Below are 125,307 nucleotides of genomic sequence, written 5' to 3'. Positions count from 1 at the left end.
TTTTGGTTTTTCGAGACAGGGTTTCTCTGTGTAGCCCTGGCTGGCCTTGAACTCAGAAATCCGCCTACCTCTGCCTCCCAAGTGCTGGGATTAAAGGTGTGCGCCACCACTGCCCGGCAAGTCCTGCTTTTAAAACCCAAGGTGTCCCATCCCCACTCCTTCTCTCTCCAGTTCCCGTTCCTCAGAGCTAACCATCCCCAACTGTCCGCTATCCTGAGCTAACCATCCCCAACTGTCCGCTATCCTGAGCTAACCATCCCAACTGTCCGCTGCCCCGACTCTTTCTTCTGGCGTTTATCTCTATTTCACAAGTAGCAGACTTTGGTTGCTTATGTGAGTTCTTTTGGTTTTAGATATTACTCATTTTTGTTGTTGTTTGGTTGGTTTTTCAAGACAGGGTTTCCCTGTGTAGCCTAGGCCTTCCTGGAACTCACTCTGTAGATCAGGCTGGCCTCAAACTCAGAAATCCACCTGCCTCTGCCTCCTGAGTGCTTGGCACTAACGGCGAGGGCCAGTACCGCCCGGCCTGTTACTCATTTCTCCACTTTGATTTATTTCTCCTCTGTTTGGACAGGGTCTCTTATGAGGCCCAGGCTGGTTTTGACCTTGTCTCTGTGCCTCTACTTCCCAATTGTTGCTACTGTAGGCGTGTCCCACCACACTCTAATGTCATTCACTTCACATTTATATTATTCTTGGAGTCAGGGTCTCCTCTAACTTAGGCTGGCCTTGAACTTTGCCTTGTAGCAGAGGCTGGCCTCAAGCTCCTCATCCTCCTGCCTCCACCTCCTGAGTGTTGGGATTACAAACATTCGCTAGGCATTGCCCATTGACTGTGTTGGGAACCATGAGAATAGAGCTTTTCCATTGTTGCCACATTTCCTGATGTTGTGGTGGTGAAAGCTCTCCTGAGTCACAAGTGACCAGTGATTCCAATCTCTTCCTGGACATTTGGGTTCTCCTGGGGAACCATGACTTGGTTTTTTTTTTTTCCCCTTTGCTTAATCATCTCCGCAGCTCTCAGCATTTCATTCAAGTAAAAAGCAATCTCAAGACTATTTCCTACTGGCCTCAGTGGCTCACATCTATAACCCCGGCCCTCTAACTCAGGAGGCTAAGGCAGGACAGTTGCGAGCCAGCCTGGGCTGCAGAGTGAGTCTTTCATTGTTCCCAGAAACCAAAACACCACCCCAGCAACTAAAAGAGAGAAGAAGGGGTGTGGACTGTATGTGTAATTTTGAAAGAACCACAGGATTCTACAGGGTACAACCATCACAGTTCATTTACCAAGTGACTGACGTGAAAACAGCATGGAGGGTGCAGGGGAGAGAAAGCTGTCATAGAAAGGGACTCAGCATCCTGTTCTGGCTTCTGCAGGCACCAGATCCACATGTCACACACATACATACATATGTTCAGGCAAATGTACATAACAAACAATCTTGGAACAAAGCTGGAGAGGGAACATCTGAACATGTTCATGGATAGGCATGCAGAGCCAGGGGTGCAGACACTCCCCGGCAACCCTAGCCCTTGGAAGTAGAGGGAGAAAGATAGACAATTCCAGGGAAGTTGTGGCTATGTAAGCCTGTCTCAAAAAATATAAACAAAGAAAACTTTACCTGTAAGAGACGCTCACAAGGATGCGTACGAAATGATCCACCAGGATCTATTTACTTGGTACTACAGATTGAGTCTAGAGACTTGCACATAGACAAATGTTTCACAACTGAGCTATTCCTCATGTCTTCAGCAACAACACCCCACCCTTTAAAGACAGGTTCTCATGTAGCTTTGGCTTGTCTCAACCTCACTTCATGGCAGAGTCTGCCTTTGAAGTTCCAGCCCTCCTGCTTCAGCTTCTCAAGTGCTGGACTACAGGTGCTTGTCCCCCCAGCCAGCTGTCCCCAGCCAGCTGTCCCCAGCCAGCTGTCCCCAGCTCCCCATCCTCCTCTTTTTGTATCTTTATTTATTTTTGAGACACTATCTAAATTGTCCAGGCTGACTTTGAATTTGCAATCTTGCTTCTCCCATCTTTCTGTTTTACTTTTAAAACAGTCCAATCCCAACTCCCTCAAAAAATGTGTGTGTGTGTGTGTGTGTGTGTGGAGGTGGGGTGGGTGGGTTGGAGATACATGTGCAATTGGCAAAATATTTATAGTTATCCAGACACATTAGGTACATGGGAATTCATTATGTGAGGCCTTTCACTGTGTGTTTCAGATTACATTAAAGATGAAAAAGATTCAAAAGCAGGAGGCAAAAAAAAAAAAAGCTGGCTCAGCCCTCATTTGACTTGAGCAGGTTGAAGACATGCTGGGGACATAGCAGTGGTGGCTAAACATGTACTTAGTGTGTTTGAGGCCTTAGATTCAGTTCATAGCATGTATATGTGTGCACACAGATTGAGACCATGAAATATTTTGACTAGTTATAGCTTTTGTCAATCTGACACAAACCTAGGCGTACCTGAGAAGAGGAAATTCCAGTCGAGAAGTTGCCTCTATCATTGTGGTCTGTGGGGACAGTTTTGATTGCTGTTTTCTGTGGGGGGCCCCAGCCCACTATAGGTGGTGCAGTCTCTGGGCAGGAGGGCCTAGGTTCTATAAGAAAGCAGGCCGGTGGAAGCAACCCAGTAAGCAGCATTCCTCCATGGTCTCTGCTCCAGATCCTGTCTTAGCATTCCCCTATGATATATCCTGTAAACCAAATAATCCCTTCCCTCCTTATATTAGTCAGGGTTCTCTAAGGGAACATCCATTCTATGGATAGAATGAAAAAAACATACATAGGGGATATGTTTTATGTAACACACACACACACACACACACACACACTATACAACAGAAAGTCCAAGAAAGAACTACTACTGGTAGTTGTTCAGTCCAGGAGCCTAGGTGTCTCAGCTGGTCTTCGGTATATGTCTGAATCCTGAAGAAGTAGGCTCTAAAGTCAGTGAAGGAGTGGACTTGCCAGACAAAGTGAGCGCAAGAAGGTAGAGAGAGCTTCCTTCTTCCGCGTCCTTTATATAGGCTGTCAGCAGATGGTGTGGCCTAGATGGATCTTCCCTCCTCAAAAGCTCTGGATTGAACGTGTGTCTTTCTCCCTCAAAGACCCTGATTAAGAAGTGGGTCTTTCCCACTTCAAATGATTTAAGGGGAAAAAAACAACCTCTCACAAATAAATCCAGATACTTGGGTTTTAGTTAATTGCTTATGTAGTCAAATTGACAACCAAGAATAGCCACCACAAGCCCCAAGTTGCTTTTGGTCAATGTTTTATGCTGCCGCCTGTGGCCACGGATGAACAGGGTCCACCTGAAAGGGGGGCTGGAAATGAAAAAGGATGGGGAGGTGAGAGAAGCATGAAGCCAAGACAAAGTTTTCTGATCAAGGCTCAAAGTTTAATGTTCAGCTCTTGTAATACATAGGGAAAGCCCCACCGAACCCATCCTTTGTTTCAGCTGCAAAGCAGGCTCAGTGGGCAGTCTCTTCTTCACAGTTCTCCTGGAAGTTGCAGGTGTAAACAAAGCAGCAGGATTCACCTAGGTGTTAAGGTCCTGTGCGGCAGACAAGGTCTGTTTAGACTGCTCAAGGCTGGGGAGGGCACAGGTTTATCCCAGTAATAGAAATCAAAGAACAATACCCATTCTCGGAGGAAGACACAGGGTTCTGAGGCTGGCTGATCTTCTGGTACTGCCTCTGGGAATCGGAGCTAAGGGCTGGGAGGGCGCAGGGAAGCAGGCTAGGTAGAACAAGGCTAAAGCACAGAAGCTCAGGGACATTCTGGCTTACTCCTGAGGCCTCTCTGTATGCAGGGGTCACAAGTGTCTCCCTGATATTCTTTACCTGGAATACCCAAAGATTCTCTCCTGGTCACAATTATGGAAGACCTTGATGCCAACTGCTGGGGGCTGGTGGTCCTTTCTCCCCTCTTCCTATGTTTTTGACAGGTGTTTTAGTTAGGGCGATTATTGCTGTGGTGAAATACCATGACCAAAAGCAACTTAGGGAGAAAAGGGTTTATTTGTTTTAAATACCCTGAATCAGTCCGCTGAAGAAAGCCAAGGCAGAAACTCAAACTGGGCAGGAACCTGGAAGCAGGAGCTGATGCACAGGCCATGGAGGAAAGCTACTTATGGCTTGCTCAGCCTGCTTACAGAACCTAGCCAGTTTAGTCCATAATGGCTCTACCTGCCCAGGAGTGGCCCCACCTACAATGGACTGGGCCTTCCCCCATTCAATCATTAATTTAAAGGCTTAATTTGTAGGCTTGCTACAGCCTGACCTTATGGAGGCATTTTTTCAATGAGGTTCCCTTCTCATAGAGGACATAGCTTGTGTCAAGTTGCCATAAAACTAGTCAGCAGGGCTGAGATCTGATCCATACAAATTGTTTACTCAGCTTACATAAGAGAGGGTCGGTCTTAGGTAGTCCAGGCTGGCTTTGAACCCAGTATGTCCAGAAACCAGAGGCAACCAACCACTGAGTGAAACACCTGAAACTGTGAGCCCAGATCAACCTTTTCTCTCTTTCACTGATTGTTGTTAGGTATTTTTATCACAGTGATGACAAGTCATCTATCACATTACCCTGAACAAAAATGGACCCTTTAGGAGTCATTTCCCATTCTCCTCCCCTAAGCCCTGGCAACCACTAATCTACCTTTATCTCTATGGAATTGCTAATTCTGGAGATTGCACTAAAACATGGGAAGGGATGGGATAGGGTGGGATTGGAGTTGAGTGTGCTAGTGCCATCTTTAATCTTGGTACTCAGGAGGCAGAAGCAGGTGGATCTCTGACTCCAAGGCCAGATTGGATTACACAGTAAGTTCTAAGCCAGGTAGGGCTATATAAGGCTCCAAAATAAGGAGGGGAAAAAACAATCCTGGAAGGGCTGGGCATGCAGCTCAGTGGCAGAACACTTTAGTGTCTAAAGGTTCAGCACACACAAAACCGGGGAGGGCACTGAAGCACTGACACTGGGTTCTTTGTCTGTGAGGCCAGCTCTGCGGTAGGGCAGTACTTTGTTGCTTTTATTGTGCAGTAGTCTATCACATGAGTATGTCAGTTATTCAGTTGATAGACAGCTGTGTGGCCTCCTGCTGTGACTAAATGCTGCTGCTGTGACTGTGTCTACGTTCTGCACGTGTCATTTTTCTTTCCTAAATCTCCCCTGATAGGTAATTACCTCTTTCTCTGCCATTCTGCAAAAGCATTGAGCCTTCTGAGGACTGCAGCCTTTTTCAGAACGGCTGTTCATCCCCCTCTGACCAAAGGAGACAGAGGCCCAGGAAGGGGAAATGTCTTCTTCAGAGGCAGGCATGAGGGCCCAGGAAAGGAGCAGACCATGAACTCCTCGCTGCCCCTCCCACGCTCATCCAGCATTCCACGCAGCAGCAGTCATGTGCCCACTCTTACCCCAGCAGCAAGTCCTGTCCCTTAGTCCCCCCTACGACTATCAGATCAAGTTTGCTTCTGAGACAGCTCACAAGTCACCCTGCCCTTTGGCCCTCAGATTCACAGAAGTTCTATGACCTCAAAGTAGACCTCTCTTTGGGATGCAGAGATGGTTCAGTACTTAGGAGCACTGGTTGCTATTATGGAGGACCTGGGTTTGGTTCCTGGCACCCTCATGGTGGCTCACAACTAATGATAACTCCAGTTCCAGGAACTCACCACTCTCTCTAGTCTCTGCAGGTGCTGCACACATGTGGTGCACAGACCTAGATACAAGCCAGACACTCTTACCGATAAAGAAAAATAAACAGCTTTCTCTCATATGAAGTCTTTTTTTTTTTTTTTTTGGTTTTTTTTCGAGACAGGGTTTCTCTGTATAGCCCTGGCTGTCCTGGAACTCACTCTGTAGACCAGGCTGGCCTCGAACTCAGAAATCCGCCTGCCTCTGCCTCCCAAGTGCTGGGATTAAAGGCGTGCGCCACCACCGCCCGGCTTCATATGAAGTCTTTTTGTGTGTATTCTGGGGATAATGTACACTAACTGTATACCACTGAGGTACACCCACAGACCTCCCCTAGGGTTGAGGGTAAAGGTTCATATCTCTGCCCCCTTGAGCACTCCAGCCCTGCTCTAACACAGACACTTGGCAGAAAGCTCTCAGAACCCACAGAGGCAACACTTTCACAGGCAAAGAGAAAACAGGGCTGTTTAATTAAGAGTCAAGAGTCCTTCTTCTTGGCTACAGTGCTTAACATGCAATCACACCCACCTCTTGTACAGAAATGGCACCCTGTCCCTTCCCTGTCAGAGGACTCCTGGGCACCTTGATCTATACATCCACCACAAACTGCCCTCTCGCCCCAACAGTGGTAAGTTCTCTCCTGCCCAGAGGAACTGGGATGAGGTCATTCATTCAAGCGAGTAGCCATTTACACAGTACAGCACCAATGACTGGCCAATAGAGTTGATATTTTCTTAAGTTACAATCAAGAACTTGTATATGTAACCTGTCTCTGATGAGCCCAAAGGCACTTGAGAGTCTGGCTGTGCCTCAGGGTCACCTGTTTTCACTGGACTAAATATGAAGAGATATGAAAAGTTTGCTGAGTCTGCCCCAGCCCTGGGGATCCACTCTACAAAGAGTTTATTTCAGCAATGTTGGGCCACACCGGCTCTCTGCGTCATTCTGTAGGCTCAAGTGAACAGTGCAGGGAGCTCTATACTGCTCAGCCATAGTTTCTAAATCGTGGTAGAGAAAATGTATATTACGTGTGTAAAGAAAGTTAAAAAATACAAACAAGAAATTAAAGGTAAAATGCAGGGTGTCTGGATCCTAAGAAAACAGGAGTTTACTGTGGCTGGAGTCAGGCTGACCCAACGTAGTAACTGCTATAACTGACAACGCTCTTCCCAAGCACAGAGTTTTTGTTAACGGTTGAGCTAGTCTCAGTAGCATGGGGTCTCCCCTTTCTCTGACATCCTCACTAGAGTCACCTGAAGGAACAATCACAAACTTTAAGACAGCAGTCACCCACAACTCCTTTTCCTCTAGTTTCCAATATAAAGGGGAACCCAGCTCAGACAAGAACGAGCCTCGCTGTGCACCCGCCAGCCCCTACACCCTCCTTTTTATTTTCAGAGGCTCCAGCTCCACGGAAGTTACAAGGTTAAGTGCTACTGCAAGTTCCGGACACAGCTGACCCCGCATGTGGTTAGAATATGGACGTCTGCAGTTCCTTTTTGAACATGCCTTCAAAGTGGAGATCCCTGGCCATGAGTTCGTCTTCCACATCATCGAGCGCCCACTGGTGATCTGTTAGTTCCAAAGCTTCCCACTCTGTCTGCATAGGAAGAGAACACAGGGCTGAGAGAGACACCTGCCTCTGAGCTGATAGCTGGGGTCAACACGGAGTGACCGCTTCTCTGAGCAGCAGCTAAGCAAGGCTGTTCTGTGTCTGAGCTCACAGGGTCATGCGAGGCAGAGAGATGTCCACATGCCTCCCAGATACATGGACACTCGTAAACAATCTTTAAAAGCTCACTAAGGCCAGGCATAGTGGAACATGCCTACAATCCCAGCACTTGAAAAGCAGAGGCAGGAGACTGTCTCAAAAAGCCAAAAACCATGGAGAGAGGGCTCAGGAGTTAAGACATACACACAGACATATACAAAATATCCACATATATAAATTAAAAAAACAACCCTCAAACTAAGCCAAAACAAGACTGTCCAATACAAGGTCACAAAGACATGTTTTAACCTCTTAAGAGCAGGAATTATAGGCATGCACCACCACACCTGGACCATCAGATGATGATGACTATTATTATTATTATAAGACAGGGTCTTACTATGTAGATCTGGCTGGTCTGAAACCTGCTTTGTACACCAGGCTGGCCTTGAGTGCACAGACATTTGGCTGTTTCTGTCTCCCAAGTGCTGGGACTGATGGTGTGCATTGCCAGACCTGGCTGACTTCTAAGAGATCTTTCTATATCCCTGTGAACCAGAATGAGGAACTCCCTTTTTATTTTTACCTTTTAATTATGAAAAAAATCCAGTGAGATTTTGCTGTATAAACGTTATACAGAGGGGGGCTGGGGGGGTGGCTCTGCAGTTAAGAGCACTTCTGCTCTTGTAGAGGACCTGGGTTCAGTTCCTAGCACCTACATGGCAGCTCATAACCACCTATAACTCAAGTCTCAGAGTATGCAATGCTTCTTCTGACTCCTACAAGCATGCATGTGGTCCACATATATACATAATTTCAGGCACAAAAACATGCGGATAAAATTAAAAAAATATTTTCAAAACTAGAGCAAGAGTATACTGTAATGAACGTAATGGGATATGGTTTCTCTCTCTCAACTGTCATGAGGTGCACAGCACACACAGCGTGGATACACTGGACAAAGTGATCATTTATGTCCTGGACAGGGTGGGGCAGGACAACATATTTCATCACACTGCTCATTGTGGACTGCACTTGAACGTGAGCAACTGTGAGCTGTGGTTACGGGAGGACTGGTGTTAAGTCTGAGATGCCCCGCAGTTCTGCACGCTCTCTGGCATGCACGTACCTTGAAAGCTTTGTTGGTGTCCGCAGGCATGGCCATCGCCGCTCCTGTCATCTGCTCCTGCATCATCCGTGACTGGTCAGCGGCTGCGGCAGAGGACAGGCCCAGTAAGTACCGAGGCTCCACAACCACCCAGCACCCTTATGGGAGAGCACGTGTGACTTATAGCTGCTTGGTGGTGGGTTTGAGAATTGGACACCTGACTGGCTTGGTCAGCCCTGTATGTGATTCTGGGAAAGTCCAGGAAAATGGGGGTGATTATAGGTGGAACACAGACAAGACTAAAGTGCTCCAAACTTTATTTTAAATGTCAATATGACACTAGACACTGATTACTGAGCAAGGCTATGCGCCCAGGTCTTTCACTGCTTTACCCTTTATCTGCTCGTAGCCCCATAAGGTAATTATTAAGACCCTACTGTATAGAAAAGCAATCTGTAGTGAAGAGTATCCGAGGTCCTTATCAGTGAACAAGAGCCAAGTCTAGCACTGGTGAGGTGTCTGCTCAATACAGGAACTGATCAAGCCAGGGCCTTTCTTAGGCTTCAGGTTCATAGGCCTAATGGAGAGCTGGGTCCTTACACAAAAGTGTCAGACACTGAGCAACCAGGTGCTTGCTGCTCAGTAATTGCTGGGAGAAATGCCCATGTTCAGTCTGAGCTTTTCACTGTTAAGACCATTCTCAGAGACTCATGGCCCAAAGCACTATGTGGGGCCATGCTAACCAACAACAGGAAGTAGGTGCCCACCCCACCTTAACAGGAAGGGGCTACTCACTAGCCCACCCTGCTTCTTATTCTTACCATTATCTTGGCCCAGGATTAGAGAGTAAATGCTCCGGAGCCCAAACACATTGAGGAAGTACCAGGATGCAGAACTCACCCTAGCAAAGCAATGGAAGAGTGGGGTGGGTTATTAGGGAGATGAACAGTGTTCACATCTGCACCACCCACAGCTGCTCACTGTATGTGAGAATCAAGACACACTCTAGGTAGCCGAGGCACAACCACAGAGGACACGATCGCAGTAACACAGGAAGGCTGTCTTCTGACACATGGCACAGTGGGTGGACACTGGAAGAGGCTGTCCACTCTGAACCCCATTCTCTAGGAGTGTTGGTGTGTTTGTTCCCCACTGAGCGGAGAGGACCAGGAGTGACTTTGGGAAGCATTTGCAATGCTGAGGATGACATCTACAGGAACAGATTTGAAACTTGATCGTCGAGCCTTTATCTCACCGCCCAACGTGGGAAGCCATAAATATACTTACATGTAATAGAAAGCAAAGGGCGGATGAAGAACGCTATCTACACAGAAAGAGCCACACTTGACTGGGCCTGCTCTGGCTACTGCAGTAGTCTGTAAGGAGGCACACTGGTCCAGCGCACTGCCAATGACCTGTCCACCAGTTATTCTGGTGCGCGTGCTGCCGAAGCAAGCACTCCAGCGCCACTGGGATGTTGCCTGTTTCCCGCTGTCCACCCACGTATGTGGGATACACACCTGTCCAAATGCTGAGAAAACATAAGCCTTTCTCCAACCCTGCCACCTATGCTTAGCTCAGTGATCCTGGCAGGGACAATGATTACGGAGTCACATAGCTCATGTGTAGCTTTCCCTCTCACAGAGTGGGGTGAGGCATTTTCTTGGCCCCGGGCTCACCCAACCAGAGATGGCTCTGCTCAAACCAGAGGAGTCTAAATTGCCACCAGGACCCCTCTTCTTGTCTGAGTTTGTTTCAGGCCAGTCCTTGAGAAGCCATAGAACAGTCTGGAAGGACCACAGGAGTCAACGTTATGTACTATGGGTATCAGGCCAGTGTTTCCAGCAAGGGTTTTTAGATTCCGGCTTTGTACTCTGCTATAAGTCATTGGAGTGGAAACAGGTACGAGTACTGGTTATGGAAAAGCTGTGTGTGGACCGCCAGTTACTTTTGCAGACCTCACAGAGTTGCTGGGAGGATAAAGTAATACATGGAAAATACCTAGCATGGTGACCAGAACTAATGAAAATGATAGTACAAACATTTCTACAATTTGGATCTGGAATGTTCTTTTAAAAAGCCTATGTGTTAGCCTAACATGGTGGCATATGCCTTTAATTCCATCACTCGGAAGGCAGAGCAGAGGCAAGTAGACTGCTGTGATTTCCAGGCCAGCCTGGTCCACATGAGTTCCAAGACAGCCAGGACTATGTCGAGAGACTGTCTCACAAAAAGGAAAGCAAGCAAACAAACAAGCAAGCTCATGTATTAAGGCTTGGGCCCCAGTCTGTGGTACTGAAGGAAGGTGGGGGAGCCTTTAGGAGATGGAAGTCTAGTGGGCAGTTTGAGGTCACAGGGTGGGGGATGGGATATTGTTGGAGGAGACTGTAGAAGTCTGGACACTTCATCTTTCTCTTTTGTGTTCTGATCCTAAGGTGAGCACTCACCTTCATTCTATGCCACTGTGACATTCTGCTGCATCACAGATCCACAGCAATGAGGCTACAGGGTCATGACCTGAGCCTCCAAAATACATCTCTCTTCTTTACAAGGTGATGCCCTCAGTGTCTCAGTAACAGAGAGCTGACAAACAGACTCCGTTCTCATAAGCTTCAGGCCACTGCGAAGAAGCTCTGCTTAGCCAGACTAATTAACCTTTCCACCTTCCCGGGCAGGGGGACGATGCTCAATACCTTCACTCCCGCACTCCTGAGATGATCTAGGAAGAGAGGCTGACAAACCTTTTGGCAAGACTCCTGTAAAACTGTCTAAGTCTAGCAGTGGCATTTCAAACAGAGCTTTCATTTAAGAAAGGAGGAAAGAGGCAAATTTTCTCAAACTGAAACAACCCCACTCTAGTGAAACAAAAACTAGAACTCTGTGGGGCCAGTGGTCTCTTTAGACAACACACTTACCAGGACGCGTCTAGTGTGAGCAGCTCTATTCCTTGCTGAAGCATAGGCTTGAAGCGAAGCGTCAGTGGAAACGGGACCTTAGCTGTAGGCAAGGAGAAAACACCATGTTTTTGCTTCAAGAAAGTTCCTAGCAGGTACCCAAGCCAGCTGAAGTGTGAACACATACATTCTTTCCCAGAGGAGGTGGGAGCTCTGTACCACTGGCTTCTGAAAAATGATTTTCACAAGGAAATTGATGGCAGCCTCTGGAGAACAGAACAGCCAAAATGTCATTCTGCTCTGATTTTCCTGAGGGATTTCAGTTTCTAGACTATGGAGGAAGCAGGTACTCAGGATGAACCATGACCTGACATTTGGGAGAAGCATGCACTAAAGCCTCAGCTACTCTTGTGTTGCCTTCAGCTACAAAGCATCTACACTGGCAATGCCGAATCAGACTGGAACTCAAGATTTTTGTTCAAAAAATGTTATTTTCACAAGAAAACATACTACCTGTGAGGTGACATTAAGTTCTTAGTAGCACTGGGAAAACGACCTGGGTAAAGGAAGTAGGAGATCGCCGAGATCTGAAACTTACTTGTGACAAAGCCTGAAAACGTCATGTTGATCCATCCACCGATAAGAATCATTGGGAGGACATTTGTGACATTCCCTTTCATCATGTCTGTGAGCATGGTGGGATCTGAGACAAACACAGAAGAAAGCACCAGGTTTTCCTTTGTTGGCAGAGACTCTTCACAAATTTAAGTCAGACAGTTGTTTTTAAGCTAGAGTCTTACTGTGTAGCTCAGCTGGTCTTGACTAACAGAGGTCTGCCTGTCACTCTTTCTGACTGCGGGATGAAAGGCATGTGCCAGCATAGCCGGCCAGCAGTCAGGTTTACTGTACAAGTTCAAATGATCTCAGAATGTAAGATGCAGACAATTCCTCTCCACCCTCTCCTGAAATCCTTTGAGTTCTCTGTTGCATATCTTTCTACCTCTCAATCTGTTTTTGGAAATTAATAATTTTATGAGGAAAGGCTGACAATGTAGCTCAGGGCAGAGCATTGCTTACCATGCAGGAGGCTGCAGAGCAGTTCTCAAGATCAAAAAAGAAAAAATAATTTTTGATGACATTTCACATTGTCATGATACCAATCTCTCAATATACATATATGTATTTTTTAAAGATTAAAAAACTGCATGTGGTTGTTTTGCCTACATATATATCTGTGCATTTGTGACCTCTTGCAAAGGCCAGAAGAGGCATCAGAGTCCCTGGAACTGGAGTTATAGACAGTTGTGAGCTGTCATTTGGGAGCAGGGAACTGAACCTGGGTCCTCTGCAAAAACAGCAAGTGCTTTTAAGAATTTTCATTCTCAACCATTTCTACCAGGGAGTGCTGCTGCTACGTACCTTGTAATAGGTAACAGAGCAATCAATCTCTTGTTTATGTGTTTCTAAAGGGTCGTTCTTTTGGGGGAGGTGGGGTGGAGGTAGAGTTTCAGGACATAACAACATCTTAATAATCATGGCTTTGGACAACTTTAGCCTTTGCTTCAACAGACTCAACAGACATCTCCCTTGATTTGCACCCCTGGACTAGTGTAGTGAGGTGATTATCTATTTCATATGTACTCTGACACTTTGTGGCTCCTAAGTGTAAACACTAGAATCTTCTGTACGGATCAGAAGGATTGATTATCTCACTAGAAGGAAGAGACTGGAAAGACAATGCACTGCTTTGGTCCACTTTACATAATCACTTTCCACAAAACAGGGATGGCAGGAGTCAGACGTCAGCTAGGGCACGAACTGTGTGTTGGTGTGGGCTAGCAAGGGGCAACTGCCCCTCATTCAGCACAAGACGTAAGGTACTATCTTCCAGCAATGATCTAGACATTGGTAGGAACCGGTCCTAACAAGTAACAAGTTCCTACAGCACTGAACAAAGAGTTCAGTAAACTAGGATTTGTGGATTTATTGGATAAAGAGGACCCCACTTTCAAGGACCCCCGTATCAGGGGCTGGGGACGCACCTAAGTGGGAGAAGATTCACCTAGCATGTATGAGAACTTGGCTTCCACCCTGGACACTGCAAGAGGCCTCAAAAAAGCAAGAGTCTTCCACAGCCCAGAGATAATTAGATAGTTTCTAAGTCTTCTACATGACTATCTCCTGGAACTTAACGCTTAACCACCTATGTTGAATAAACATACCTGTCATAGGGGAAGGTGGTACAACCTTCCTTTTTGTTTTTTTGAAAAATCCATCCTCTGGGTTGTTGAAGTAATATTTTCGTGTTAAGAAAGACTAGTAGAAAAAAAGAAAACCTTTTAAAAATATGAGCACTGTGACATAGTAAATTGCCAAATTATCCCCCAGGGAACTGACTAAAGGCCCTTGGAATACACTTCTAACCTCTGAGCTCTCAGGCTCCTTGGCAGCCAATTTGACACTTTAGCTGAGTCACATTCAAAAACAATTTCCTAAGAAGGGTGAGGGCAAGTGACAGCAATCACCACCAGGCTGCAGCTTAATAACCGGATGGCCACCTCCAGTTTTCTCTGGCGTCCTCTTGTAAAAAACATTTAGGTTTTTACTGCCCTTACAGGTGAATGGTGGAGCTTTAAATAAAAGATCAGTGAGTACCTGCTTGGGAATGTATTTTCCATTTTCCCTGAGGACTCTGCTTCGAATTAGGACCTGACTGAAAAACACAAGACAAAGAGATGTTAAAATGTGAAACACTGAAGAAAACGAGGGTAAAGTAGAAGGCCCACTTAGACATCAGAGAGGAGCTGTTTGGCAATAGCTTGGTGTGGAAACTTTCCAAAAACCCTAAAAGTCAATGAAACATATTCAACTTGGCACTCAGGTTCTCAGAAGGGTAGTCTTCCAGAGTGACTGGGCTCTGAACAAATAAAAGGTTTCTGAGGAAGGCAATTGGGGACATTGCACTTGGCCTTTCTGGATTCGACGTGAGACACAAAGGAACTCTCCTTGTAAGGAAAGAGGAGCTGGCTAGTATTCTGAGATTTGGAGGCAGGGGTGGGAGGAAGGTGAGGGCAAAAGAGGAATTTCTTCATTCACTCAGAGAAATGAGGACAGGCCTCAAGACAGCTGTTACCTGACAGATAATGGAGAGAAATTCCACCCAGGGCCCAGACCAACTTCCTTCTAACTCTTCAACAGTTACTGAATACATTATTGGTGATTTTTAGAGCAAACAATATGCAACAGAGTTAAAAAAATACCATACTTTTTCCTAGGTTTTCAAGAGTTGTTTAATGGAGGGAGAGGGGAAGAGAAACCTTGGGTCAATGGAAAATCTTGAGAAGTGAGAAAACTGTAGACAGAAATGATCCAAGAAAGCCACTCAGCTTTCTCACTCCTGCTCAGCACAAGCCACATCCTCCAAGTAGCCAGTGGGGTCGGCTGGCCACCATCCACATGCCCGCTGCCAGCTCTTCTGCCAGTTCTACCCCACCCACCTCAGCTCCTTCCTTGAGCTCATCTTCCACATAAACTCTTCCCAAGAACTCCACCTGCTTTCCCTCCTCTCAGCTTCGTGATAGTTCACAGCTGTCTGTCTCACACAGGTCTACAGAAGAGATGTGTGATTTGTTCTGTTCTCTGGGAGCTGGCTACAGATACTCCATGAATGGACTCTGTACCAAGACTATTGTGTGAAAAGCTAAGTTCAGACAGAGAGTAAGAATTTGGAGGCTTGGGGCTGGAGAGATGGCTCATAGTTAAGCACTCTGACTGCTCTTCCAGAGTCCTGAGTTGAAATCCTAGCCCCCACATGGCAGCTCACAACTCTCTCTAACGCTAGTTCCAGGGAATCCAATGTTCTTTTATGGCCTCCTCAGGCACTGCATGTACACAGTACACAGACATACAAGCAAGCAAAAACACCCATACACACAAACTAGTAAGAAAAATGTTAAAAATCTGGAGACTTTCGTAATCATTTGTCCTTATTCAGATCCTGTCTCTGCTAATTTTATACAGTCTCACTATGGAGCCCTTGAACTCACAGAAGTCTGCCTGCTTCTGCCTTCCGAATACTGGGAGCAAAGGTGTGTCCCACCATGCCTGGCCTTCTGTGACTATAAACTGTGATCGTGGGCAAGTCATGTTACTTCCCTAAACTGCCACTCACAATCTGTCCAAGCAGAGTCGGGCTTTTACTGCACACATACTTCTTAAACTTCTAACTGCCAGACATCATGTTAGTGCCATAAACAATGATGGGAAAGTGAATTTCCATGATGTTTAAAGAAAGAAATTCAACAAATAAACACAGTCTGACAGCACACCACTATAATCCCGCCCTGTGGAGGTGGCAGCATCCTTCACTATACAGCAAGTTTGAGGACAGCTTGAGTTACATGACATATTACCTAGAAAAGAAAATCCTAACTATAGGAACAAATGTGAAACTGAAGCGTCACATCCTAGAGAACTAGGTGGCATCATGGGAGTGTATGACAGAGGATGCTGTGAAAGAGGAATCTACTCAGAACGGAAGTTAAGTAGGAATCTTTTATTGCTTTATTTTATGCATATGCATGTTTTGCCTGAATGTATATCTGTATATCACCTGTGTGCCTGGTGCCCTTGGAAGCCAGAAGAGGGTGTTGAATCCTCTTGACTGGATGTACATAACGTTGTAGTACGTGTTGTGCCACCACATGGGTGATGGGCATTGTTCCTCTGTAAGAACAACACATGTTCTTAACCACTGAGCCATCCTGTCAGTCCCATAAGTAGGAATCGTAAGGATGAGAGGGGATTATCTAGTCAAAGCACGAAGGGATGTCACAGGTACGGGCGCTATAACAAAAATCAACATTCTGGCTGAAGACAGACCATACATGAGAAGAAATAGCAAGGAGAGGTGGGCAAGATGCAGAGTAAGGGCTAGAGAGATAGTTCTGTGGTTAGAGAGCTTTGGGCTCTTGTAGAGGGCTTGGGTTTGGCTGCCAGCACCCACATGTTACCTTACAACCATCTGTAACTCCTGTTCTAGTTCCAACCTCCTCTTCGGAACTCTGAGGGCACTAGGCACACAGGTGGTATATATTACATACATGCAGGCAAAACACTCATTAAATACACATTAAAAATGAACAAACAAACAAACAAGCAGACAAAACCAGACTATTCAAGGCAACGTGGGACCCACTATATAAAGCCATGATCTTATAAGGAGTAAAATACTGAAGGGATTTAAGCCGAGCCTGTCTACATCTCAGTCTATTTACTTTTAACATTTATTTAATGTGTGTGCGTGTGCGTGCATGCCATCTTACATGTGTGGAGGTCAGAGGACAACTAGCAAGAGTCAGGCCTCTCTTGCTACTCAGGATGAAGCTCAGGTCATTGGTCAGACTTGGTAACCACAGCCTTTAACCACTGAGCCATCTTGCAGGCATTCACATCTCATTTGAAGTGTTCACTGCTGGACCTGGCACATCCTAGGTGCAGGGTTGGTGGCGTCTATTAGTCTTCTTTTTGCCTGTTTTATCACTTGGACTGAAACTCTATTAGAGCAGAAGCTTGCCACTGTCATGTTTTGTACCTCCATGGAGTATGGGCCACTTGTAGGCTTCTTCACTGTGTGGTAAGTCAGGGCTTTCCCAGACACTCAGATGACAAAACATTTACTTAGGACTGGCTTAGAGTTTGAGGTTTAATCTATTATCATCATAACCATGGTGGCGTCCAGGCAGACATGGTGCTGGACAAGCAAACAGTTCTACATCTTGATCCACAGGCAGCAGGAGACTGTGTGCCACACTGGGTGTAGCTTGAGATTAGCAGACCTTAAAGCCCAACTACCCAGTGACAATCTTCTTCCTCCAAGAAGGCCACACCTACTCTAACAAGGCTACTCCTCCTAATAGTGCCACTTTCTATGGGCCAAGCATTCACATACGAGTCTACGGGGGCCTTACCTATTCAAACTACCACGCTGCTCTTGAATTTATGATCTTTATGCCTCAGCCTTCTGAATACTGGGATTAAAGGTGCATACCATTATATGTAGCAAAACTTTAGTTTTTAAGAAACCATATATACATTTATTTTGGATAGGGTGTTACACACATGATAGGGCACATTTGGAGGTCAGAGGACAGCCTGCAGAAGTTGGTTTTCTCATTCTACCACATAGGTTCTAGGTATTGAACTCAGTGTTGGGCTTGGTACCAGCTGAGCTTCTCAGTGCCCATGACTTTAGTTTTTAGTCAGTGTATTTCACCCGATCTTCAAGAATCTGTTTTTGTTTTCTTTTCTCTCTAATAAGTCAATATAATATATTCTCTGAGTTTGAGAGATATATATATCAAAAGAAATGCTTTACAATAAAGAACATCTTTTTAAAACTATTTTATTTTTGTGTATGTCTGTGAATGCATGTTTTGTGTGCCCTTGAAATTGGGCGTCAGATCCTCTGGAGTTGAGATTATTGGTAGTTGTGAGCTGTCTAACACAGGTGCTGGGAACTGAACTCAGGTCTTCTGAAAGAGCAAGACATACTTAGTAGCTCCAAGAACAGTTTTTGGTGGGGTAAAGTTGCACCATGTCAGAGCGCACATGCTCCAAACACCTTACTTAGAGATGGAACAATTATGACTAGAGACGTTCCCTATAGCAGTGATTCTCCACAGGGATAGTGCCATCCTCTAGAGGCCTTATGGAAATCTGGGCAACTTTTTGTTTCTTTTGAGACAGTGTTTCACTTAGCCCAGGTTGGCTATTAAGTCTCAATTCTCCTGTCTCATCCTCTTGTGTGCTGGGATTATAGGTGTGTACCACTATCCCTGACTATTTCAAGGGAGAGGGTTGGTGTGAGACAACGTCTTACTCTATAGCCCAGGCTGACCTCAAACTCATGGTGATTCTGCCTAAGCTTCCCACCCTCTAGGATTCTACGTGTAAGACACCCTGTTTGACATATTTGGAACATTTTTGATTGTCATAATGACAGTGTGGAGGAGAAATGGCATATAACTGTTACTTGTCATAGATTCAGAGATGTTATAATACTCTTGATGCTAGGTACAGTTATGTAACATGGAATTGTCCTATGTCCTACACTACTTCTGTATACCTCACTAAACTGTTCTAGTTATCTAAGGGACAAACCTCACTTCAGTGTGGAAGGGGTACAGGCTTTATATCACTAAGTTTATAAACAGGCAGCACCCAGGGTGGGAGAAAAAAAATCAAAGTTGGTTCTGTGTAGACTTAGTATATCATTCACAGACAGTACTGCCTCATCTGCTTTAGACCACAATTGACCTGTCCTAGGTGTGATTTTATAGCTAGAGGTATGAGTATGACATCTTGTAAGATAGCTGTGCACAAATATGAAATGCAGATCATCTTACTAAAAATCTCCTTTATTTCTGATTATTACAGCTCGAACACTGTGTTGCCTTGTAAAAGCTAAACACAAACAAACCTTCTTATATATATATACTGCACTAAGTGTGAATTCATCTGTGGAACACAAAGAGCCAAGGGTCTGATGTCATGTAGAACCATTACTCTAAAACTGTAAGGTGAGTGAACCAAGGCAGAAAACTGCACCATATAGTTATGATCAATCTGGGTTAGTATAAATAAATATACAATGTTTCACTACCCTGATTACTTTGGGAAGGCTGTTTAATTTCTCTGATTTTCCTTTTAGTTATAAAAGTGGGTTTCAGATAACATGCTTCATTGTGAGGATAACATGAGAATGATTTTATAGGAATCAGAAACTGAATGAGGGTGGAGCGATGGCTGAGTAGCTAACCCACTGGCTGTTCTTGCAGAGAACCCTGTTTCAGTCCTTACTCCCACATGGCAGCTCACAACTAGTTATCTGTAACTCCAGCTCCAGTGGATCTCACCCTCTTCTGGCCTCCACAGTCACCACACATAGTACAAGCACATACATACATGCAGGCAAACACTCAATCACAAAGAACAAAATAAAAACACATGTTTTTGAGACAGGGTCTCTCTACTATGTAGCTCTGGCTGTCCTGGAACTCTTACATATCTACCTGCTTCTGCTTCCTGAGTGCTGGGATGAAAGCCATGAACCACCATGCTAGCAAAAAATAGATATTTTAAAAAATTAAATAAAATTTAAATAGCTGAGTTTTCTCCACTCCCCGTCTTTTTATAGTTTTCAAGTCTGTACTTCCTAACTTCCTAAGATTTGCTCAGGGAGCTTTCTCTAGTCAGCTCTGAAATTAATGCCACACAAAAATAATCATAGTGGCCACTGTTGGGGACTAGAAAGAACCTAGGCTTGGGAACCACAAGACTTAGCTTAAAGTCCTGAATTGTCATCACCTATAGTATTATGGAACTCTGTTAAAGCCTCAGTTTCTATAAAACAAGGACAGTATCTACCACATCGAGCTGCTTTGGGTTTTAAATGAATTAATAAATATAAGTCCTTACCATTGTACCTGCTTAGAATGTTTCTTAAAGCTGGCCTATTATTATGATTATTATCAGCAGCAGAATAATAAGGAAAGACAAAAAAAAAATAAGGAAAGGTAATCGAAAATGACAAAGTTGGGTGGGAGGGATGGCTCAGTGGTTAAGAGCACTGACTGCTCTCCCAGAGGTCCTGAGTTCAATTCCCAGCAACCACATGGTGGCTCACAACCATCTGTAATGGGATCTGATGCCCTCTTCCAGTGTGTCTGAAGACAGCTAGCTACAGTGTACTCATATACATAAAATAAATAAATCATTAAAGAAAAAAGAAAATGACAAAGTTGTATATTCTGGGGACAGGTTCTCATGTATACCAGCCTGACCTCTGGACTACAGGTAGCTTGCTTGAGCTTCTCCAGATTACAGGCTTGTACTGCCACATCTGGCTTATGCCAGGGTAAGGAATTGAACCCAGGGCTTCAAAGCTAGTTGTGCAAGCACTGTATGTATCCAACTGAGTTACATCACAATCTCACTGAAGTGTTTTAGGACTGGAGAGTTGGCTCAGCTGTTAAGAGCACTGACTGCTCTTCCAGAGGTCCTGAGTTCAATTCCCAGCAACCACATGGTTGCTCACAACCATCTGTAATGGGATCTAATGTCCTCTTCAGATGTGTCTGAAGACAGCAACAATGTACTCACATACATAAAAGAAATACATATTTTTAAAAAAAGTGTTTTTAATTTAAGGCAATCTTTAAATCACCAGCAAATGGAAATCCAGTATTATTTGCCACAAAAAGAAAGTAACTTTTAAGCCAGGCAGTGGTGGCGCACACCTTTAATCCCAGCACTTGGGAGGCAGAGGCAGGTGGATTTCTGAGTTCGAGGCCAGCCTGGTCTACAAAGTGAGTTCCAGGACAGCCAGGGCTACACAGAGAAACCCTGTCTCGAAAAAACCAAAAAAAAAAAAAAAAAAAAAGAAGAAAAAAGAAAGTAACTTTTTTAAACATGATAAAATGAGGTTTTTTGTTTTATTTTATTTTTTGTTCTTCGTTAAAGTAAGGGATTCCTATGTGATCTGGACATGTCAAGGAAACAGCAGCACTTTTTTCAGATAGTCTCTGAAAATGACTTGACTAAGTGTCTGAAAATTGTTACTGATTAAATGTGAAGTGGCATTTGTTTGTATTGGCTTAAGTTATGTCAAGGTTCTGTCTCCATAGAAAATCACTGTAAGAAGGCAAGTGAGGAGAGGAGGCCTCCAGTTTAGGCAGGTGAAATGATCCATTACAACTCCTCACAAGACTCTGTGGCAGTCTCGGGGCTTTGGAAGCACTTTATACCTTAGCATCTCCGCAGACCATTACAGTTGTTTGGTAGAATGTAGATTATGAAATCCACTTGACTGGAGGCTAGCAGGACTAAAGGTAATAATGCATCTGGCTCTCAGTGGGTACTCCTAATAAAGGAATGGAGCAGGATAGTTCATAGACAACGGTTGGACACTAGCCTAACAATATTAAGAACGTTTTCTTAAACACTTAGTACATGCCAGGCCCTGGGCTAAAAGCTTTTAGATACCATCTAATCTAACTTAACATCCACGTGCCTGTTCTCTCTGCTAGGTACGTACTGATATTATTCCCATTTTACAGACAAAAGTGAAACACAGCTAACCGCCAAGGTCAACCTACCATACCAGTAGGGGCGCGATGAAAACTCAGTTAAAGTGATATAATCCCTGTACTTTCTTGACCAAGGTCACCCGGGAGTGAGGTCGGGAGGATAGGGTGAGGGTACTGACCTGTCAGACACTTGTTCCTGGGTGAGCTTCTTATCGCTCTGCAGTAGGATTGACACGTAGTGGCGGATCATGCCCACGAAGAAAGTGATGATAACGATGGGCAAGACCACCCAGAGGCGGATGTTGGAGTCAAGTAGCAGCTCAGGCCCCGCCATCTTCGCTGAGAGTTGGCTGCGGATTGGGAGGAGTTAGGTTCCTCCCGGATTTCGGCTCGGGGCCTTCACCCGCCCCTCAGTCTGGCTGGTGTGGAATCTGGGGCAGCCTAGCTTTCTCCGCGCACTGTTTCCAGCTGGGCCGCCAGGCCGTCAACTTCCGGCGCCGAAGAGTGACGTCACGCCACGTCGTGGCTTCGATGACGTCAGAGCGTCCTCTGTCAAGCGGGAAAATCGAAGGGGAAGCAACTGGAGGCCCCCAGGTTAGTAGCTTTTTAGGCTTTCCTGGGAGCAAGGTGGTATCTCTCCGAAGTCAGACGGTCCTGACTTGTTCGAGTGTTTCCTCTGAACAGCGGCTGTCAGTGATTACATATTGTAGGTAACACATAGTAAGAAACCTAGCATAATAAGAAAGTCTAACCTGTTCTTAGTTTTTGAGGCTTTTTCTTGGTAAGACTTATTTAATGTGTATATATGATTTGACCTCCTGTGTTTTTTTAAACAATTATTTATTTATTATATGTAAGTACACCGTAGCTGTCTTCAGACACACTAGAAGAGGGCATCAGATCTCATTACAGATGCTTGTGAGCCACCATGTGGTTGCTGGGAATTGAACTCAGGACCTTCGGAAGAGCAGTCAGTGCTCTTAACCGCTGAGCCATCTCTCCAGCCCGACCTCCTGTTTATGTGCACCACATGCACATAGGAACCCGAAGGGGCGCAGGATCCTCTAGAACTGGAGTTACAGGCAGTTTTGAGCCACTTGTTTGAGTGAGAACTGAACCAGAGTCCTCTCCAAGAGCAGAAAGCGCTCTTAATCCCGGAGCTGTCTCTCTAGTCCTGGAACGTTAGCTCTTAATAGAAACCATTGCCATAATGTGGAGAGATGCTTCTGAGGTTAAGAGCACTGGCAGCTATCCCAATTGTCCTGAGTTCAATTCCCCTTAACCACATGGTGACCCATAACCATCTATAATGAGATCTGGTGCCCTCTTCTGATGTGCAGACAGAACATTGTATACATAGTAAAAAAGAAATACAGAAAGAGAGAGAGAGAGAGAGAGAGAGAGAGAGAGAGAGAGAGAGAGAGAGAGACAGACTAGATGATGGTGTCAATGCCTTTAGTTCCAACACTTGAGAGGCAGAGGCAGGTGGCTCTCTGAGTTCAAGGTCAGTCAGGTCTTCAGAGTGAGAAACACTGTCTCAAACAAGCAAACAAAAAACCAGTAATAATAATAATAGCCCATAGTTCTAGCTTTCAGGAGGTAGAGGCAGGAGGACTAGGTGATAGTCGCCATTGGCTATGTTTGAGTTTCAGACCAGATGGCTACATAAGACCCTAGAAGTTGAAAATAAGACAAAAAGCACAGATTCTGGCCTACATGAGGCCCTGTCTAAGAACCAAGAATAAAACAAAGAGTGTAGATTCTGGAACTAGACTTCTTAGAGTTAGAACCTCAGCCCTTCCCCTGATTAGGAGATTAATAATGGTATCTTTCTCAAGTTAGCATTTGAGAGATATATGAATTATAATTTAAGCACTTAAGACAGTTGTTTGTTTGTTTGAGATAAGGTCTCACTGTATATCTGTAGCTGGCCTGGAATGTAACTGGTAACTATGTAGACCAGCCAGTCCAATTTGCATGGTGAGACCCTGTCTTAAAAATAAATAGGTACAAGAAAAATAGCTCAGTGGTTAAGAACACTTGCTGCTCTGCAGAGGACCTAGGTTTGTTTCCAAGCACCTATATAGTGGCTCACAACCATCTGTAACTTCACATCTGGGGGTGTCTAATACTCTCTTCTGGCCTATGTGGGCATTGGGTGTACACATGGTCCACAATCATATGCACAGGCAAATACGAATACACATAAAATTTAGATATTTTAAAAATAAAAATGCCTATCTCTGGCAGGAGAACTCTTGCCTAGCATACACAAGGCTATGATGTTGAAAAGGAAAACGTGTTCAGGGAAATTATCCCTGCTTTTCTTCACCACTTCACCTACCTGTGGACTAACTGTGCTTCTCCTAAGCTCTCACTGGATCCCTGGGCTTTTCTTGGATTGAAGTCACACACATGTAGTTCAATACACCAAGTCCTTGTAATGCTGTCTACTCCCTGAGAGCCAGAGTGATGTCTGTCTGGTTTGTAATGTTTGATGTTTGCCTTGTTTTATAACTGTAGTCTTTAGTACCATCCCTGACACGGTACTGAAGTAACCAGTTAGAGAGCTGGTGGATGAGGTTAGGTGATGGTCTTGAGTCTCAGATGGAGAGCTGTGGGCTTTTTCCTTTCCCAACAGAGGAGTAGCCTGGTGAAAGGAGCAGCTTGGCCAGCTGTAGGAGTAGAAGTGTGCTCAGCACTTGGGTTTAGACAGTGCTAATGTGAAGACTCAAACCCTCTGCTTGTCCACAGAGCAGTTTCGGAGTGACTTCTAGTCTCCGATTATGCTAGTTCTTTTGGTGTTTGAGGTAAGCAGTGTATCACCGAGCTAAATTTCCAACTCCTGGATGTTCTCTTAGGTAATATAAGTACAGAAGACATTGGTCAAAATGGTTTCCAAAAGAAGTCGGTTAGATTCTGGGGACAAAGACACCCTGACAGAAGATGCCTCCAGTAAGTATCTAACCTTTCATTGTTATATGTGAATCACAGATTCATGAGACAGGAAAAGATCCAAAACTCCGGCTTTTCAAGTGCTGCCATCTGTTAAGGATTAGTGGAAAAACACAGAGATACTAGGACATTAAGGATTGAGTGTCTACCTCAGATGCCACTTAGGGCTTCTGGACAACTTCTGAATGTCACTGTCCACATTCACAAAAATAATTATTATACAGCTGTGTGGATGAGGCCGTGGTTAAGAGTACTTGCTGCTCTTGCAGGGGACCCAGATTTTATTTCCAGCTCCCACATGGCACCCCACAATCATCTTTAACTTCAGTTTCAGGGAATTCAGTGCCCTCTTCTGACCTCAGAGGACGCTGTACATTCATGTGGTACAGTTAGGTTCAGACAGGCAAACAGTTATACATAAAATAGAAATAAATCTTTATAAAAATTACTATACATTATCAATATTATCTAGATCCTAGAACACAAAAATAAGAAATCCTTTTGGCCGGGTGGTGGTGGTGCACGCCTTTAATCCCAGCACTTGGGAGGCAGAGTCAGGTGGATTTCTGAGTTCGAGGCCAGCCTGGTCTACAGAGTGAGTTCCAGGACAGCCAGGACTACACAGAGAAACCCTGTCTCGAAAAAACAAACAAACAAACAAACAAACAAAAACAAAAAAAGAAAGAAAGAAAAAAAGAAAGAAATCCTTTTGAAAAGTTAAGTGATCTGGGCATGGTGAGACACGCCTTTAATCCTAGCACTTGGGAAGCAGAAGGAGGAGGATTGCTGTGGGTTTGAGGCCAGCCTGGTCTATATAGTGAGCTCTAGGATAGTCAGAACTACACAGAGAGACCCTGTCTCAAAAACAAAAAACAGAAAAGAAAAAAGTAACTTGTCTCCTTTTAGTCCTAAAAAGTTACATGTAATTGCTATGGTAGCAATATATAAAGAAGAGTTATATCAAAGCAAGCAGGCCACAAGCAATGAAATAGTGAGAATTCAGTTAACAAAGATCCTAAGAGTTCTGGAAAGGGGGCTGCGGGATGGCTCAGCTGGGGAAGGGTGAGGACGTGAGTGTCATCCCAGAACCGCTGCAAAAATGGCGAGTTTGAGTTCCAGTGGCGAGGAGGTGGAGTCAGCTGGATTTCTATGACTTGCTGGTCAGTCAGCCTAGTGTACTCAGTGAGCCCCAGCTAAAGACTTTGTTTCGGAAATCAAGGTGAGGATGCTGTGGTTGCTCACCTGGTAAAGGCCCTTGCTGGGCAGGCCTGGCAACCTGAGTTCAGGTATGAAAGAACGTTCGCCACAGTTGCCCTCTGACCTCATCCTCACACCATGGCATATGTGTCTACGTGATTTGGAAGTACATGGATATCTAAGTAAAGAATACAATTTAAAAAAAAATCAAGTTGGATTCCTCCAGAGGAACACTTGTTTTTGACTTCCGCCCTACCGAGCACTTACGCATACCTACGCAGTTCTAAATTGCATTTTGCATTTGTTTGGGAGCCTTCTTGGTAGGTTTTGTTTTTCAAAAAGCGTCTTGTTTAGTCGGTGGCCTCAAACTTACTTCCTGAGTACTGGGATTACAGGCCGCCATGCCGTTGTTGTCTTCTGTCTTCTTCAGTACTAGGGCTTGAACCTAAGGCCTCAGACATGCTCGGTGAGTGCTCTGCCACCGAGCTACTACCCTAGCCCCCTTTAAGTTGTCTACTCAGACCTTGAACTGAATCTTGTAGCCCAAACACCTTGCAATTTCTCTCCTTTTGTGTTATCCTTCAGAGTAGCTGGGATTACAGGCCTACACCGGCTTGATTTAGAAGAAATTCTAGTCTCTTAGTAAAGTTAGTAAGGAATGCCAAAAATTGGTAGAAAATTTTGAAACTGAAAACAGTAATTTAGAAAATGGGTAAACAAGTCAGGCACAGTGCACACACTTTTAATCAGAACATGAAAGAAACAAAGGAAGGCCTATCTGTGTTCCAGGCCAGTGTGGTCTGTGTAGTGAGCTCCTGGTTAGCAGGGTTGCATAGTGAAACTTTGTCTCAAAACAAAAGCAAAACTAGCAGACAATGGGTAAATAGAAGCTCATCCTTTGGAAAACCATCATCAAAAGAGAAACAACTTCCATGTATGATGAGGGGCTGGGGATCTGGCTCGGTTGGTGAAGTGCTTGCCCGGCATCCCTAGGCTCAACCCACAGTACAAGGGAAGGGGAGAGAAAAGTTTATGAGGAGGGACTTGGGCCTTGTGCTCTTAATGAGTAATGAGCAAACTGAGTTTCTCATTCTGATTTTGATTAAGTAGAAAAAGAGTCAGAATTATATCATGAAAGGAGAAAAGTAGGTTTCTTCTTCAGATTCATGTCCCTGTTCTGTTTGTTTTGTTGTTGTTCATTATGCCTTGATGAAACCAGCCTGAGCTTTTCACTGAAAGATGTGGCGCGGAGAAGCCTGTTCTGTTCCTGAGCTTAGTCCTGCAGGCCGTGGTGCAGAGCCTGCTCTGTGGTGCAGTCTGGTTCTGTGGATAGATCATCTGTTCTCAGATTTGGTATAAATCAGGATTGTTACCAGAAGAATTTGTCAAAACTTGAGAATCTAGGGAGTGTTCTCAGATTTTGCCTGTAGCTTTGGAGTGCAGTCCGGATTGTGCACTGTAATAAGCTTCTCGACGGCTGCAGTGAACGCTTGAGAGGTGGGCACTACTTTAGACTTTAGGTGGAAATGTTTCCATGGTTATTTTTGCTCAAGTGGCACGATTTATATTCTCTACTGAAGCCTTACTTCCTGAATGTTATTTGATTTGGTGGCTGTTTTGTTTGGGGGAAGGCACTGTTGCTGACTACTACTGAAGACAGTTCATTTTACTACAGAGTCAGCGTGATTCTTTAGGAACACATCGGATTGCCTCTCAGAACATTTAGTTTGCGTTTTAACCTTTGCATTCTTCTAATTATTTTTGTGGTGATATTCTTAAAGTTTATGTGTTTGTTTGTTTGTTTGTTTGTTTCAGAAATCATGAAACAACCCCTTTCCAAGATGGCAAAGAAGTCTCATGAAGTTGAAGACAATGGCAGTGTCTTTGTGAGGCTTCTTAAGGCATCAGGTCTTACTCTTAGAACCGGAGAGAACCAAAATCAGCTAGGTAAAATTCAAAATATGCTTTTGAGTTCAGTGCAAGTGCTCAGGACCAGATCATGGATCCAGAATAGAGAGATCGCTCTGAAGAGAACGTGCTTATGATCATAATCTTACTGTTTTAAGGCTTGATAAGGAACGTCTCCTATTACCTACCTCTAATCTTTTTTATAGAAAAAGTAATACACTATCAGTAGTCCTCTGTGACACACACACACATATATGGTGTGTGTGTGTGTGTGTGTGTTTAGACACCCAGAAAGCAAGTAGGTCTGTATCAGAAGAAAATGTGGCAAGCCATGTAAGGCTAGAGACATGTTTCTAGGGCACAGATACTTTTTTGTTTAACTGAGTAAGATAAGTTATCTTTCTATCGGCAAGTAACATGGGTGATTTGTATAACACTTGGTGTCTTAACATCTACCAGTTTGAGTGTTTTACACTAGATTTAGAAGCTTTGGCTGAAAATATTCTTAGTAGGGATGTAAAGATGGCTCAGTGGTTAAGATTATATACTGTTCCTTCAGAGGAACAGAGTTTGATTCCCAGAGGCCACACCACGTGTCTGTAACTAGTTCCTGGACAGAGCCTCTGCACAGACTTTCACATGAAAATAGTATATATAAATAATGAATAGATAGATAGATAGATAGATAGATAGACTTTTAAGAAAAGAAGAAGAAAGAAACTCTTCTTAGTGCCACTATCAGACTGAAGCCCGTCTTTAAGGAAGGAGGCTGTAGCAGAGACCGCACACCATGTTGAGAAGCTGTTCTTCCCTCCTCATAGGTGTGGATCAGATAATCTTCCAAAGGAAGCTCTTTCAGGCCTTGAGGAAGCATCCTTCTTATCCCAAAGTACGTACTCTCTCTATGGTGCTCCTGCTTCCCCGGCACAGAGCTGAGGGGCTGGTAACAAACGTTCAGCCTCAGAGCTTACCTTCTTCCGTCTTGGTTGTACAATCTCCTTATTTAGGTAATAGAAGAGTTTGTTAATGGCCTGGAGTCCTACACTGAGGACAGTGACAGTCTCAGGAACTGCCTGCTGTCCTGTGAGCGCCTGCAGGATGAGGAAGCCAGGTGTGGAGAAGAAGCTACCTTCCAGAAGTTCAGTCTGCCAGTGACTGGACTGGATACAGGAAATGCAGTTTTCTTTGTTTTTACAACTTTGCTTATAATTTATAACTCTTATTTACTCAGAGTTTAAGTGTAACTCTAAAAGTAATTAATTTAACTTGAGGCTAGATGGCAAAAAACTGGAATGTTTTATGAAACATGTCTTACCTGTACTGATAAGAATTCACATCTCTGTGTCTTCCTTACCAAGAGCTGTCTTCTCATGTTCAGAGTTGTTTCTAATAAGGCTGTGCTTTTGTCTGTCTGTCTATTTAGAAGTATTGTCTCAATTTTGCAGCCCTGCCTATACTAGAACTCCCCGTGCAGACCAGGCTATCCTTAAACTCATAGAGGGCTGCCTGCTTTTTCCTCCTCTGAGTGCAGGGACTAAAGGCCTCTGCTCTCTAGCCTGGCTTTGGGATGATCTTGAAGGATTGTATACTTAATCAGTTTTGTGTAGAAAAGATCATCAAACATTAGAACAACACGAACAAAATAGGAGCCACGTGCCTCTGTGTTTTACAGCATGGGCACGGTTTACTCCAAGAGTCTGATCAAGCTACTTCTGGGGATTGACGTCTTACAGGTGAGACTGCAGCACCCCCTGGGGGTGTGACGGGTGTGAATTGGGCAACTACAGGGTAGAGTGAGTTTTAGCTGGCAACAGTTCGGTACAGCACTTGAAGAGGTCATTCTCTAAGTCATGTCTGTGTCTTTGACTGGTTGTTAGGCTGGTTGATCTGGCACTCCTATTCATTTCTTCAGCATATGATTCTGGTTTACTTAAAAACATATTGTAAATTGTTTTTACATCATGCTCGTGCCTAGAGAGGCCAGAGGCATCCCCTGGAGCTGGAGTCAGAGTTTTCAACTACCAGATATGAGTTCTGGAAACCAGACTTAGGTTCTCTGTAAGAACAGTACACATTCCGAATAGCTGAGCCATCCTGCCAGTCCTGGTTCCTCTTCCTTACAGCTCTGTGCTGTGTGCTCTGAGAAGTGTGTACTTACTGTTGAATTTTCATCTGCACCATCACTTAGTGACTTGAGTTTGTTCTGTACTTCCTTCTCTTCTATCTCACTTTTTTAAAACATTGGCAGAAGTGGGGGTGTGTGTGCTGGTGGTGAGGGTGCCTGCAGAGCAGAGGTGTTGGAGCACTGGATCTGAAGCTAAAGGCAGTTGTGAACTGGAGGATGTGGCTTCTGAGACTCAGACTTGAGTTCTCTAGAAGATCGTGACTTAACCACTAAGCCTTGTCTCCAGCCAGTACATTGACATGTCCTAATGTGTCAACATGAAGAGAGCTGTAGCGTGAAAGGTGTCTTTCCCACAGATCTTCCCCTTTCCTCTTCCTTAGCTTCTTTACTTAATTTTAATCTCTTATTTTTCTTTGGAAATCTCGCCTATAATTTAGTTAACTCATATCAGAGAGCTTCTTCTTTTTTTTTTTTTGGTTTTTTTTCGAGACAGGGTTTCTCTGTGTAGCCCTGGCTGTCCTGGAACTCACTCTGTAGACCAGGCTAGCCTCGAACTCTCGAACTCAGAAATCCACCTGCCTCTGCCTCCCAAGTGCTGGGATTAAAGGCGTGTGCCACCACCGCCCGGCTAGAGAGCTTCATTTTTATCTGAAGAGTAGACCTCCTTTAAAAACATAATCTTTTAAAATCTGCGTTTCAGACTAAGAGTTACCATATTTAACAGTATTTTTAGTATCTGATTGATTTTCCTTACTGTTTGGGAGTGCAAATTATTGATGTATTTATATTCAAACATTTATATTAAAATACAGACTATCTGTGTGAACATTCTTAGAGCATATCTGTTATCTTAAGATGTTTCCTCAATAGCTCTGGTGGAAGAAACTTATGACCAATTGTACATCTTCATTTAATGATTATTATAGATACTAAAGTAAGCCATCTACTGATCAAATAATTTTCAGGTTTAACTAGTTTCATAAAGTACACTGAGAAGAGGCATATCCACAGGTCACAGCTCCATGATCACCTCTCTACTCACTCTGCTTTCTGTTTTCCCAGAGGTAATTGACAGTGGAATTTGCCTACTTGTACTTTGTCCAGTCCTCTCAGGTCTAATGCTTCATGGTTAGGTGCAGTGCTGTCTTAATTAGAGGCAGCTGTTGTTATAAACCTCTCAGGAAGCCTTCTTCTGTGAAATCATCTCTGTTAAACCCAGTGTACTGAGCTCTTCAGCATTGTAGTACCTTTAGGGAGTACCACACAGCCACTGGCCTGATGCTGCAGCAGCAGCCTGCTTGCCATTTTGACCTGGTAACTAATGTATTTCTGTTGTGTATTTCCATACCATCTCCTGACTGTGCATGTTTTCTCTTTTAGCCTGCCATTATCAAAATGTTATTTGAAAAAGTCCCTCAGTTTCTTTTTGAAAAGTAAGTGGAATTATTCTGAAACTTTGAGTTTCAATGCTTTTGGACTCTCTGGAAAGTCTCTTCTGAAATGTCCTATGGTCATGTTTAACAGGTTCTCGAGTGAGGGATAACATTTCTTCTGTTACTTCATAAATGCTAAATCATTGTTAAAATAAATATCACAGGTGCTTGTATGTAGGATGGTTCTTCTAGAAGAGTACATAACACTCTGGCATTAGTGGCCGTTTTCTAGGAGGGAGCCAGTTGTCAGTCTTTGTCTTTTATTTTGAAGTGTTTTTCTGCTTATATTTTGAAATTACTGTGTCAGTAGCTAGAGAGATGGCTCAGTGGTGAAGAGCACAGGCTGCTCCTGCAGAATACTGGAGTTGAATTCTCAGACACCAGTGCAGATAAAACACCCATACACATAAAATAATAAATACTCTTAAAAAACCAACAACTGTGTCAGGAAGGGAAAAGACCAGCCTGATTAAAAATGACATATAAAATCTCAAGTATAGAAATATCAAATATTTAAGTGTTCAATTTCATTAGGAAAGGCAGAAACTTTAAAAAAAAAAAAAAAAGGTCTGGATGTCGTAGCACTTGCCATTAATCTCAGCACAAGGGAGGCCGAAGCAGGTGGATCTCTGAGTTCCAGGCCAGCCTGGTCTACAGAGTGAGTTCCATGACACTCAGGGCTACACAGAGAAACCCCATCTTGAAAAACAAAACAAATAAATAAATTGATTTAATTTAATTAAGTAAAAAATTCAATGCAAATAAATCTTTTATAAAAACAAAAAATGGGAAAAAACAGGCTGGGGGTGGGGCTGGAGAGATGGCTCAGTGGTTAAGAGCACCATCTACTCTTCCAGAGGTCCTGAGTTCAATTCCCAGGAACCACAGAGTGACTCACAACCATCCGTAATGGGATCTGACGCCCTCTTCTGGCACACAGGTGTACTCATAGATAGAGCACTCAAATCAATCAATCAATCAATCAATCAATCAATCAATCTTTTTTTTAATGCAATGTAAGCTGGGTGTGTAGCCCAGTTGATAGAATCCTTACCTAACCCGAAGACCTGAGTTTGATTCCCATGACAGTGTAAATTTCAACATTCCAGTGAAATAGGCAGAAGGAACAGAAACTCAAAGTCACCCTCAGTTACACAGAAAGTTTGAGTTCAGCACAAGACAGAGAAGACCCTGCCTCCCAAAAAAAGAAAAAAAGAAGGAAAAATAAAAGGATAAACTATTGAGTATGTTTTCTCTACACCCAAAGAGCCTTTGTTAAATACAATGAACAGTTACTGGATTTGTTGTAAATGAGCATAAATCAGTCATTGTGAGAAGCAGTTAAGTTGTATGTCTCAAAACCTTAGATGTACGTCTGGTTGCTAGACACGGTGGCTCGTGCTTATCACCCCAGCACTTAGGAAGAGGAGGAGGCAGAACGAGGAAGGATTCAGAATCATCCTCAGATACATAGTGAGTTTCAGGCCAGTCTGGAGTGTGCTCTGAGATCCTATTGCAAAGTAATAGAAAAACTAGACAGTTTTCAGTCCCAGCATTTGAGAGACAGAGGTGGGTGAATCTCTGTGTGTTCAAAGCTCGCCAGGGCTATGTAATGAATCTGTGTTTCAAAAACAAAACAAAAGCCACATTCCAAAGTTGATGAACTTTCGATTTATTTTTCTTTTTTGTTTGAGACAGGGTCCTATGTAGCCCACACTGGCCTAGGTTACCATATGTTCAAGACTTACCTTGCACTTAAAACCCTGCTTCTATCTCCCAAGTGCAGAGACTCTGGGTATATCATCATGTCTGGTAGATTTATTAACTACATTTACTTCTTTCGGTTTTTCAAGACAGGGCTTCTCCTTGTAGCCTTAGCTGTTCTGGAACTCACTTTGTAGACCAGGCTGGTCTTGAACTCAGAGAGTTCTGCCTCTGCCTCTAAAGTGCTGGGATTAAAGGCTCGAGCCACCACCTCCAACCAAATGATTTTTGCTTTATTTTATGTGAATGGTTCTTTGCCCTCATATATGCCTGTGCACTCTATAAGTTCCTGGTGCCCAGGGAGGCGAGAAGAGTGTATTCCATCCCCTGAAACTGGAGATGTGATTGGTTGTAAGCTTCCGTGTGGTTTCTGGGAATCAATCCCAGGCCCTCTGGAAGATCAACAAGTGCTCTTAACCACAGAGCCATACCCTCCAGCCCATCATATTGTTTGTAAGAGGTAAGTATGCTTTTCCCTTCTCCCCAGCTTTAGCCACTATTCTGATTTTTTTTTTTTCTGTGACAAAGCACTATTACCAAGGCAACTTATTGGAGAGTTTGTGACTAGGCAGTTTCAGAGATAGCGATGAGTCCATAACCATCATGACTCGGAGCATGGCAGCTGGTAGGTAGGCAGGGCGTTAGAGCAGTAGCTGAGAGCTCGCATCCTTCTCAGAAAGTTGGAGGCAGACAGGAGAACTAACAGTATTTTCTTCCAGTCATCTTTTCCACAATATATACATACGTATGTCTGGGTTATTTATCCATTTATTTTATGTGTTTGGTTATTTGCCTGCATGTATGTCTGTGAACCCCATGCATGCCTGGCACCTGTGGAAGTCAGAAGAGGGTGCCAGATCCTCTGGGACTTTAGTTATAGGTGGTTGTGAATCGCCACATGGATTGCTAGGAATTGAATCTGGATCATTTGGAAGAGCAGCCGGTGCTCTTAACTGCCAAGCTGTCTTTCCAGCCCCTCTGTTTTTAATAATCACATTTATGTTTAGCATTGTGCCCCATAACTAGTAAGTTAGTAGTTTTAACTGACTGGCTGGAGTATTCTATACCATATTAAAGTTTTCTGTATAGTCAGGAGTTGGTGATACAGCTTACAGTAGAGTACCTGTTCATCATGTGAGTCCCCTAGAACCAAAAAGAAAAAAAAATGACGTGGGGAGAGGACCAGAAGGAGGAGGGGAGAGACAAACAACTAAATCCCTTCTTATTCTGACATTTCAGCGAGAACAAAGATGGAATCAACATGCCCAGACTCATCATCAATCAGCTAAAATGGCTGGATCGAATTGTGGATAGCAAGGTCGGTCTGGGGCTTTATTCATTAAAAAAGTGTTTTACAGCTGAGCAGAGTTGTGCATGCCTATAATCCCAGCACTTGGGAGACAGAGGCAGGCTGATCTCTGAGAGTTTGAGGCCAGCCTGGTATATAGAGTGAGTTCTAGGACAGCCAGGACTACATAGAGAGACCCTGTCTCTAAAGCAAACAGAAGTTTCTAGTCAGGGATGGTGGTACATGCCAGTCATCTGAGCATTTAGAGGGCAGAGGCAGGAAGACAGAGGTCAACATTAGTCAGCCTGAGCTGCACTGACCAAACTCTTTATTTGAGAATCCTGAATATTTGTCTCTTTAAAAAAAATTACTTCCCACAAAGCTTAGGTACATGAAGTGGTGTGTGCCTATAATTCCAGCACTTGGGGTTGAGGCACGAAAATGTAAAGGCTGAAGCCAGAAGAGGGTCATATAGAGAGACCCTCTCCTGGTTTAGAAAAGAACTGGTGAGTTAGCTTGGTGGTTAAAATGTTTGCTGTGTAAGCCTGAAGACCTGATTCAATCCCTAGAACCCACATCAAAGTCAAAGCAAAGAGCCAGCTCCACAAAACTGTCGTCTGGCAGTCACATGCCCCATTTACTCAAAATATATGCATTAATAAATAATTTTAAAAAGACATATCTTCCTTAAGTATAAAAATTAAGTGTAGTTTATTATTTGTTAAATATTTGGGAAGGGGCTAAAGCAGTGGTTTTTAACCTGTGGGCGTGAACCTTTTGGGAGTTGAATGACCCTTTCACAGGGTTTACCTAAGACCATTGGAAATATCAGATATTTATATTACAAATCATAACAGTAGCAAAATTACAGTTATGAAGTAGCAATGAAAATAATTTATAGTTAAGGGTTGAGGAAGGTTGAAAACCACTGGACTAGAGAAATGACTCAAAAGTTACAAGCACGTATTGCTTTTGTAGAAGACCCTGGTTCAGTTCCTAGCACCTACATGGTGGTTCACAACTATCTGTAACCTGAGTCCAGGGGATCCAGCAAACATAAACATGATGTATACACACATGCATGCACGTAGACAGAACATACCCCACAAAGTGTAAAAAAAAAAATCTTTTTTAAAACATTGGTAAGAGCTGGGCATGGTGGCACAGGCTTTTAATGTCAGCACTTGAGAGGAAGAGGCAGCTGGGTCTCAGAGTTCCAGACCTCTGAGACCTCTGAGGACTCCCTGGTCTACAGAGCAAGTTCCTAGACAGCTAGGCCTTAATGTAGAAACCCTGTCTTCAACAACAACAACAAAACAAAAACAAAAAGGTAAGGGTGTTAACTTGTGTTTCACAATCTCTAGATTACTTATTTCTGAAAGGTGGACACCTCCCAGGCCATCTTATTTCACTATAAAGGATTTAATTTGTAGTTTTTGCTAGTATGTGGTTTATGTAAGTGCATTGGTAAAGCTGAACACTTTAAAAAGTAGAAGTTCAAGTTTTTCTTTGTGTTGGTTATTGGACAAGAATATGTTGTACCTCACTGAGTTTTAATAATACAGGGAGTGAGCATTTCTCCTTATGATGACAAGAAAGCTGTTCTCATAATCCATTAGCCAAGACCCTGTTTTAGTGGTGAGCAGTCCGCTTGAGGCACTGCCTGCGGTCTTACTTTTTCCCAGAAGCCTTGTTTGTTTGTTTGTTTGGTTGGTTGGTTTGGTTTTGGTTTTACAGGGTCTTACTATATAGCTCTGGCAGGCCTGGAACTTGCTGTATAGCTGAGACTGCCTCGACCTTTGCTTCTCCTGCCTCTGCCTCTCAAGCGCTCAGATTGTCAGTGACCTCTACCGTGCTTGTCTTCATTGCAGAGGTTCTTAGAACCATTCTTTTAGGCTTTGATAGACACTTCATTCAAAATACATTTTTTTTTTTTTTTTTTTTTTAGAAAAACTGGTGTTTTTAGAGTCTCATCTGGGCTGGAAGTTGGACTAAACTTTAATATATTGAATGTACTATGTTATGTGAATTTAGGGGAGAAGTATTTGCCTCTTTTAGTGGTATACATTCTGGGTAGGTGCAGGTGTGTGTGTGAGTGTGTTTGTGCGTGTGCTCGCACTCACATGAGGGCGTGTGTGCTGGTATCTGGAAATCAGAGAACAACCTTGGATGTTACTCCTCAGGCAACATTCACTAGTCACTTTTTTTTTTTTTTTTTGGAACAGTCTGTCAGTGGCTTGGGACTTGCCAAGTACCTAATATAGGCTGCCTGTCCAGCACTCCCCAGGATTCTCTCTGTCTTTGCTTCTTCAGACCAGGGATCACAAGTGCATGCCGGTGTGCCTGGCTTCTTTTATCTAGGTTCTGGAGATTGAACTCAGGTCTGCATGCTTATAAGGAAAGCACGTTATTATTGAGTGTACTGTCTCCCCAGCTCCCTTTTGCCTCTTACTTTACATTCTGAGCCTGAGTCAGTCATGGTCATGATGTATACATGATAATTTCAGGTCTGTATTTTCATGAATAAGGGCTGCTTATTTTGAGTAATGTGCTACAATTCTAACAATGTTCTCCCTGCAGGACCTCACAGCCCAGATGATGCAGTTGATCAGTGTTGCTCCAGTGAACTTACAACACGATTTCATCACGAGCCTTCCTGAGATCCTAGGGGATTCTCAGCATGCTAATGTGGGAAAAGAGCTCAGGTGGGTAAACACTGAGGGACTGTCACATAACGCCTCTACCAGGGGAGCTTGTTCATTGTAGTGTACAAAGTGCTAAGTTTAGAGCTAATGTGGTAACTCTGGCTAAGGGTGCTTGCTTTTCATCTCTGATGATGTAAGTTTTATACTGGAACCCATATAGTAGAACTGATTTGCCAAGTTGTTCTCTGACATCCATATATGCACTGTGGCACACATTGGTGTGTGTATATATATATATACATGCACCCACACACACACATGCACACCCCCACAGATGCACACACACACACATATGCATCCCCCACACATGCATACCCCTATTAAGGCATGCGTGCGCGCGCACACACACACACACACACACACACACACACACAGGACATAAAGGCTGGAACATAAGTGTTTAAGTTCCTCTTCAGTTCTGTGGGAAGTTCATAGCCAGTCTGGGCTACACCAGGCTCAGATCACACCCAGAAGGTGGTTGTGTATATGGCTCAGTTGGTAAGAGTGTTTGTCTGACATGTACCAAGTGTGTTCATTCCCTAATATTACATAAGCCAGGTGTGATGGCAGAAGGTGGAAGCGGGAGGATCAGAAGTTCACAGTCATTCTTGACTACATTGTGAGTTTGAGGCCAGCCTGGGATACACTAAGTTCTGCCTCAAGATGTAAACATTCTTTGGGCAGTAGTTGATAATGCCATTAATCTCAGCACTCAGGAATTTAGGTAGGAGGATCAGGAGTTCAAGGTCAACTTCAGGCAGACCTCTGTGAGTTTGAGGCCAGCCTGGTCTATAGAGTGAGTTCCAGGACAGCCAGGGCTACACAGAGGTGCACATGCACTAACATACAGACTTTTTCTGTCACTATTCCCCAAACAATCTAGCAGGACAACTATTTGCGTAGCTTTTACATTGCCTCAGTATTGTAAGTGCCCTAGCAGTAACTGGCAGTATGTGGGAGGATGGATAGGTTAGGTGCTGAGAGCTGTGCCATTTCCTAGAGGGGACCTGAGCATCCACTGCAGGTCTGCGGGTCACTGCGTGGCCTTTCCTCCCCACGCTAGGGAGTCATTTCTCAGGCTGCTCCTTGCCCTGTTCTGTTCAAACGACTACTCAGCTTCTCCTTTGTTAACAGCGAGCTGCTGGTGCAGAATACTTCATTGACTGTTCCGATTTTGGATGTCTTTTCCAGTCTCCGGCTTGACCCAGACTTCCTGTGTGAGGTAGGGAAGAGCTTGCTTTCCAGAAATAGGAGGAAATCATATACAATAAAAGAAAATACCACTTTGAAACTGTGCTCACAATTATTAAAGTATTATGCTGCACATATACATGCATGCGCACACACACACAAACACGTGGCATCATCACGGAGATCGATAACTAGGGCCTTATAAATAATACTAAGCCAGCCAGCCTGCCTGCCTTCCTTCCTTCCTTCTTCCCTCTCTCCCTCCCTCCCTCTCTCCCTTCCCTTTCTTTCCCTCCCTCCCTCCCTCCCTCCCTCGATCCCTCCCTCCCTCCCTCCCTCCCTCCCTCCCTCCCTCCCTCCCTCCCTCTCTCTCTCCCTTTCTTTCTTTCTTTCTTTCTTTCTTTCTTTCTTTCTTTCTTTCTTTCTTTCTTTCTTTCTTTCTTTCTTTCTTCCAATTCACATGGTCTGACCATGTGGCTCTGACTGGCCTCAAACTCAAGATCTTCCTGCCTTAGCCTCCCCAATACTGGGATAACACATGTGCACCCCCAGGCCTGGCTTAAGCAATGCAATTTAGTTGGGTTTCGTTTTGTTTTTCACTATGCTGGGGTGATCAAATCCAGAGTCCCACAAACACTAGGCAGATGTTTCACCACTGAATCATACTCTCATCTCTCAAGTTGTAAGCTTGTGTATTGTGTGCATGTGTGTATGTGTGCACGTGGAACCCAGAAGACAACCTGTACTAAACATAGCTGTACATAACATAGCTGTTCTTTAGGTCTGTCCACTTTAATTTTTTTTTTAATTTTTTTTGAGACAGAGTATCTCAGTGCATGGAGCTTACTAGCAAGGCCAGCCTGGGATGCTAAACCCTCAAGGAAAACAACATGTTTTTACTTCCTTTGTAGCTTTTAAAATATCAGCATTCTGGAATTTAGCTGGTTTTCATTTGGCAGTAACTTCATTTGGCTTTGGCTTCCTCCTAAGTAACATCTCTTCCTCGGGAAGAGAGCTAGCTTCTTATCATTCTTCCTGTCTGAGTAACATCCAAAGATGCTCCTCAGGGACAAGTTCACAGTCTACAGTAAGTCCCCTGGGGTCTGTGCTGAGGGAAGCAGGATCGAGCTCTCCTATTGTCGGTTGTGATCTCAGGCTCTGAATGAAATGTAAGACTGAAGATGTTTGACATTTATCACTTGTCTATGTTAGAAAAGTCTTTGACATTTAAAATTGTAAAAGTTTGTAATTTGTGGAAAAATAATTTTTTCCCTAAACTACCATTAGGAAAATCAAATGAGCAAAATTAGTTTTCTAATTTTGCTGGTAAGTCTACATTGGGTGTGAGTAGTGAAGCCTCGTGCTTTTGGTATTTAGATCCGCCAGTTGGTGATGGGCAAGCTGTCGTCTGTCCGTCTAGAGGATTTACCTGTGATAGTAAAATTCATTCTTCATTCTGTAACAGACACCACTTCACTTGAGGTATGCTATTATTTCCTACCACGCCTGCTTACATTAAGATGCCTGGGTAAGTGATTTAAATAAGTACTTCAAGTTGTTGTTTTCTGGCCCTAGATTAATTGGTGATGCTGACTTCTCCAGATAGCTGAGGCAGAGAACACAGCTCAGTTGGTTGATTACTCAGCTTGAGCTGCTGCAGGCTGACACTGTCTGTGTCTCTGTAGTTGTGCCTCAAGCTCAGCTAGGGCTAGGGTGTGGTATTCAGAATAACCTGAACTATTCTTATCCAGGCCAGGTGCTGTCCTCAGTAGTTTGGGGTTAAGGTTCCAGTGAGCGTGGACTGTGCCTGTCCACAGGTGAGCAGAGGGCATGACTGATAGTGGTTTGCCATAGGTGATTGCTGAGCTTCGGGAGAGGTTGAACATCCAGCATTTTATTCTGCCGTCACGAGTTCAGGCTTCCCAAAGCAAGTTGAAAAGTAAAGGACTAGCAAGGTATGGAGCCATTTGCAGTTGCCATTCCTTTCCTTGGATAATTATAGTCTACTTTCATCCTGAAAGCAGGATAGTTATAAGATCATGATAAATCACAAGTTCTGGTAGCAAGACTACAGGGGTTTTCAACTTTGTGTGTGTGTGTCCCTGTGCACACATAGGCGCGTACACACACACTTTCTTAGACATTCAAATCCACACAGTCTATGGTGCAAGTTTTTCAGTATTTTGCATAAGTTGGGACATGCTCCAGAACTTTTGATTAATACGCAGAAACTCGGATCTTACAAGATCTTTTCTGGTAAGTAGAAAAAATAATGTTTCCTGCTTTGCTGTTTATAGCTCCTCAGGAAATCAAGAAAACAGTGATAAAGACTGTATTGTTCTCGTCTTTGATGTAATAAAGTCAGCCATTAGATATGAGAAAACCATTTCAGAAGCCTGGATTAAGGTAAGCTTCTTGCAATTTTGATCGTCAAGGTGGTTTGTGAGTGTCAGTCAGTGACAGATGTGTGAGGAGGTGAGATGAAATAAGTCTTAAAATTGTCATTCAAGTATAAATGATTGTGATGGGAGGTGAGCAGGACATGTGGAATGAAGCAGGTGTCACATGCTCCACTGATACGTTATCACACCCTGTCCCTTGTTTTCCTAGGCAATTGAACGCATTAAGTCAGCAGCTGAACATAAGGTAAGGCTCTTGTGCATTACCCGTTGTGCTCTCCTGCCTTCTTCCTGTGCTTCTGCAGCTATCCTGTAGCTGCTCTGATAATGTTGGGTGTGTGGAGAAGATAACCCAAGAGGGGTGACTTGCCTTGGGACTGGTCTTACTTACTAGTCCTGGAATGACTTTAGCCTACAGTGTTCAGTAGGGACTAGGAGGTTGTTTCACCCACGTGAAGTTATAGTCTAAGAAGCAGTACCCCACTGTGGTCATAAGTTCAGGTCCTGAGTCTAAGGTTGGCCTTCCTCCCACCAGGTGGAGTTGTCTTTTTGATTTTACTTTGCCCAAGTAGTCCTGACCCGAGTAGGTTAGTCTTTCCACTATAAGGCAAGCGACAGTACTGGATCTACCCCTACTCTCTATGTCTTTCTCTGTCTCTCTTTGACTCTGGTGTGTGTGTGTGTGTGTGTCTGTCTGTCTGTCTGTCTGTCTGTGTGGGGGTGTATGTTAGGATACTCTGCAATCCAGGGCAATCCAGGATGGCTTAGAACTCACTGTGTTTGTTAAACTGAAGATGATTCTCCTGCCTCAGCTTCCATGTGTTGGAGTCACCATGTCTGATTTCTGTAAAGAAACTGGATGTCTGCTTCTGTGTTCTGGTTGTTTCTTCTGAAGGTTTTGCTTTGGTTGAAATCTTTTGTCTTGTAGGATTTTTGTTAGTTGAGTGTCCACCTATTAGATGACAGTCTTAAAAGTTTCTATGATGTAGACTAAACAGTGGAAATAATGAAATTTTTTGAGGCAAGGTCTCATCTGCCTTCAAACTCACTGTGGAGCTGTGAAATTGACCTGGAACCCTCGATCCTCCTACTCTACTCCCAAGTGCTACAGTGACAGGCATTTATTACAGTGATTACTTGAGTATAGTCTTGGGGCCAGTAATAATCCAATTCTTTGTTTGTTTACTTGTTTTGTTTTTTATACAAAAAGTAAATTCACACTCTTTGATGCCTTTATACCTAATTTTTATAGACTTGCAAGCAAGAACATGGTATAAACATAAGTTATATAAACTTTGAACTTTTTTTTGTTTGTTTTTGTTTTTTTACAAGACAATTTTCTCTGTGTAACAGCCCTCGTTGTCCTGGAATTTCTTTATAGACCAGACTTGCCTCAGACTCTCAGAGAGCAATCTGCCTCTGCCTCCACAGTGCTGGGATTTAAGGCATGGTGTAGTGGGTCTCCTTGGAGGTGGTATTATAGGTGTTGTGAGCCATCCCTCATGGCGCTGTGAACTGAGAGCCCTGGTCCCCTAGAGCAGCAGCAAGTGCTTTTAACCACTGAGCTGTCTCTATATCCCCTTTGTAAATGTTTTGTCTTTTTGTGAGATCTGCATGTGTGTAAAGCACGGGTGTACTCCTATAAGAAAAGTTGTGTGCATGGGTATATAGTTTTCACAGTCTGTCTTTAGGAAGTAGAATCCTACTGTGGTTAGTATAGTGCAGTTTGCTCATTTTTTTTTCACCATCACCACCATGTATCAGAAATGACTGACTCTGTTTAAAAGCGGGTTAGCTGAGCCATGTGTGGTGGCACGTTCCTTAATCCCAGTACTTGGGAGGTAGAGACAGGCAGATCTCTGAGTTCAAGACCAGCCTGGTTTACAGAGTGAGTTCCAGTGTAGCAAGGGGTACACAGAGAAACCTTGTGTCAACAAACCAACAAAAATGGGTTGGCCTATTCTGGTTTTTGCAGCGCTGTTATATTTCAAAAACAATTATCATAAATTATTTAACCTTATATTGATGAACTTTTATAGTCTTTGTAACTTTTCATAAAGCACTTTTCCTAATTATGAAAGTATATAATTTAGTTATCAAATGATTTCATCTATTTTTTTTTAAACAAATCTAAAAATGTTTAACATTCTATTTTAATATCACCTTTCTCAGTATTCTGACTGGTTTTTTTTTTTTCAGGAACTACCAAAGAATAATAGTTTTTGTACTTTATTTCTCTGAAAAATGTTTCTGGGTTTTGTAACGGTGTGAGCCGGTGGGTGTGGGGCAGCGAGTGTCGTTGTCGTTGTTTAGTAGAGTAGTCGAGCGCTGCTGTGCTGCTCTCTGACAGGCTTTGGACGTGGCAATCCTGCTCATCATCTACAGCAGCAGCACGCAGACAAAGAAGAGCGCTGAGAAGCTGCTGAGGAACAAGGTTCAGTCAGACTGCATTCAAGAGCAGCTGCTTGACAGCACGTTCTGCACACATGACTTGGTAAGTGTGAGAGGAACAGGAAGTGGTAGAGGCAGGCGGAGGCATGCTGAGAGGATAATAGATTGGCATTTTCTGTACCGTGTGGACCGCTCACAACACCTTCGTCTACTATTGATCTTTGACAGGGAGCTCAGCTTGTTTAGAGCAATAGAGTAATGGCTGTGTTGGGCTGAGGTGATGACAGTGACGAGCCAGCCTAAGATAGCTTGCATCCTTTCAGGAAGATGTTAGCAAAGTTAGTTTATCTTGAAATCTCTAACTCTGCCGGGCGGTGGTGACGCATGCCTTTAACCCCGGCACTTGGGAGGCAGAGGCAGGCTGACTTCTGAGTTCAAGGCCAGCCTGGTCTACAGAGTGAGTTCCAGGACAGCCAGGGCTATACAGAGAAACCCTGTCTCAAAAAAAAAAAAAAAACAAAACAAAAAAAACAACAACAACAAAAATCTCTAACTCGAGTTCTTTTGCCTTTTGGATTTTTTAAAAGAGATTGATTTTTGCATATGTGTTTATGTCATGTGCCTGTGTGTATATGCCACGTGTGTGTATGTGCTCTTGAAGGCTGGAAGAGGACATTGGCTCCTCTAGAACTGGAGTTACAGGTAACTGTGAGTCACCTGATATGGGTGGTGGGAGCCCGACTTGAGTTGTTAGAAAAACAACAAATACACTTAACTGCTGAGTTATCTCTCTAACCTCAATATAACTTTTTAAATGTCTTTTATTTTATTTATTATTTATTTATTTATTTATTTATTTATTTATTTATTTATTTTAAGAGTTTTACTATGTTGTCTTGGCTGGCCTAAAGCTTGGTGTGTAGACTAGGCTGGTCTTGAACTTATAGAGATCCACTTGCTGTGTTTTTTGTTTATTTCTTTATTTATTGTTGTTTTTGTTTTGTTTTGAAAATGACAGTAAAAAAAGATGGACTTACTAACATTATTTATGTTGGATCCCTCAATGTCTGTCTGTAATACATTATTGATGGAACCTTCTCTTATAACAGTTATTTAAATAACTTAGTTTGGAAGTCTGAGGAGGTAGCTCAGTTGATAACATGCTTGCTACACAATCATGAAGACATAAATTCTATTCCCAGCACCCATAAAAATGCTGAGCATGGAGACACACATTCGTAATCATGGTACTGGGGAGGTAGAAATAGGCAGGTTCCTGGGCCTCACTGGTCAGCCGTGTGGAGCCCTGTCTCAAAAGAAGAAAAAGAAAAGAATATGAGTATGGCTCCTGAAAACAACTCCTGAGTGTTACCTCTGCCCTCCACATACACTGTCACAAATGGTCATCAGTACACACACACACACACACACACACACACACACACACTCAGTTTGGGTAGCATTGGATGTTGTAGACTGAACTTAAATCATAACTGGAACAGGGCAGCCTACCTGGGGGGGGGGGGCGGGGGGCATTTAACTGAGTGAAGACTGGGATCTATTCAGTTCAGTTTGTAGTTCCAAATTGAACAGGTAAGACTATGTAGGAAGCTTATCATTTACGTTTTTTGAACTCCAAGGTTAGTCCTTAATCTGTTTATGGAATCTGATCCTTAGAGAAAGAGTCAGATGCCCTCAAACTCTGTAGTTAACAGACGGACGTGAGCTCTGGTCCTTGAGTCTGATCCTTGTGAAGGATTATCTGGGATATAATTAAGACTCCTTTTATAAAGTAGCAGTACGCTGGGCCCTCACTAGCATCGGGACGTGGAAGCTCAAGGACCAGAGCTCATGTCCATCTGTTAACTACAGAGTTTGAGGCCATCAAAGTGCTCACCAGAAAAACAAAACAAAAGCAAAAGCTATTTTGTTGTTTTCAGTTAAGTGAGAACAAGGGTTGGAGCTGTAACTTGGTGGTCAAGTGTCTGTCAGACATGGAGCAGGCTCTGGGCTCGGTGCTTAGTGTTAGAGCTGGAGAGTGGGTCTGAGAGCAGGGTGCTGTGTGTCAGCGTGATGACTCGAGGCCCGACAGGGTTTTTTGGTGGTAGTGGTGGATATTAGCACATTTGGTCTGTGACACTGTTTTCCTAGTCTTCTTCTTTCTTTTCCAGGTTCTGAAGGATATTTGCCCATCTATTCTTGTGCTGGCTCAGACTTTGTTTCACTCTCAAGACCAGAGGATAATTTTATTTGGCAGTCTTCTATACAAATATGCTTTTAAGTTTTTTGATACTTACTGCCAGCAGGTATGTTGAAACATTTATTGGGATAAGGAAGAAACAGGATATGGAAAGGTATACTTTCAAATAAATTGGATGTATTCCAAGGTATATTCTGGGTGGTTAAATGACACTGAAGGGGAAACAACTTTGGAAAACTCAGTTCTAAGGTAGCCGTAGAGATGCGTATTTCTAATCGCTTCTCTGGAAACAGGATAGGGATAAACAAAAGCTTGAAGCCAGACTGACCTGCAGTGCAGGATCTTGCTTCATAAACAAAGAAAATACTCATTTCTAGTCTCTGTCCTGAAGTGATAAGATTCCGTAGAGGATCCACCTGTGAGAGCTGATAATTGGCTTAAAATCATTAAGGTCTTGCTCATATGTAGCACTTCAAACAACTGGACTTAGATTTTATTTTATCTTTTTTTTTTTATTATGTGCATGAGTGCGGGGTTTTGTACCTGAATGAGGTGCCCGAGGAGGCCGTATATTTTATGAATCATCTAGTCTGACCTGTTCTCAATTCACAAAACCTGTAATGCCTTCAGCTCCTTAAGTATAGTGTTTTCGAGAAATCTCAGTGCACACTAAGTCCAATCACAACTTGAGTAAAGTTTAACTCATGGATAAATATTCAGATGATCACACCAAGGAACACAATCAGGAAGTTTTGATAGTATCCACTGATACATTACTGAAAGAAGGTCGAGACCGAGTGGTCATCCCTATCACCCTAGTACCTGAGAGACAGGATAGTCACAAGTTCGAAGCCAGCATGGGATAATGACGTCCAGGGAGCCAGAATAGCTGTGGTAATGTGGTTGTGCTGTGTGGTTACAGGCTTCCTGAAGCCAGTGCTCATGGCAGTTAGATAATAAACAGTGCGGGAGAGGTTAGGAAGGCCACAGGCATGAACCCTTTAGGATGGGCATGTTTTTGCTTCACACTGTCCTGTTGACCTTTCCGTATAGGAAGTGGTTGGTGCCCTCGTGACCCATGTCTGCAGTGGGAACGAGGCTGAAGTTGATACTGCATTGGATGTCCTCCTTGAGCTGATTGTACTAAACGCCTCTGCTATGAGGCTCAATGCTGCTTTTGTTAAGGTATTATCTGTCCTGATAAATATCAACTCGTTTTTCTGTTGCATGTATCTCAGTGTTACTGTTCTCTGTAAGTTAGCAGTAACATTTTGTATTCTGAGCACTGTAAACGTAGGAGGGTATAGAAAGATGGATAACAGGTAAGTTTTAAATATAAGCATATAGATGTAAAGATGCATCATATCTGTGTATTGATTTACTCAGAAACACTTCTCTATACGTACGTGCCGCGCAGCGTTAGAGTGCTGTGGGTGGGAAGACTGGTCTTTGCTTTTGATGTTAAGAGAGTAAGGAGCATAAGCTAGTCGTCTGTGCATACATGGTTTTATATAGCTCTGTAAGATCTAGGAATCACAGATGAAAGAACACTTACAGTATTTGTCTCAGCTGACTTAACCCAATATCTTTTGCATGTATTTTCATTTTCCTGCAAACAGCATAGCTTTGTTCTTCCTTATGGCTGGAAAAATTCCATTGTATGTGAACCACATTTTTCACTGTTGATGAGCATCTAGATTGTTTATAAAACTTAGCTATTATGTATTGCTGCAATAAACTTGCAGTGCAGGTGTCTCAGTGATGTGTTGACTTGGAATACCAGGATTGAAGTAGCTGAATGATTGTTCTATTTAAACTGGGTGGGGGGGAGGAGGAAGTGAGACTGGAGAGATAGTTCAGCAGTTAAAAACATTTGTTACATTTGCAAAGGTCTGGTTTGGTTCCCAGCACCCACATGTTGGTTCACAACAATCCCTAACTCTAGTTCCAGGGACTCTGCTGCCCTTCTAACCTCCCTGGGCACCAACCATGCATGTAGTGCAAAACATTGATGCATAAAATGAATATATCTAATTTTAAAAATACGAAAAAATGTTTTTCAATTGAAATAGAGAAAAAATTTAAATTTAAACAGAGAAATATTTTAATTTAAATAGAGAAAAATGTTAGCTAATTACCTCATTTTGGACATTTTTTTTTCCCTTCATAGGGTATTTTAGATTATTTGGAAAATATGTCCCCTCAGCAAATACGAAAAATCTTCTGTATTCTCAGCACTTTAGCATTCAGCCAACAGCCCGGAACCAGCAATCATATCCAGGTAAGAGGACATGTGCTGAGAGAGAATATTTTAAACCTCTTGGTTTGAAATTTGCCAGACTAAGCCTGTGGAGTCATAGAAACAACCTAGTCAACATAGCAAGTTCCAGGACAGCCATAGCTACAAAGCAGAGAAACCCAGTCTCAAACTCTAAATCAGGTGAAATGACTGTGAGTGCCGAGCCAGTCTGCGCCACGTAGCAGCCTTCATAGTTCCAGGTCAGTTCCTAACAGACCCTGACAGAAACCATCTAGGAAAGGCTATGGCAAACAGGTGAGCTTCCTGGACATGGCCCACTGTTTGCATACCTGCAAATGGGTGCACTCTAGAGAGGCACAGCCCCAGAGACCGCACCCCAGGATTGCTTCTCGATGCTGGTGTGCCTTTCCTACCACTGTTACATAGCCTACTGATTGCCATCAGCCCACCCTATCGGGCACATTTTCTGCAGAGCAACCTGAAGAAACTAAGCCATGTTTTTTCAGATTCTGTATGGAATACTGTAGAGACACCAGATATCTAAGCTGAAATTCACCTAGTCTTGCTTTCTTCTGGAGTTACTAGTCACTGAAGAAAGCTAGCAAAGGGTGTAAAATATGAGCAAAGCTTCTTGGGTTGGGATCATGACTCACACCTGTGGCTGTAGGGCCACCTTGTAGCACTGATTCGTACTGGGCTGTGGCTTTAGATATCCAGCACCTTGTTTAATTTAAACGTCTTCTTGGACAGGTGGTGCACACACATGTGCAGAATTCAGTGTAAAGAGAGGTGTGCAGTGAGCAGTACCCGCTCTCTAGGCGTCTGGCTGGCCTTCTCTGAGGCCATCAGTGCCCCCAGTCCGCATTTACAGATTTATTGTTACCTCTGTTGGGCTCTCCCTTTCTGGTGCTGTACCCTGTTTTCTCATTTAGCAAAGTATTTGCAAATTGTTTCATATCAATAACACAAAATTACTTTATTATTTTGTTTTTGAATTGTAGCAATATATATATATATAACTACTTTCATTATTTTTAAGTATACCAGTGGCATGGAGAATATTCAGAAAGTGCAAGTATGATCACTATTCATTTTCAGAACAGTGTTCATTCTGAACAGAAAGGTACTCAATGTGGCAGTAATTCCTTGCCACCCACTCTTCTGAGGCCTAGGTAAAGACATGTAGGATCACATAGTGCTTGCCTTTCATCTTTATTTAGTCAGTGTTGTCAGTGTTACAGGCATGTCAGATCTTTTTCTCGCTGTAGCTGAATGTCCATTTCATGTCCATCTCTCTTTCATTGTCCAAGGATGGCCGTGGATTGTTTTTACCGTCAGCTGTTTGGACAGTGCTGTTTGGGCATTCATGTGCAGGTCCTATCTGAGCCTCGGTCCCAGCTCTAGAGTGTATACCTAGAGATAGCGTTGCCGAAGTATTCGGGCTTCTCGGTTTATCAATTTGAGGAGCCGCCAACATTGTTCAGAGCAGCTGCACCGTTTCTCATTCTTACTTGGAAAGCACGACATTTCCTATTTCTGCAAAACCTGGCGCTGTAGTTTTGATAAGGGTTGCTTTCAATCCTTGAACAATGTTGTCATCTTTCAATATTAATTTCCAACCCAAGAACATAGGCTGTCTTCTTATTACTTAGTTCTTTTCAGCAGTATTTTTCAGTATCTAACTGAGGCTAGCTGCAAACTCAAGTTCTATTTGTAGAGTTATGCCCCATACCCAGTAAGCAGTGTTTTATAGATTTTAACATGGAAATCTTTTGCTTCCTTGGTTAAGTTCCTTTCTTTCTTTCTTTCTTCCTTCCTTCCTTCCTTCCTTCCTTCCTTCCTTCCTTCCTTCCTTTCTTTCTTTCTTTCTTTCTTTCTTTCTTTCCTCCTCCTCCTCTTCCTCCTCCTCTTCCTCCTCCTCTTCCTCCTCCTCCTCCTCCTCCTCCTCCTCCTTCTTCTTCTTCTTCGTCTTCTTTTTTTTGGTTTCTTTCTTTCTTTTTGGTTTTTCAAGACAAGGTTTCTCTGTGTAACCTTGGCTGTCCTCAGACTTGCTCTGTAGACCAGGCTGGCCTCAAACTTACAGAGATCTGCTTGCCTCTGCCTCCCAAGTGCTGAGATTAAAAGTGTAAACCACCACTGACCAACTTAAACTTATTTCTAAATGGTTTATTGTGGTCTGTCAAAATTGCATGTAACTTGTGGTCAGGTATGAAACCTAAGTTTGATCAGCATATCATTCATATTCTCATTTTGAAATGAGAGCATCTACTCCAAAAAATTGCCTTCTGACCTCTGTGCCTCTGCCCTGCACATAAGGTACATCCCCAAAGTCAGTATATCTAAAAATAGTTTATTGTAGCTCATTATCCTAGCTGCACAGCCATCCCACAGTAATTCATGTGTCCTGCAGCTGCCATGACAACTCTAAGAGCTGCTGTGGAATGTGTGCCTTGTTCTAGGAGTGTTGTCTAATTGGATTCCAGGAGCGCTGGATTTTAAAACAACTTTCCATATTCTGCATGAGACTTAGAGATTGGAGTTTAGCTCCAACAGTGATTTATTATTTCGCTCTGTCACTCCAGAGCAGTCTCTCTCTGTCCTCACCTCGTCATCACATTGCAGGATGACATGCACCTGGTGATCCGAAAGCAGCTCTCTAGCACTGTGTTCAAGTACAAACTCATCGGGATCATTGGAGCAGTCACCATGGCCGGCATCATGGCAGAAGACAGGTACTCATGCAGTCTTTGTTCTGTGTTGCAATATCAGCTAGTCAAGGTGCTGCCTTACACACTTTACATTTTGTAACCATTATTTTAATAACAACATTAAAACTGTAAGAGAAGTAAGCATGTCTTGCTTCTTTTCCATATTCTCTTTCTACCTTTTTTAGGATGTATTTTTGTTATTTTCAATTATGTTTTTGTAGACTGGTATATGCACATGAGTGCTGGAACCTATGGAAGCCAGAGGTGTCAGTTACAGAGGTCAGAGGGACTAGAGTTACAGGCAGATGGGAGCTGCCTGATGTGGGGCCTGGGAATTGAACTCAGGTCCTCTGCAGGAGCATACTCTTAACTGCTGGGTCCTTTCTCCAACCCAGTCTTTTTTCATCTTACTGTATGTACCACGTACAATTTTTATAGCGTTACATTATAGTTATGTATCATTGTGTTGCCCAGACGGACAGAGATGGAACTCTTTCCACAGAGGGTAATCTTGGTCCTCCTGAAATTAGTTTTTTAGATCTGCTTCTGACCTAAGTTCTCTGTAGCTGCATTAATTCTGTCTGGAGCTTCGTGTTTGTAGAAATAAATTTTCTGTGTGGACTCCTCACTTGCTCTTAGATGCCTCAGTTGTAGCATCTGAAAAAGTGTCAGTGCTGTGGTTCCATGAGAAGCCATTGTGAACTGACAGTACAGTCTGTGCTTCTTGGAAGTCATTTGTCAGGAATTCTAAGAGCTCAAGATACATTCTTAGAGTCAGTATAATAGCTAGAAGAAAGGAAGGGGGAAATCTGAAGAGGCTTTTGTGTGCAGGTGAAGGCTTTATTTGCTGACCTATACTGTCTGTCTGGAGTCTAAACACCTTGGATGAGTCATTCTGTCTCTGCCTTTGTACTTTTGCAACTGTGAGATGCTAATTGTACTCACTTCGTAAACTTATTAAGAGTACTCAGTGGCTAGGACAATGCCCAGAACACTCTACATATTGAAGACGTGTTTTCTTTAGCTGGATACATGGAAAGAGACTCACCTGATGCCAGGAGTTCAAGGCTGGCTTGGGTAGCATGGTCAGACTACTGTCTCAGAAAAACAAAAGAGATTCTCTTATCATTACTAATTTAGTGTACCCTTCAAAATATGTATCAGTTGGTCTTACTAACTTGCAAAAGCCTCCGAATTCCAGGGACTGAGGCAGAATGATCACATGCACACAGGAGTCTGACGTAAGGCCAGTAACCTAGTGTGACTCTGTCTCACAAAGAGGGAGTGATCATACTTCACTCTAATGAATAAAATAAATACTCTTCCATGCCTTCATGAAATATTGCCTCTATTTCTATCTGAAAGAAGACAAGACTGGCTGGGCAGTGGTGGTGCACGCCTTTAATCCCAGCACTTGGAAGGCAGAGGCAGGCGGATTTCTGAGTTCGAGGGCAGCCTGGTCTGTAGAGTGAGTTCCAGGACAGCCAGGGCTACACAGAGAAACCCTGTCTTGAAAAAAAAAATAAAAATAAAAAATAAATAAAAAATAAAACAAAAAAAAAGACAAGACTGTTAAACTTATTATAAAATATTACAAAATTAAACTAAAATTCCTTGTTCCTAGAAGTGTACCATCTAATTCAACCCAGAAGAGCACCAATGTGAGCAGTGAACAGCACACACAGGTAAGATGTGGTCAGTGCACGGGGCTTGTGTCTCCTCACTGTTGCTCTACCAGGAAGTGGTGTGACTTCTCTTTTCTTTCACAATGCTGGGATAGAACAGGGGCCTTGTGTATACTACCACTGTGCTACATCTGTGGCTGGAGTATTTTGTGTATCTTGTTTCAAAAACATCTTCAACTATTTATGTTTAAAGATATTATCTTGCTATGTAGCCCCAGGCCTGGAACTAACTATGTAGACCAGGCTGACCTTGAACTTTCTGGGATCCTCCTGTCTCTGCCTCCCAGGTGCCAGGATTGCAGGCATGAGACACCATGCCCATCTTGTCTTAGTAACTCCTCAGAAGTTCATTCTAGGACACAGCAGTGTTCTTCGTTTTGCTTGTCTGTCTTCTCCTCTCTTAATGTCAGTACCTAAGGGTGTCACTCCTGCTTTGGTTTTGGCTTTGGATGTGACATATTCTTGGAAAGAGACAGATTAGAGAAGAGACTCAGGAGTGCCTCACTTGACTCCTGGCAGTGAGATGGGAGAAAGAACTTACTACTGAGTGTGGAGATGAATTTAGAGTTGGCAGCCCAAAGGTCATGGCTCTTTCTCTCCACCTCTTCCAGCTGACTTCTTTGCTACAACTGGTTCATTCTTGCACCGAGCACTCTCCTTGGGCCTCTTCTCTTTATTATGATGAATTTGCCAACCTGATCCGAGAAAGAAAGTTGGCTCCAAATACCTTGGTAAGGACAATGTCTTGTTTCGGTGGTGGCATGTGGGAACCAGTTCTTGAGACAGGTCTCACTGCGTATCTCCGTCTGACTAGAACTTTTATAAAGACTAGTCTGCCCTTGAAATAGCTGTAGTCCTCCTGCCTCTCTGTCCCCAGTTTTGGGATGACTGGTGTGAGCTGCTAAAACCCCATTCCAAGTACCTTTTCTTAAAGTGACAAAGCGTCAGAGCTTCTTTGGGACACATTAAGTATTTCTCTGTTGTGTACAAACAGACCATCCTGGGAGTCCCCGAATTCTAGCTGGGAGGGCCGTTCCACCCTACCCAGTTTCTGGGCTCTCCTGAGGCTCCCCCACATAAAAATGATTATAATAGTGAAGGTGAGAAGGTTGTGGTGACAGGCACCATTTGTTCGATGGCCCCATTCTGTGCCAGGCACCGAGTGAGGCACTTGTTCTAAGTTATCTCCTTTCTTCATCGTATTGGAGGTCTGTGTTACTATCTCTGTTTTAGGAATGAGAAGCCCGTGGTTTAGAGGTTAGTGGCAGTTTATTTAGGGCTATGTAGCAAATATACCCCTCACTATACCATTCTTGTTTACACCTGGAAGGAATGGGTTGGGCAGACCATCTTTAATGATTTCCAAGATGCCTTTGTGGTGGACTTCTGTGCTGTTCCGGAAGGGTAAGTGCTGTTTGCCTTCTGGGTTAGCTCTACTAGTGAGGAAGTTGTATCAGTTCAGTAGCTGTTACAAACTTCACATTACTTTCACCCTCAAGTCTTTCCACCATAACTCACCCCCCCCAGCCCCCAGCCCCAACATCCTGTATCCCAGCCATAAAATTGCTAAAAAGATCTCCACCTGCTCTTTCTGTGTATAGCTTCTTCCTAAAATTGTTTTGCTTGAAGTTGGTTTGTTCTAGTGATTTCCCGCATGGCCTTGTTTTCCTCCCAGTGGGGACATCAGAGTTTGGGTTCTCTTCACAGCGACTTTCCATTTCCTGTGAAAGCGCTCTATGGACTGGAAGAATACAGCACTCAAGATGGCATTGTCATCAACCTTCTGCCACTGTTCTATCAGGAATTTGCAAAAGATGTCAGTCAAGTGACTTCACAAGAATCAAGCCAGAGGTTGGTTGCTTTCCGTCTGTTGGTATTCTAAATGTTCATGGGAATTTTTTTAATCCCTTAATATTAATGAATCAATGAGTGAATGAATGAACTTATTTACTTAATGTGTGTGTGTACCCAAGTGCATGTATCCACACAACATGCATTCTGGAGGCCATGAGGGATGTGTTGACTCCCTGCAACTAGAGTTATAGGTGGTTGTAAGCTACCACATGGGCTCTGGAAACTGAGCCTGGGTTCTCTTTTAGAGCAGTAAGCAATCTTAACTCTGTCTCTCCAGCCCCATTTCATACTTCTTTTAATGTGTGGGGTCCTTGCCTCAAAGCGATTCTTTCAGGAAAGGTTGGATCCAGAGCTGTTAGAAGGATGAAGTCAGATTCCTCCTTTTCTCTTGCTTGTGAGAGTCAGCACACACTACACTAGCCTATTTGTCCTTGCACTCTTTCATGAGCATCCCTGGATGCCTGCCTCTCTCACCCCCTCCTTCCCACTGGAGCCTCACACCTGCTGCACACACCCTTTGCCTTCCTCACACCTGCTGCACACACCCTTTGCCCTCCTCACACCTGCTGTACACGCTCTTTGCCTTCACCACACCTGCTGCACACACCCTTTGCCCTCCTCACACCTGCTGCACATGCCCTTTGCCTTCCTGAGCTTCAGCTCCTTGTCTGCTGGGCATCACTGAGCTACTTGCTGCTTTTCTTTAATTACAAGAGTGAGTGCCTGTGGTTTTGGGTTAATATGACTGTGGTACTAAGTGTGGTTCCTGAGGTGGATTCTTCCTTCCCAGATCAATGTCTTCTTTGTGCCTGGCTTCCCATTTCCGGCTGCTGAGACTTTGCGTGGCAAGACAACATAACGGGAACTTGGATGAGATCGATGGTCTCTTAGGTATGCACCCAGTTCTCAGCCTTTGTGCTCTTTTGGTGAAAGTAGGCAAGGGCCAGGCCCACACCTCGGATGTGTGAGATGGAATTTCTCACTTCAGGTGGGAACTGCAGCAATAATGGAGTGTCAGTCAAGTGAGCACGTGTGGAGCCGGCATCCTCTTTGTAATTGTTGCTGAATGCTGGTTGGTGCACAGATTCTTTTATTGTTTTTTTTTTTCCCCACTTGTATGTACTTACTTTTCATTACTATAAATCTGGGAGGAGTACAGCATCAGGACACACATTTTGTGATCAATGGCCTTTGCAGGAAGACTGCTTAGGAATTTGGCATGAACTGTGCATCTGTTTCCATGGACCTGAGATTTTGTTCCTGAATTACTCTGGTTTTGTTTGGTTTGCCTCCAGGAGTCACTGTGGTATTTTCTTATTTGTATACATAAGATCATAGTAGAATTCAGTTTATTTCAGACATAAACACCTTCAGTCTTAAGAAGAGCTGTGTCCTCTCTTTGGTTCCAGAGACCCCAGTTATAGCCAGCAAAAAGGGCCTTGAACCATAGCCTTTCAGACGTAGTGGCCTTTTAGAAGTCCTGTTTCCAGAAGGCTCCCATAGGTGCCAAGATGGGGTAAAGAGTGTGGCCGTATTATTTGACACTAAAATGGAAGGATTTTTTAAATAAAACAAAGCTTGGCTCTAAAATAAGGGCTTAAGGGACAAGTAGGTAGCTGGGAGCTAGGACCCATGTTCTTCTGCCTTGAGCTAAAGGTTGGTGGGACATTTGTTCTTTCTCAGATTGTCCCCTGTTCCTCCCTGACCTGGAGCCTGGAGAGAAACTGGAGTCCATGTCTGCTAAAGACCGTTCCTTTATGTGTTCACTCACATTTCTAACCTTCAACTGGTTCAGAGAGGTGAGCAGAGTTACTGGAATGTTTCACTTATGTCGGTAGTTTCTCTCAAAAAAACCTATTTTCTTGGCTCCCGCAAACTCCCTGAACATCTCCCTGAAGCACCAATGCCTGTGCTTCTCTGGCTGAAGCATCCCTCCACTGCTGACCATTGGTAGCTGCTGCTGTCCCCCGTCAGAGTACTTAGACTCTCACAGTGTGGCCGGCTCATCAGGCCCCCTGCACTCCCATGTGTCCATACAGTGGCCTCACTTCTGGGCTGGAAGTCCTGTTCTGTTGTCAGGCCTCTGCTCGCTTTTGGCCTCAGGGAGAAATGGGTAGTTTCTTTCCTTCAGAATGTGCTTGAAGACATTGGTCATGGCAGTGCCTCTTGGCTGCTTCACTGGGTTTATACAACTCCCACTTTACAGGTAAAGACGCAAAAGCCTAGAAAGGCTACAGGCAGTGCCAAAGCATCATGAGAAGTAAATAGTAGAATAAAACTGCTAACATATGCGCTCTCTGATATTCTGCCTAAGTGCATAGTGTGTAGTGGTGGGGTAAAACTCCGTTGTCTTGTGTTTGGCCAGGGAGAACACTGCTACATGACAAGCCACATTAGCTCCCCATCACTCAGTCACAGTTTCCACCAGGATTGTAGTGGGGTTTTCTTGTCATTTTATCCTTTAAAATTTATAGGACTAGAGTAGTGGCCCAGCAGCTGAGGTTGCTTTGCTGCTCTTCTGGACCAGAGTTTGGTTCCTGGTGTTGGCAGTGGAGGCTCAGCTGACAGTCACTTCAACACCATGCTCTCCTGGTCTAAGAGGTCTCCCATGTACACGTGCACATGCAAACACACACACACACACACACTCAGATTTTTCTTCTAAACATTGTCTTTCTGAATTTAGATGAATTTTTAAATAGTTTCTAAATGAGTACCCCATCTGTAACTTTTATTTTACAGAGAATGCTAGAACATAGACAGCTGTGAATTGTCAGCTATACAGTAATGCACGAAGCCTTAGCCTCTGTCCCCAGCACTACATAACTGGGTGTGGTGACTCATGCCTGTCTCTAGCTCCGACACCTTGGGAGGTTGAGGCAGATTGATCAGGAGTCATCCTCAGCCTCATACCGAGTTTAAACCAGTCTAGTCTATGAGACTTTCCCCTTTCCTTGAAGAGCAGCACAGTTTAGGATACACTATTTCACATACAGATGCCGCTGCTTCACCGTAAGCTTCTTTCTTTGAGACAGTCTCACTGGTTGGCCTCTATCTCCTTATGTAGACCAGATTGGCCTCAAATTCATGGTAATGCTCCTGTCTCAGCATCCCAGCTACTGGAATTTTATAGACATAAACCACCATACCAGGCTCATATGCTTTATATTTAAAAAAATATTTAGTGTAGTAAAAGAACCTTTCATCTATGGGGAAGTAAAGCAAATGAGGTTAATGTCCACATATGAAGAGAATTTGTGCTTTGCAGGTTGTGAATGCCTTCTGCCAACAAACATCTCCCGAGATGAAGGGCAAGGTTCTTAGTCGGCTAAAGGACCTTGTGGAACTTCAGGAAATCCTAGAGAAGTACTTGGCAGGTAAGAAGGGCTATGCTGCAAGCCTGTGTCCTGCTGAGGAGACGAGCGGTCTCATTTGTTTATTTATTTATTTATTTACTTATTTATTTACATTTGAGATAGGCTGTCTCTATAGCCTTGCTGGTCTCTAACTCACAGAGATCTGCCTGCTTTTGCCTCCATGGCCAGGTAACCTTTTCTTCTCAAATATAGTCATGAACTAGCAGTAAAGATGAAGGCCTTTTCATTCTTTCTGACGATTAACGTAACTGGTTTTTTAAAGTGCTAGTTTATGGGGCTGGAGAGATGGTTCAGCTGCTCTTGTAGGAGTCTCATTTGAAGTACCCATGTAGCAGCTCACAGCTGTCTACGACTCTCCGTTTCCACACTGTTCAACACCATTTTCTGGCCTCTCAGCGAACCAAGCATGCATGAGGTGCACAGATATACATGCAGGCAAAATAGTCATGCACATTATAAAAATTTTAATGCTAGCTTAGGGCTGAGTGTGCTGTTACACTTCTCATCTCTGCACTCTGGAGGCAGAGGCAGGTGATCTCTGTGCATTCACTACCAGCCAGGGCTACAGAGTGAGAACCTGTTCTAGAGAGACTGAGACAGACACAAAAACAAAACCCAAAAATGCCAGTTTAATTCTGTAGGAAAAACAAGAAGCCTTCCTCAGGACCCTCATCTTAAATAATGGAATATAAAACAGAAAGATATGTGGCCAAATGCTAATATCTTTGTTTTGTTTTTTTGTTGTTGGTTTTTTGTTTTGTTTTGTTTTGTTGAGACAGAGTTTCTCTGTGTATCTTTGGCAGTCCTAGAACTTACTCTGTAGACCAGGCTGGCCTCGAACTCAGAAATCTGCCTGCCTCTGCCTCCCAAGTGCTGGGATTAAAGGCGTGCGCCACCACTGCCCGGCTATATCTTTGGATTTTTAAGTGATGTTTTTAGTTTCTTTTTGCGGTTGGTTATTTCATGTCGTTATTGAAAATGGCTTGGTATTAATTAATCATAGTCAGTCACTATAATATGATATTTCTCTAAGCTCTGGATTTTGCTGTGCCCAAACCACATCAGCTGAATGACTGGAGCGCGCATGTCACAGGCATCCGCTGCTGCAGGCGGTGACTTGCAAACCTGTTTCTGGGTGTTTGGGTATTTGGATCGCTGTGGTTGGTGTTCAGTCCTACTCTGTTTTCAGTCATCCCAGACTATGTCCCGCCTTTTGCAAGCATTGACTTGGACACTTTAGATATGATGCCTTGGAGCAGTTCTGCTGTTGCAGCAAAAATCAGAAACAAGGGAAAGACAGGTGAGTATATTCCTTTCTTGTCCCCATCTGTGCCACACTGAATTAACCTCACGGGTTACACGTATTGTGGCATTCGTATTTGAAAAGATCGGAGCGCCAGTGGCACGGTTGGTTAGTGAGTGGTGCTTCCATGGTGACAGCAAGGTCTACCATCAAGCCTTTCTTTAGAAAGTGCGTAATGTTGTGTAGCTTGAATCATAAAACCTCCTCCTCCCTTCTTGAAGGGCCCTATTTGGCAACATGTGCTTGTTAATTACTTGAGTCATTTTTCTTTTTGCCACACAGGGGGAAAGAAACAAAAAGCCGATAGCAGCAAAGCATCCTGGACGGACACACTTCTTACAGAAGATGCTTCAGAATGTGACGGGGTGCCGTCAGGGAGAAACCAAGTAGACAAGGTATTGGAGTGTGTGGCAAAGATTTATGGCTGCTCAGTGAGAATGAGGCTGGCCTTATACTCTGCATGTTTTGAAGAGAAGAAATGGGAAAAGAGGCAAATGAAGTCTCCTGGGCCTCAGAATGACCCTCAGATAGCAGAGTTCTTACTGTTCTCTAAATTCTTGGTTGTTGTTTCCCACTAAAAACCAGTACAGTCCCTTAGGCAGAGGTAAGCTCGGTTGACAAATGGCTCAGATTAGATTGGCCTGCAGCTGTGCTGTGAGAAATTATCTTAATTAATGATTGATGGGTCCACTATGAGTGGCACCGTCGCTGGTCAAGTGGCCTGGCCCTTTAAGAAAGCTAGTTGAGCATGAGTAGGAAACAAGGTAGAGAGCAAGCCAGGCAGCCGTGCTCCTCTGGGGCTTCTGCTTCACTTCCTGTCCCGAGTTTCTCAGAGATGGAGTATAACCTGGGGAACCACAGACAAGGGGGCCCTTTTCTCCCCAAGGTAATTTGATCAGAGTGTTTTAGTATAGCCACAGAAATCGAAGAACAGTCCTTATTGCTGCTGTACAGGTGACTGCTTTTTCTCTTTATCTTCTGCATACTTTACCCCTGTGTTTTGATCCCCTATGATACTTTGGATTCTGTTTTATAATGGTTATCTCATTGTATCTTAGAATACACCATTCCCTGCCTTAGGTTTTTCAGGCAGGGTCTCACTGGGTAGCAGAGGCTGACCTCAAACTCATGATCCTTTTGCCTTGGTGTCTTTTGTGTTGGGACTGCAGTCATGAGCTTCCACGCCCAGGGTGATATTCTTTTATATACACTACTTTTGACTTTTCTCCTTTTTACCCTAGACCATAAACTTAGTGACGTAGACGTTGTGCATACCAACAGTCTCAGCGTTTGGGAGGCTATGGCAGGGAGATGATCATACATTCAAGGCTGGCTAAGCTACACACAAGACTTGTCTCAAAAAAGTAAAACCAAAATATAGTTAGCAAAATGGTCCCTCCAGCAAAGGCACCAGCTGTCACTCCCGATGACTGAATTCAATCCTCAGAACTGCCATGGTAGAGAGAGAACCAGTTCCCACAACTTGTTCGACCTCCACACACGTGCTGGGGCGTGCACACAAACAGAGAGAATAAATAAAATGTAACCAAAAATGTAAAGCCACAAAAGGCACAATGAATGACTGACTACACCGTGAATGGTTTTGAAATGCTTACCATGGTTTGTGGTAGTTGGTGAGTAGTGGTGCCTTGTGGCAGTCACAGAGGAAGGGTCGTGTTTGGGAAGTTTCCTGACGCGTGGATGTCAGTTTGTCTTACAGCTACCATGCGTTCTTTTAACTTGTTGTGTCCTCCTAAAACTCCAAGGTTGATGTTAATGTTCATATCTACATCAATTCATTAGGCAGTTTATAAGCAGAGAGGGTAAGTGAAAGACCTGCTCACAGAGATACTATGAGCACTTGAGCTAAGGTTTGAAACCAGTTCATCCTAGCCTTTAAGCTCACAGCTTTCTGTACTACCCCACATGCTTTTATTTACCTAGTAGTTCATCCTTAAGTAGAAACAACCGAAGGTGTTGTTTGTGTATATTGCTGTATTGGTATATATTGCTGTACTACATCAAGTGCTGTGACTTGGGGGTGGTTAAAGAATTTAATGAAAGGAATGTGATGATGTAAGGAAATTATATCATTTTAGAATGATATAGAAAATAGAATTCTTTTTTTTTTTTTTTTTTTTTTTGGTTTGGTTTTTTGAGACAGGGTTTCTCTGTGTAGCCCTGGCTGTCCTGGAACTCACTCTGTAGACCAGGCTGGCCTCCCTTGAACTCAGAAATCCACCTGCCTCTGCCTCCCAAGTGCTGGGATTAAAGGCATGTGCCACCATCGCCCGGCAAAAATAGAATTTTTTACCAAACATGAATGTATATCCGATAATGCCTCTCCACTCATAAGTGCGCAAACGCATACACACACACACACACACACACTTTTAAAATAATATCAGATTAAAATGTTTTTCTTTTAATTAGGCTAATATCTGAGACTTTAGTTCTTTTGAGTTGTTCTTTTGTCTGCTCCTCCTTTTCTTTCAGGAGTCCACAGGGAAGGAAGGAAAGACGTTTGTATCACTGCAGAATTACCGTGCTTTTTTCCGAGAGCTGGACATTGAGGTCTTCTCTATTCTACATTCTGGACTTGTGACCAAGTTCATCTTAGACACTGAAATGCACACTGAAGTAAGTGACAGTCTGGGCCACATGTTATGGCACATTTTAAGGCCAGCACTCGGGAGGCAGAGGTAGGCAGATACAAGACCAGCCTGGTCGGCATAGTGAGTTCCAGGGCAGTCAGGGCTAACATAGAGACACTTTGCCTCAAAAAAACAACAAAGAATACACTTGAAAGCTGGGACTATCGTTCAGTGGGAGAGCACTGTGAGCCATCTGTGAGCGGGACGACAGATGGGATGAAGGGGAGACAGCGAAGGGAAGACTGGTTTCTGACTTCAGAGGCCTCAGTGTGAATTCTGAGTGAGCAGTTATCCTTGTCACCCTGGTTTTTCACAAGTTCAGTGTGTCAGGTTATAAATCACAGTACTGGTGACATGACCCTTCCCTGCAGGTTACCAGTTAGAAGCACTGAGTGTACTTTGAGAGTGGAGGACTCTTGGGCGTAGAGAAGTCAGTGTTGCTTCTCTGTACCGGGGGTGCAGGAGCATGTACAGTTTGCTGCTTTCCTTCAGTTGGTCAGGTGTACACGAGGTAGAAATGCCTGCCCTACACTGTATTACTATCTGACCTTCAGTAAGAGTGTGCATCCTAATAACATTGAGAATATGGAATATTTTCACAGAGAATGTAACTTTTTTTTTTTCGAGACAGGGTTTCTCGGTGTAGCCCTGGCTGTCCTGGAACTCACTCTGTAGACCAGGCTGGCCTCGAGAATGTAACTTTTGATAAGGGTTTTCACTAGAGAATGGAATTTCCCCAGACTAAAGTATTTAAAATGGCATGGATTTTTACCTATAGTTGGGAAAATGTAGGCACCTTTTGAATAGAATCAGTAAGGGGGGAGGGGGGAGGGAGGAGGGAGCTTTTATCTTTTTTTTTTTTTTGAAGTTTTTCTTCATCAATCTGCTCATAGAAGATCCTCCATAAAAGTGCATTGAGTGAACAGTGCAGGTGGGACTTTTCCCCGTCCTGTCTCTTGCCGTGCACCTATTGAATGATTCACCACAGTGAACAGGAATGAAGAGGTGGACTAAAATATGCCCCTGAAAAAGCTGGGGAGATGACTGGGTAGGAAAGTGCTTAACGTGCGTGCACCTTTTACCTGGGTCCTGGGGTCTACCCCCAGGCCTCCTGCCTTTGTGGCAAACGCTTTGTCCATTGGGCCTGCTTTCTAGCCCAATTTTTCTCTTTTTAAATTAAAAGTCAAATTCAGTTCTTCACCCAGTGGGAGAGATGAGCATCAGATACATGGAAAATATTGTAAGTAGGACATGATTGAAGTTATTCTTCACATTCCACGTTACAGGCTACAGAGGTTGTAGAGCTGGGGCCCGCTGAGCTGCTTTTCTTGCTGGAAGACCTTTCCCAGAAGCTAGAGAATATGCTGAGTCCTTCTTTTGCCAAGAGAATCTGCTTCTTCAAGGTTAGTAGCAGCATGAGCATAGGCCTAGGCTTCCAAGGAAACTTGGAAACAAGCAGGTTTTAGCTGTGAGTAACCTGCTGCTGTGTTTAATTCACTAGGTAACATAGTGATGTTCCTGCATTGTCACTTTGCCCTGAACAGGCTGGGCTGCAGTGTAGTCTAACATACTTAAAGCCCAGGCTGGATCCCTCACACCAAGTGTGCGTGTGTGTGTGTGTGTGTCTGTGTCTGTGTATATTTCTCAAACAAAATTGAAGAGACTCCTTATACAATAAATTTATTTCTAAATGTCCTAAACATAGAAGCATAGAAAGTACAAAAGCACCTAGCATATGGGAAAGTACTTAGATGCTGCAGATGGTAGTGTGTGTGTGTGTGTGTGTGTGTGTGTGTGTGTGTGTGTGTGTGTTATTCTGTAGCATGTGCCCAAACTCATTACTTATGATGGTCCGTACTTTTGACTTTTTGAGATAGTCTCCTAGAGCCCAGGCTAGACTTGAACTCACTATGTAGCCTTGAAGTACTGATCCTCCTGCCACCCTCCCTTCTGAGATTAAAGGCATATATCACCAGCCCTGTTCAGAAGAGGGTGTCAGATCCCCTGGAACTAGAGTTACAGACAGTTGTGAGCCACCCAGCAGGTGCTAAGAATCAAACCAGGTCCTCTCCAAGAGCAGCAAGTACTCTTAACTGCTGAGCCATCTCTTCAGACCCTCAACTTTGAACTCTTAACTAATGACTAATTTAAATAATTTATCCAGTTTTTCTCTCCTAACTGTGAGATTTATTGTAGAGTAAAGGAAGCCGGAATGCTGGGTTCTCACATCTTCATCAGAGACCTGTCCAGGACATTGTGCATTGTGTTGTTCAACTGCTAACCCCGATGTGTAGCCATCTGGAGAACATTCACAACTTCTTCCAGGTGAGAAGACTGACTGACTTGTAAGACAAGAGACCATGTACCCACAGGCAGGCAAGCTGTGGTGTGGGCAGAGTATGGGAGGAGGCCAGAGGAAGAGAGAATTACACGTTCAGCCTGAGAGGTCAGGCGAGCAGGCAGACTCAGCAGTACAAATGTATGAACAACCTCATAGCTTGAGCATGGCCTTCAGAGTGGCTGGACAAGCAGGCTTTGGAAATTTTAGGAAGAGAGAGATAAAAAAGCAAAGAAACATTAACTTACAGGCAGGCTCAGGTTTACGGGTCTGTCGGTAACTGCCGAGAGTTCCTTCTTAACCAAGGCAAGCTGAGGAGGACTGGGAGAATTGCTGAGGAGCTAGACTAAACCTCTTTTTGTGTTAGTGCTTAGGTGCTGGGAATCTCAGTGTGGATGACAAGGCGAGAGTGACCGCTCAGGAGCAGCACACCATGGCCTCCTGCTACCAGAAGCTGCTGCAGGTCTTGCATGCACTCTTCGCATGGTGAGTGTGGGGAGGCAGCGCCACAGGAGGGTGTGCAATGAGTGTGTGCGAGCCTTCACTTCTGGCTATCCCTGAGAGAAGGAGGAAGGAAGTGGATGCAGCTCTTCCTGGATGCTTTCTTCCTTTCTATTTGCTCTTATAAAACCACTGAGTCTTACGGAGCCACTGTTACTAACCACTTTGATAAATTAGAGGCTCACTGATTAGCTAACATAACAAACCTGGACCTCTTGCTCCTTCTGTTTCTTGTAGCAAGCATTCTGTAATGAGTGGGAAGCCAGCACTGTGGTGGTATGTGTCTCTGACTAGGAAGTCTGACGCACAAGGAAACTGAGCTCGTGGGGATGTGAGACCAGACTGAATAAGGCAGAGACACATCCCCATCTAAAAAATTAAATAATTTTTATTATTTAATAAAAAGTTAGGTGATTAATTAATTAAATTTTAAATAACTTATAGGTAAGTCTCAAATTATGTGGTAAAAAGTGAGCAGAGAGTGAACTGGAGTATTGGAGTTACCATGGAAACTGTGGCATTGATGCAGCTTTTCAACAGGAGCTCACAGCCACGGCCTTGAACATGTTTTGCAAGCGAGGCTTCTTATCATCCTTTAGTACTAGCAGTGCAGACCTTCCGGCAGACCTGGTTTTCCATGCTTCTGGGGATGACACCTAGGACTTCATGGAGGATAGGCAAGCGCTCTACCAGCTGGGCTGCTTGCTACCAGCCCACACCCTTGACAGGCCTTTAAAGAACCAATGGTCTTTTTTATTTTATTTTTTACATTTTAAAAATTATGTGTATCTGTGTCTGTGCCCTCAGTGTCCAGAAGTGGGCACTGGATCTCCTGGAGCTGGAGTTGCAGGTGGTTGTGACCAGGTTCCAAACTCAGGTTGTCTGCAAGAGCAGTGCATGCTCTGCACTGCTGAGCCTTCTCTTCAATCTGGTTTTTAAAATAAGGGTAGAAATATATTATAACACAGTGTGTTTTTACATCTTAGTGTGTGTGTGTGTGTGTGTGTGTGTGTGTGTATACACTAACATGTTCTCCTTCCTCCAAGTGGATCCAGGGGTCAGAGTCAAGTTGTGTCAGGCTCAGCAGCCAGGGCCTTTACCTGCCAAGTATCCCATTGAGCACCGGGAGTTGAGTTTTAGCGAGGCAGAGTTGGAGGCGTAGCATGGGTAAAAGGAGAAATTAAGGCATGCCTGAGTATTTCTGTTCCTCAGCCATGCCTCATCCCATCTGTCCGCTTTGAGCAGGTTTTCTGGAGAATTTTACCCAATCTTAAATTTATGCTTAATCTTCTCTTTTGAGCCCTGGGCAAGATTGTATCCAGCTGCCTACTCAACGCCCCCGTGGATGTGTCATTGACACCTCAGACTCATCACATCCAGTTCTGAGCACAATCTCACTGTTCCTCCAGCTTTGCCTCGCTTGGAAATGCCATCATCACTCTGTGTGCCAAAACCAGGAGTTATTCCTTTGACTCCATCTTTCTACTCTTTTCCACATGTAACCCTAAATTCTAGCGATTGTGTCATCAAATAGACATCTCCATCTGCTTCCAGCCTTCCATCATATCTGGCCTAGTTTCACAATTGTCCCCTCCGTCCATCTTGGTACATCCAGTCTTCCCAGCCAGTTGTGATCGCTGACAGCTGCTAGGCTTTCCCGACTCTAACCCTTTGGCCTGCCTCCTGTTGTCTGTGCATGCTCTTGCACCCAGTCTCACAGTATGCCTGCAGGTAGACTGAGTTATTCAGCACCCTACTTCATTTTAACCCAAAACCCTGCAGATACACACATCCTTCTATAGGACCCTGGTACTTGATCTGTACCCTCTGACTAAATCTCGTCAGCTTCTCTAACCTTACTAGGTAACCCTCTCTCCTGGCTCTCCGCTCCCTTCTAACGCTCTGCCATTCTCCTCTGGCCTAGCTTCACACATTTTGTTAAAATCGTGTGTTAAATTTTCTTCCTTGTTAGACTTAGAATACTCTCCACAAGGGCAGATGCTAGTCATTTTTATATTCTCAGTACTTAAAAAGCATTGAGGATTCATCAGGGAGTGGGTTTTAATGATAAACACTCACACACACACAGAGATGCACATGCATACACATGCACACATACACACACACACAAGCATGTATAGGCACACAAAATGTGTGAAAGGAAAAGAAAGATGTTGCTAGAAAAGCTGCAAGGATCAGGTTATCTAGACTCTTGAAAGTCAGGCAGAAGATTTTAACTTTTTAAAGAAAGATTTATTTATTTTATTTATATGAGTGCACTGTTGCTGTCTTCAGACACACTGGAAGAGGGTATCAGATCCCATTAAAGATGTTTGTGAGCCACCGTGTGGGTGCTGGGAACTGAACTCAGGACCTCTAGAAGAGCAGTCAGTGCTCTTCACTGCTGAGCCATCTCTCCAGCCCCATTAACATTTTTAAATCATTTGTTTAGTTTTAGTATCTGCTTTGTTGTCCTCAGTTAGTACCCAAGTGATCCTCCTGAAATAGACTGACCCACCCACTGTTTACAACTTCGCTCTAGGAAGGGATTTACTCACCAGTCAAACCGCCGCCTCCTGCACTCAGCCCTTGAGGTCCTCACAAGCCGACTAAAGCAGACGGAACAGGAACAGCCCTTGGAGGAACTGGTCAGGTAGGTCTGAACATCCTAGGATGTTCTCAAGAAATCCTAGAACTGGATTAACAGAATATTTTGGGAAAACATTCACTCTCTCAGTTATGAACAAAATCTATGCTTATGTGTCACGTTCCCTTAATGTGTTTTTTCATGTTTTAAAAGGGTTTTTTTCCCCTTATTTATCTGGGTTTTTTGTTTGTTTGTTTTATTTTTTTGAGATTGGGTCTCATTATGTAGCTGTGTTGGCCTGGGAACTTATGATGTAGATTCGGCTGTCATCAGTCCTAAAATTCACAGAGATCCACCTGCCTCTGTCTCCTGAGTGCACCTGCCTCTGTCTCCTGAGTGCTGGGATTAATGGCATACAGTACCACACCCAGCCCTATTTGTTTTGTGTGTGTGTGTGTGTGTGTGTGTGTGTGTGTGTGTGTGTGTTCATGTCCTCTGGAAAAAAAGCAAGTGGTCTTAGCTGCTCAGCCATCTTTCCAGCTCCTCATTTTGATTTTTTTGGAAATAGGTCATGGTATATATCCTAGTCTGGCCTCAAACGCAGCTTCCTCCTGTCTCAGCCTTCTTACTGTTGTGAGTCCAGACATGTGCCACCACCACCCCTCCCTAAACTCAGCCAACTCTAGATTATCTGAGGACCTCTCAGTCTTCTCTCAGTGTTGACTCTGTAGAGAGCAGCTAGTTGACACTAATTGCCAGTTGTATCCCATACTGTTATCTCCCATTCCATCGTTGCCGTGGTGAGTTCAAGGCCAGCCTCGTGTTTATGAGAGCTCCCTCACAACTCCTCCCATAACATCCCCAAAAAGCGAATCATTCTGTCCATGGAGCTTTTTTCTACCCAGTTTTCTCTATAAAGAGACAGCTTGCGCAGCTTGTGCGTGTAAAAACATCTTTACTGCAGGTGATGCTATGCGTGTTCTGTTGTCTCTCTTCTTTACAGCCAGAGCTTCAGTTACTTGCAGAATTTCCAGCACAGCATTCCCAGTTTCCAGTGTGGTCTTTATCTTCTCAAACTTTTGATGGCCCTTCTGGAGAAGTCCGCAGTACCTACCCAGAAGAAAGAAAAACTTGGTGATGAGCCTAGATCCCTTTTTCAGGGGAAGGGGAAGATATTAATAGGATTGATGTCTTATATTTGCAAATTTGGTGTTTTCCTAGAATTTTGAGCATTTTTACATGTAAATCCCACAAAATCATAAGCATGCCCTCTTGCTCTACCAAGGAGACCATGTTTGCAGAATGGCCTATGACACTGCTCAGTGTAACTTTGGTTAGGTTAACTGATTGTACCATTTTCTTTCTTTCTTTTTTTTATAAGATGTATTTTGTTTTTATTTTGTGTGTATAAGTGTTTCACCTGCATGTATGTCATACATATTGGAGACCAGAAGTGGGCATTGGATCCACTATAACTGGAGTTACAGTTGAGAGTTCCCAATGAATGCTGGGAAAAACCAAGGTTCTCTGGAAAACCAGCAAGTGCAATTAACCACTGAGCCATCTCTCCAGCCCCAAGTTTTCCTCTTTTTTTGTACTAGGGATTAAACCCAGTTCTAAACTATTGATCTCTGCCCTTCATCCTTAGTCATTTTCTGTTTAACTTTTGTTTATCTTTCACCTTCTTTTTTTTAAAGACATGGTTTCATTATGTATTTCTGGCTGGTATGGAACATTATGTAGACCAGGCTAAGCTTGGCCTTGTAACAATCCTACCTTTTCTTCTTGTTACTAGAGTTATAGGCATGTGCCACCATCCCCTGCATAAGTCTTACTAATCTGCTTCCTTCCTGTCTTAGATACTTAGACACTTATATCCTTTTCTACTGCGGCGAGGTTGCAGGACTCAGGCAGCTTATAGAAGAGTTTATCGGGCTCACACTTTCAGAGGCTTGGAACCCATGGCCATCATAATGGGAAGCATGGCAGCGGGAAGACAGACACAGCACTGGAGCAGTAGTTGAGAGCTTACACATTGATCCACAAACAGGACACAGGGAGAGCTAACTGGGAATATGACGTGGGCTTTTGAAACCTCCATGCTCACAAATGACACATCTCTTCCAACAAGACCACACTTTCTAATCCTTCCCAAACAGCTGGGAACCAAGTATTTGAACATATGAGCCTGTGGGGGCCAGTCTCACTGAAACTACCACACTCTTCTGTCTTCTTTGTATTATCTTCATAATATGCTAGACACACACACACACATACACACACACACAATGAAGTGGATAAAAACAGAAATCACAGGCATCAAGGAAATGAGTGCTGGCCTTCTCAAAGCATGTGTGCATTGAGGCATTTTCATGCTTATATCATCCACTGATCTATCTCTAGCTGTCTCTATTTCTCTTTCCCCCTGTTTTCCTCTCCCTCCCTCCCTCCCCCCCCCCCTCCCTCTCTTTGTTTCTCTCTCTCTCTCTCTCTCTCTCCCCCTCCCCCATCTTTGAGATCATCTTACTATGTAGCCAAGTTGGCTTTGAACTTCAGATCCTCGCGTCTTGAGCTCTCCAGTTCTGAGAGTACAGGTCATGTGTCACAAGTCACCTCTTCCTAGGGGTCTGGAACTTGTGACCTTTCTCCTTAAGTATCATTTAGCATAAGAGGTCTTAAAATGCAAATCACTAACTATCTAACTATCTTTCCCAGTTTGGACACAACAAAAAATAAAATTAATGTGTGAAAGAAATCTTTTTTCCTGTATTGATATTAATGGAGTAGGGTTTTGGTCTTAAACAGGAAGCCACATTTTTATGCTTCAGGACGAGGTCAGTAAATAGGGTATACTTAAGTCTTAGACATGTGGTTTCATTTTTGACAGTTGAGTTAATGGAACAAGAACAAATTAGCTTTTTGAATGATTGATTGCTAGACCAGGGCTGGTGCTATCTGCCTACAATCCTAGTACCCAGGAGGCTGAAGAAGAGTTGTGAGTTTAAGGCTAGCCTATGCTACACAGTGATTCTGTCATTTTTCTTTTTTGTAGAAACAGTCTCTTGAAGCCTGGGCTAGCTCAAATTTGCTATGTCCATACTAAAAATGCCCCCAAACTTCTGGCCCTCCCTTTTCCAAGCTCCTCTATTTTCTAAGTATTGGTATTGTAGGCATGTGTCACCATGCCTGCTTTTACATGATGCTGGGCATAGAACCCAGAGTTTTCTGCAAACTAGACAAGCACCCACATAAAATACTTGTCCTAAAAACAAAATTACTTGTTAGGGCAAAATCTTAAATTAAAAAAAAATAGTCCAGGGCTGAGATGGCTCAATGGTTAAGAATGTTTACTGCTCTCACTGGGGACTTGAATTCAATTCCCAATATTACTTCAGTTAGTTCACAACTGCATGCAGTTCCATATTCAGAGGACCCAGGCCTCTTCTGGCCTCTGAAGGCACCCGTGGTCAGATGCATGAGCTCATACCCAGATACTTGCACATATATGTAATTCTTCTTAAAAACCCTTTTAAAATTGCTTTAAAACTTCTAAATATATAAAATAATCCTTTTGATCATTACTCTTCCTCCAGCATCTGAAAGGTAAGAGGGTGCTTCTGTGATCACTCACTACATGCTGACAGGTTACTGTGTCCTCTTAACACATACAATGATGTCAGTGAGTTAGGTGGGGAAGGTTGTCAGCGTCTGTAAAGCCCTGCTAACCCGGAACTCACTGTAGTCTTCCCTGCCTCAGTCTAGGAACGGACGTGAACAACTACACTCAGTTAACAACTGTATTCTTAAGCGTAGTTTATAAAAGAATGAGGTCATTTTAATGTGAGTGAAATGGTTTTTGTTTTGTTTTCCAACAGCCTCTCTGGCTAAGCAGCTGCTTTGTCGAGCATGGCCTCATGGGGAAAAAGAGAAGAACCCCACTTTTAATGACAACCTACATGACTTGCTTTGGTGAGTTACTTTCTTTAGGGAACCAGATTGCACTTTTCCATTTTGCTGTTGTTGGGATCTCTCATCTAGTTAGGAACTGAGTCGTGCCTCTGTTAGGGGAAGTTGAAAGCAACTGATGGTTTAAAATGAGCATAGTCTGGAGTTTGGATCTTAAGAATGCTTTTCCTTCTGTTGGCTGTCAGCTAATTCCTTACTGGAAATCCAGTGACGTCTGTGATTGTGTTAATAGTGAGTCAGACACGCTTCCTGCTCATTGTGTCTAAGACGCGTCCATTCCTTTCAGGGCTCCTGAGCATATCTTTGTTTAGTTTGTTTACTTTGGCTTGTTGAGGTGAACCTACCATGCAGCTAAGGATAGCCTTGAACTTCTGTTCTTCTACCTACGCCTCCTGAGTGCTGGAGTCACAGATGTGCACCCTCCATCTGGCTCTTTGTGTCTCCGTTTATTACATATGGGTGTTTGGCTGCATGTTTATGCACCATGTGCATGCACTGCCCTCAGAGGTCAGAAGAGGACGTCAGATCCCCTAGAGCTGGAGCTTCTGATGTTTGTGAGCCAACAAGTGCTGAGAATTGAACCCAAGTCCTATGGAAGAGCAACCAGTATCCTTAACTGCTGAACTATCTCTAGCCCTTGACAATGTTTCTAATTGAAACTTTATTTATTCTTAGTTCTTGTCAAGCATTTGGAATCTTTGTTATTATTAAAGTGAACAATTAAAGCGCACACCTTTAGTCCCAGCACTCAGGAGGCAAAGTCAGGAAGATCTCTGAGTTCAAGGCCAGCCTGGTTTACAGAGTAAGTTCCAGGATAGCCAGGACTACACAGAGAACCCCTATCTTGAAAAAATAAAAAAGGAAATGTCAGTAGTACAGCCAGAGCTACATGGAGAGATGCTTTCTCCAAAAAAGTGAATGTCTGAAATTATTTGAAAACTTGACACATGGTAGCATCTCATGAAATAAATTTTTTTGGGGGAGCTTTAGAAAGGTTTATTGTTGGGGCTGGAGAGATGGCTCAGCAGTTAAGAGCACTAGCTGCTCTTCCAGAGGACCTGGGGTTCAATTCTTAGCACCCACATGGAGTCCACAACTGTCTGTGACTCTAGTTCCAGAGGATCTGGAACCCTCGCATACACATAGGCAAAACAGCAGTGCACATAAATAAAAATAAATGAACTTTTAAAAAAGAAAGGAAGAGACATTATTGTTGGTGATTATTAGCACTTGTGTTCTAATGCACTTACAGTGCTATACCTGAGTTCTTATGGCATACCTTGAATATCCTTCTCTTTCTCTCTCTTTTTCTCTTTCTTTCTCTCTCTCTTACACACACACACACACACACACACACACGAGAGAGAGAGAGAGAGAGAGAGAGAGAGAGAGAGAGAGAGAGAGAGCAAGCGCTGTATCCCAAGCTTGCCTTGCACTTGTGATCCCCCTGCCTCTAACCTCCCAGATAGTTCAGAGGACAGGCCTGTGCCACCAGGCTTGGTTCCAAGTCTTGAACTTATGAAACTTTGTGAGGTATTTGTTAGGAATTGACCACTCACCATCTGATCAGAATCTATGGCTGGCTGCTTTTCCTCTCTTTCCTTCACAGATTTCCATAGGGTACTTACAGACACTGAATATAGCTGCAGGTGGTAACTGTGTTAGTCAGCTTTCCACCACTGACAAGATTCCTGAGAAAATGAGCTTTAAGGAGGGGAGATTTGTCTGCGTTCCTGGTCATTTGCCTCCATTGTCAGTGTGTCATGGAGAGGAGAGACAGGACCCAAGGAGGGCTTGTAGTGAAGCAAACTTGTTCACATGGTAGCCAGGAAGCAGGGCAGATTTCAGAGTTCTATAATGTGTGTCCCTATTCTTCTGACGCTGTAAAGCATCTACTTGGAGCACACAGACAATGTTCTGAAGGCCATCGAGGAGATCACTGGTGTTGGGGTCCCAGAACTGGTCAATGCTCCAAAAGACGCCTCTTCCTCTACATTCCCTACGCTGACCAGGTAAGGGGCTTCTTGTTCCACCGTCCTCCGTGTAATTGGCTTGAGGGTGAACTCTCCCACTCCTTTGGCAGTGTAAGTCTTACTGTATACTCTTTCTAAAATGCTCTCAATCCTTATCTTGTCATTGATAAAGCATCTGTCGGACAAAGTCTGAGAGGGAGGTACTTATTTTAGGGCACAGTTTCCGTCCAGTGTGACAGCTAAGTATGGTGTCAGGATCTGCCTCACCATCGCCAGCAAGAGTTTGAGGCTGCAGCACGCTCACATGGGTCAGAACAGGAACTAGAGTAAGCAGGCCAGAGCCAGAACCAGAACCAGGGGCAGGTGTGACCTTCAAAAGCCGGCCCATTCCGTTAGCCAGGCCCACTTCCCGGAGGCTCTACAGCCTTCGAAATAGCACTATAAGCTAGCCAAGGGCCATGCTCAAACCATGAGCCTGTGAGTATTTCAGATTCAAACCATGTCGTGAGGTGTATAAACGGATCTCATGGAGGAATGTAGTGTCACCACTTACAGTTTTCACAGATAAGGAACTACTGTTTGATTACTTAGCATGTTCGAGGCCTGGGTTCAGCTCCCAACATACCAAAAGTCATAAAAAGACTAACTTAAGACCATCTTTCTAATACTTTAACCAGCTTGAAAAAATTGATTATTGTATCTGATATTTGTATTGATGGTTTTGTATCTTACAATATCAGTAGTTACCCTTTACTTGTATAGTCAGTCTGGTTTATCAAAGACTTTGACATCTTCCACTCATTTGACCTTGATTCCTGTGAGGTAGAGTTATTGTTACCACAGTTTTACTGTTGAGGAAAATGAAGGTTAGAATCTCTCCATTTAAATCAGTAAAGGGAACTTAAACATGGCGTGCCCACTATATCACGGCTGCTTCCTGCATCGTGGACGCTTCCCAAGCTAACTTCACTGTTTGACTAGCCATTTGCTTTCTCTCTCTACTCTCCCCCCAACCCCAAGAGGGTCTCATCTAGTCTAGGCTAGCCTCAGTCCCTTTGTAGTCCAGATGACCTTAAACTTCCAATTCTTCTACCCGAGCTTCCTCCTTGCTGCTAGGATTGCAGGCATGCACCGTAATGCCCATCTCATGCTGAACCCAGTACATGCTCAGCACACACTGTTATCTTCTGATCTACATGCCAACCCTGGGCTCATTTCTTCCTTCTTTCCATTCCCCTCTTTCAGTAGATCCTAGTTAATCAGAGACAAGGGTAAAAATGACTGTTGGTCCTGGCTTCTTCCTACAGGGAACTTTCTGGAAGTTTTTTGTAAGCTGTGCATTGTGTGTGTATTCATCCCTTTCCCCCTTATAGGCACACCTTTGTCATATTCTTCCGTGTGATGATGGCTGAACTCGAGAAGACAGTGAAAGGTCTTCAGGCTGGGACAGCAACAGATTCACAACAGGTGGCTCAGGGATCCCCTAAAAAAGAAGTGGACTTTGATTACATGGGCATTGATTCTTTTATCTCTTGAGTATAGAGTTTCTCCTAAGCTATTTTCTTTCAGTTACCAAGAACTAGGAGTTTTTTCCAAAAGCTCTAGTTTGTTTTTCCCTCTAGTTAGAGGTGAGAATGGAGCAATTTCCCCTTGTTTCTGACCAGTTTGCCACTACCTGGCTTGAAGAACACCAAGCCTATTTGAGATGCTATGGGCCTTGGTAGCCTCCCAGTCAGAGCTGAGGTAGACATGGGCTACCCAGAGAGTCAGAAGCCACAGAGATGTGATGGCAACAGACGGTTGTACCTACATGGAAGTAACTGTGTACCAGTGTAGGTACTCTGGTGTTCCCACAGTGTGTGAACCTACTGATGAGTACACTGGTTGCCACATCTCCTCAGAAGGGCTGTGATAGTGGGAAGGCAATAGAAGCATTAGCCGTGACTCAGAGACCTGTGTTTGACTGTCCCCAGGTTCATGAAGAGAAGCTCCTCTATTGGAACATGGCTGTCCGAGATTTCAGCATCCTTATCAATCTGATGAAAGTATGGGAGCCTTGATCTGCCTCACTAGCTAACCTAGCACTAGGGTTCTGGCTTCCAGAATTCACCTACTTGTTCTTCTCTCATCCTTTCTCAGGCCCTGTTTCCTCCCTTCTGTGGCCCCTATTCATTTTGGGTAACCCCTTCTGGCTACTATGGGCCTTTCCCCTTTTCTTTTTGCTTCCCACCTGTACTACAAAATTTACTCCCTGACATTGCCCTGTTTTCTCCCACCATCTTACCTTGGATCCTCTGGTCTGAGCACTTCTACCCCGGGTGCCTTTATTGTCCTCCAAGCTCTGTGTTCTCTACTTCTGGCTTATGCTTAAGTCTGTCGGCGTGAACTGTCACTCCCTCTCCTCCATCTCAGTCTTTCCTAAGGTTTCAGATCAAAGCGGCAGTCCTCTAACAATGTGGCTTCTCCACATCCCCAGTTTGAATCAATTCCTTACTTCCCTTTGCTCCTTTCTCTCTTGTCTTGGACTTGGGTTATGAGTTTCCTTCTGTAATTGATTTTCTACTGCACTCTTGGCGTGCTTTCTTCATATTAGTCTTCTGGGTCACTCAGCTGTACTGTGTGCAGTGGGAAGGAGGCTGGGTACTCAAAGGACCTGACCTCAGGTTTGGTTTCTTGTCTTTCTCCTGACCAGGTATTTGACAGTTATCCTGTTCTGCATGTGTGTTTAAAGGTAAGACATTCCGTAGGCTTTGTTTGATGTGATTTCTTCCTGTGGATCATTTCCAAGGGGCCTCAGTTAAATGGAATTGGTTTTACCTGGCTTATGTGCCAGAGGCTCTGCTAATAGGTGGGAGTTCAAGGAAGACAGTGGCCAACACTTTCTACAGTACTTGGAGGCAGAATTTTTGGTCAGAGTATTAGACGTGGGTTGAATGCTACAGAGCAGATGAGTTGAGGAACAGTGTCCGTGGTGCTCAGGGCTATACACACCTTTATACTAGCACTTTAGAGGCAGAAGCAAGTGGATCTGTGAGCTTAAGGCCAGCCTGCTCTACTCAGGGAGTTCTAGGTCAGCTAGGGCTGCTAGGTTAGACCCTACCTCAAAGGAGAATGAGCAGCACTCACCCTTGCTCAGCAGTAGAGAACCTGCTTAGTGTGTGCAAGACACCAGGTCCTGTGTACCACAAGACAAATGACAAGGTCCTTGGAGTGGTCTAGGAATGTCAGATTGACATCTGACAATTGCATAACCCTTCCCTTCTCCTATGGGGATTTCCCTGTCTGGCCCTGGGTCTGATGATAAACCTAAACGGGACATTAGGGGGAGAATGCTTCTTCCCTCCTCCTGGTGTCTTCCTCCAGTGTGTGGTACCATTCTTGCTCACTTCTCGATTCACTCTACCCTGTGCAGCTTAGATGATGGGTGGATTGGAGGAGTAACTTGATAGGAGATGGCCGTGTGTTCCCTTGGTCCTCTCAAAATCTCTCCTTTTGAGAATGAGTCATGCTGAGAGGCTGAGTGGAGCTGATGCTCTGTGTTCTCTAAGCTGAATGAGTGCTCTGGCCATGGTCTGCCTGCGTCCATGGTCTGTCTGGGATCATGGTCTGCCTAATTCTGGAGCTTATTTATATATGTCTGTTTGCTTTTCAACTTTAGTTACATCCTCCAAATTAACTTTCTGGACCACTCCCAGTTTATTTCAATGTACACAAGTGATGATATAAAAACCCTTGGGTGGCCTATGCTGCTTCATCTGAAAGCTTTTCAAGTAAAAGTCCTCAGCTGTAGCTCACCACCGCTCTGTCTCCCTCAGTATGGCCGTCGCTTTGTGGAGGCATTTCTGAAGCAGTGTATGCCGCTCCTCGACTTCAGCTTTAGAAAGCATCGGGTAAGAGCTAAGAACAGCACCATCGTTAGGGGCGTCTGTGAGTATTTCTGAGCTGGGGCTGGGGCTGGGGCTGGGGCTGGGGCTGGGGCTGGGGCTGGGGCTGGGGCTGGGGCTTCAGGATCCTGGTGCCTACATTCTGAATACCATTTCAAAGCAACAGCATGCCAGCTATAGCCAGAAGTGCCCAGGTAGGCTGAGCCTCTCACATCACTCTGTTCAGACCCCCAACCCCCCCCCCCAATCTTTTGAGCTTGCTCCATTTCATCTGCGCTTCATTGTGCTGGTGCACCCTTGACTCTTCTGCAGCAGTGTCTCTGCAAAGAGTTAGAAACCACTGGACTGTAAATCATGCTTGATTCGCGTTTAGAGCCAAGTGATATTTGGAACTGGCATGGTGAGAATAAAAAGGGTTTTGTGTGCAAATTTATTTTACAACATCATGTATGTTTGTGTGTAAAATGTACTTTGATCACACATACCCCCATTTCGTTCTCATTCTTTTTCCCTCCCCACTGATCCCCCTCTGAAACGGAATTTCTTACACATGCATAGAAAGGTGAGCTTTACAAAACACTGGCAGTATTTAGTTTTGAAAAGAATAGTTATGAAAAGAAAAACAAGGGGTGGTCTCTTATCCTAATTTACAGATGGGAAACTTGAGACGTGGTTCCCTACTTAAAGTCTGATACCAGCCTGGTCTAGAGAGCGAGTTTCCAGGGCAGCCAGTGCTATACAGAGAAACCCTGTCTAGCTCTTACTAGCTAACAGATTAGTAGATCCTAGGGACAGAGTTGAGAAGCTACAGATCAATAGCTAGCTGACTCAGTGCTCCTGTCTGAGGGCCAGGCTCAGATGAATATAAGGCGAGCTGGAACCTGCAGTTTACCCTCCCTGGAGCCCTGGTTACAAGAGCAGCTTGCATCTGAAATAACAGAACGTTACACCAGGGCATTTTTGAATTCTATTATTTTCAGGAAGATGTTCTGAGCTTGCTGCAAACCCTTCAGTTGAATACGAGGCTACTTCATCATCTTTGTGGACACTCCAAGGTAAGAGAGGAGCAGGTCTCACTATGAAGCCTAGCTAGCCATGGCCTGAAACTTATGCTCAGTCCCCCTGCTGAGATCATAGGCATGGGCCACAGACCCAGCTTTCAACCCCGTATCCAAAGGTAGTTATTTAGAGTAAGCAAATCCCCTGTTGCTGGATGAGACTGGCAGTTACCAAAGAGAAATCTCTGTATTTGCACTCAAATTGTATAGCTCTGTTTCCTCTTGAAATGCTTCTGAGGATCCAAGTGTAGTTGTGCCCATGTATGATCCTAGCACTACAGGCTGGCTGCCCTAGGCTACATAGCAAAACACTGTCTCCGGACAAACCAGAGTCCACATCTTGTGGGGGAAGAGAGTACAGAACAGTCCTAGACGAGTTACTGTTACAGAGTGTCCTAGAGGTAAGGTTTCTAATCCTGTGATGAAGCACTGTGACCAAAAGCAACTCGAGGAGGAAAGAGTTGATTTAGCTTACATATCCTTTGGGAGAAGCCAAGGCAGGAACTAATGCTGGGCAGGAACCTGGATGAAACAGCTGACACAGAGACCATGGAGCAGTACTACTTACTGGCTTATTCCTTATGGCTTGCTCAGCCTCTTTTTTAGAACCCCAAACTACCGGGTGGCCCCATCAGTGATGGGCTGGACCCTCCCACATCAGTTACTCATTAAGAAAATGCCCTAGGCCGGGCAGTGGTGGCGCACACCTTTAATCCCAGCACTTGGGAGGCAGAGGCAGGCGGATTTCTGAGTTCGAGGCCAGCCTGGTCTACAGAGTGAGACCAGGCTCTAACCCTGAGAATGAGTTCCAGGACAGCCCGGGCTATAGAGAGAAACCCTGTCTCGAAAAACCAAAAACAGAAGAAAAAAAAAAAGCTGGGCAGTGGTGGTGCATGCCTTTAATCCCAGCACTTGGGAGGCAGAGGCAGGCGGATTTCTGAGTTCGAGGCCATCCTGGTCTACAGAGTGAGTTCCAGGACAGCCAGGGCTATACAGAGAAACTCTGTCTCGAAAAACAAAAAAAAAAAAAAGAAGAAAAAAGAAAATGCCCTAAAGGCTTACCTACAGCCTAGTCTTGTAGAGGCATTTTCTCAATTGAGGTCCTCCTCTCAGATGACCCTAGCTGTGTCAAGTTGATGTAAAATTAGCCAGCACACACATACTGTGGCAGGAGGACTATTATATAGCAGGTAACTGCTGCAGCCTGGAAGTATTCCTAGCCAGCCATCTGAGCTTGTCAGCCTCAGGACTTGGTTGCCTCTTGTGGGAATATGAGTATTTATTAAAAGACTTCCCTAAGCCAGGCATCGTGACATACACCTTTAATCCCAGCACTTGGGAGGCAGAAGCAGGTGGGTCTAGGTGAGTAGATCAAGGCCAGCCTGGTCTACAGTCAGTTCCAGGGTAGTCAGAGACGCATGATGAGACCCTGGCTGGGGTGGCGGGGGAGGGCACGACAACAACAAAAACCCCTCTGATCAAACCTCTTGAACATTTATCTGAAGGAACCTAGAAACTGTGGCTTCTGTGGTCCCTGGGAAACCACATGATGATTCTTTTTTTTTTTTTTTTTTTTTTTTTTTGGTTTTTCGAGACAGGGTTTCTCTGTGTAGCCCTGGCTGTTTTGAGGTTTTTTTGATGTGTTTGTTTGTTTGTTTGTTTGTTTGTTTGTTTGTTTTTGCCACTCACTTCTTCACTGGTTCTATGTTTAGAAAAAGCTGAGCTGGAATTTTGGGGACTTAAAGCTGACAAGACCTAATTTTTTCGTTTGCTATCATTAAAACATCTTGGGGCAATTTGCTGATCGTTAGTCAGCAGAGCCTATAAGAGGCGCCTAGAGGTTCTGATGGTCTCTCTTCTACTCGTAAGGTTTTAATCTAATATTCTTTTTGGCATTCTCATCAGACTGTTACTTTTTTATTGAACATGTTTCTGGACCATATTGACCAGTCATGTAGTCTTCCTATTCATTTATGAGAAATTCAAACATTTCTGTACAAGAAATATGATACATGATGATAAACCTGGATGATTTATTTCTCTTCAGATTCACCAGGACACAAGACTCACCAAACATGTGCCTTTACTCAAAAAGTCACTGGAGCTGTTGGTTTGCAGAGTCAAAGCCATGCTTGTCCTCAACAATTGTAGAGAGGCTTTCTGGCTGGGTACTCTCAAAAACCGAGACTTACAGGTAAGCCTGAAGTTTCGACAATTGGTTATGCGCTCCCAGACCCATTCTTTGTAAGAGCATCAGAAGAAATAGGAGAGGCTACCCAAGCCCTGTTCTAATAAGACTGCTTTTAGCTTGGCCTAGTGGCATAGGCTAATAATCTCAACTACTTGTGAGGCTGATGATGCAGGAAGATCACAAGTTCAAGGTTTGCCTGGCTACAGAGTAAGTTCAAGATCAGCTGGGCAATTTAGCAAAACTGTCACAAAACTGAAAGTAAATAGAGGAGGCTAGAGATACAGTTCAGGGGTAGAGCACTTGTATAAGGAACTAGGTGTGGTCCCCACTAGTGGGGAAGAAAAGACTACGGCTATCACATCTGTAGTTGTTTAGGACTGTAAGGCTGGAGAGACAGCACAACATAAGAGCACGGGCTACTCTTTCAGAGGGCTTAAGTTACATTCCCAGCACTTACATGGTGGCTTACAAATGTAACCCTGGTTCAGGGGATCCAAACTCCTCCTCTATGGGCTTCCATGGGCCTGCATGTATATGGTATACAGACACACATGCAGGCAGAGCGCTAATAGACATAAAATAAAAATAAAGGTAAAAACATTTTCAAAATACCATTTAACTGGTGACACAGACCTTTAGTCTCAGCACATGGGAGGCAGAGGCAGCCTGGTCTATAGAGTAAGTTCTAGGACAGCCAGGGCTATATAGTGAGGCCCTGTCTCAACAAACCAAGGAGGCAAGTTAGCACAGCCCTTTCTCTGTGCTAAGGGCACACCTGTAAGTCCCACAGAGAGCAGAGTTATAACGTTTTCTTATATGGACAAACTTTTGGTTTTTTCTCATAAAGCAGTCTATCTTATTACTGAGAATGTTCTCCATTCTAACAAATGGGCAAGCTCATCTGGACCTGTGTGCATAAGACACTGCTGTGAGATTTCAGCACCACTCACTTCCAAGGTCCAAGTCCTCCTTGATCATACTAGCCAAAGGTTGTTTAATTTAACTTTTAAACGTGTGTATGTATGTGTACCTCTATGAGTTTCTGTGCACCACATGTACACAGGATCTAAAGGAGGCCAAAAGAAAGTATTGAGTTCCTTTGAACTGGAGTTTTAAACAGTTGTGAACTACCAGTAAACCTGGGTCCCATGTAAAAACAGTAAACATTCAGCTGCTGAGCCATCTCTCCAGCCCCTCTAGCTGAGTTGTATAATGGTATGTATGCAAAAGAATAGAACAGTGGTTTTCTTTCTTCAAATCAAACTTAATGAAGTCAATTCTGTTGTTTTCTTGGAGAAAACTGAAGCTCAGGACAGTAACTTTCACAGATCACTGAGCAATGAGATAGTGGAGCTAGGGTTTCAGTCTAGACACCTCCTCAGACTCTGCTTGGCCATTTGTGGTTGGTGTAGTACTTCTAAGCCTTGAGACATGGGGGAATTTATTTTTGGCAGCAGGATCTTGCTATGTAACCCATGTTAGCTGCAAACTTTGATTCTCTTCTAAGTTCTGACTTAGCCTTTGGGACAATTTAGACTCGTATTTGGCATTAAGAGTGCCACCAATAAAACATTTAGTATAAAATCTAGTGTAACACTAGAATACAAAAATGTACATAGAATTATGTATCATTTCCATGAGCATCTCAGAAACCTGGAACTGAATAGAGCTTCCCTGAATGAGATCAGAGGTTGAATGCCTGGAATATTTCTTCTCTAATACCTAGAAACTCAGCCTCCCCCAACCATAAAGGTGTAACCCACTATTTGTTTTGCTTCTTCTACATTTAGGGTGAAGAAATTATCTCTCAGCATCCCTCTTCTCCAGAGAGCACTGCAGAGGACAGTGAGGATGGCATGACATCCTACGTCTCCAGGAACAGAGCAACAGAGGTATCTGCACAGGCTGGTCTGGCATTGGTGGACCATTTTATTAAGTATTCTTTGTTAGCAGAAAGTACAGGATTTTTCTCTATGTATCTGTTGTTAATTCTGTGCCCATCTCCATTCCCTAAAGACAAACAAACAAACAAACAAAAACTTATGAATGTTTGGGATCCATAAAATTCAATTACATCCTCTCAAGGTATGTTGAAAATCTGCATCCTAAGGGCAATTACAGCCCAGTGGTAGAACATGTACTTAGTTAGCATTTGCACGTTTGTGCATTTAGTCCTCTGTACAAAAAACAAAGTAGAGGGTTTTTTTCTTCCATTATATAGCACCCTGGTTTCCATGATCTTGTATATAAAAGTGTTCTAGAACGGAGAAGTAACAAGCATATTCATTGTTAAAATTGAGTTAAACCACTTTAACTTTTGTTTGTTTGACAGTCCTGGCTGGCCTGAAACTATGTAGATCAGGCTAGCTTTAAAATCACAGAGATCTGCCTGCCTGTGCCTCCCAACTGCTGAGATTAGAGACATGAACTACTATGCCAGAGCATGTCAGAGGGGTGTGTGTGTGTGTGTGTTATCTGTCTGACTGTTTTTTGAATGATTACAAGTATTTTTTGGTACATGTGTTTCTGTGTCCCATGTGCATGCAGCACCTGTGGGTGCCAGCAGAGGGTTGTTGTACCCCCCTGGGACTGGAATTAGTGTTGCAAGCCACCATGTGGGTTTTGGGTATTGAACCTACATCCTCTGGAAGAACAGCCAGTGCTTTTAATAACACTGACCGTCAACTTGTTTTAACATATAAAATAGAAACATGAAAGCAGAAGCCTAGAGTCAAGCTGCCAAAACAGAGAAATAAAACAATATGAATCCACATTTGTTCCTGTGGACAAATGCTATTACAGATCTAAAGTAAGCTAAAGAAAATGTGTTTATTGGGATTTGCATTAGTTTTGCATACCAGGCAGTTTAGCTGGAAGCTGTGCACAGAAAGACTGTCCATTGTGAAGTCTGATTCTAAGGCTCTGTGTTAGTCCTGTTATGGACCTCTCCTGCTTACTGTCATAAGGATCTGAGGTGGTCACCATGCTACGCTTCTACTACATAAATGTGTCCTAATAGAGGAACAAATCAGTTTCATGCTGACTCCTGTTGGTATAGGCCATGACTTGTAATAACCTTTGCTTTTTATACACAACACATATACATACTGCCTGTTTATTCCTTTTATGTATGCAGAATCTTGCTATGTAGCCAAGGCTGGCCTTGAACTCACAATCCTCCAGAGTTGTGCCATATGAAGGCTTGCTCTCTATATATTGAATTGATAATATGACTTTGTTTCTGTGTTTTATGCCTGAAGAACTGCTAGAGAACTTTGGTTTATTTAAAGATCATGCAGATTTGCTTCAGTTGTAAATAGTTCAGTATTAAAATGACCTTTTGGGCTGAATGTGGTGGCTTACACCTTTAATCACAGCACTAGGGAAAGAGGGGCAGATGGATCAGATGAGTTCCAGGCCAGCCTGGCCACATAGCAAGTTTTGAGTTACACAGGGTTACACAGTGAGACCCTGTCTCAGTAAACAACCTTTCTCCGTGGCTTTGGGTTATAATTTATGTCAAGAATTATGGAGTATGTATGATTGCTCATGCCTGTAGTCCCAGCATGAGACTACATGGGAGGCAGAGGCAGGTGGATCTCCTGAGTATAAGGCCAGTCAAGAGCCACATAGTGAGATCCTATCTCAAACAACCAAATTTGGAAAGGAAGCTAAGCATGGTAGAATGCACCTGTAATCCCAGCCCTTGGAGGTGCTGGAAAGTGGAGGTGGAGGAAGCTCATGAACTCTAAGTGTGGGCGGTCTTGAGCTACATGAGCTCGTGTCTCAAAGCAAAAAGAAAGCAGGAGGGGAGCATCTGCTCCAGTTTATGGCATGTTCAACTCTTCATGGCTTGTAAGACCGAAATGGAATAGTGCACTTCTGTGAGAGCGGGGTTGCGAGAGCTGGCCTGAAGACCCTTTTTCCTCTTTATCCCTTAGGATGGGGAAGATGAAGCAAGTGATGGGCAGAAGGACCAGGACAGTGATGAAAGTGACGACAGCTCCAGTTAGAGCCGAGCGACACAGCCGCCCTGCTCTCCTGGCAGACTCTACTCATTTTCTCTTTGGGGTTTAAGTCTGGTGTCTGTCTTTCTAGCCAGAAGCATCCTATATGTCCATCAAGAAGGGATGTTAATTGAATTCTCCAGTGGATTTCACAGATTGTCTAACCTCCAGGTCCCTGGCTCAGGAGTGCAGTGTAGCATCCTTCAGTGGTTTGGATGAACATGGCCGAGCCACAGTGCTCTAGCTGGGCCTTGGGGTTTGATGATAAATTTAGGCTTGTAATAGCTTTGTAAATGAATCCCTTTCTGAGTTTTGCCTCAGCTGCCTTTTTCCTCACTTTAGATCTCTCATTATTCAAGGACTAGGGAAGATTGAGTTGAGGTTTGTGCAATCATACTGGTGCCCTAAAAGTGCGTCCCATACAGTTATCTTCCTGGAGGAATGACTCGACCTTCTTATCAATGATTCTGGTTTGGTTTGTGTCAGGGTCTCTTTACATAGCCCTGGCTATTGTGGTATTAGATATGTTGACCAGGAGAGTCTTGAACATTACTTTTGAATTTTTAAACATTTATTTTTGTACACATGTGTATGGGCATATATGTGCCGTTGTACATATGTGGAGGTCAGAGGACAACTTATGGGAGTGAGCTCTCTCCTGGCACCAGATGGGTTCTAGGTTCAAACTCTGGCCCTTCACATGCTTAGCCACTTTACCAGCTCCCTTTCAAAACGTTTGGTTATTAGTATAAAAGGAAGGAAGACATCATCAACATGTGCTGGCTTTGTATGTATATATAGTATTTATTTCCACATTATTCTCAATTATGCCTAGAATCTACTTGTAAGAATCATACAAAATAATTGTAATATATTTGAAATAGAACACCAGGAGCTAAAACAGGGGACTCTTCTGTCTTCTGCCAGGAAGCCCAGTCTCAGAGCCGTTGCCAGGCTCTTCCTTGCTGTGCCATTAAGATTATTTAATGTTTGTTAATGTTTTTACTCAGACCAGTATTAAAGTTATGTTTTATTGGGTTGTTGTTTTGTTTTTTCTTCTTCACATTGGTTTGAGGAGGGAATGCTGTTTTTAAATTAGTCCTTAACCCATGTACAAATTTTTGACCCCTTCATCCTCTGGTACCCAGAGATCCATACCTGTCTTTTCTTGGCCTCCCTTTCTTCACCAGCTCATCATTGTCTTTGGTATTTGAGTTGTGCTCACACTAGGCTGGCTTATTTATATGATAAGGTAATCATTATCACATGTGCACATCAAGTTAGGTTAACTTTTAAATGGCCATTCAGCTTTATAGAGTGGGAATGTTCTTCCTTGCTCAGTGTCATAGGTCCTATTTCTGAACAGCAAGGGAGAAGGGGATCTCTTGAATTGTCACAGCTTGACCTAAAGGCGAAATATCTGGCATGATATCAGTTTGATTTATGTGGATAGGTCTGTGCAAGCTTTGGGTACATACCAGAGAGCATGGTGTTGAGGACAGGGGTCCAACGGGGACCCTTTACTTGGAGTGCTGCAAGGCAAAGGTACACTTCTTGTAAGTTGCATACAGCAAGAGGATTGAGCGTAGCATCTGTTTGCACATAGTCACTGTCATTTGGATCTGAGGCTCCTTGAGTCCAGTAGGCCACTGGTGCTCCCTGCTGATTATTTTGCAGAAGGCTGACTTGTCTGAAACTCTGAAGGTTCCGGTCCACTTGGGTGGCTGGGCTGTGATGACCCTACCAAACACAGAATCCACTCCACTGAGGCGGACCGGCTGGGGCCTCCTCACCACCCCTTTCTTGTTACTCACGGCTTGGAGCTCTGATGTGTGACAGGGTAACTTGGGGCTCTCTCCAGGTTCCACAAGTGGGCTGTCTAGGACAAGTGTGACTTCTTGAAGGCACAACTGCACTTCAAGGTCAGAAGGGGTGTGGGGGAAGCAAGGAGAGGCCCTAAAAGGATGTTTGGAGGAAGGGGTAGGTGTAGTATGCCGCAGCCATTGGAAACTCTCATCCAGTGGGGTCCATGGTGACCAGAGCTGGTAGCCTGCCATTGACAGTCCTAAAGAAAGGAATCAGACATGGAATTTCCCTGCTGTGCTTTGGGGGAGGAGAGAGGCATGGCTGTACAAATTCACTGCTGTCTCATTACTGACAAGCTTAGTGGTTCTTGCACACCAGATGCCACCTGACGGGTCAGAAGGTCTAGAAAAGGGCAAGACACTGAATTTGGCAACTGCTGTGCATACTAAAATTTCATTAAACCTTTCCAACCAAGCCCCAGTAAGAAAGTTAACCCATTCTATAGATGATCCAGATTTGTCTGAAATGGGATATTTTAATCCATGTCTTGGGGTAGGGCCTGGGAGACAAAAGTGGCTGGACTTCATGACAAGACATTATTTGAGGAGAAGAAAATCACCTATGTCTTACAAGTATTTGAAATTGGTACTTCGTCAGAGCTCTCAAAGTATAACCCTTGAACTAGCAGTTTTAATATTATTAAGGTTGATAAAAATGCAAGCTCTTGGAGCCCCATCTCAGACCTACTGAATTAGAAATGTGGGGTAGGGTCCAGAAGTTTGCACATATACAAATCCCCCAAAGATTCTGTTGCACCTTACAGTTTGCAGACTACTTACAGTGTGACTTTTAAATAACCTCCAGTTTTCACTATACTTATGGAGACATACAGCATAAAACATTCCCTGGATTGGTGGTTTATTTATGCCTACTATATTCTTAACACCTGGAAGGTAGAGGTAGGAGGATCATTACAAGTTGGAAGCAAGATTGTTTCACATAGTGAGTTCCAAGCCTGTCAGAACTCATACATGGTGAGACCCAGCTCCCTGTTCCCTGCCCCTACCAAGTACTGTAGAGCTGGCTCAACAGTTAAGAATACTTGCTACTATTTCAAGGAACCTGAATTTGGTTCCCAGCTGCCGTGTGGGACATCTTACATCTGTCTATAACTACGCTTCAGGGGATCCACCAGGGGGTTGTCTATCTCTACCAGTACCTGAACATACAGATAGACAGACAATAAGTCTCAGGCAAGTAATCTCTGAATTCAAGGACAGCCAGGGCTACCTAAGGAGACCCTGTCCAAAACAAAACAAAAAACAAAGACTTAACAGCAGAAAATCCAACCCCAAAACAAAAATATTACTGGGACAGTCTCTTGGCCCTAAAAGCATTCTATAGAAGAGAACTCTAAGAGTGCTGGGCAACATACACAGCCCCATGGAAGAGATACATCCCATAAGGGGGAGTTCAAAGGCTAGCCTTTAAAATTTGTTCACTTACTCCCCCATATAAAGGTATATGTTTTTATACTTAAGATACCCACTGAATAATACCTTGAATTCTCCTTATGTGCTGGGAGCATATTTTCTCTTTTTTTTTTTTTTTTTTTTTTTGGTTTTTCAAGACAGGGTTTCTCTGTGTAGTCCTGGCTGTCCTGGAACTCACTCTGTAGACCAGGCCGGCCTTGAACTCAGAAATCCACCTGCCTCTGCCTCCCAAGTGCTGGGATTAAAGGCGTGCGCCACCACGGCCCGGCTGCTGGGAGCATATTTTAACTCAAAATTTATTCAAGTAGAATTTTGGTTTTCTGTCATTCTACTTCCAAATTGACAGTGTCTACTGAATTCAAGAGAAGCTAACAATTTTTTTAGCACCTTCCTCTTATGTGAAGGGCTGTTACAAGTCTCATTTCTGTATAAGTTGCATGCTGTGACCCATCTCAACTCTTTGGCCCCACCAGGTAAGTCCTTTTTTTTCAGCCAAGTCTAAATCTTTGTTTCCTCAACAGCAACACAGACTGTCAGTCATTACTGTCACCAAAAGGTTGACATCTCCACAGTGAGGTTCAATACATATATACATATACATATACATATATGTGTAACATTTCAAAATGAAAATGTCCTTTGATAATGATTAGGACAAAGTTAATTTGCTGATTTTCTCAGTCTATGCAGTCCCTTTGCAAGTTGCTATGTTTCATATATCTTGAGCTACCTTAGGAAGAGAAACTGACACGGAGTACAGCTGTCTATTCCAAACTGCAAACTTATGAAAGGCTTCCAGTGCTAGATATCTTGAATTTAAGAGCATACAGTCAATGCTGTCATCTCAGGACTTGAGAGGCTGAAGCAGAATTGCTATGAGTTCAATAACTGCCTGGGCTGCATAGGGACCTTGTCTGAAAAAAATAAAACCTAGAGGGGGTGTCTGGCACACCACCATGGCAAAGTGGATTGAGAGTATTAATGCCTCTAAATATTTTTTTAAATCCATTTATAGACTCATCTCAAAAAAAAAAAAAAAAACAGCAAAAGAAAACAGATCTTTGTCCAATGTCCAGCCTAAACCAATAGGGATGGGAGGGCTTTGGACTCCAGGTTTTCCTACTCCTTCACACAAGGTTTCAGTAAAAATGGTTCTGCCCCAGTCCCCAGCATCACAAGGAGTAGGGGTAGGGGGTGAACTAGGATTCTATACAAGCTGTTCTTCTGGCCCAAATAGGGAACACTTGGTTCCCTTGTCCAAAAAGGCATCGATTTTTTATTGGTGCCTTCCTGCTAAGGAACCCGGATCCTCGATTTCCCCACCTGGGAAAGGGGATGGCAGCGCCAAAGTGCAGCTGAAGTCCTCGTGAACTGTGAAAAGATCCCGAGAGGCTGGAGTGCTTGGAGAACAGGCTTGTCTCCCTGGAAGTCCCTCCCCTGGAGCGGGAGCCACACGGCCCTGGTCAAGGCCAGGGCAGCGGTGGGAGCCGGGGCCCGGACCCACCATCACCGTCCGGGCCGGGGGCTCACCTACTGAACTCCACGCGGATTGCACGCTCCAGGGTAGCTGCCGCATCTTTTCTCCACCGAGCGCCTAGCAACCGCCTTTGTGACTCAGGACCCCGGAGGAAGGGGCCGGGCGGGGGAGGGCGTGGGGCAGGATGTAGCTGGAGGCGCCCTTCTGGAAGGCCTCTGATGTAAGACAGCTCCAGCCACACCTTCAGTTCCTCCCTACCCCTGCAGTACACCCGTGTGCATTTGACAGGAGCATAGAGGACAACCCCCCTCCCCCTACATCAAAGGCTGTGGTCAAGTTCCAGGACCTGTAGTTAGTGTTAAGTTAATCTTTGTTCATTATATTCTGGCTCACACTGTGCTCCAGTGTTTGGAACGGTTTTATTACCGCCCTGGAAAGCCTCCAGTGCAAGAAAAGAGAATTATAAATGTTCACCTGTTAAGAAAAGAAGAAAAGAAAAGGAAAAAGAAAAGAAAAGAAAAGAAAAGAAACCACAACTTCCCTTAACTTTCTGACTGGAAAACTTGTCTTCTCTAACTTCAAAAGATCATTTTTAAGTTTATGTTTGCCTGTGTGGGTTTATGTGCAATATATCTGTGCAGGAGACTGTGGGGCCAGAAAAGGACCACTAGAAACTGGGTCCTCTATAAGATTATCAAGTACTGAACTGCTAAGCAGTCTCTCCAGCCTAATTACTTCTGTCTTCTGTTAAACCTCAGGATGCTGCTGTCTTGTGTCCAACGCTGAGACGCGCATGGTTTACAATGGCAAAAGTATGCTGTGAGCAGTGTTTTTATTAGTGTGAATGGCTGTGGAAGGCAGGAGTTGCCCCCAACCAAGTAACTAAGTGTCTGGAGGGAGGATTGATGAACTAACAGCGTACTGTTATTTTCTTTTTCTTTCTTTCTTTCTTTCTTTCTTTCTTTTTTGTTGGTTTTTTCGAGACAGGGTTTGTCTGTGTAGCCCTGGTTATCCTGGGACTCACTCTGTAGACCAGGCTGGCCTCGAACTCAGAAATCCACCTGCCTCTGCCTCCCAAGTGCTGGGATTAAAGGCATGCGCCACCACCACCCGGCTGTTATTTTCTTTTTCGAAAGATTTATTTATGTATTTTATGTATATGAGTACACTGTCTGTCTTCAGACACACCAGAAGAGGGCGTCAGATCCCATTACAGATGGTTGTGAGCCACCATGTGGTTGCTGGGAATTGAACTCAGGACCTCTGGAAGAGCAGTCAGTTCTCTCAACCACTGAACCATCTCTCTAGCCCATGCTGTTCTTTTGTTAAACACACAATTAGTCTTGTATTTCCTTTATTGTAGAACACTTAATTCAATAATTTAAAAATTTGTTGGACAAGCTGAGCATTTTGGTACACACTTGTAATCTCACCACTCGTGAAACTAAGCAGGAAGCCTAGCCTGGAAAACACAGAAAAGCACAATGGGAAAACCACTCTAGGTTTGGAAGCCCTACAGAGTCGTCAGGCGCCTGTCCAGTGCCCACTGTGGACACGTGGACACCCACGACAGAAGGAGTGAACAAGAATCTGGACAGAGATCAGGAACCAGGGACAGCAGAAAAGGGTAAGACTTGGAAGACAGGCGAGTGCTTTTTGAACTTACAACTTTTTCTCTGTCTGTTTTTTTCTTCCTCCTGATTAAGAGGTAGCTGATGTTTAAAAGGCAGATGAAACTGTAGTTACTGCACATCATTTTCATTAAATATGGAAATCCCCAAAGCCAAGATCAGATGATTAGAATTATTGGATAAAGGGGTATTCGTACTGTTGTGACAATCTGTACACAGTCCTCTGTGCAGTCTGCCCAGATCTGGGGGGACATGTTCTGGGAGGTACCATTTGCTATTAGCACCACTGGGATCCAGCAAAGCCAGAGTCTCCCTACGTTAACCAACTGCAGTGAAATACCAAAGCCAGCCTTCTTAGGAAGAAAGAAACACACACATGTACAGTACACTGCACAACAAAACATGGCCCCTGGTCCTGGCCAATGGAAAGAACATATGTATGGAGAAAGAAATCGCACAGGGAACAAGAAGCAGAAAGAATGGGCTGGGCTGGGCTAGGTTCAGGCTTCTGTAACATCTGGCTCTGGAAAACCAACTCCAGGAACTGCCATTCCGTTCTCAAGATGCTACAACCCCCCCCCCAACCCTGAAAAGAAACGTTTAAGTTAAAATTTTAAAAATTTCATACCTTGGCACTGGGTGGTTGTGGGGCATGCTTTTAATCTCAGCACTCTAAAAACAGAGGCAGGTGGATCTCTGAGTTTGAGGTCATCCTGATCTACAAAGATATAGTGCCATGGTGTCTTAGTTAGGGTTTCCATTGCTGTGAAGAGGCACCATGACTAAGGTAACTCTTATGAAGGCAAACATTTAATTAGGGCTGTCTTACAATGTCAAAGGTTCAGTCCATTATCATCATGGTGGAAAGTATGGTATCTAGCAAGCCAACTTGGTGCTGGAGAAGCCAAGAGTTCTACATCTTGATCTGAAGGCAGCCAGGAGGAGATTATCTTCTACAGGAAGCCAGGAGATACCGCACTGGGCAGACTTTGAACACTAGGAACCTCAAATCCCACACCCACAGTGACTCAGCACTCCAACAAGGCTACACCTCCTAATGGAGCCACTTCTCCATGGGCCAAGCATTCAAACATTTATGCAGGCCAAACCTATTCTAACCACTGCACATGGATTGACTATACCATTGCTTGGCCTTACTGCAATTTTTATAGCTGATATTAACTCAGGGCCAAATTCTTTTTTTTTTTTTTTTTAGTTTTGTTTTTTGTTTTTCGAGACAGGGTTTCTCTGTATAGCCTGGGCTGTCCTGAAACTCACTCTGTAGACCAGGCTGAAAAAACCGGTGTGGTGGCTTATGTCTCCCCCTCCCCTTCCCTTCTCCCTCTCACTCGGGTCCTGCTCCAGTCGAGCTCTGGCCCTGCTCCCACCGCCCCAAAGGCTTTTATTTATTTATTATATGTAAGTACACTGTAGCTGTCTTCAGACACCCCATAAGAGGGCATCAGATCTCATTACAGATGGTTGTGAGCCACCATGTGATTGCTGGGATTTGAACTAATGACCTCGGAAACACAGTTAGTGCTGAGCCAGCTCACCAGTCCCTGCCTTAGACTCTTGAGTGCTGAAATTACAAGCATGTATGACAATGACCAGTTCCTTTAACGATTTTCTTAATGAAGTGATCCGGTGAAAAGGTTGGAGATTGTTTTTGCAGTTTTTGATAGAAATTGCATTAGTTTACACCGTGACTTACCGTTTTGCTTCAGCCAGTCCATCACTGGATATTAACATTAAAGGTGTACTTTGCTCCTTTGGTAAATAGAGATTCAGAGTCGGTGGATGCCTCGATCAATAAAGACACTTGCCACCGAGCCTGATGACCTGATGTCCCACAAGATAGAAGGTAAGGAACCCACTCCTGCAAGTTGTCCTGTGACTTCTGCCCGAGTGTTGTGCCACGTAGGCGCTCACACTCTCATAATACGAATAAAATAAATAAAATAATTTTAACCTGACGGTGGCGGCCCACACCTTTAATCTTAACACTTCAAAGGAAGAGGCAGGTGGATCTCTTTGAGTTCGAGGTCAGCCTGGTCTACAGAGGGAGTTCAGGAACAGTCAGGACTACACAGAGAGACCCTGTCTCGAAAAACAAACAAACAACAAGTTTTAAAAGAAAACGAGAATAAACAGAGTTGTGACCCAAGCATGAAAAGCATTTTGAATAAACGGGATTCGTGGGCTGTGCCCATTTCTGCTGACAAGGTGCAAGAGAGCTTGGAGCAACCGTAGGCAGAGGCAGGAACGCCCCCTAGCGACAAGACCCGCTAGTGATCAGCGGGTGCTTACAGCCGGGGACAAAGTAGCTCTCAGTCTTCACATCGCCAGTGGAGGAGTCTTGTTTTCCCCAGCGTGGGAGCCAAGCTAGAGCGCAGGGTGAAGGGAGTTAGTGTGCGCATGCGCGCCGCTATGCCGGGCCTTTCTGGGGCTCGAACACTTAGGTGCAGGCTGGCAGCGCAGGCGCGCTGGAGGCCTGTGGAGGTCGCAGCGCCTGCGCAGTCACTCTTCCTTAGGCGGCCGCCATGGCGGGACAAGAGGATCCGGTGCAGCGGGAGATTCACCAGGACTGGGCGAACCGGGAGTACATTGAAATCATCACCAGCAGCATCAAGAAAATCTCGGACTTTCTCAACTCTTTCGGTCAGCGGGCGAGCAGGGGAGGCTGGGAGGAGGGAGGCATCGGAGGCGGCCGGCGGCGCTGAGGAGAGGCGCGCCGCCCCGGCTACTCGCTTCCTCTTTCGCTCCCCGCCGGCCCCTGTCCCCTCACCCTGATTCTCACTAGGCCGTTGCCGTGGGTCTACCCTGCCCACTGCCGTGCCCTACTTGCGCACGTCAGCACGCCCACTGCCCAGCCTCTTAGGCCCATCCATCATCCGTCCTGGTTTGCGCTGCGCTTCCTTGCCAGTCTCCACTTGGCACGCAGTGCGCAGCCGTGTCACGGTCACGCTTACTGTTATGAGACTCCTGGTAGTTGTCCATCTCCTTCACGAACAAGTCCGAAACCCCTTAGTGTCATGCCTTCTATTGCTCCTGTTTAACCATTCCTCTGCCGTTCATTCATCCCTGGCTCCCATCGGTGCTAGTGCTGAGGGTTGTAAGGGATGGTGACCTCTCGGACCTTGGAAATGCCTTTTGTAGCCCTGTATCTGCTTCATGGTAGATGTTCTGGATGCTTCTGTCTGGTTCTTCGGATTTAACAGGGCAGATGCTTTCAGCAGAGTCCACTTTTCCAAAAACTATTCCTAGGTGTGGCCAGCTGGTGACAGTCTTGATTTCTTTCTGCATTTGTTCCTAGCCTTCTGGACTGAAAACTTGCCACAGACTCCTTATGGTCTCTGGAAGGGTTCCTTCAGGGACTTTCTTACACAATACAAGATGTGCAGATGGCATCCAGTGATCTTTTTCAACTAGAGTACTTTGGTTCTACTAATTAGCAACTTTCAGCATCTTTGGGAGAGAGTGCTATATCTTGAAAAAAAAAATGAAAACGAATCGATTTTTTTCTAGCTAAAGACCTGTTGAATCTTAAGTAGTATAATGAAAGGTGACAGAACAACAGCTTCAATTATGGGGTGTGGTTCAGGGGTTGGGCTCCAGAGTGGCGTGCACAAGACCCTGGCATCCCCCACTTCTTAGAAAGGCAAGAGTTTTCTGTTTTTTTTCCTCTCTTCTTTGTTTGTTTTGTTTTGTTTTGTTTTGTTTTAAGAAAAGAGAACAAACGCTGGGCAGTGGTCTCGAAAAACCAAAAAAAAAGAAAGAAAGAAAGAAAGAGAGAAAGCAAGCCGGGCGGTGGTGGCGCACGCCTTTAATCCCAGCACTTGGGAGGCAGAGGCAGGCGGATTTCTGAGTTTGAGGCCAGCCTGGTCTACAGAGTGAGTTCCAGAACAGCCAAGGCTACACAGGGAAACCCAGTCTCGAAAAAAACCAAAAAAACAAAAAAAGAAAGAAAGAAAAGAGAACAAGAAAGAAAGCGTAAACACATGATTAAGGGTCTGGGGATGCCCAAGTGATAGAGTATTGGCCTAGCACACACACTGTGCCTCTAATAGCAGCACTTGCGAAGCAGAGACAGGAGGACCATGAAGAACTCAGAGTCATCTGCTTCGTAGAGAGTTTGAGTCCAGCCTGGTAGAGCAAAGCAAAAACCAGCAGGCATAACTGGTTCTTACACAGATCTGAGGGCAGTGAGAAACATGGAAACTCTTTCCTGCTGTATTTGGTGGCTCACACCTATACTCTTAGCACTTGAGAGACGAGGGCTGGAAGAGTGCTGTGCATTTGAGACCAGCCTGGTCCTCAAAACTGCCACAAAAATGAACCATTTTCTAGGGCTGGAGAGATTGTTCAGCTGTTAAGAGCACTTGCAAAGGACCCAGGCACAAATCCCAGGACCCATGTTGCAGTTCACAGCTGTCCATAATTCCAGTTCCAGGGGATATGACAGAGATATATATATGAAGGAAGACTATCAATGTAAAAAAATAAAAATCCATATTCTCTTTTCAAAGGAGTTCTTTCAGGTTGTTGAGATGGCAGGTAAGGCCACCAAGTCTAACAACCTAAATACAATCCCCAGGATTCACAAGGTGAAAGGAGAGAAACAACTCCCACAAGTTGTCTTCTAACCCCACAGTGGTACCATGCCCACCTTCGAATACAACATAAATGAGAGATTTTAATCTGTCCAGCCATCCTCCATGGCTCCTGGCTCCTATTCCGTTTTGGTTTTGAGTCTTGTGAATTGCTAGAACTTTTGGTTCTCCTTCTTCAACTTTGTTTCCCTTCCCCTCCTGAGATAATTACTGTCTATCACTCTATGCTGGCCTGGAACTCTACAGATCAGGAGGTCCTCTAATTTGTGAGGACCCTCTTGGCTCTGCTTCTCAAGTGCTGGAATTAGAAGTGTACTTGCAAAGTGTTTAGGACTCTATATAATTTTACATGGATTTTCTCAACAGGGAATGGAGGTTAAAGATACCAATTAATGAAAGACCAGCATAAATGTCAGTGCTATAGCTTCGCACCCAAGTTGCTGTGGAGGTCCTAGTAGAGAAGTATAGTCAGTGAAAGAGTTCCTGTGTCCCAGAAGAAGCTGGTTTAAGGCATAAGAGAAGGGAATGTGACTCAGTGGCAGAGGCAGATGTGTTCACAGATAGACCTGGTGACTTTAGACTGCTTTTTACCCAATTAAAGCATGTTCGAGAACTGATCATTTGTCCTGCTACCCACTGTCTAGTTTTCATGTGGAGGTTTTTGGTTTTGGCTCAGGACCTTGTGAATGCTAGAAGCACTCCACCACTAAACTGCACTTGTTGAGTGTGTACCTTCTGTGTAAACTACTTCAGTGTTGGTTCACATAGTTGATTTCTCCTATTTTGCCAGAGAACTGGAATATTTCTTTTTTTCTTTAAACAGCATTCCTTACTGAAAAACATTCCCTCAAGTAAGAATCGAGGGAAAGAAAATAGCCTTGTGTGGTGGTTTATACCTGTAATTCTGCCTGCCTGAGGCAAGAGAATTACCATGAGTGTAAGGCCAGTCTAGCTAAAGAATAAGACCCTGTCTCAGAAAAAACCCAAAAACCTAAAGTGTTTTGTGCTGGAGGGTTGGGGGTAGGGTGGGGCAGGATGATGGACTGTGATAGGATCATAGGTATGAGTCTTTGGACTGGTAGGGAGAGGCAAGAGGAAGTAGTTGGAAATATCACTCACAAAGAATGTTTTAACAAGCAAAATTACAAGACTTCATTTATCTGGTAGGAGCTAATATTAGAGATGTGCGTACAGTGTCTAATGGCATTTCAATCAGCAAAGCACCAAAAATCCTGTTAAATTGGGTCTGCTTTTCAAAATTTAAGAGTGATGTAACATCTCATGGTTCCAAATATGGGTCTCGGTAACAGCAACTTCATTCTAACTGAATTGCAGCAGTAAGCTGTTTCCTCAGATGGTTACCTATCTGCCATGGAACAATCAAAATCTGAAGGTTTCTAGGTTTGTTTCTGTTTTTGAGGCAAGAACTTGCTATACAGCTGTGGCTGACCAGAAACTCGCAGTGTGTACACCAGGGTGGCCTTCAACTCAGGAAGATCTGCCTCTCAGGTACTGGCATTAAAGGTGTGTACACACCAGGCTGTTTTGTTGTGGGTTTTTTGAGAGAGAAATAGAGATATAGATAGATAGATAGATAGATAGATAGATAGATAGATAGATAGAAGTGTGTGTGTGTTTTGGTGCCAGGGATCCAGTTCATTAGTACTAGCCTGTACTAATAAACATTATTTTGGTTTGAGTTGCGGTTTCTGTATAACAAGTTGCCCGCTAACCCCTGGCCAGGCTCAAGTCCTGTTTCACCTATGTAACTGAGACTATAGACCTGTATCTGTTTACAGGCCTGGCTACTTTAAACTTTAGTCCACATATATTTTACCTTTGATATGTGCACCCTAAGAAAGTATGTCTTATTATTGACAATATTTGTTAGACAGGGTCTAAGTTTCCAGGATGATTTAGAACTTTGAATCTTCCTTTGAGGGCTAGATAATAGGTATTATTATACCTATTGTCATAATTCAAAATCTCTTAGGAGTACTGTTCATTTTCTCCTCTTTCTCATCTTTCTATCCTCACTCTTCTTTCTCCCCTCCTTTCTTCATCCTCTCCTCTTTTTTGTGTGTGTTTGTTTTTTAAAATAGGGTGCCATGGTGTGCCCAAGCTGGCCAAGAGCATGGCTCCTGTGGACTCAAGCTTTCTTCCTCCCTCAGCTTCCCTGAAGGAGATTACAGGTGTGCTCGTAACCCTGCTCTGTCTGGTCTTCTTTTGGTAGTTTATTACCTGTTTGTTTTGTCTGTCTTTGTTCTGGGAACAAGTCTCCATATATATTAGTAAGTTTTTCCCTTTCCTTGGATGGTTACATAATTGCTGAGGAACAGTCAATCTGAAAGCTTCTGTTATTGTTTTGTTGGGAGGTTTTTGAGACAAGGTTTTGTGATACAGGGTGGCCTTGAATGGCTTAGAGCTTGCTGTGTAGGCTGGTCTGGCCCTCTGCCTCCTGAGTTCTGGCTTTAAATATCTCTCTCTTTTTTTTTTTTTTTTTTTTTTACTTTTTTCCCTCCCCCTTTTGAGAAAAAGTCTCAGCATGTTGCTTAGGCTTAGGTCCCCAACTTGAAGGATCAAACGATTCTTCCATCTCAGCCTTCCAACATTATTTACATATTTTTACACCATCTGACACAGCTGGGTTACAACATGCATACTGAATTTGTTAATTAAGAATAAAAATAGGGTTTAAAATAGCACCTCCTCCTTTATACTTCTTTGCACACATTAACTTCAGAATCAGGGCAGAGTCTAAAAATGCAGACCAGTGGTCTGCTTTTTTTTTTTTTTTTTTTTTTTTTAAGAAAGTTCACACAACCCACAGTACAGAGCAGTGTTAGGTGTGACTGTGTGTCATCATCTGTGTGTCATCAGGTTCAGGCAGTTGTCCGACACTGAAATGGAACCACAGATTGTGACTGTCCTCTCACAAGCTGGAATTGCAAGAGTAAAAGTTATTCAGACGGTCATTAGCCATCTAGAAAGAATATAGTCTGCCTTTAGAGCATCTGGTTATGTGCCCTGTGTCAGGGTAGGGGCTTGAGTTTGCTGTAATTTTCAAAGAACTCCAAATGCCTTTTCAAACACAACCATAGACTCTTAGTACCACTGAGTTAGTTATCATAAATGGTACAAACCTTATAGATATACATACCAGAACTTAGGTGGAATGCAGCATTATACTCCATGCAGGTCTTACTAAGATATCCATGCCACACCACCAGACTGGGTTCTCGTTAGGACTCAGAGCTTCTCAGCCTAATGATGTCTCTGTAAGTTCATGTGTCATGCATGAGTTGTCAACCAGGAAGTTGCCTAAAGGATCAGCTAACAGTTAAATTGCTTTAGCTTTTAATTGTGTATCATAATGAGGTTCTGCCTTCTAATTAGTTACTCCTTTCTTCAAAGTATTAATTTCAACTATTTCAAAAACCACCTAGTAATGACTCCAGACATAGGGTCTTTAATATCTTCAGGGAAAATAACAGTCATGTAGGCCATTTCTTTTTCCTCCTAAAGAATTAGAATCCTGCTCATTTCACCAATCTAAGATGCAGCAGAAAACCCCAAATCAATTTTGTCTTCTGTAAAAATGTGATTTATACATGTGATACAGATATCTCAGCAGAGTTCTCCCTTGTAATGCAGGAAAAGGAATATTTCTCCTTTGCAGATCTCAGACTCTTCCCTCTCAAGACTCATCCAGGAACTAAAGCCAAGGGCTTGGTATATTGGTAGTCACCCGCAATCTCAGAGCCCAGAAGGCTGAGATAGGATTTCCAATTCAAAGCTATCCTGGGCTACATAATGAGTTCCAGTCTAGCCTGAACTATATAAGGAACTACTGTCTGGAAATAGAATAGGCCCTCTCCACCCTAACACCCCAACACCCACCAGACAAGCCCAGAAGACACTCTGAGATAAAGCTAGCACTGATTTTTGTTGTGATAAGGTAGTATATGAAATAATCGAGAGAAAGAAAGCCAAGTGTAGTGAAGCATTCTAGTAATCTAATCCCAGTTCTTGGGAAGCAACAGGTAGAAGGATTAAGTTTTAGTCTTAGGCTAGGCTAGGCTATGCACGGAAGATCTTACCTAAAAAATAAATGTAGGAGCTGGAGCGATGGCTCAGCAGTTAAGAGCACTGACTGCTCTTCCAGAGGTCCTGAGTTCAGTTCCCAGCAGCCACATGGTGGCTCACAACCATCAGTAATGGGATCTGATGCCCTGTTTTTGTGTGCCTGAAGACAGCGACAGTGTACTCATATACATAAAATAAATCTTTAAAAAATAATAATAGGCCGGGTGGTGGTGGTGCACGCCTTTAATCCCAGCACTTGGGAGGCAGAGGCAGGCGGATTTCTGAGTTCGAGCCCAGCCTGGTCTACAGAGTGAGTTCCAGGACAGCCAGGACTACACAGAGAAACCCTGTCTCGAAAAACCAAATAATAATAATAGAGAGGAAATCATGTTAGTATTGTCGGCCGTGATGCTGTGGATATACAAGCAAGCACCCTGATAAGACCTGCTTTTATTGAGTGGGGACAAAGTGCACTTTAATGCAGGGTCCAGAGTTGCCCAGTTGCTGAATGCTCTTCTGTTATTTTTATTTAAAATAGCAGGTTCTGGTGTGGTCTTACGCATGTGAGGTGGCATTCTACCCTTGAGCTACACCTAGCCTATGAACCAAACATAGTTAACTTGAGACATAGTCTGGGCTATGTCTAGAGGTGGGCATTTTGTCTTCCTCAGCAGTGTTAATCTATATAAGCCAGTTCTAGTGTATCATTCTAGGGTTCTGATTGATTTACCAGATGGACAGGTAGAACAGCACAGCTCTTTAGGAAAGAGCCCTCCCTGGTTCACTCTTCCAGTGGTTTCTGTGTATCTCTTTTCTTGGGAAATACAACTGTCTGAGAAATTGTTTATTTTTGAGCTTCCAAACATCCTAGTAAATAGAACTCTGGGCATGTTGGATAGTCCTGACAGAAGTGACGGTGTTGAGCCAGTAAAGTGGCTCAGTGGGTACCTGCTGTTAAGCCTGATGACCTGAGTTCAGTCTCTGGTATCTACATGGCTAAAGGAAAAAAACCACTCCCAAAAGTTATGTTTGACTTGCACATATGTGCCAGGGCATGTGTATACACATACACAAAAATGTAAAATTAAAAAAAAAAGTGAGGTATCGTGTTTCTAAAGTAAGGGTGGTCGTCATAAGTCAGACTTGGGAACTAGAGGAGGCAGCAATAGTAGATAGTAAGGTTTAAAAAGAAGGGCCCAGCATTGTGTTGAACACCTACAGGTGAGTGAGTGTGTGGCATGTGAATTACATGTCAGTGAAACTAAGTATGAAGAAGGATTATGAGAACTGAGTTTGAAAAACTAATGAGAATGGGTGAATGTCTTTTTCTCGTGACTGTGTGTGTGTGTGTGTGTCTGTGTCTGTGTCTGTGTGTGTGTGTGAGTGTGTGTGTGCGGGCACATGCACTTACCGTGCACAAGAGAATCATCATACTCTTCCACCTTACTGAAGCAGGTCTCTCTGTCAGCCCCAAAGCTCAATGACATGAAGTCTAGTCTTTCTAGCTCTCTTGCTCTGAGGAGGATCCCGTCTCAGTCTTCTCAGGTAGGAATTACAGGCAGGCTGCCCCCCCAACCCAGTGTTTACATGAGTTGCTGGGTGTCTGAACTCCTGCCCTTATGCAGGTGCCTTTAACCTCTGAGGTATCTCCTCAGCCCAGCCCACACCCTGCTTTCTATTTTTTTTAACTGTTTGTCTAAAGTGGGGAGAATAACAGTCAGAGACTCAAATAACCTAAGAATGAGAAGTTCATCCTTAGGAATTTAGATATATTCAGACCAAAAAACAAAAAACAACCCTACATTTTTCTGGTAAGACCTCTCAGACAAGTTTTTAGCCAAGTCTTGGTGAAGAAGAATGATTGGCTAGGCAAGATGATAAAAGTTGAGGCTGGATCAGAGTGTAGGAAGATTTGTCAAAGTGAACGCTTTTGTAGAAGCAGCCAGAGAAGAGATGAAAAGGAAAGTTGTTAGCTGCTGTTGACTCATCATGTGGGAGATGGTTCAGAGTGATCTCGCAGCTATTTTAGACCCAGAGAATAAATGTTGTTGAGATAGAAGTGTGGGTTGGAGGAGGTAGTGGGAAGTAGCCATTGCTTGTCTCCTTTCTCTGTTGCTGAGGACAGTTGAGAGAAAAGGGGTCTCATGGTTTCAGGTAAAGGAGTCAGAAGAGGAAGGGTATTTTAGGGGAGTCCAGATGACATTCTGTGGGAGATACTAAAAGGAGATTGGAAAAGGCAGAGGAAAGAGTCGAGGCCGCTTTCACAGGTAGAATCTGGCTTTCACCATGTGCTTGATACTAATGAATTTTCTCTAGTTCAGTAAGTCTTTGTGGGTGCTGTTGAAACAGTCTTCCACCGTTAGTAACTGTTTAGCTTCCAAGAGCTCAAATGATGAGACTATGTTACTTTTCATTGCTGTGACAAAACACCATGACCAAAGCAAACTTATAAGAAAGCATTTCATTTGGAGCTCATTTGGGGGCTCATGGTTCCAAAGGATTAGAGTCCATGATCATTGTGGTGGGAACATGGTGGCAGGTAGGCGTGGCGCTGGAGCAGTACACCTACTCCTTCCATCTTAATCCACAGGCATGAAGCAGAGAGAGAGACCTAACTGGGAATAGCATGGGCTTCGGAACCTCAAACTCCAGTGCCATAACCTCCTCCAGTAAAGCCACACCTCCTAATCCTTCCCAAAACTGCTGTAAACAGACAGCATGACCAAAGCAAGTCTTATAAAGGACAACATCTAATTGGGGCTAGTTTACAAGTTCAGAGGTTCAGTCCAGAATCATCAAGGCAGGAACATGGCAGCATCCAAGCAGGCGTGGTACAGGAGGAGCTGAGAGGTCTACATCTTCATCTGAAGGCTGCTAGTGGTGAGGGTCTTAAGCCCACGCCCACAGTGACACACCTATTCCAACAAGGTCACACCTCCAAATAGTGCCACTCCCTGGGCCAAGTATATGCAAACTATCAACACCAACCATTCAAATTTTTCAGCCTGTGAGGAGGATTCCCATTCAAACCACCACTTTCCACTCAGTCCCTGAATCTCATAGGCTTGTGGCCATGTCATAATGCAAAAATGAATTTAGTCTAACTTTAAAAGTTTCCATAGTCAGGTGTAGTGTGGTACATACTTTTAATCCCAACACTCAAGAGGCAGAGGGAGGCAGATCTCTGTGAGATCAGGTTCAGCCTGGTCTTATACATAGAGAGTTTCAGGACAGCCATGTCTACCTAGATAGACCCTGTCTCCAAAAGGAAGAAGAAAAATGTCTCATGGTCTCAATATAGTTTAAAAATCCAATCTCCTAATTGTAACCCCCATAAAAAGTAAATTATGGTCTTTGAGCATATAATGGCAGAGTATGCATTACCATTCCAACAGGGAGGACTAGTGGCATAGGAAGGAAATGCTGGACTAAGCAAGATGAAAACCAAGCTGGGCAAACTCCAAATCCTGTCTTTATGTCTGATATCAAAAGGTCTTACATGGTTCTTCCTTACAGCTTTGTGACTGCAGCATACTTCTCTCTTGGGTTATTTCTTCTCCCTGTCTGCAGCTCTCCCTAGCAGGTACCCCACAGCTCTAGCAAAGTGGGATTGCCAGTGCGATCCAGGCTTCACTTTCACTGTTCACACGGTGGCAGACTCCCCACCGTGCACCTCACCTCAGCAGCTCTCAATCCTGGAGGAAGATTCCACAACCCATTTTCTCATTTATCCTTCATGATTCTATAGCCAGAACCACAAGACCAATACTGCCAAGTTATACTGCCTGTTGGGGATGGAGCCTGGCCCCTACATTTTTATAAACTTGGATTTGTTGTTGCCTTTTAGGAACAGAAAATTCCTAGTGTCTTTTTCTTCCATAAATTGCAGGATTGGCTTGGGTGAGGTCTTGCCCCGAGGGTACTCATTCCCTTATTTTGTTTCTCAGCGGTCTTCCTATCTCTTCCAGCACAAGCCTTGGCTCCAATGTTAAATTTCCTGACTATCTTTTTCTCCTAAAATTGTCTATTTTATATTTTTTTCTTGCCCTGCTTGCTCTATTTCATTGTAGACCTGCAAAAGAGTAATTACTAATAAATAATTCAACCACAGAGTTGCTATCTTGAAATTTCCTCTGCCAAAGAAATTAGTCCAAAATTTCAGTTTAACCTCAGGTAGATTTTTAGCTCCTGTTAAGACTGCCCATTAAAAGCAGTGTTCAGCTGCTTTTCTATTCCAAAGTCTTCCACATTCCTTCAAAAAGCAGCACGGTCAGGCCTGTCACAGGAATAGCCCACTTGCTGATACCAACTTGTTTCTTTTTAGTTGTTGTGACAAAACACTGTGACCAAGGCAACTTATAAATGAGCTTATTTTGGGGCTCACAGTTCCAGAGGTTGGGTCCATGACCATCATGGTGGGGGGCATAACAACAGGCAAGTAGGCAGGCAGGCAGGCAGGCAGACACTGAAAATAGTGTGGGCTTTTGACACCCTTCTCTCTGGACCTCCTCTTCCTCCCTTCCTTGCCTTAATTTTGGCTGTAACCCTCTGGACTCTCCCCACTGCTGCAGTGCTGGGCTTTGAACTTGGAGTAATCTAGGACAAGCCTCCTCTGCTGATCTGTAACCATACTAAAACCTTACTCAGGTTTTGAGTTTTGATCTCTTCCTAGGCTAGCGACACGTGTGGTACTTATGATGCCCAGGAACAGAGGAACACAGCTCCCACTCAGCCCCGTGGGCTCAAGACACAGCTGGAGCTCCTCAGTGTGGTGCATTTAGTGCATATCCCTAGTTTAATTTACAGGGGATTTATAGGGATATACCATAGGTTGAAGAGCTTCTGTATTTCCTTTCTCATTAGGTCCCTTCTCTTGACACTCTTAGTTTGCTGCTTGACAAAGCTATTTGTCATCCTTTACATATTAGCTGTATGTTGCTGCTATAACAATTTTTATAAATTTAGCAACTTTTTTAAGATCTATAAATTTAGCTTGAGACAGGAGGATCACTGCAAGTTCAAGACTAGCCTTGGCTACAAGACAAGACATGGATCTCCCTTGATGGTGATTCTGCCTGCCACCCTCAGTGTTCCACAGCATCTGAGTAGTTGATTCTTAAATGCATATCCCCAGTCCCCATGTGTACTTGGAACAATGTTTCCTCTTCAGACCAGAGGGTTTGTGTGGGTGTGGGCATTTGGAGTGACATTAATCCTGAACATTAGTCTCCTTTTACCAGATATGTCTTGTCGTTCAAGACTCGCAACACTAAATGAGAAATTGACAGCCCTTGAACGGAGAATAGAGTACATTGAAGCGAGGGTGAGTATGGTCACAGGCTACCCCAGAGGGAATATACATTTCTACTTAGAACAGCCTTGCAGAAGTTAAGTGCTCTGCCTGGATTTAGGTGTCTGGGACTCTGAAGCTGCCTTTGCTACCATTTCTCACTGTGCAGGATCCAAAATAGGATTTTTTTTAAAAATGACTTTAGTCCCTTTACATTTTATCTAAATGTCAGTTTTCCTTTCACAGGTGACAAAGGGTGAGACTCTCACCTAGAGCTGTGCCGAGATGCTGCTGGGAAGTTGCTGTACAGAACACTGGCCATGTGGGAAAGGCCCAGCAGCCTTCTGCTCCTCCTCCTCTCCTTACAGAGCAACAGGGCTTTTTCTTGTTTTTCTTTTTTCAAAAGTGGCCTTTGGGCTCTGCTGTGTGCCCTGGGGTGTGATGCGGCATGGGGGAGCAAGCAGTCCAGGGGACCTTGGAAGCAGCATTAGGCTTTTTCTCTTTTCAGTAACATTGTTTGGAACTACTTGTCAATGTGTTTGCGGTATTGAGAGGGAAAGGCTGGGACTCTTTAAGGTCCTCCCCACCTCTCAGTCTCTTTCTTTCTCTCAGACTTTCCTCACAGCTCCTATGGCCTCTGCACTGATTTCTGTCAACAGTCGGCCTTCTCTCCACTCGTGAGAGGTGGGGGCAGTCCTGGCTGAGACTTGTGCCCTTCAGTGTGGTTGCCAGAAAATGTTGTTGCTAACCCACCAGTTTCTTGTTCTGGGAGTTCAAACCCCAGTTGGCTTGAAGGGACATTTTTAGTTTTCTTTGTGTCACTTGGGATATCGGTGGCTCTCATGCTTCCCTAATAAACTCAACTTTGTCTGACTGCTGTGACTGTGGTGGCAAGAGTAGCTGGAGAGGGACTCACTGTTGAGAGTCTGATGTGTAGGAGTGCTCTCCAGCAGAAGAAACCTGCAGCCTTAGCTGATTCAAAGCCTAGGCAGCTCTCCAGTCAGTATTCCTGCCTGGACACTTGAACTAGTTGAACCTGGAATGATTTGGTCTTTAGCAGATACTACCAAGGACTTTTACTATATAGGTGTGTTAGACTCCAATAAAAGATACAGTATTGAATCAGACCTGATGTTTATGATCTGTTGAAATCCTAGCATCTTCCCAGTTCAAATGTATCCAGGGTAGACTACAAGTTTTATTAGATAAACATCCTGTGAAAGTAAATACTGGGGTTTGTGAGATGGTCTAACACATAGGGTGCTTGCCTCCAAACTTGAAACCCTGAGTTCTGTCTCTAGGACCAACATGGTGGGAGGAGAGAACCTACTCTTGGAGGTTGTCCTCTGATCTCCACATGCATGCTGTGGCATTCCTGTGCATAAGTATACATATGTACAAAATGTGATAGCCAATTTTCTCAAGCAAATACTGCCATTTAAACAGAAGAATCAAAGACTTCTTGCTTCCTGTAGACTTAAGCCAACTTACTGCTAAAGGCTTTTCCCCACAGAGAGCTTTCCTTGAGTATGTTAGAGTTTATCATGCTCTCCACACACTGATTTCTCTCTATTCAAGCCCTATTTGACATTCAAAGTCCAGCACAGGTTAACACGCCCCACTGTTCTTCCAGACAAGCACATTCAGTACTGCCCTTTCTCAGACTTCTTAGCTTGCCAACTTCACACCATAGGTCACCCAGACTATATTGTCTTAGAGTTTTTGTTGCTGTGAAGAGACACCATGACCAAGGCAACTCTTATAAAGAACAGTATTTCATTGGAGCTGGCTTACAGTTTCAGAGGTTTAGTCCATTATCATCATTACAGAAACCATGGCACCCTGCAGGCAGATATGATGCTGGGGGAGCCAAGAGTCCTGCATCATGATATGAAGGCAGCCAGGAGAGTCTCATCACACTGGCCAGACGTGAGCATATATGAGATTCCAAAGGTCCGTCTCCATAGTGATATGCTTCTTCTAAAAAGGCTACACCTAATAGTGCCACTTTCCATGGGTCAAGCATATTCAAACCACCACATATGTAACCTAAAAAGTACCCGAGTCCCCTTCCGCGGACTAACTCAGCTGGGTGCTTTGAGGAAGGCATGTTGCCGTGGACACTAATGAACGAGACTATGAGGGTTTGAGCTGTGTTGTATTCATGTGTTTGCAGAAAACCTGCTTAAAAGTTTGGGCATTTTAAGTAGTATTGCCTGAGTCTCTTGTATCCAACATTTTTCAAAATCCAAAGCTTTCTAAATTGTGACAGCACAGGTGAACCTTTTCACACTTGTATGGTTGTTACCTGAGCTTTTACAAACAGAGCCTGAGGCCCTGGCAGCCCTGAAAAGCTAGTTGTTGCCCTGTCCTCAATAAGCCAATTAAGTAATGGTGAAAAGTAGAAAAGATTTCCTCGGTGTGGCCACATTGGGGGAGAGGAAGTAAAGGTCTTGTGCCCATCCTCATTCTTACAGTCAAGAGGTGTGGTCATGCATACATTTCGTTCTAGCTCCCGGGAGGCAGAGGTTGGTAGATCTCTCTGAGTTTCAGGCCACTTGGTCTACATTGAGTTCCAAGACATCCAGGGCCTCACAGGAAAATGCTTCCAGAGAAGAGTGACTGTTCCAGATTCCTACCTCTAAGGAACTAGCTCCCAGGCTGATAAGTGCAAAACTGGCTCTGATACTTGGCTATGAAAAGAAAGGAAAAAAACCATCCATATAACCACCTAGTTAAAGCAGTGGTTCTCAACCCTCCTAATGCTGTGACCCTTTGATATAGCTCATGTGGTGACCCTAACCATAAAATTTTTGTTGCTACTTGATAAGTGAAATTTTGCTACTCTTATGAATAGTAAGTGCAGATATGTAGACTATCCAATAAGTGATGATCCACAGGTTGAGACAACTGAGTTAAGATCTGATTCCAGCTGGTCATTGCTTGGCTTTGGTCTCCTGCAAGTCAGAATGCTGTGATATTCCTGGGAGGCTGACACCAGGAACCCATCCTTTTCCCAGCATGAGATTTCTAGGAGGAATTCTAGTTCTTGGAGTTCATTGCTCAAAGGGCAGAGACGTGGTAAGTTGCAGTCAAAACAGGCAGCCTAAAAATCTGTATAAAGGAGCAGGGACAATAGATTCATTGGTAAAATACTTGCTATCCAAAAAGAGACCTGAGTTGGATCCCCAACACCCACATAAAACCTAGATAAGGTGGAGTGCTATTTTCCTAGTGCTGAGGAGGCATAGAGGGGAGGATGCCTACCTGTCAGTTTAGCTGAATCACCAGCTCCAGGTTCAGTGAGAGACCATAAAAAACATGGTCCACTTCTGACCTGCACACACACAAATACTGTAAATACCTTCAAGCTGTGGTTAAGGTATATGAAATGTTTAAATCTGGGTCCTATCTGATCACAGGGATTTTGCCTAAGGGATACGGAACCAGTGTTTTCATTTAAAAATAGAACAATAGACACCTAATGTTCTCATGGGCTAAGTTCTCTTTTCCTTTTTTTTTTGTTTTGTTTTGTTTGTTTTGTTTTTTGAGACGGGGTTTCTCTTTATAGCCCAGGCTGTCCTGGAACTCACTCTGTAGACCAGGCTGGCCTCGAACTCAGAAATCTGCATGCCTCTGCCTCCCAAGTGCTGGGATTAGAGGCGTGCGCCACCACCGCCCGGCCTAAATTCTCTTTTCAATATTACTAAACTCATTGTAGTGTGCCTTTAGCAGACACTCACGTTCATTATCTGCATTTCCTCCTAGATAAAGGACCACTTCTAAAGCTGTGTTAGTTACCTGGTACTCTGCAGTTGCCTTAATAGTCAGTGGTTCATGTTGTGAATGGGGACTGTACCACAAGATAGTAAGAGGGCAAAATGATGGGCTTTACGGGCAAGAAAACACACTTGGTAAGATAATACATGAATGCTCAATGTTTTATCTTGCAGATAATAGTATGTTTATTTGTTGATGGTAATGTTAAGTCGGTTAGTACCATGTTGCTTTATCATAAGGTCCTGGTTGCAAAGAGCAGTTGGTAATATTGGTTGTAGGAAACTAACGAATCTGGCTTCTTACATTGGTAACTTCCTCATCTTACGTGGTGCTTTGAGGTGTCCAGGTGCTTCTCCGGGTAACCTCCTTACTGTGTGTAGGATTAAGTTCATTTTTTGGTTTTGTTTTTTGAGACAGTGTCACACTATAGTTCTGGCTGGCCTGGAGCATGCTATGTAGAGCAGGCTGGCCTCAAACTTCCAAAGGTCTACCTTCCTCTACCTCCTAAGTGCTAGGATTGAAAGCGAGCACCACTCTGCCCAGCCTGGATTGAGTTAATTGAAAAATATAATGCCTTTCTTCGGTATACCACAGTGCTTCCTAAAGAAATGCAATGCTGCCTTTTCCTGTTTTCCGACTTGAGACATGAGGAAAACTAAAAACTTGAGAGTTGTGGGGGTCCCCATAAGTCACTGCAGGCAGGAACCATGCCCAACTTAGTTGGTGCTGGTTCAAACTTCTAGAGAGTCTGATACCATATTTAAACATAGTTTAATGTGGTGAAAGCTTCCTAATGTGACACAATTCCTGGTGAACAAGCACACATGACATGGAGATAGGTTTTATAGTTTAAGGGCTTAAAATCTGAATGCATAGAGATCAGCTGACTATAAAGTACATGCAGTCTTCCCTAAAGATGGGCTCTGTAAATCAGGAAAGATAAAGGTCTAGGGAGGGAAAGTCTGGGATAAACATTAGGGGGGATTTGAGTGAGGTTTGGCTCTACAGATTGCTAAATTCACTAGGTCATTAACACCTACTCCCAGCTTTCTGGGTGGAAAGCAGATATTTATTCCTTTGAGGAGACACCCATGCACAATTAACATTCCTGGTTTCCCCAAAGCTTATCTGTTAGCATGAGGACCACATGCCCTATAAAAAGTGTGTGTGTGTGTGTGTGTGTGTGTGACAGAGGAGGGGGGGCAGGTACACACAGTGGTGTGCATGTAGAGGTTGGGCAACCTTCAAGGGTCAGTTTTCTTTCCACCGCATGGTTGCCCGGATTGAACACAGGTGCTCAGGTAGGAGTATGTAATGAGGCAAGTGCTTTTATCCCCTGAGCCACCTATGGCTCTGACAAAATTTAAAAACAGCTGTTTGTATTTTCAGGGGATCTCTTCGTTGCTTTATTGGGGTGACATATGGGAGTGGTTGTGCACGCATGTTGGGGGTGTCTAAGTACATGAGCCACATGTCGATGTCAGGTGTCTTCCTTTATTGCTGCCCACTTTTCGACGTGTGTGTAGACGTGTGTGCCGTAGTGTGTTTGTGGAGGTCAGAAGGCAAGTTTCCAGAGTCAGTTCAGTGGGTTCCATGGATCAAGCTCAGGGCAAACTTTATGGGAAGCATTTTAACCCACTGAGCCATCTGGCTGGTCTTTCACATTAAAAATAATTGTGTGTAGTGTGTGTGTAAGTGCACATGTATGTGCAAATATGCATGTGCCTGTAGATCCCCTAGAGTCATCAATCCCAGTACTCGGGAGCCAAAGCAGGAAGTGAGTTCGAGGCCAGACTGGTCTAAGGTGTGAGTTCCAAGACAGCCAGAGCCGGGCGGTGGTGGCGCACGCCTTTAATCCCAGCACTTGGGAGGCAGAGGCAGGCGGATTTCTGAGTTCGAGGCCAGCCTGGTCTACCGAGTGAGTTCCAGGACAGCCAGGGCTACACAGAGAAACCCTGTCTCAAAAAAAAAAAAAAAAAAAAAAAACCAAGACAGCCAGAACTACACGAAGAAACTCTATCTTGGGGGGAAAAAAGAAAAAAAAATAAAAGGAAAGGAAACAAACAGAAACGGAAGTGGAATCTATAGCGATAACTCCGGCCCCCGCCGCGGCCCCGCCCCTCCATGGCCCCGCCCACCACACGGACCCTGGCTCTGTGCCGCCCCGCCCCCCCCAGCTTGAGGGATCTAGGCGGCCATTTCCGCGTTCAAGCTGGACGGAGTGCGTCTAGGGCCGGCAGACCTGCCCGGGAGCGCGTAAACCCGCACGCACGCGCCGCCCACGTCCAGTTTGCGAATCCGGAGGCGACCAGTTCCAATAATGCCCCGGAAGGCAGCTAATCCAGAGGAGGCCGCCGGAGAGCCGGACCCTGAGGAGATGGAGGCTGGACGGCAGCGGCCGGTGCTGCGCTCGGTGAACTCGCGCGAGCCCTCTCAGGTCATCTTCTGCAACCGCAGCCCGCGCGTCGTGCTGCCTTTGTGGCTCAACTTTGACGGCGAGCCTCAGCCCTACCCAACCTTACCACCGGGCACCGGCCGCCGCATCCACAGCTACCGAGGTACGAGCCGCGCGCTAGGCCGCAGGTGCTGTAACAGGCCCGGCGTGTTCTCTTCTCCCCCGAGCACCTTGTCCCTACCCACTGCATCTACCCCGAGAAATGCTCGGCCCCCACCAGGGCTTTCGGATGCAGTGTACCCAGTGCCCGGTCAGGTTTTTACTGACTTCGTGGTGACAACTTGGAGGGATACAGACAAATGCAGGAACAGACAAGAACCAACCTGTGTCATAATTGCTGCGAAAGGCAGGCACCAGGCTCAGAGGTTTGCGAAAGCATGGGCAGAGTCTAGGTGAGTCCAGGTAAAGAGCACGCCTCCTAGAAGAACGGGAGTAGGATAAGAGTCAGCCGAGGGAATTAACAGTTGTAGTTGGGGGACCGCTTTTACCGATTGGAGTCTTGACTGAAAACAAGTGAGTGTGGAATTATCTATGGGGTTGAACTAGTGATCCTCCTTCTTTTGCACTGATTTCAGGTTTGTACCAAGCCTGACCATGTGAGCTTATTAACTGTACCAGCATCAGTGGAAAACAGTTCTATCAGTGTCCTGCCTAGATGGCTATGAAAAGCACGTGAAACTGCTCTCATGTGGTCCCAGAACTCAGGAAACTGAGGCAAGATGACTCCTTCAGGCTTTTTTTGTTTGCTGCCATACAGTGAGAGAAAAAGTTCAAAAGGTGATTTAGCCCTATAGAATTGGGGCTGTTTGACATTGCCTTTTTTTGTTTGTTTGTTTGTTTGTTTTTTGAGACAGGGTTTCTCTGTGTAGCCCTAGCCTCTGCCTCCTAAGTGCTGGAATTAAAGGCGTGTGCCACCACTGCCCAGCGACATTGCCTTATTTATGTATTGAAAGATGTACCCTAGCTGGGTGGTGGTATCGCACGCCTTTAATCTCAGCACTTGGGAGGCAGAGACAGGCAGATTTCTGAGTTCGAGGCCAGCCTGGTCTACAGAGTGAGGACAGCCAGGGCTACACAGAAAAACCGTGTCTCAAAAAAAACCCCCCCCCCCAAAAAAAAAAAAGAAAAGAAAGAAAGAAAGATGTACCCTGATCCGGATGTGGACTCAGGTGGCCAAGACAGGAGGATTTCAGTGAGTTTTAGGCAAGCCTGGGCTATGCAGCAAGACTGGGTCTGAAACAACCAAAAAGACAGCTGAGTGATGTGGGAATTTGTAGATCAGGCTGGCCTCTCATTGAGATCCAAATTCCTCTGCCCCCTGAGTACTGAGATTAAAGCAAAGGCCTTTGTCACCAAGGCCAGCTCATACTGTCTTGCAAGGTTAGGGTCTCAGTACCCAGGCAGCTCACAAGTTTCCTGTAACTCCAGCTCCAGGGATCTGATGTCCTAAATGCCTGTTCTCACTCGGGAAAAGAGAACATAATTTTGGCAGTCTGAGTAGGAATGACTCCCGTAGGCTCATATATTTGAATGCGTAGAGTGTGTAGTCCTAAGGATTAGTAGCTTGAAAGTGGTGAAGGATTAGTAGGTGTGGCCTTGTTGGAGGAAGTATGCCACTAGGGGTGGGCTCTGAGGTTTCAGAAGCCTAGCACTCTGTCTGCCTGGGTACCACCATGCTTCCCATCATGCTGAGAATGGATTAAACCTCTGAAACTATAAGCAAGCCCCAATTAAATGCTTTCTTTTACAAGAGTTGCCGAGGTTTCGGTGTCTCTTCCAACCAGCATTGACTAAGACAGACAAACAATGACGTCCTCTTGCCTCAGCCTCGTGGAACAGACTTTCCTATTCTTTTCATACTCATGCAGGGAGGATCTTGGTAGAACCTTTCTCCTGGTGGTGCTACATTTAATGAGCTCATGTAACCAGTCAGACATGGTGCTGCAAACCTGGAGAACAGGCGGAGGCAGGGTGATCAGGAGTTGAAGCTAGTCTGGGCAACATGCTACCCGGACTTAATGAAAACAATAAGATGAAATGAACTGATGCTTCTCAAATTTTTTTTTTTTTAGAGAGAGAGGAAAAAAGAAGGTTCTTACATTTGGAGATGTAGCATTTTGTTTCAGTGCTAGTGATTGTTTTCCTTATGTGTACATGTGTTTTGCTTGAGGATGAATCTGTATCATGCATATGAAGTACTTATGGAGGCCAAGCAAGAGGCACTGATGCCTGAAAACTAGCTACAAATACTTGTTAGATGCCATATGGGTGCTAAGAGCCAAACCTGGGTCCTCTGCAAGAACAAGTGTTCTTAACTGCTGTGAACCATTATTTCTTAGCCCCTGCCTATTTGTTTGTTTGTTTGTTTGTTTGAATAGGGGCCCAGCATGTAGCAGTCTGTCTTTTTATTTTGTTTTAAAGATTTATTTATTTTATGTATATATGAATACACTGTAGTTGTCTTCAGACACACCAGAAGAGGGCATCAGATCTCATTACAGATGGTTGTGAGCCACCATGTGGTTGCTGGGAATTGAACTCAGGACCTTTGGAAGAGCAGTCAGTGCTCTTAACCACTGAACCATCTCTCCAGCCCTTTATTTTGTTTTTGCTTTTGTTTTGTTTGTTTTTTTAGAAACAGGGTTTCTCTGTGCAGCCCCGACTGCCCTGTAACTCATTCTGTAGAACAGGCTGGCATTAAACAGATACGCCTACCTCTGTCTCCTAAGTGCTGGAATTAAAGGCTTTCCCCACTACCACTTGGCTGCAGTCTGTTTTTATATCAAATTTTTAGTGTTTGATGAGGAAGAACTAAACAGGAATCAAATTTCTATAGTTTCTTATTTTACACAGAAACATGTTAATTTTGTATTCTCCAGGATTTGTCTGTGCCTGATTTAAAAAAAAAAAAAAATTGGGGGTGGGGTGAGGAGGTTGGCAACTGCTGGGGATTGAATTTAGGACCTCACCCATGCTAGGCAAGCACTCTATCACTGTGCAGTATTCCAGTACTGGGCCTTATCTTATATAAAAAGAATTAAGGCAGGCACAATGACGCATGCCTATAATTCCAGTGTTAATGAGGCTGAGGCAGTAAGACTACCAGTTTGAGACCAGCCTGAGCTACATGAGATCCTGTCCTAAAAATAAGTTTGTATTAGTTTTGAGCTGGGCTCATAGAACATATGGCACTTACTGGCAGGTGGGAGGTGTGGGGTTCAGTCTCCAGCATAACAGTATGCCCACTAAGTCTTCAAGTAAGTTCGTATCTCATGAAAGATTGCCATATTTTGAGGTAGTTTTATTCTGAAACAGTCTTATCTCTGAGGTTTGCCTCCTTTTCTTGGCTAACACTGTCCCATTTTTAAAAATGAACGTATAATTTATACTTAAAGATGTAGAGATCTCTGCTTTGAGAATTTTTGCAGTTGTGGCAACACATAGTGAAGTTGGACATGAGAACTTTTCTGTCCACCACAGAGATCCTTCCTGCTACCCCGTCTCCCTCAGCCCCTTCCCTCCCAGAGTCAAGCTCTTGTGCACTGTTCTCACTATGTATCAGTTTACCTGTTCTTACCCACGAGTCCTCCTGTGGCCTCTCGATGGCCACGTGGGCTCCTTTCACATCAGTTCATGGTGAGATTCCAGTGCTCACTTGACCTAAATGCACCTTCCCTCTGGTAGCAGAGCCCAGGCTCCTTGTGCTTTCTGTCTCCTCTCAGCAGGGGATCTCCCTTCAGCCCTGCTCTCTCATGAGTAAGGGTTCTTCCTGAGGAGTGCTGTTGCCTTGCTCCTCCCTTTGTTAAGGCATTAAGCAAAGTGAGAGGCAAGTGTTTCATGTACTTGGGGTAATAAGCAGGTGCCATGGCCAGACCGTGTGACTTCTTACTATCCTCTGTTTGCATTGACAGGTCATCTTTGGCTCTTCAGGGATGCGGGGACCCATGATGGACTTCTGGTTAACCAAACAGAACTGTTTGTGCCATCCCTCAATGTTGATGGACAGCCTATTTTTGCCAACATCACATTGCCAGGTTAATAGTCTTACATTTTTCTTCTTCTTTTGAAATAAGATCTAGCTTTCTAACCCAGGTTGCCCTGGAGCTATGTAGCCCAAACTGGCCTTCAACTTAGAAAACTATTCCTGGGTTTTTTAAGTGCTGGGATTATAGACCTGAATCACCACACTGGCCCAGTCTTTGAAAAAGATAGGGGTGAATATTGTAATGAGTGTTAGCCTCTACCATAGATGAAATGGAAGTATTTATTTCTCTGTCCTGTGTTGAACAAAAGATGTGTCTCAAAAGTACTTTGGTTTCTTAAGAAGTTGGCTAAGCCAAGGCATCTCCTGTAGCATTGTGACCTCTGGTTCCTTGGTCTTGTTACAGACTGGTGCCCTGGGATCCCAGAACAAATCACAACAGGACAGCATGAAGCTGGGCCTGATCCCAGAACAAAGCACAGTAGGATAACATTGAAGCTGGGCCTGGCTGCTCAGCTCTGTGATCCCAGCTACTCAGGAGGAGGAGGACAAGGGGGCAGGAGGATCACAAGTTCAAGACTAGACTATAGAGCAAATGTCAGGCCACCCACGCCGCTTTCTGCGACCATGCTCTAAATGGAACGAAGAAATAATGCTGCAGCTAGGCATCCTAGCCATGCCCTGAATCCTAGACGGGCAGACGGGTCTCAGATCCAGGCCAGCCTGAGCTACAGAACAAGTTCTAGGACAGCCAGGGCTGCATAGTGAGATCTGTCTCGGGGCAAAAACCAAACAAAGGTATAGAAGTGTATAATCAGAAAAGAACATTGAGGAATTACTGTCTTTGAGTTCCCTGGTAACTATCAGTTTTATTACTGTTTTGGCTTTTCTTCCTTTCTTTCTTTCTCTCTCTCTTTCTCTCTTTCTTTCTTTCCTCCTTTCTTCCTTTCTTCCTTCCTTTCTTTCTTTCTTTCTTTCTTTCTTTCTTTCTTTCTTTCTTTCTTTCTTTCTTTCTTTCTTTCTTAGGAGGGTCTTATGTTTCCCAGGCTGACCTCAGTATGTAGCTGAGGATGACCTTGAACCACTAATCTTCCTGCTGGAATTACAGGCATACCCCACTATGGTGCTGTGTGGTTCTGGGAATCACACACACAGAGGTTTGTGTGCTCTTCCAGCTGATCTCTTGATTGACTGTGAGTATGCTTGTGCAGGTAAATCATACTTCTTGGGTGTAAAGGCCTGCAGGCAACCTCAGATGTTACCGCTCCAATGGTCTGCCTTTTTTTTTTGGTTTTGGTTTTTCGAGACAGGGTTTCTCTGTATAGCCCTGGCTGTCCTGGAACTCATTCTGTAGACCAGGCTGGCCTCGAACTCAGAAATCCACCTGCCTCTGCCTCCCAAGTGCTGGGATTAAAGGCGTGCGCCACCACTGCCCGGCCTGTTTTGATTTATTAAGAAAGGTTTTGCTCTGTGACCCTGGCAGAACTGGATCTCTACATTTAGACCAAAACTTCCACCATTTTTTCTGACTTTGTCTCCTAAGTGCTAGTATTATAGGCTTGTACCATTGTGCCTGATTTACTATATTTTATTTTTTTGTTTATTTTATTTGAGACAAGTTCTAACTGTTGCCCTGGTTTCCCTGGAACTTTTCTATGTAGACCAGGCTAATCTTGAGTTTAGAGAGACCTGTCTCAGCCTCCCAAATGCTGTGGTTACATGTATAAGCCACTCTGCCTAGCACCTTAGTGAGTTCAGATAGTGTGGTTACTCTCTACCCAGGCTCACAATGCTCTGGTATCTCTTGCCATGTGACTGTCTACCAGACAGACGTTGCTGGGCCTCCTTGAGGCTTAGGCCCTGGTTACCAAGGTCGCTTCACATTTGATTAGTTGAAAAAAAGCCCAGGCCACTTTGATGAGCCCGTGCTGAAGTGACGGTCACATGTGCTCCACTTTTTATTTTACCCTACAGCAAGAGTCACAAGGTAAATGTGATTGTTGTTGCTTGGTGGTATCTGGCTCATCATGTGACCAGAGTCTGCCTCTGAGGACTTGGTTTCCTACTCTTGCAGTGTATACCCTGAAAGAGCGGTGCCTTCAGGTTGTGCGAAGCCTGGTGAAGCCTGAGAACTACAGGAGGCTGGACATCGTCAGGTCACTCTATGAAGATTTGGAAGACCATCCAAATGTGCAGAAGGACATACAGCGGCTGACCCAAGAGCACCTTGAGAATCAGCACCGGGGAGAGGAGCCTGAAGGAGTCCATTGAGATTAGTGGGCCTGAGTTTCAGCCTTGATGGTCTGAAATTGATCTACACAGAGGACAGGTCACTTCCTTTCGGTTTTAAAATGGTTCATTCTTGGAGTAAAATATCCATCATGTAAAAGAAAGTTTAACGTCATTGAGCTTTGTAGTGTTTAAGAATAAACATGCAAAGTGCCACTGAGTCTGCCCGTTCTAGAGCACTCATCAGAAGAAGGTGTTTTCAGTTCTGCTTCCTGGTGAGGCTGAAGTTCCATGTAAGGATGTCTGTATTGTAAGCTCTTCAGCAGGAGTTGTACTGTGCCCTTTAATTTGAAGAATGCGTTTGCATTTGAACAGAGGGCTCACCTCTTGCTTTGGGAATGCTGAGAAGGGCCTCATGCTGGGATGGACATCCTATGGAGGCCCAGCGCCTAATGTTTGTGGAGTCTTCAGTCATGAATGTTGGACGAAGAAACCATTGGGTGCTCGGTGGAAGAGCTGGGAGGGTCTGGCTCTTTGAGGAAAGCCTTAAGTGTACACAGAAAGGAGCAGCTTAGCCGCCTCTGGTTAGGAAGAACTTTTTCTCATTTTTCTCATTTTTCATGTCTCAGCACTTTCTACTTTGTTTGTTTTTTATTTTATTTTTGAGACTTTTGTGTAGCCCAGGCCAGCCTCAGTCTCTCAGTAGCAGGTCCTGAATTCCTTATCCTCCGGGAGTGTGTCCCCTGCCCTAGCATTGGGGGCACATGTGTGCACCACAGCCTGCTCTGCTCCTGCTTTTCCCATTTAGAGACGGGCTCATACTGTTACCCTGCCTGGCCTCCAGCTGGAGTTGGTCCTGCCTCCTGACCCAGTCTTGCAGCATGCTTTCCATACTCACTGTCACAGACAGCAGAGAAGAGCCATCCTTGTGTTGTCTGGTTTGGAGAGCTCCTGTCTTTGAGGAAGCTGCTGGCAGGAGCAGGGATTTCTGTTCCTTCCTGTCGGCCCCTAGCATTCCACTTTGTTTTTGCAAGCCCTCATTCTGCTTTGATTGGAGAAGGGAGTGAAACTCCAGTCAGCCAAACAATGGGTCACAGAGCAGTCTGGAACGTGTAGTACTTTTATGGACGGTCACAGCTTTTCTTACATATTCAAATATTCATATTCATTACTTCTATCAAACATTTTGTAAAACATAATTTTTTATTTGTTTTTAATTTCCTTAGCAGAGAAAAATTAGAGAACCCTGGGTATGGTGGCATACACCAGAAAGGACAATCAACTAAAAGGAAGCAGAAAGGCTGTCATACGCTCTCAGCTTCCCATAACCCCTGTAACTGAGTGTTCTCTGTAGAGTATATTTTAATTGGTTAAAGCAGTTTGTCGTAGCCGAGATCATAAGGTATATACAGTTTTATATCCTGATTTTTCATTAAGCTTCATTGTTCCCCCCCTTTTTGTTTTTTTTTGGGGGGGGTTGTTTTTTGGTTTTTGTTTTATTGAGACAGGGTTTCTCTGTGTAACCCAGGCTGTCCTGGAACTCCCTTTGTAGACCAAACAACTGATTACTGGCCTCAAATGGAGAGATCTGTCTGCCTCTCCAGTGCTGGGATTAAAGTATGCCTAATCTTCATCTAACTTCGTAACTTGTCTTTTCCATGTTACTGCAACACGCTGTAAAAATACCGGTGTGCTATCCTCTTCCTTTGAGGGTAACTGTTGGGATTATTTGTCCGAATCCTGGGCTCCTTGAGTGCAGTCTGATGCCCTAAGATCAGCAAAATGACTGAACTAAATCCTGACACCTCCCACTGTCCTCTCAGTGTCTCTCCTTAGTCTGCAGCATTCCATGAGTGAAGTGGCCACAGGCCAGTGTGGAGGGCCTGCGTGTGGGAAGTCCGCAGCTGCCGAGCTACTACAAGATTGGTTTTATTTTATTAAACCTATCTCTGCCTCTAAAAGATGTAATGTTTGTGTTATTCAACTGGAAGTTTGAATACTGTTCTCTGTGCTGTCCAAAAAGTGGAGACTCAGGACATGAGTCACTTGTCCTGGACATCCTGTAAATGTGTTCTTCAGACTGTGTTTTCTCCTTTGAGTTTTCTGAAAAAAGCTGACCTTTAGTACAATAAATGGTGCTAAGTTAAGGAAGCTAGTGTATTGTTTCCTTTTTTTATTATTATTAATTTTTTAAAATTAATTTTATTTATATCCCAAATGTTGGCCTCTTTCCTGGTTCCCCCTCCCAGAGTTCTTCACTTCATTCCTCTCCTTTCCCCTCTGAGAGGGCTCTTCCCTGTGGGAGCTGAAATGGCTGTGGAGTGCTGTGGGGGTGGGTCAAGAAACAAGGCCTCAGGTTCCTTTACAGTCTCTTTTCAGCCTTAGATTTTTTTTTTTAATTTAAAACTTTCTTCTAGCTTTGTTTTCCTTATAAAAATTTAGTATCTGGGCTGGAGAGATGGCTCAGTGGTTAAAAGCACTGACTGCACTTCCAAAGGTCCTGAGTTCAAATCCCAGCAACCACATAGTGGCTCACAACCATCTGTAATGAGATCTGATGCCCTCTTCTGGTGTGTCTGAAGACAGCTACAGTGTACTCATATATAATAAAGAAATAAATCTTAAAAAAAAAAATTTAGTATCTGTTAAAGCATTTAAACACTGAAGAAAATGGTGATGAAATACTCAGTTAGGTGTGGTGGCCTACTCTTGAGATCCCAGAATTCTGCAAGCGGAGGCATTTGGATCAGGAGGTGGGTGGGGGTCATCCTTCATTACATAGTAAGTTTCAGGCTAACCTGAGCTAATAAAGGCCTTGTCTATTAGAAACAACTGGGCTATCTGTAACTTTAGCTCCAAGGAATCTAATGCCTCTGGCCTCCAAGGTCACCTGCTGTTTAATGCACACACCCACATACACACACACAGATAATCTCTCTTTAATTTGTTGGGGTGGGGTCTGGGCCTGGATGTTAGCTGAGTTGATCAACTCACCAGCTTTCCCACACCCACACCACCAGGGTAAGCTTTCCAGCACTGCCTGGGGCTAGCTCACCGAATGCCATAGCCAACAAAGGGCAGGGTCAGCTCTCCAGCTCTCATGCCCTCAGAGCTGGCTCATCTGTGCCCATGCTACTAGAGCCAGCTCTGCTATGCTGCCCAGGTGAAGTACAGGGCCCACTTTTCAGAGTGCTGCAGCTGGGGAGAGCCTGGGCCAACTCTTCTGCCTGCAGTAGTGTGGGGGTGTGTGTGATATCTTGCCTACCACAAGTGGCAGGTCCAGCTGTCCTGCATTCACCCTCTCAGAGCCAGCTCACTCATGACCCCTGCCAATGACCCCTGCCACCAGGGCCAGCTCTAGTGCTGCCCAGGTGTACAGGGCCCACTCTGAGTGCAGAAGCCAGTAAGATGTGGAGCCAGTTCTGTATAGTCCTTGGACATCAACATGGTCCCATGTAGCAGGCCAGACCAGGACATCATCAACACAGACCCCTGCTGTTGCATGGTCACAGAGCCAGACGTGGTCCTCAGTGGCAACACAGGCAGGGATTTCACTGTGGCCTCAAGTGACAGTGCAGGCTATTCACATCAGGCTGTTCCTCTCCACCCTCAGTTTCCAGCGCTGCCTCCCTTCAGAGAGCTCAAACCACACTGCCTGATCTCTGGAGCAAGTTCTAAGACAGTCAGGGCTACACAGAGGAACCTCATCTCAAAAAAGTCAAGACAAACAGAAAAAGAACAAGAAAAATTCACATGGAGAACAGATTTTTAACATTTTTTAACAACCAAAAAAAGGAAGGTAGTTAACACAACCCAGGCAGACAGCACTGGGTTTGGGATCAGCGCACTAGAGAGTGTGTCTCAGTCGGGGAGCACTTGTTTGACTTGCCGTGTCAGAGACCCTGGGTTTGATCCCCAGCACTACACATGGACACATGCGCACACGCACATATGTGTGCACACACACTAGTGCTGGTCCCTGGCCTGTCTGAAACTCCAGTATTGCCCTGAACTCCTGGCTTCAATACTATCCTACCTCCACCCTCACCACACACACCTGATAGTTCATTTGGGAGATATGCTGGCTAGTTTTAATGTCAACTTGACACAAAGATAAGGTCATCTGAAAAGAAGGAATTTTAATTGATGAAAAAATTACCTCCATAGTATTGGCCTTCGGTCTTTTTTTTTTTCTTTTTTCTTTTTTTTTGTATGATTCCTGTGGTCGAGCCAGGCCCGGCCTGCTGGTCTTTGGAAGGTACTGTAGTAAAGCAGACAGAACACAACCTCCACTCCTCCATGACTTCTGCTTCAGTTCCTGCCCTGTTTGAGCTCCTGCCCTGGCTGCTTTTGGTCCTGATGTTTATCAGCAACAGAAACCCTAAGGCTGCACAGCAGAAAAAGATTAGATAAGGTCTAAGGCGGTCTTCCAAAAAGATTGAGCAAAAGCACCGAATTATAAGCAAAGGCCTGAAACTAGTTTCTAAAATAGAACTTATAGGTGCCTGTCCTTATTAAATGTAAGGGGGCAGGGTAACTTCTAAGTAGAAAAAGTTAAAACAGGTCTGGGAGCTTGTGTGAAAAACCCACCGCAGCAGGGGCCCGGGGTGGGACTTTCCACACTGGCGGGTCCCAGCAACCGAAGGTCTGGAGTTCCAAAGGCTGGAAGCTTTGGCAACAGCAGGCCCCAATGATATGAGAAAGTCCATGGGTTCCAAGAGTTTTATTGTCATAATGTGGTAGTTGGATCTGGATTTGCACCCCCCAATCTAAGCCAGGGCAGGCCTGCCTTAAATAGGGGAGGGGGGAGAGGAGGGACTGAGAAGGAATAATTTAATTTAGCCACACCCCCTGGCCTTTAGGTAACTCATGAATATGGAAATCTCTCAAGGCTGAAGCCTGTAGTCACATCCTCTCTACCCAAATGTGACTGCAAGGTGGAGATCAAACGGAGGTCATGCCACGTGTCAGGAGCCTGGATTCTGGGAGCACTGCAGAACAGATGCCTGTCTCTCACAGGCAATGGAGACCTGTTGGGTCTCTGGGCTATTTCCAGCCAGCGCTTCGACACACCAGCCATCCTATCACGGTCCTACGGGAGCTGCCTCCACAATTGTTACTAATACCAGAGTAGATAACTCAGGCCCAGGAAAGCCATGGGGACCATGTATGGTAACCGTGAGAGTGTTTGCTAGACAAGGAATATACCTCAACAGTAGCTCACCTGCAAGGGGGGTGGCATTCTTTAGTGGTAACAGGGTGCTGGCTTTTAACTTTTTAACTCCAAACTTGTTTTGGAGCCCAGGCTGGCCTGGAACTTGTGATTTTCCTATCTTAGTCACCTGAGTGTTTGAGTTCAATGTGTGCTCCATTAGACCCCAGGAATAACTCAGACAAGATGCTTGTGGATCGTTTGGCCTTTGACTCCTGGATTCAGATGATTCTCTTGGCTTGATCATGGAGTTGGTAGCTGGGGTGCCCAGCTAGAAAATGACATCTTTAAAAACTCCATTTATGGGGGCTGGAGAGATGGCTCAGTGGTTAAGAGCACTGACTGCACTTCCAGAGGTTCTGAGTTCAAATCCCAGCAACCACATGGTGGCTCACAACCATCTGTAATGAGATCTGATGCCCTCTTCTGGTGTGTCTGAAGACAGCTACAGTGTACTCATATATAATAAATAAGTAAATCTTAAAAAAAAAAAAAGCAAAAAAAAAAAAGCTCCATTTATACGGGGCCCAGAGAGATGGCCCCGTGGCTTAGAGCCCTGACTCTCTTGCAGGTGACTGAGATTTTAGCCACTCACTCACATGGCAGCTCACAATTGTCCACACTGCCTGAAACTGCAGCTCCAGGGACTCCAGTGCTCTCTTCAGACCTCTATGGGTACTAGACATGCAAGTACTGAGTGCACAGGCACACGTGCAGACAAAACATTAGTATGCATAAAATAAATAAAATCTTTAAAAATTACATTGACTTACTTGAGCATGGTGGCTCATGCTTTTAACCTCTGTGACTTCAAGGCCAGTTTGGTCTACGTAATTAGTTCAAGGCCAGCCAAAGCTACACAGGTAGATGGTGTCTCAATAAACAAAGTTGTGTTTATTTTTGCATGTATGCATTCGTGGTGGGGGGGGCATGCATGCCTGTGCCAGGGTATACATAAGATCAGAGAACAACTTTTGGGAGTTGGTTTTCTTCCATCATGTGTGTCCTGGACATGGTATGCTGGTCATCAGTTATGGCAGCTGTGATGGTTTGTATATGCTCGGCCCAGGGAGTGGCACTATTACAAGGTGTGGCCCTGTTGGAATAGGTGTGTCACTGTGGGTGTGGACATGTAAGACCCTCATCCTAGATGCCTAGAAACCAATATTCTGCTAGCAGTTCAAGATGAAGATGTAGAACTCTCAGCTCCTCCTGCACCATGCCTGCCTGGATGCTGCCATGTTCCTGCCTTGATGATAATGGACTGAACCTCTGAACCTATAAGCCAGCCCCAATTAAATGTTGTTCTTTATAGGAATTGCCCTTGGTCATGGTGTCTGCTCACAGCAGTAAAACTCTAAGACAGCAGCAATCACCTTCACCTGCTGGGCTATCTCCCTGGTTCTTGGAGATGGTTTTAAAAATGTTTTCGTTACATTTATTTATTTGTCTGTGTGTGGGGTGTGTGTGTGTGTGTTGGTGAGTGGCCCCTGGGGTTTGAACCCAAGGTCTTGATCATGCTAGGCAAATGCTAACTTGACATATGGGCTTCAGTCTTAGCCCTATTTTACTTTACCTTGAGACAGGATCTTACTAAGTTTCTCAGATGGCTTCAAACTTTCAATCCTCCTGTCTCAGCCTTCCAGGTACCTGGGACTGCAGGTGCATTCCATCATGCCAGGACTGGAGTACATGTCTGTCAGTCACAATTTTTATTCTTTTCAACTTTAAACAGACATTGTCCAGTAGATAGTTTCTTTGTCTAGTCCTGGCTGTCCTGGAACTCCCTCTGTAGACCAGGCTGGCCTCACACTCAGAGATCTGCCTGCCTCTGCCTCCTGAATTCTGAGATTAAAGACGTGCACCACCACTGCCTGGCTTCTTTTTTCTTTTTTGCTTTTTTTAAACGATGGTGAACCAAAGCTACATATATTCTGGTTCACAAACTTTTACTTGAATTGGGAAAGTAAATTGTAGCCGCCCAAGCTGCCTCACGTTCGGGAGGCCACTTTGTAATGGCCCGTTATGCTGCTCCGGTTCAAGGGTCAGGGCCTAGTAAGAGAGAGAGTGGGGACAGAGATGCAAAGAATGGAGACAAGACAGGGAGTCTGATCAAGTCTCTCCAAGTCTCGTTTATTGAAAGGAAATCCTGGGTATTTATACCCTTTACCATGTGCCTTGCCCTCGTGGACAAGCACAGCTGAAGGCACTACGTCATGTGCCTAGCTAGCAGCGTGGAGACCACGTGCGCCTAGCTGCTGGTGGCACTAAACAGCAAAACAAGATATGTGAGAAAAACAAGATGTTTATCAGAGTGTGCTCAGCTGTTGTGGGCTATTGAAAACAAGTCTCTTGTCAGGGTGTATGGCTCAAGATGGCTGCAAAGATGATAGCCGCTTTTGGCTAGGCGTCGGCTCCCAACAGGTCCCCCTTTTTAAATTTGTTTTCAAAAGGGAAGGCTGGGAAAACTTACGGAAACTGTATCTGTCTTAGGTTGGAACAAAGGACCCCCAGCCTCCCTTTCTCTGGATACTCAACAGCCATTGGTTGAGCTCTTGTCTTAGGATAGTGAGGCATCCCAGTTAGGGGCAAGGGTCTTGAGGTGTTCTCTGACCCGTCATTGACTATCCAGCTTAGCGCTTAAGTTAGGGGTTAATCCTCATCAGTCTTGATGACAGAGGTTTTAGAGTCTCCTACTTCCAGCCTGTAATAATGGACCTGTATGGGTTTCATTTGAATAGCGTCTATCTGTTGTCGTAAAAGCCATCAGTCTGTTGAACAGCATGGACCCGAGACACAAGAGACTTAATGCTGTCGGAATAGTTGGTGTAAACCATTCTGCCTCAGAGCAACACTTTTTTTAAGAGTAGTGCTCAACTCCCTCTGTTGGAGGAGTAAAAAGTATAAGCCTCTTCTATTCTGTAACACTTTTTTTTTTTTGTTTTTTTCGAGACAGGGTTTCTCTGTGTGTAGCCCTGGCTGTCCTGGAACTCACTCTGTAGACCAGGCTAGCCTCGAACTCTCAAACTCAGAGATCCTCCTGCCTCTGCTTCCCAAGTGCTGGGATTAAAGGTGTGCGCCACCACCGCCCGGCCGTAACACTATTTTCTAAAACTAAATCTATATAAGTACAGAACTGATCATAACTTTGATCTTAACAAAACAAGTAAGGAAATCCCTGTTCCTGCCCCAATCAATCTCAAACCCAAAAAACAACTATAGTAACTGTGGTAATGGGTTCTCTCTTGAGTCTAATATTTGGCTGCCTCTTCCACTCGGTCAGCACAATCTGGCTCTGACAAATCGATTACTTCAACCTTTGGTCGTATTTTGGATTCTATGCTTTTCTTTTTCTTTTGAACATGAAAGACAGCATTTAAACAGCGAAACAAAAGCAGACAATTGACACACGTAAACAGCAAACAACAAAACAAAAACAGAGTTGAGTTCAGGCTGACTCATTTCCTGCCCCATTATCATTACTATGACCTACTGGTCTCCACAGGGCAGTTTCCTGCTGCAATCACCTGTGTTTCACTTCTGAAGTTTCAGTCCACCCTTCTCCTGGTAACTTCCCTCACTGGGCCTCTCATTCTTGCTGCCTCCCGTTGAGCGCCACTTTGTAGCAACCTGTTCAGGTCAGTTAACAGGGTCTCCAGCGCAGGAGTGAGGATGCATGCTTCCAATTCCCGATGTGTCCTTCTCTGTATCCTGCTTACTCAAGCCCCACATTGGGTGCCACTTTGTAGCCACCCAAGCTGCCTCACACATTCTGGGGGGTCACTTTGTTTTTTTTTTTTTTTTTTTTTTAGGAATTTTTTTTTTTTTGGTTTTTCGAGACAGGGTT

General features: G+C 44.2%; 5 protein-coding genes across 6 annotated transcripts; 3 read left to right on the top strand and 2 right to left on the bottom strand.

Moving 5' to 3' along the window:
* Window positions 1-6,141: 6,141 nt before the first annotated feature.
* Emc3 (ER membrane protein complex subunit 3) lies at window positions 6,142-21,994 on the bottom strand. The gene is made up of 8 exons (XM_028788655.1): window positions 21,684-21,994; window positions 14,072-14,129; window positions 13,639-13,732; window positions 12,015-12,119; window positions 11,438-11,519; window positions 9,344-9,423; window positions 8,544-8,626; window positions 6,142-7,303 (listed from the first exon to the last, which is right to left on the bottom strand). Exons 1-8 carry the CDS (start codon window positions 21,836-21,838, stop codon window positions 7,175-7,177), a joined length of 786 nt encoding a protein of 261 aa, XP_028644488.1. The 5' UTR covers window positions 21,839-21,994; the 3' UTR covers window positions 6,142-7,174.
* Window positions 21,995-24,392: 2,398 nt separating this feature from the next.
* On the top strand, window positions 24,393-84,444 carry Fancd2 (FA complementation group D2). The gene is made up of 43 exons (XM_028788648.1): window positions 24,393-24,459; window positions 27,472-27,603; window positions 28,386-28,453; window positions 28,572-28,675; window positions 29,237-29,297; window positions 31,070-31,122; window positions 34,126-34,204; window positions 36,755-36,879; window positions 38,014-38,101; window positions 39,448-39,552; window positions 39,925-40,025; window positions 40,368-40,476; window positions 40,681-40,716; window positions 42,820-42,963; window positions 45,032-45,166; window positions 46,114-46,245; window positions 47,231-47,341; window positions 49,943-50,052; window positions 51,653-51,713; window positions 52,325-52,444; window positions 53,044-53,117; window positions 53,421-53,564; window positions 54,358-54,458; window positions 55,251-55,366; window positions 56,836-56,944; window positions 58,134-58,244; window positions 58,530-58,642; window positions 60,744-60,887; window positions 62,188-62,304; window positions 63,098-63,226; window positions 63,607-63,725; window positions 66,283-66,393; window positions 67,331-67,461; window positions 70,203-70,296; window positions 72,183-72,305; window positions 73,640-73,733; window positions 74,240-74,311; window positions 74,959-74,997; window positions 76,082-76,156; window positions 77,131-77,205; window positions 79,256-79,402; window positions 81,190-81,291; window positions 83,341-84,444. Exons 1-43 carry the CDS (start codon window positions 24,396-24,398, stop codon window positions 83,410-83,412), a joined length of 4,350 nt encoding a protein of 1,449 aa, XP_028644481.1. The 5' UTR covers window positions 24,393-24,395; the 3' UTR covers window positions 83,413-84,444.
* Window positions 84,187-88,330, bottom strand: Fancd2os (FANCD2 opposite strand). 2 transcript variants are annotated; one of them, XM_028788647.1, is made up of 3 exons: window positions 88,236-88,252; window positions 88,029-88,076; window positions 84,187-85,471 (listed from the first exon to the last, which is right to left on the bottom strand). In XM_028788647.1, the coding sequence occupies exon 3, from the start codon at window positions 85,461-85,463 to the stop codon at window positions 84,927-84,929; it is 537 nt and encodes a 178-aa protein (XP_028644480.1). In that variant the 5' UTR covers window positions 85,464-85,471; window positions 88,029-88,076; window positions 88,236-88,252; the 3' UTR covers window positions 84,187-84,926. The 2 variants fall into 2 exon arrangements, with proteins under 2 accessions (XP_028644480.1, XP_028644479.1); XM_028788646.1 differs by lacking the exon at window positions 88,029-88,076 and having other exon boundaries at window positions 88,236-88,330.
* A 3,998-nt stretch (window positions 88,331-92,328) lies between these two features.
* Brk1 (BRICK1 subunit of SCAR/WAVE actin nucleating complex) lies at window positions 92,329-104,929 on the top strand. The gene is made up of 3 exons (XM_028788685.1): window positions 92,329-92,474; window positions 103,753-103,835; window positions 104,049-104,929. The coding sequence occupies exons 1-3, from the start codon at window positions 92,357-92,359 to the stop codon at window positions 104,073-104,075; spliced, it is 228 nt and encodes a 75-aa protein (XP_028644518.1). The 5' UTR covers window positions 92,329-92,356; the 3' UTR covers window positions 104,076-104,929.
* A 4,856-nt stretch (window positions 104,930-109,785) lies between these two features.
* Vhl (von Hippel-Lindau tumor suppressor) lies at window positions 109,786-118,399 on the top strand. The gene is made up of 3 exons (XM_028788689.1): window positions 109,786-110,140; window positions 113,949-114,071; window positions 116,094-118,399. The coding sequence occupies exons 1-3, from the start codon at window positions 109,903-109,905 to the stop codon at window positions 116,288-116,290; spliced, it is 558 nt and encodes a 185-aa protein (XP_028644522.1). The 5' UTR covers window positions 109,786-109,902; the 3' UTR covers window positions 116,291-118,399.
* The last annotated feature ends 6,908 nt before the right edge of the window (window positions 118,400-125,307 follow it).

This window comes from Grammomys surdaster, unplaced genomic scaffold (assembly GCF_004785775.1).
Source record: "Grammomys surdaster isolate TR1022 unplaced genomic scaffold, NIH_TR_1.0 125756, whole genome shotgun sequence".
Lineage (NCBI taxonomy): Eukaryota > Metazoa > Chordata > Mammalia > Rodentia > Muridae > Grammomys > Grammomys surdaster.
Note: the sequence above shows the minus strand (reverse complement) of the source record. Positions and strands in the feature narration are given on the sequence as shown.

What these genes read in the sequence shown, in the direction of transcription:
- Fancd2 (XM_028788648.1), top strand. Translation starts at nt 24,396, where the DNA reads ATGGTTTCCAAAAGAAGTCGGTTAGATTCTGGGGACAAAGACACCCTG. An exon ending in AGTTGGCTCCAAATACCTTG is followed by an intron (nt 52,445 to 53,043) that starts GTAAGGACAATG and finishes TACACCTGGAAG; the next exon opens with GAATGGGTTGGGCAGACCAT. An exon ending in CAGCAACAGATTCACAACAG is followed by an intron (nt 73,734 to 74,239) that starts GTGGCTCAGGGA and finishes GACTGTCCCCAG; the next exon opens with GTTCATGAAGAGAAGCTCCT.
- Brk1 (XM_028788685.1), top strand. Translation starts at nt 92,357, where the DNA reads ATGGCGGGACAAGAGGATCCGGTGCAGCGGGAGATTCACCAGGACTGG. An exon ending in GGACTTTCTCAACTCTTTCG is followed by an intron (nt 92,475 to 103,752) that starts GTCAGCGGGCGA and finishes TCCTTTTACCAG; the next exon opens with ATATGTCTTGTCGTTCAAGA. An exon ending in TAGAGTACATTGAAGCGAGG is followed by an intron (nt 103,836 to 104,048) that starts GTGAGTATGGTC and finishes TTCCTTTCACAG; the next exon opens with GTGACAAAGGGTGAGACTCT.
- Emc3 (XM_028788655.1), bottom strand. Translation starts at nt 21,838, where the DNA reads ATGGCGGGGCCTGAGCTGCTACTTGACTCCAACATCCGCCTCTGGGTG. An exon ending in ACCACCTTCCCCTATGACAG is followed by an intron (nt 12,120 to 13,638) that starts GTATGTTTATTC and finishes TGTTTGTCTCAG; the next exon opens with ATCCCACCATGCTCACAGAC. An exon ending in ACACCAACAAAGCTTTCAAG is followed by an intron (nt 7,304 to 8,543) that starts GTACGTGCATGC and finishes CTTCCTATGCAG; the next exon opens with ACAGAGTGGGAAGCTTTGGA.
- Fancd2os (XM_028788646.1), bottom strand. Translation starts at nt 88,281, where the DNA reads ATGCGGCAGCTACCCTGGAGCGTGCAATCCGCGTGGAGTTCAGTAG. An exon ending in ATCCGCGTGGAGTTCAGTAG is followed by an intron (nt 85,472 to 88,235) that starts GTGAGCCCCCGG and finishes TCCTTTCTTTAG; the next exon opens with GACTGTCAATGGCAGGCTAC.
- Vhl (XM_028788689.1), top strand. Translation starts at nt 109,903, where the DNA reads ATGCCCCGGAAGGCAGCTAATCCAGAGGAGGCCGCCGGAGAGCCGGAC. An exon ending in CCGCATCCACAGCTACCGAG is followed by an intron (nt 110,141 to 113,948) that starts GTACGAGCCGCG and finishes TTGCATTGACAG; the next exon opens with GTCATCTTTGGCTCTTCAGG. An exon ending in TGCCAACATCACATTGCCAG is followed by an intron (nt 114,072 to 116,093) that starts GTTAATAGTCTT and finishes CTACTCTTGCAG; the next exon opens with TGTATACCCTGAAAGAGCGG.